The sequence below is a fragment of the Lagopus leucura genome, unplaced genomic scaffold, assembly GCF_019238085.1.
Source record: "Lagopus leucura isolate 7727_CA_CO unplaced genomic scaffold, USGS_WTPT01 Super-Scaffold_100004, whole genome shotgun sequence".
NCBI classification, from domain to species: domain Eukaryota; kingdom Metazoa; phylum Chordata; class Aves; order Galliformes; family Phasianidae; genus Lagopus; species Lagopus leucura.
This window is the reverse complement of record NW_024962264.1, coordinates 41,223,777-41,347,625: the sequence shown is the minus strand read 5'-3', so window position 1 is coordinate 41,347,625 and position 123,849 is coordinate 41,223,777. Positions and strand designations below refer to the sequence as shown.

The window sequence follows — 123,849 nt, the reverse complement described above, 5'->3', positions numbered from 1 at the left end:
ATCAAAGCCCCCAGCATCAAAACATTTTGGTTTCACCTTTCATTGCAGCTCCTACATACCACCACTAGTGTAGAAACAGTTAAGCAGGGAGAGGGAGGAGATGCAGCCCTGGGAAATATGTTCAAATTGGAATTCCACTGTAGAGGGAGCCTGGCAGAAAGGTTATCTAAGTAGTGCTATTTTTCTGCTTTGATCCCTGCTGGGAAAATGTGCGCCTTTCACTCTCCTAATGTCTGCCATCCCAGGGAAATTGCAGAGTAGAGAGACCTCCAAGAGTTGTATGAGCTATATGTACATATGCACAAACACTCAAACATATTGAGAGCATAGATCAGCAGACATTTTCAGTGATTTATTCACTGTGAAATCATACTCTGCAAAATCAATGAGTTACTGCTGTGTAACCAAAGGTAAAATTTCACTTGCTGTGGACGATTCATTTCTATTGTGTTCGGTGGGATTTTGTTGAAGAGTAATTGAAAAAAGCGAATATACATTTTGTGTGATTAACACTGCATATGTCACAGCATTTTATGTACAATGAAAGATTTGAAATGCGTTTGGTAGTTCCATTAGCAATTTCATTAAAAATGAGGTTTGTTATGCTTCACTTTATACCTAGATCAAAGAACTTTGTGATGTACCTTATGATTCTAAGTAAGGTCGTCTGTCCTCAAGGTTTTCACATATTGTAAAGGAATTGTATCAATATACATCAATTGCTGTATAGATACATAGTTTAATGAGTGGGTCTTGGTATATCAGGCTTTATAAATTACACCTGCTCATGTTTCCTTGATATGTGAAAGCATCTGTATTGACTTATAAATGATGCTTAGAGAAGTGCATAGATGTGCTACCTGCTTATAAGCCAAATTACTGAAAAGCCCTTGGAAGAGGAATGCTGTTCAAACCCTAGGTAATGTGAATAACTAAGGGGTCAGACGTAACATGCTTTAGCCTCTCTCCTGATGTTTGAAATGTACGTGTCTTTTTCCACTTGTAAGGCAAGATGAAGAAAACAAACAACTGTTCATGCATTGTTATTAATTATTTATGATACAGTAACTATCCCACATTTGTATGAGCTAAATCTATGCAATGTGCAATTAATTAGGTGTGAGGATCAAAGCTGGTTGTTCCTTTTGATGATTTTTTTTTTAATAACATTTTTAAATGTTCTGTCTTTTATGCCAGCAAAGAATAATAGAATGGCACGCGACATGTGACCATAGATGTTCACAATGAGTTAATGCAACACATGCAAATATTGAAGCAAAGTAAGAAAACTTGCACTGATTTATTCCGTATGAATCCTAGAGAAAAATATGCTAACAAGGCAATTCAGAAGAACATATATTTCTTTCTATAGACTTCGTTAATGGGTTAGGATTGTCAAAGTGTGGGTTAAGACTGTCAAAGCAGTGTGAAACATATGGGTACTTTGAATGAACTTTAAACAAATAATAATTGTATATTAAAGTAATCTCTGGGGTTGTTTTGATTTTTCTTGTTGGGTTTTTTTTTTTTTTTTTGTGTGTGTGTGTGTTTGTGTGTGTTTTTGGTTTTTTTGCCGGGAGACTCTTGACATCACAGAATTATTGCTGTCCTATGTTTTTAATATCAAGAAAAGGGCATTTTTGTCCAAGTTGTTTTCATTATGTGCTTGGAATATGATTATAGACCATTCCTTCATTACAGTTTTTTCTTGCTGGGGCTGAGAGGGGAAGGTGATCCTGGAGGTACGTCTTTTAAAAATGTTTCATCAATGTTTTTGAAACGAGAGTGGAGGGATTGCAGTAAGAGGTCCATCTAGCCCAGTATCCTGTGTTCTAATGGACTACAGAGGTGCTTAGGAAAAATATTAATATAACAGCCAAACAGCTGGGTCCTGAAGGTTGTGACCAACTGCACAAAAGTCCAGCTGGAGTCATTTTGTACATCAAAGGCTGATACTGAGGCAACTTGTTTAATGTGTTCACTAATAATCTGAGCACTCCTCATGGGAGGAAAGGCTGAGAGAGCTGAGACTCTTCAGCCTTCAGCCTAGAGAAGGAAAGGCTCAGTTTTTACGGGTTTTACCAGTGTGTATTATTGTTACATGGGAGAAAATGAAGATGAGGAACCAGGCTCTTCTCAGTGGTGACCAATGACAGAACAAGAGCTGATGGGGTCACAATGAAGCACAAGAAATTCTCTCGGGCTATTACAATACAACAGCACATCACCTTCTCTTCAATGATATTTGAGATTAAAAATAGAATTAAAAAAAAAAAAGCTTGCAGTCATATATCAGTTCCACTCTTGCAAAGTAGCTGTAAGAGTCACCAAAGTTTCCACTGTTAAAGTTCAGGTAGAGTACCAGGTGTAGCAGCTAAAGAGTATAGCTACATGCAGTTGATTCTGATGTTGTCTCACATAAAACTTTAATTCTGACTTTGTTAACCTACTTCTTATACGTCAGTATTTTACAACTAATAATTTAAAATACGGCCCTCAAGTACTCTGTGATCTTGGCATCTAGAAATGAAAGTAATTTAAAAATGGGACTTGAGAATGTTAATAAAAGGTCTCCTTTGTGTTGCCATTCCTTGCGTATAAAGTGAACATAATAAAACCACCTGACCACAGAAACAATCAAGTTCTGGAGTGAGCAGTGTTCATATAGTAAAGCAAGATTACATAGACTCTTAGCACTGTATTTTGAGACAGATCAGATTATATGATTCGTATGACTCTTTTACACTAAAATGACTTAATTAGAGGTATGGTTTTGCTACAGCTTTTATTTTTCTCTTTAAAATGAATAAAGCTCAAAAAGTCAATAATGTCAATTGCACGCTACCGGAAAGTATTTACTTTATCTAATTAGCCAACAAATTTAAATGTTTATTTAAATTTTGTTCTGTATGATCAGATAAAGAAAATGTTCCAAATGTGAGCTTTGCTTATACAATTACCTTTGTTCTACCTGATCCCTAAAAGTATCCAAGAGTCTTACAGTGTGCTTAGAGTGCATTCATGCACATTCTAATGACAGCAATGAAGTGAATTTCATGGCTGTGGATGTAGAAAGAACAAGACCATGAGAGAGAATGAAATAATCCAACTGGAACTGGGCATCTCATTTACTTTAAGAATCTTGTTCCTACTTGTCATAGCCAAAAACCTTATTTTGATGAAATGGATAGGGTATGTCAACTCAGCTGTGATTAAGACGACCAGATAAAATCTACTTATGCAGAGGGAAATAACAATTCTATAAGCCAAGATAGACAGCAAGGCGAACCAGTTAATCCGCAACAGTAACTCCTTTTGGGACCACTCTGTCACAGTTATGGCAATTTAACAACAACATTTGTGTTTTGAACTTGGTTTCAAAACATCCCTCATCAGCACTCTGATGTTTCCTTCCTCTTAATGCATCTGTCTTAAGTCTTTTCTATACCTTGGTGGTGGAGGCCATTGAAATCACAGGGAGACCATTTTTAGCACTTCAGGTCATAGATCATTTTCAAGTTCTACTTAGCATTATTTTTCCATTCATTCTCATATTGCAATGTGGAAACAGACATTACAACAGAATTCACAGGAAGTTATTTCATGGAGCAGCCAACCCTGAAATTCTTCACATGAGCAGTTTACAGGCATAACCTGTTCAATTTTTAAAATATCTAGTAAGCATTTTCATTTATCTCATTCTCAGTCTCTCTGTTATATCTTCTAGTGTCAGTCTCTCCCTTAAATGTTTTAAAAATAACTGGTTACAATTCTTCTGAACCAGTATCAAAAGTCTCTGGTGTCAGTGTTGTGACAACAGTTGGGCTACTGACAGTCTTTAGTCTTTGTCCTTATCTTAGTCCTCTCTAGCTGAACAGCACCATTTCACTGCTGAGTATTTCTTGACAAAAGTTTCAAACTCTATTGCTTACACAACACTAAGGCACATACACACTAAGGAGACTTCGGAGCGGATTTTCTGTAGTTGAGACTTTTATGAGACTTTTATGACTTTTTCATAGAGTGAAAAAGTGTTTTTTTCATTCCTGACATATTTGTCATAATAGCATGAGGAGTGAGGGAGAGTATAACTGTGTCTTTCTAGTATTGCTCCAATTTTAGAACATATGCTAACTAGCGAAATGGTCACCGTGGTATTAAGAAGCCAAACAAAATGTTTACTTAATAGCAGAATAGAGTGTACGCACAAATAAACCATGGATATCTTGCTTAGCATAGACCATATTACACAGACTAACTTGAATAAATATTTCAGGAATTTAACCAAAGGGAAAAAGCAGTTAAAGAAAGATCAGTCATTGGCTATGTTCCATTTTAACAATTGCCTACTTCACAACTGAAAATCTGAAAGGTATCTTCCTAATGAATAAATTATGAGAACATTTTCCTTAGGATTACAGGTAACATACTTTTTTCCCAAATTTGTTTTAATTAAAAAATACAGTCCGTATTTTCTACAGACTTATGAACATTTTTTTTGAGCATAAATTTTGCTAAGGATCCAATTCTGCAACTGTTGCTTATGGAAGCAGTTTTCTTCAGTGATAATTATAGAATTTCTCCTTGGATTTAAATAGGTATATTTAAAAATAAATAAATAAACATTACTTGCAGTAATCTGTGAATACACTCACAAAATGAAGCCCTTGATCTACAGAGCACACATGGAGGCAAGGCAATACAGGCTTCACTCTATTGCTATTACTCACTTACTATCTGCATTTTCAGCTAAAATGTTAGTCTAATGGCAAAGTCTCTAGAAGCACCTATTTTTCTCTTCTGAAATTTTAAATGGATATCATGTCGTTTCTGCATCCTGAATGCAAATCTATGCAGAACTACATTAATCTACAAACAAATTTCACACAGCCAGCAAGGAGTAGAAGGTAACCTCATTTAGCCTCCACTGAAATGGGTCAACTTCAAGCCAGCGACCTGGCAGTGAAAAATCCATTCTCACTCCCTTGAGCATCCATCATCTCAGATAGCCTTTTTACTCTGCAATTATTTATTTCCACTAAACTCAAATGTCCCCAAAGATGCTTGGTAAGATACAGGCAATTTAACTTTGATATTTCATCAAAATACAGGAAACTCTTTCATGATCAGAGCTTTTATTCTTCTCTGCAGTGAACTTTGCAATTAGAACACAATGGTAGAAAACACAAGAGAGGAAATACAGTCCATTTTATGTGAAGATGTGCAAGAGAAACAGTTTAATCTGAACTGAAGGTAGCAGTCAATATTGACACATTTAAATAAGGACAAGATCTTCACAGCACATTTTTAAAATACTTTGCAGTTACCTTAATGCAATCAAGTTGTGCTCTTATAGCCACTGTAACTTATTTATGGAGGATCATTTTCTGATAACCCCATGTGATTGAAAACATCTATTTTCATCAGGAAGTCCAGGTGAACTATATCAAAATCATTTTTGTAAGTACTGTCATTTATTCAGTAACATAATTTCACAGTCCTTGGCATCATGCAGCCCAAGCACTTAATTTAACAGTATCTTTGACTGTCTAAATGAAATGAAATGAGAAAGCCTGTATACAGTAATACATAAAGTTTATATAATGTAGTTTCTGTCTCCCTCACCTCTGCGGCCCAGTAATGAAATAAAGAGATAACAGGAATATTTCAAGTACTATAGCTAAAACCTAGCTCCTGACAGCTCAAACATAGTTACTTATTGAATATACAAAGTAAGTCCATTCCTGTGAAAGCAATGAGTCTTTTCCAGCATGCATTTCCCTTTCATTTTGTAAATGATTATGCAAGAGTTATAGCAGTCATTTCACGAGATACAAACAATTGATTTTAATTCCCTGACATTTCTGACAGGAGTGATAAATTCTTGCATTTATTTTATCTGATTTTTTTCATTGTAAATTAAAAATGCTAGTGTAAAAATGTTTCTATCTGAATACATCCTTAACGTTGTTTCATTTGAATAGTGTCTTAATGATATCAAATATAAATAGGAACTGATGGGCTCTACAGCAGAGAAATGATTAAAAAACCTGGTTGTGCTGGATTTATAGGAAGAAAGTTTTACAACCAAAGCCTTTTAAAAAGAAAGACCTCCTATTTATATTGAGGAAACATTAGATAAGATATTATGCTGATGTGTAGATTTTCAGTAAAAGTTCAAATGAAGGTTCAGTGAATTGCCCCATTCCCAGACACATAAGACAGTGGCTGTAATAGGAGAGAAAACTGAATGGAGAGAAAAGTCAGTAATTTGAGAGCAAAGAAGTTAACATCAAAACCAGCTACAATTTCTATTATAGTCATGAGATGGTAAGCACACAGAAAAGTAATGAGACAGACAGCATGAACAGATATGTTCTTAAAGCCTGTTAAAGAGGGAGAAGGAAATAGACAATTACAAATGCCAAGAAAAGGCAGGATTACATATGATTTTTCTTCAAAGTTATTTCATGTGATTGTCAACAGTTTATGGGCTGGTTCAGCCTGGTTCCATGACCAGCGGGGCGGAGGGATCCGCGGATCCGCACCTCCGGAAAAGGGAAACAGGGAACCCCAAAATAATTGAAAACAGCTGCAATGATCTGAGGTGGAACAAATGAATTTACTACATATAGTATCAGCAAAATATAACGAGAGACAGAGTGTGTCTGAAAGGTGGATAGGCCTCACCACAATGCTGAGGTGAGAAGTGCAGTCCATTTGAGCTGATGAAGAAAAGCAGACAGAGAAGCGCAGGCGAAGAAGCACGGGCAAAGAAGAGAACATCAGGTGACCTTGCCAGGAGTTATATCTCCTCACTGACCACAAAGCCTCCTGGGGAAATGTAGTTCTTCTCCTCCTCCGGACAGGCACCTGGAACTTGAGCATCTTCAGTCATACCCCCATTGCATTACATGATGTTATGGTGTGGAATACTGATAACCAAAAATCATAAAACCATGACAGTTATACATTGCCTTGGAAACACAAAACATAAAATTTAAGTCAACATTTTCCCTCAGTTCTCTTACTGGACTGCTCTCAAATTAACTGAAATACATTTTCCCATGGATATTAATTAATCCATTTGTGTTGGATAAAATACATGCTGATATATTCTTTATTTCAGTCTTCAGACAACGTGTGGATTTATTCAGAATACTGGAAATGGCTTGATAGGGTTTTTGACTCAACAACCATGAACAATGTATCTATAGTTTTACTTATAGGTTTATCTAGATACATGGCCAATCAAAGAAATCTGCAAAAATTACCTGGTATCAGTAAGTTGAACATCTTAACTGAATGTTATCCCTGTAACTATGATAGTACATTTATGAAAGTAAACACATTTCCTTCTTTCCTTTTTATTCACCATCTACCGAACTCAACCCTATCCACCTCCCCAGCCTACTTTCTCTTTCCTCTTTCTCTCTCTGTGTAAGAGCTTGATTGATGTGTCCTTCCATTCAGTTTGAACTAGAGTAAATTTTTCTGACATTAAAGAAACTGGTTTGTAGTTGAGCATAGGTGGCATAAAAGTTTCATTGCATAGCTTGTTTCTAACACACTAGCTTTATAAAAAATGTCAATATAAAATAATAGAATAGTAGAGTGTTATTTTAAGGACAATTCATGCCTGAAGGCATGCTTTGTAATTTACTGTAGGTGAACATAGGATGATATTGCAATTACAAACAGAGAAGGACTTAATATATGTCTTGTGACTGATGCTTTTACACATGTTTATGTTGTGAAAATGGGATATATTTATATTGATTCTTACTTAGATACAGTTTTGACATTTTATTCTACAGTCATTGACCTTGATGTGATCCCAGTTATGTGAATATGCTGAATTCTTCAGTATATTCAGAGTGTTACAATATTGGTCTGAATGAAAACTTCCACAGTGTTCATTATCTGGGTAATTTACATAGTAATGACCCTATCTGGTGTGCCATAACTCTACTAAAGATGGTATCGAATATTACAGATAATATAAAGACTGAGACTTAAATATAAGACACAAGTGTTATGGAATATGGTGTGTCAGATTCATCTTAGATGTTTGTAAGGTTTTTAATGATTTAATTAAAAAATGTGAAATGATGCTGGAAGATGCAGCTTTGCAAAAAAAAAAGCCATCAATAACAAAATGGGACTAAAGAAGGCATCAAACCACATTACCTATGTTTACAATGAAAAACAAGCAGAAGTTTTGCAAGTGCGGAAAAATTAAGAGAAGAAACAGGTCATTCAATCCTATTCACTAATACAGAACACATAGGAAAAAGAGAATAAATAGGTAAGTTTTATGTTGAACATACATATTAATCTTTTTACTTTAAAGTTTGGATTTAGTAACACAACTTCTTTCGTATTCCAGAAAAGAAACACCAAAGTTCTGTAAGGAGGATGGTGATGGAAACCCAGATCAGGTTGATTTCCAAATGGAACAAAGTGGAACAATGAGTTTCCAAAAAGGATAGTAAATTTCTTTCAAATGTACAACACTTGTTTGGAAATCAATCCTAATACTAGTAAAATGAGACCAAATCATCAGTAAAAACCAGGAATCTTCACAGAGATGAAATCCAAGGGCTCAGAGCCCAGAGTAAAGGAGATATACATATACATACAGAGGACTAAACCTTGATGAGTTCTACTGGTGACCACCAGGTTTTCAATTCAATATTTTCAAAAGTCCTAAGCTTAGTTATTAGTCTAGATTAATAGTAGCGGGTCTGGATATAATATTTCACACTACTGAATAAAATAACAGGCCTTAGTGATAGTAGAAAACAGCTTCCTGGAAAAATGCTAACTATTAACTTTACAAAATTCCGAAGTCATCTAGCTTTTTACCTACTTGGATTTGCAAATTCCTGAACCAAGGCATAACCAGAGATTAATTAAAGATGGAGAAGTACGTAATACATAAGGCTCACAACACTGTAGACACCAGCTCAATCAAAATCTCTTTCAGCATTATTACACATTGAATTCAATTAGGTTCTAGAGTTATACACTATATACATATTAATGCTGTAGATTTATAAGCGGTGACTCTAAAACTGGTGTTTATGAAAGGACAAGTGACCACAATAAAAGGAGCAGAATGATTTGGTCCCAGCAGAGTCCTGCACTTTTCCTTCTTTATGACCTGAATTGAAGTAATTCAGAGTATTATAGTCCAGCATTAATAAATCTAGACTAAATTAAAAGTGGGCTACTGTTCTGTGTTCTGTGAACACTAAGGAAGTCCATGGCTTATGAAATGATCAACCTTATTCTTGAGGTGTATTAGTCACAAGGATACTGAAGCTATTTTTCTCTACATTTCTTCAGATCTTGGCTTCAGCTAGAATAGAGTTAACTTTCTTCCTAGTAGGTGGTATGGTGTTGTGTTTTGGATTCAGGATGATAATAATATTTATAACACACCAATATTATAGTTGCCTCAGAACAGCGCTTGCACAGAGCCAAGGACTTTTCAGCTTCTCATGCTGCCTGCCAGCAAAGATTTGGGAGCACACAAGAAGCTGGGAAGGGACAGAACCATGACAGTTGATCCAGACTGGCAGAGGGATAGCCCATTCCATATGATGTCATGCTGAATTATAAACTGGGGGATTTGGCCCAGGAGAGCAGCCTCTGCCTGGGGAGTGGTTGAGCATTTGTCAGAAGGTGGTAAGCAGTTGTGTTTTGCAACACTTGCTCTGTTTATTCTTTTTGTTGTTACTGTTTTCCTATTTGTTTATTATTATTTCTTCTTTTTTATTCGTATTAAACTGTCCTTTTTTCAACCCACGAGTTCTTTTACTTTTCAGATTTCTCCCCCACCCCACTGCTGTGGGTGGGGAGTGAGTAAACATCTGTGCGGTGCTTAGCTGCCTGCTGAGTTAAACCACAACAAACATCATCTCCTCTTTCACTTCATTCAGACCTATGCAATACTAACAACAGCACATTTCTTAAAACTTTAATTCAGTGAATTTCACCCAGCTTTGGGAATAATGTAACCCAAAGGACTAATTCCAACTACTCAAAACCAAGGAAATTTTGTTGCCTATTTATAACAATCTTTTAGCACAATGATATATTAACATCTTCTGGACTGCAACGTTTTTGTTTCTGAAATTCTTAAATTTCAACTTTCTTAATTCACAGCTAAAGACACAGTCAAGAAAATTGAATGGAGAGCAGATTTCATTCACCTCTTTTTGTTCAAATGAGAAGGACTCTCCAGCATCCTTCCTCTTTCAGCATTATGAAAATTTAATTCAACTGAACCCTAATCTCCTTATTTTTCATTTTTTTCCTAAACCAGCCCTCTTCCCTTGCTTTTGCTTCCTAGAAAATATTGCATTCACATAGACACTTGACACTTTTTTTATACAAGGTTCACACTTAGTCTTGCATAGATTTGAATTATCAGTGCCTAAATATATAAAATGGATATAAGGACTCCCAAATACATTCCATCTCATCCATCATCAACAATAATAATGATTCTTTTTCAGATCAGCTGTCTGTGACAGTTTAAAGCTCAAAAAATAGCCATTCAAATATTTGGTTGTCCTGCCTGCAGCCCTCACTGAAAAACTGGCTATACATTGAAGCATTAGTTAATATTTTAAATATTCTTTCAATTTATTTTTTTTTCCTTTCTAGAACTGCCCCAGGCTTTCTCTACTACTGCATTATGTGTGCATTTAATGGATGTCCACATATAGCTGTAGCTCATATGTCTAAGGATTGAATCGCCTCAGTAAACTTTTTAGGTTCACAGGGCACACAAGGGATTGTCAAGGAGCTGAGATTATCTAGCATTTGATTATACCAGTGCTGATATACGACTATTATTTTGACATTGCAGCTTTGAAAGTCTTGAAAAGTACTGTGGAAGAGTACCTAATCAAATAGTCAATGTTATTTTACACTGTAAGAACTCTCTAGGATAAGAAAGACAAGAAAGTAAGTCAATAAAAATAATTAAACCATGAAGAGATGAATATTCTTGTTCATATTTTACCTGGTAAAGAGACGCATTCAAAAGCAATTCTAAAGAATCTCAGAAGGTTTGAAAAAAATTGGTTTAGGAAGAAAAAGTGCAACACTCTCTCAAATGTGCACCTTACTTACAAACTACTCATTTTTCCCCCCTAAATACAAGTGGGCAGAGGGGAGGGGAATTGGACAGGTCTGGTTCAACTCAAAGGTGCAGAGAACAGAAGAAGAGCCAAAATGAACAGGCTGAATTGTTTTTTATTTGTGAGGTCTGCATTTACAGGAAAAAAAGATCTAGGATGGTAGAGCATACCACCTCTACTGTAGGATACGGAGAGGGTGACTACAAGTTGCTTTTTTCTTTTTTCTTTTTCCCAGTTGAGATGCCTGGGAGGTCTTTCCAAAGTGCTGATTTAAGAAATTGAGGCTAGATAAGGAAAAGGAGGATGACTGGAGCAGAGCTTCTACTTATTAGCCTCGTTCTCTCTTTGTAAACGAGATTTATATAGGGCATATGTTCTGCGCTTTTTGTATAGAAAGGAATTTTATTCTTACTGTAAAACAAATGTCAGATCAGTTCATATTTAACTGACTGAGAACTTGCTTGAAACTGCTCCTGACCCCATTACTGAGAAGATGTGTTTGCCCTCTGCCATGGAGACTCAATGTTTATGGGCCTTTGATTGCCCCTGAGTCACAGACTGCAATTGTGTTCAGAAGTGGTTTGGTTTGCTGGTTGTTGTTGATGTGTTTTTTTTTTTCCTTTCTTTTTTTTTTTTTTTTTTTTCTTTTTTTTTTTAAAGCTGCATTTGGTGCAGCAATTGTAACTTTTTCTCACAGAGACCAACCCATAATTATCCTTGCCATTGCTATCGTCTGAGAAGGAGCAATTCAAAGCGATGATTTCAGTCTTTAAAGCTTTATGTACCTGAAATCCCTACAAGTTGAGATTAATTTCTCTTTTCCAAAACAGGAGCTGAGAGATCAGTCCAAAGTACTTGAGATAGCCTTCCCTGTGTATCTGGAGCTGAAGGACACTCGTGTTCAGTATTTGCTTCCTAATTACTGACTGACCCAGTTCGTATATCAACTCCTGTTTGTTAAACAGGTTGAGATCTACAGTGCTAAGTTTTGAGGTAGATTAGTGAGAAGAGTGTTAGTGCCACAGTGCCTTACAGGTAGATGATAATGATGACTGAGATGGAATGTAACTTCTGATTGTCTTATTTTTTACTGCAAGTGCTCTCAAATACAGCTGTTCAGTGGGAGTTTCATACCGGTTTTCTATTCGAGTTTTTTAAAACTAAATCCAAACTTGCAGGATCTGTTTTTCAGATCTGTTTTTCTTCAAAGAAAACTATATAACCCAAATAATAATAATAATAATAATCATTATTATTATTTATTAACAGTTGAGTTTGTTTCGGAGGTATCACAAGAGCAAGGATATGTTAATAGATCTTAGGGAGCACCAAGTCTAGAACCTATTTTTCCACAATCACTGTGAGACTGGAAGTTTACCACAGGAGCACAAAGTGCCCCAGGCACTGAAGTATGATTTCAAGTATTTTCTTTCATAGCTATTCCCTAGGTTAGCACAGTGCATAGCTATGCACAAAATATAGTAATTTTCTTTAGTACAACCTATCAAAAACTACTCTGAGAAGATTTATTCTTACATTTGTAACAATGATTTACAACAATAACAATAGCTTTATTGACATATTTTAAAGAAAAAAAATAGAGCAGAGAAAGTATGAAAATGGAATATCAGGAAACTGTTATCAGATTGACTTTGTCAATATCATTCATGATGTTTCAGAAGGTAAAATTATATCTATCAAGAAGACTTATGAACACACCTGCTTGGACATCTTGGCTCCAGTGCCTTATCTGAAGTGCTAAGCCTGCACATTTGATAAAGAGTGATAGCATATCCCTTTATTCTTCATCAGAATTACTTATTATCAGCATAGCATGAATATAGTAGAAAATCTAAATCAAAACCCCCTCTATTTATCTTTACCAGCCACTTTCAAGAGTTTCTCCTGTCCCACATGTGGGAGGTGTGATAAACCACTGCTACTCCTCTTCAGGCACTGAGATCTGAAGTTTAGCTCACAGTAAACAACATGCTCCTCTGGCCTTGCTTACCTCACAAATCAGCTGCAATATGACCATAAATCTGGATGATAGCTAATGCTATACTCTGTACTATTAGATGTGTGGTTGTTTCTATTCCTTACCTATAAAACCTTTAAAACATTCCCTTTCCTAGTTCTTTTCAGGAAAGCTATTTCCAGTGCAGTTCACTTTATAAAAATCACTTTGAAGCAGAAAGAAAGATCATTTGGCCCAGTAGCACTTGGATAAGGATTTAGTATAATTCCATTTAGGGTCTTCAAAAAGTACCTCAGAGATGCTCAGTAAATCAATCAGCTGTGTCTGTTGTGGAAATCTACAATGCCAGGGAATTTTGACATTAAACTTTCCAGACAGATTCACTCAAAGCAATCATTCTCAGGGTGAAATGTCTTGCATGTATTATTTGGAAATATAATTAATATTTTTATGCTGCAGTGTATATTGCTAGTGATGGGTTGAGGATTACCCCGAATGAGGGAGCACCACTGTATCAATATGCTTGATAGTGCTTTATTATTTTTGAGAAGCCACTGTCATTATGCTTTTTTTTAGGGGATAGAGGTACACAAGAAATCATTTACTGTGTCTTTAAAAAAAAAAGTGCAATGTCCTAAGAAATGTCTTCTTAGGACAAGAAAAGGGAAGGGGACAAAAAGGAAAGGGAGGAAGGGGAAAAGGAATACAAAAGAAAAAAAAAAAAAAAAAAGGAAAAGGAAGGAAAGGAAGGAGAAGAATAGGGAAAAGGATGGGGTAAAAAAAAGGGAGGGGAGAGGGTAAAAAAAAGGGGGGGAGAGGGTAAAAAAGAAGGGGGGAAATAGAGGAAAAAGGAAAGGAGGGAAAAGGAAAAGAGGGGAAAAAAAAGAAAGGGATAAAAGAAGAAGATGGGAAAAAAAAAAAATAGAGAAAAGAAAGAAGGAAAAATAGTGAAAACAGGGGGGGAGGGGTAGAGAGCTACTCCACTTTTAGCGCGGCTGGGCGAAAGCGGGCTGTTCTCTTGCTCAACCGTCTCGGAGTTGCCCGTTCATTCCAGTAGCTGCGCTCCGTCCGGCAAAGAAACAGCCTGGCGCGGCGACGGCGGAGCCAGCGGGCCCCGAACCGGCGGCACAAAAGAGCTCCGGGGAAGAGGCCGGGAGCGGAGGGGACGGTTCGCCTCGCTTTGCCGCGCCTCACCTGCAGGCAGCCGGGCCCAGGTGCGCGGCAGCGGCCCCGCGCGGAGCCGTGGCGACGCGGCGAGGGGAGGGGAGGCGAGGAGGGAAGAAGAGGAGGTGCTCCGGAATTGGGGTCCGGGAGGGCCGGCCGGAGAGCGAGAGAAGGGGGAGAGAGAGGGGGGGGGAGAGAGAGGGAGGGAGGGAGGCGGAGGAAGCGAGGAGGGAGGGAGCAACGAGCCATCGCAGCTTTCACACTCACTCTCTCCGCTGCTCAACTCCTCAACTCTCCCGTTCTTTGCCTGGACATGTCTTGAGAAAGTTGGATCTCTCATTTCGCCTTCATTTTTTCCCCCTTTTAAATTTTTTTAAATTTTTTTTTTTTCCTACCTTCTTCCCCGCTCATCTCTCTTTTTCCTCCCGCTAGAGCCGGAGCTGCGGATGGCCGGCGACCGGAGCACCGCGCTGTGCCGGCAGGGCCGGGCGCTGCGCTCACTGCGTGCCGGGGCCGCGCTGAACTCCGGGGCCGCGGGCAGGCGCTAGAACTGCGTGGGCAGCGAGGCTGTGATCGCTGCTTCTCCGAAAGACAGCAAAACCAGGGAGAGTAGGGAGAGGGAAGTGTGTGTGGAGATGAATTGAGCTGGAGCGGACTTTGAGAGGAGAGCGCCGAGTCCAGCTGGTCTGGTGAGTTCTTTGTTTAATGAGTTTGTCAGCAGCAGGATTCTCGGGAAGGTGGTTTTCTTGAGTCGTGGTGCTACAGTGAGCGGATTTTAATGAAAAGGCTGTTTGCGCTTCAACCCGTAGATTCTGTAGTTTGAAACTGCAGCATACCTATGTTCCTGCATATATGCGTACATACACATGCACGTCTGTATCACGCGGAGCTGACCCGAGCTGTTTCGCACCTGGAGCCAGAGGCAACGCAGCACCGACCCGCAGCCCTGCGTGCACCGATGCCAGCGCGGCGCAGCACAGCGTGGGCCGGACTCGGCCGCTCCGTACCGGGCTGCCCGCCGGCGCCGTGCCGGCTCCGCTCGCTGCGCTGTGCCGTGGCGCCCCCTCCCGGCCGCCGCCGAGCTGCGCCTGGGGGTCGGGGGCTGCCGGGCCGGCTCCGGGAGTGTACGCCGGGGGCTGCGGGGAGCGGAGCCTCCTGGCTGCGGCCGGTGCGTTCTGAGGGGCCGCTTCCTTCTGATCTCCAGCTGTAGGGCGCGCCGGGCTCTGCTAACAGCACCCTCTCCACCCCCCCGGCAGCTGGCTTTATTTATTTATGCGGCTCATAAAAGCCGTGTCGGGGCTAATGTGCCCCCGCCGGCTTCCCCCGCCCGCAGCCGCGAGCCCGCTGCGCTGGGATTCCCCGGGCAAACGTTTGCTGGTTGCGAAGTGCCATCACTTATTTATGAGCGGAGAACTCTCCAAGGAGCGTTTGGCAGTGTTTAACGTTGGATCGGCCGGCTAGCGCTAGCCTCAGCGAAGCGGGGCACCCACACTCCATGCCGAGGGTTGGGACGGAGCCGCCGCCACTGCCGCCGAGGGGAGTGAAGCGGGCGGCGCCACACTTGCTGCCCCCGGCGCCGCTCCTGCCCTGTAGGCGGCCGACCGCTGGGGCTGCGGTCGTTATGCGGCTGCTGGCGGGGAGGGGGTAGGACCGCGGGCTCTGCCAAGGACAGCCCCGTAGCGATGCCGCCCGTTTTCGGTGTATTTTGGAGATGTCCCTCGAGGACCCTTCCAGTTCCTGCGGCCGAGCCTCAGCTTGCTAAAGTTTCTCAGTCGCCTTCCTCAGCACTTTCTTATACTTGAAAGCGCCGTTGTCCCCGTCGCCCCTCCCGGCGGGGCTACAGCCGGAGGCGCCGCTCCCGCCCGTCAGCGTTCAGCCCAGCCCCGGGCGGGGCGGATCCGGGGTGCGGGGCTGCCGCCGTGTCCGCGGCCGCTCCGGAACTCGTTTCTGCGGCGCTCCGCGGCCGCGGTCCGGTGCGGCGGAGGAATACGGCTCCGGGGGGCGCCGCGGCGTGGAGGGGGCGGAGGGCAGCGGCGAAGAAAGGAAAGCTGCGCGGCGGAGGCAGCATGCGGGGCTGGGCCCGGCTGGCGCCCCCGACCTGGAGGCATTAAGCGTGGTGAGAGGGGGGTTGGGAAGTTACGAGAAGTTTGGTACGGGGCGTATGGGACGGCTGGGACGGGAGCGGTGGTGCCGCGGCGAAGCCGGGAGGGGACTCGGCGCTGGCGTAGCGGGCGGCTGGGGCGCGGGGAGCCGGTCGGGACGCAGGCAGCAGGTTGTTCGTAAGTTTTGTCGAGGAAAAAAAGAAAAGGGTGGTGATAATATTTCCCCCCAAGGCAAGGTGTCTGTCTTCGTCTGCGTTCAATGGGCCATTGTGAACTTAATTCCCTCGCGATGCAACGGGAGCGGTTCGCGGCGGAGAAATGTCCCGGGGTGGTGCTGGCCCTTTGTTTGCACTTCGCCCGGCGTCCCTCGTTGCTTTCCTCCCGCATTCCCCTGAGCGATAAGGAGCAAGGACGCGGCGCTCTTCTTTGGGTCTGTGCTACTCAAAGGGAACGGAGCGCTGTTTGAGGGTGGCAGTCAGAGACGGAGGATCGCCCCATTGGCAGTGGAAGTACCCCTGCTTGTAAACTTTACTTTTTTGGCAGGAAGAAAATGCGTTAAGACATCGCGAAGTGATCCAGGCTTCCACCAAGTGGCTTCCCTGCAGCTTAAAAACTTAGATATGAATTTCTCCTGGATGTTGCATGGGAAATTGGAGACTTGCATCTGTTACCTGGTCTATCTGCGTGCTTCCTATGACCTGTTGAAATACGTGGAAATACTCAGATGTCAGATGTCACAGTCAGTGAAATACCGCATTTCAGTGTTGAAACGACTTTATTTCAGAAGGTTTTGTTTGTTTTCTGAAATCCTGAGATCTTGCGCTTAGGGAAGGTGAGCTCCAGTAATACAGCAGGCTCCTGGATTGATAACATAGTATGAGAAAGGAGTTTATATGGCCAAGTTATCATTGGTTTTGGTAAAAGCAAGCAAGAAAAAAAGAAAGTATAAAATCCTAGAGATTCGTGTCTTTTATTGGTTTGTTTGTTGTTTGTTTGTTTTTTAGATAAAGCTGAGTATTGGCTCAGTAAAACTGTTTTTGTCCTCTTGAATTTTAGGGTCGTGTTAAATTTTGACCACACTTCTTAATTCCCAAAGATCTGTTTTTCCTTGTACAATGGGAGAGCTCCGTACAAGATACGCTGCTTGCTGTCGTGTGCAAATAGTTACAGTTCTCAGTGTGAAACCACCTTAGTCAATGTCTTCACATGCTGCCTGAATACAGCGGCTGTTTTTTCCTTTTAACAGCAGAGTTCTGGACTGCATAAATCAAAGCACCTCATGAGATTAACCTCTAAGGTGGTGAATGTAAGCATGAAACTCTCTGGAGTTTAGTCACAAGCTGAAACTGTTACATTAATCTCTACGGCAGTGTACATTTTTTGAATAACTTACCAGCTTTACGAATGCAACGCTCCTATATGCTTTCATCATGTGTTGCTTTCCTGTCTGCCAACTCACAGAAACCCCTCACTGGTGTCTCTGCCTCCTTCCCAAAATAAAAAGCCCTAAAAACTTTTTCAGTGTTGATTTAAAAAAGAAAAGTCTTACTTTTAAGTTTCAATTGGAAGCTTAAAGATGTTGAAGTAGTTAAACCTGGCTTTTTTTTTTTTTTTTTTTTTTCTGGTGGGGACTACGTCAGTAAATGCTATTAAACAATGGAAAGAGAAGGTGTAACTGTAGAGTTGTACAGCTGACGAAGTCTCATGATCTCCCTTCCACTGCTACAATAGACACCCTGTCATAACGGTTTAATTACTGCAGTAATAACTTTTCACTCTGTATTTGTATCAAATGGCATTACTCACACATGCTGATAAAAACTGACTTTAAAGCAAATTGGTGATGTTTTTATTAGTAGATACGTCTTAGTGTTTGAAATATTGCAAATTAAAGAAGCTGATGCATGTGTGTCAAAAGACATAGAGAACAACACCGAAGTGCTACCACATTTGTTAAAAGTTAGTGGTGCCTTTCAGAAGGCAATCACTGTAGTGGCAGCACCTCTTCTAGTGCTGCCTGGTGTTTCCCAAGCTTGGTGTTAAAGCCATGCACAGGGTTGTCATCTGCCAGCGTAGGTGATGTTGCTCTGTGTTATGGGCTGGACTGGCCTTGGGAGTAGGAATGGAAGAGCAGTGGGATCAAGGCTTATCCTGACAATTTTTTGGCCCAGTCTTTTTCCACATGTGGTTTTTACATGATTGGTGAGGATAACTCCTGCAGTGTATCCTGTTGGTACCTTATATATAAGTTAGAGCTTGTTTTGCCCGTTTGGCATTTTTCTGTTTTACTCTGTTTGCCGCTTAAAGTTACAAGTCTATATACTGCAAGCATTCTGCTAAGAGAAACAGACATATATATAAGACCGGGATCTTATCCAAATTTTCTGCATTTGTAAATTTTCAGTCTGAGGTCTGCAGCCCTGCCAGTTTCTCTTTTTCTCTTATCTTTATCATGAAGATGATGCACATTGCTAAGTTGTGAGTATTCTTTCCCATTTCAGATTATGTTAATGAGTTAAATCACGTTGTTAATGTAGTAACTAGTAAAACTATCATAGGTTTCCCTACAGTTAATATACATATAAGTAATGGTCCTTCCAAGTAGAATATTGAAGTTTGTTGGAATGTAGCATTCCAGAATAAATACCGTGTGCTTCTTATAAACCTAAGGTTATGGTGTTTGTTAAGCAAACAGTTCCATTATGTTTTGAAAATGGATGCAGAAAATCTTGAAGTGGTGGTACTCCAAAGATTTTAAAAAAAGTAAAATCGAGGAATTTAAAGTGTAGTATAGATGAAATGTTTGTGAAATTCAGTTATGCTGGCTAACTGTTACGAACCGTTTGAGTTTAATCTAACACATAAGCACCCTATCTGGATGTCCTCATACTTTCCCTTAGTAATTAACTGTCTTTGCATTTTTTAATACTGTGGATATTTATCAAGATTATATTATGTGTTGATAATCCTGGTTCAGGATTTTTTGGTTTCTGGTAACTCTGCAAATGATGACACAAGATAAGTGAAATGCAGCAAATATCTAACTTAATTTTGTGCAATGTACTCCACTGAGCAACTGAGTTGAGGGATGCTATTAAGCTGTAGGTTGTGACTCAGTAGACCTTGGAATTTGATGCTACAAAATGGATCTTTACTGGTGGTTGAATTAATAGTCTGCCTGTTGCCAGCTCTGAGCAGACTCTACTTGAAGTTATTACAGAAAATAAGCAAAGAGTACTTAAGGTATTATAGAACAGGAAAATATTTATGTAATAGTAAAACCTACGCATATGTTCAACTTAGAATTTTAATGAAGAACTTGGGAATCTTAGTGCGGAAGTCCAATGCATCATAATCAAATGTGTCTGAGATAAGAGGAGCAAAAGATAAAAACAACAACAACAAAAAAACAAAACAAAAACCAAAAAATCCAGACCCATGGTGTTTTACTTAGTAAATACACTATTCCTGACAGCTTATTGCCAGCTGCTAATAAGTATGGGCTGTGAGTTACAGAATGATGTAGCACCCAAGGTGCACATATTCTCTGCTACTGAATGTTAATAGACAGTAGGCCCAAAATACATCCAGTTTGTACAAGAGTGCAAAATGAGTGTTGAGAGTTTAAGGAATTGCATAGAAGTGATTTACAGAGAATTGTTCTGATAGATGAGAAAGACGGGAGAGTAACTTCTGTTTGCCTAGGTGTACTCCTCCCCTGAGTGGCTGCTTCCCACAACTTTTGGAAGGCTTTCACCAAGGAAGTTGGGTGGTTTTAACACCTGTATTTATTTGCATAGAGTGGAGCTTCTTTCACCTGTCGTGGTTGCAGGTCCTAAAACTTCCACAGTGAGAGTTGTTTCTGTTGATTACTTAAAGTGATGTAATCATTTCTGACACATCTTTTAGCTAAGACTAATGACTTCTTGAATTGCTTGGAGTTTAAAAAGTACTGATATCAGTTGTTTTCATGAGAAAAAGTTACTGCAGTAAATGTTTATTTAGCAGCATGTTAAAAGAATGAAGTCCTGGAGACCCAAGTGTGTGTTTAAGGACAAACCATAGTCTAGAAAAAACAGTAGTGTGAGGAGAGGAATAAAACTGTTAATCCATTGACATGGTGGTTATTTCAATGTTACACTCATTTGCCCTACTAACTTTTCATTCTTCCAGACTTTTTCAGTAGGGTTTCCAGCTAGTAACTTAAATTTTGTTCTTTGCTATAGCCATAGCCTTAATCAAGTAACTTAACTGCTGCATTTGGAAGACAGACTACACTTCTTTTTTCTTCCTAAAGGAAACTGACTGGTTTTTATTTCTTCTTTCAAATTTCCTATAGCTCTGTGGGTCTGAGTTTTAAGTCCTTCTCAAACTCACTGATTTAGTAATAGCTGTGACCAAATTAGATGTTTCTGAGTGCTTAGAGTGAACTGTTGACACAACCAGGTTAATTTGCTGTAATTCTTCCTAGTGGGTAGAAACAGTCCATGGAATTTCAGCCAGTCTGTGCTCTTTCAGGTATCTAATTGAGCAGGTTGGAATGAGAGAAGAAAAAAATAACAGTGAGAGAAAATGTGAGTGGGTGAAAAAGGCAATATAATGGGACACTTTTTAAGCTGAGATGAACAGGAGCAGTGAGAATGGGCACTGAGGAGAATGACAGTCGAAGGTAGAGAGGAGGAAAACCAGGGATAAAATGTGGGAGAAGAAGTCAGGAAGAACAAGAGAAGAGCACAGTTAGGAATTAGCATCTATAGTTGTATAACAAAAATCAGCCAGGGAAGAAGATGCTAAAAAAGAGGTAAAGGAAAAATGTTTAGGATTTGAAAGACGGTCAAAGGAAAGAATGTGTGCTACTTAATAAAATTAATCAGGTTAAAGCTAACTTGCTTTTTACTTGCTGGAAATAATTTTTTCTCCCAATACTTTTTTTTTTTTTTTTTTTTTTTTTTTTTTTCTTTTGAAAGCTTGAGCTTTGTTTAGGAGGCATTCTGAAGCTTTAATTTATCCTGTGAGATTTTTGGAAGTAACAACTAGTATGGATGCTGATAAATATCGTAGTCTTGGAACGTCTAATTTCCGAGCTTTCTACCTTTCCTTATGCATGGATTTAGACAATGAAAATTATGCCTTTTCCTTCAAAAATTAGTGCTAATGAGGGCATGTCTCCATGTCTGTCTTTCTGTTCTGGACTATGTCATTTCTGGAGTGTGTTTAAAAGAAACACATCTTAATAGTCTTTCCAGTTATTTTATTAGATTCATACTCCAATAGCTCTTGATGATAAATTCTTGAATCTATTTAGGGAGAGGAATAAAGGATTACACTTCATCCCTTACTGATGGTTTTACAGCTTAGTGGTGCCTGGCTCTTTTCTTTTAAGTTGTATGCACTGCTATCCTCTATTCTTAAAAGGAGACTTAGAGCTGGCAAGAGTACAACATGTGTGGAATAATTCTCTACTTGTAACTTCTGTCTGTATGTATTATAACAGGTGCTTATAGTGTATGTTGAAGAATCAAGAGAAAATCCATCGTAGTTTCAAGCCATATATTGTAGTTTACTTCTGCATCATTGGACATAATTCATTTTACAGGCTAAGTGAAATGAGGGAGAAAAATTTTCTATCAAAAGACAAGGTTTCATATGAACTAGAGGACTGGAGTGAAAGTTCATCACAAAGTGTTTCAGATGGAGTTAACCGTGTATTTTCCTTGCATCATTATAATAATTCCTAAACTTGGTCTTGGGGGTTCTTGAGATTTTGGGGTCATTTTAATTTACCTGCTTTACTATAACTAAGTCATGTTGAAACATTCTGCAAAAAAGGGTATAGCCTAGATACCTATATAGTAGTTTTCTTCAAAGTGTGATTTCGAAACTAAGTATAAAAGTTATCTAAATAATATTTGAACATCTGTAAGTCTTAATGCTTCATTCTCTTGTTTCAGGTTTTTTATAATTGCTGCCATGGGAAGATACTTGACTATGATCTTGCTGCTGATGCTGCTGGTGCAGCATATTGAAAACTGTGAAGGAAGTCAAATACCACACCATGTTTCACCAATGCAATTTACACAAGCGCAGTATAATGCAACTGTGTATGAGAATTCTGCAGCTAAAACTTATGTTGGACATCCAGTGAAAATGGGCATTTATATTGTGAATCCATTATGGGACTTAAGGTACAAAATTATTTCTGGTGACAATGAGAACTTGTTCAAAGCTGAAGAATATGTTCTTGGAAACTTTTGTTTTTTGAGAATACGGACCAAGGGAGGAAACACAGCTATCCTTAACAGAGAGGTAAAAGACCATTATATGCTGACTGTTAAAGCTGTTGAAAAAAATACAAATGCTGAAACGCGCACGAAGGTCAGGGTACAGGTACTGGATACAAATGACTTGCGGCCTTTGTTTTCTCCAACATCTTACAGCGTTTCTTTGCCTGAAAACACAGCAATAAGGACCAGCATCGCAAGAGTCAGTGCGACAGATGCAGATATAGGAACAAATGGGGAGTTCTACTATAGCTTTAAAGAAAGAACAGATGTGTTTGCTATACATCCTACTAGTGGTGTGGTAGTTCTAACTGGCAGGCTTGACTACTTGGACACTAAGCTTTACGAGATGGAAATTCTTGCTGTGGACCGTGGACTGAAGCTGTATGGTAGCAGCGGCATCAGCAGTATGGCAAAACTAACTGTTTATGTAGAGCAAGCAAATGAATATGCCCCTGTTATTACAGCTGTTACGTTGACTCCATCAGAATCAGACAAAGATCCAACTTATGCAATTGTAACTGTAGAGGACAATGATCAAGGTTCAAATGGAGAAATAGCATCATTGAATATTGTTGCAGGTGATCCACTTCAGCAGTTCAGAACAGTGAGATCTGTGCCAGGAGGTAAAGAATATAGAGTCAAAGCTGTTGGTCATATTGACTGGGAGAGCCACCCTTTTGGATACAACCTTACCCTTCAAGCTAAAGATAAAGGAAATCCTCCACAGTTTTCATCTGTAAAAGTTGTTCATGTGACGTCGCCACAATTTAAGTCTGGTCCTGCCAGATTTGAAAAAGAGATATATAGAGCTGAAATAAGTGAATTTGCCCCTCCAAACACGCCTGTTATAATGGTGAAAGCTCTGCCTAGTTACCCACATTTAAAATATATATTTAAAAATACACCTGGCAAAGTAAAATTCAATTTAAACACTCATACTGGTCTTATTACCACTTCAGAACCCATAAAAGCACAATACTCCTCCCATTTTGAACTTGAGGTTATGACAAGTGACAGAAGAGCTGCTGCAAAAGTATTAATTAAGGTACTAGGCATGAACAGCAATCCTCCTGAATTTACTCAGACAGCCTATAAGGCATCGTTTGATGAGAATGTGCCAATAGGTACGAGTGTCATGAGAGTGAGTGCAAAAGATCCTGATGAAGGGGAGAATGGTTATGTGACCTACAGTATTGCAAACCTAAACCCTTTGCCATTTGTGATTAACCATTTCAGTGGGATTATTAGTACCTCAGAAGACTTGGATTATGAATTGATGCCAAGGGTTTACAATTTAAGGATTCGAGCTTCTGATTGGGGTATACCGTATCGTCGAGAAGTTGAAGTTCCTGTGACTATTATCTTAAATAATCTGAATGACAATATACCCCTGTTTGAGAAAATTAATTGTGAGGGAACAATTCCCAGGGATCTTGGTGTTGGAGAACAAATAACAACTGTATCTGCCATTGATGCTGATGAGCTCCAGTTGGTAAGATACCAAATTGAATCTGGAAATGAGCTGGATTTATTTAGTCTAAATCCAAATTCTGGTGTACTTTCACTCAAGCAGTCGCTAACAGATGGCCCAGGTGCTAAAATGTCTTTTCACAGTTTGAAAATTACAGCTACAGATGGAGAAAACTTTGCAAAACCATTGTATATCAATATCACTGTAGCTACTGGTCGCAAACTGGTCAACTTGCAATGTGAAGAAACTGGTGTTGCTAAAATGCTTGCAGAGAAGCTCTTACAAGCAAATAAATTGCACAGTCGTGGAGAAGTTGAGGATGTTTTCTTTGACACTCACTCCTTGAATATGCATGCACCTCAGTTTAGAAGTACTCTTCCCAGCAGCATTGAGGTAAGAGAGGATCAACCTGTGGGCTCCAGCATAATACTTCTGAATGCTACTGATCTGGATACTGGCTTCAATGGGAAGTTAGTATATGTTATCTCTGGAGGTAATGAAGACAGCAGTTTCATCGTTGATATGGAAAGTGGAATGCTGAGAATTTTGTCTCCACTTGACCGAGAAGTAAAAGACAAATACAATCTGAATATTACTGTATATGATCTTGGAATACCACAGAAGTCTGCCTGGCACCTTCTAGATATAAGAATTTTGGATGCTAATGATAACCCCCCAGAGTTTCTACAAGACAGCTATTTTGTGGAAGTGAGTGAAAACAAAGAGCTAAACAGTGAAATTATTCAAATTGAAGCTACTGATAAGGATTTAGGGGCTAACGGAGAAGTGAAATATTCTCTTCTTACAGATACTGACAAGTTTGCTATTAATGCTGTGACAGGAGTTGTGAAAGTTGTCGGGCTTCTGGATCATGAAGAACAACATGTCTATTTCTTGAAAATAGAGGCTAGAGACCAACCTACCGAAGAACCTCAGTTATTTTCAACGGTTATTTTGAAAGTCTCTATAGATGATGTTAATGATAATCCTCCTAAGTTTATTCCTTCAAATTATCATGTAAAAATTCGAGAAGATCTTCCTGAAGGAACAATTATTACATGGTTAGAAGCCTATGATCCTGATTTAGGCCAGTCAAGTCAAGTACGATACAGTCTTTTGGACAGTGGGGATGGCACTTTTGATGTTGATAAACTAAGTGGAGCAATACGTATTGTACAAAGACTGGATTATGAAAAGAAACAACTTTATAATTTGACTGTACGGGCCAAGGACAAAGGGAAACCCATTTCATTATCTTCTACATGTTACGTTGAAGTTGAGGTAGTTGATGTGAATGAGAACTTGCACCCTCCACGGTTCTCTGTATTTGCAGATAAAGGCTTTGTAAAAGAAGATGCCCCTATTGGCTCCTCAGTAATGACTGTATCTGCTTATGATGAAGATGAGGGACGAGATGGGGAGATAAGATATTCCATCAGAGATGGATCTGGTATGGGAGTTTTTCGAATAGATGAAGAAAAAGGTAAGGTGGCTTCCTGTTGTTTTTATATTCTAAGTAAAATAGTATGCCAGCAAAGAGATAGCAATCTGATAAAGCAGACAACCTGCATTGTCACTGTTGAGAGAGATGTTGTTGGGAGAAAAAAGAAAAAGACACTAATAACATATACTGTTCCATCTATTGTTTTGGTGAAATTGCATGTATATATTTGATAAGTAGTTGTCCTTTAGTATCCTTGTTTTGATCCAGCTTGTTTACAGCTATTCTTAGGTCTTAAAATCAGAAACAGAATGGAGGTTTCCTTCATGCAAGTAGAGTTGGACAGTGTGGGACGTATAAAGTTGAGGGAGTAAAGTGCTCCCTACCTAAGGAATTAATTCTGACATTCTTATGCTTTGCAATCCTTAACTATGCCTCTGTTACTTCATTTAGTAGTGGTATGCATGTGTGATACTTCCATGCCTGCAGGTTTTTATAAATATATCTTATAGTTTTTATGAGTGCCCATTTGTATTAGTAATCACTACTTCATGGAAAGGCTCCTGTCAAAGAAAGCTGCTTTTAAAAAGCTTATGTAAGTCAAGCAGATTGAACTGTTGACTTATCTCATTAATGATGGATAAATTGAGAAGCAACTGTCAGAATTACTCCATTGTCATGTGTTCAAAGAAAAATATAATTATGGCTGAAATAGAAGTGTAGTGCTTTTAATATTTTGCTTGCACATCTCTGTAGCTACTTGTTCTTTTATGTCTGATAAAGATAAAGCTCTGATACTGTGCTACTATCTCGTGGGGTATGCGTGTGAAGAGGAGTTGCTTTTTTTTGCTTTTATCTTAGGGAACAAATTCTTCCTAAGATGCTTGAGTGGGGAAGAATGTGGTTTTGTGTTTGCTGGGCATGTTTTTCTTCATATTTTGAACTAAATCAAGGAACTGATGATGGAATGTAGAGCGTCTAAAAGCTTGACGATGTAGCTTAAAATCTGTCTCAAGTTAGTGGGCTTTTTAATCTTTTTCCTGAGGAATCATCAGCATTTTTACAGAAGACAGTCTTAATGGAATCTTTGTCGTGCTCTTCAAAATGATCTGATTTTGATACAGGGAGCAGGTTGATATTTAGACAAGAAAGCACATTAAAGAATGTGTGAAAGAGGAAATCTGCAAGTGACTTGGTGATTTTTTTCAGCTTGCTAAGGGGCTTTTCTGACTTTACCCTTGAGTTTCCCTCTGTCTTTGAGAGCATCACACTACTCTTTCCTTCACAGTTTGATAAACTGGATTTTGGAAGCTGTTTGATGTTAGATCACATAGTTCTAGGCATAGCATTTTAGCTGGCTTTCAGGTTATTATTTCCATGTTATTATGTGGTGTTTGATTTGTTGTTGTTTTTTGTTTTTTAAACTATTCTACATTTCATAAGATCCAAACTGTATTAGTGGTTGATATTTTTATCATTTATTCTAAAATTTTCCAGAGAGTGCTTAATGTAACTTTGCCACTAGTTTTTGAATACTTTTTTTTTTTTTTTTTTTCTTTGAGTCTTACCTTTGTCTTACATCAGGTAATTTTCATAGGTTGGTTGTCTGCAGTTCTCTCCAAGGTCTCAGAAGTAAATCTCTTACAGGGGACCTTAATGTCATAGTCTTAAACTGAGGAACTGCTTTGATTAGCTTGTGTAATTCTTTAAATCTCTAATGCTTATCAAGAAGACACACACAAAAAAAAAAGCATTAAGAATGAATTTGGTACTAGATTGTATTTTAACTGTAATATTTTTTGGCTCATGGTAGGGGAAAGCAGATGTCAAGATGATTGCAACAGTTTCTGTACCACCTTCCCTATCTTACTTTGTTACAATGTAAGAAATAGGGTGCATGCATGTAGGTCACCTAAAAAGGAAGTATTTTACTTATGTAGTATAATAAAGTCACAGACCACGTTTCCTCAGGAAGTTATAGCTACTAAAAGTATGACTAAAGTAAACAAATTGTTTTAATGAGTTTAATTTGAGGTTCAGCCTTATGCTATCTCCAGCTTATATATTGTTAACTGTAAGCCAAGTAAGTAAAGAGGGAGATCATAACTCATTACTTGGCCTTTTCTTTCATCCCTTTTGTAAGTATCAGCAGATAGTTACTTCTAGAGAGTCGAAGGTAACCTTACAGAAGTTCTCAGCTGGACATAAGCATCAGACCATCTGTGATTATGATTCTAAATTATAGAATGTTTCTTGTTTTCACTGCCTCTTTAGAGCTGAGAAGGATGGACAATCTGTTCTGTTTTGCTGCATACATCATCTTAGATGGCTTGATGAGTCAAATTCTTGCTGAGATTATGAAAATGAAACTGCTGGTTCTCACCATAGTCAGTGAAGGGTTAACAAACACTGTCTTCATCTCCAGAGACAAAGTGGGAGATCATAGAGGGAGAGCGTGTTGAGAAGTGTTGCTCACATTCAGTCTTGATGCTAGAACTGAAGTTAAATGTAACGGCTGATAGATTAAATCAGACAATTCAGTTTCACAACAAATGAGTGAATCTAAGAAATAGAAGCAACTGCTGGGGGAGAACCTGCAGCAGAAACTACATAAATTTATGTAACTGAGGGAGCCAGCAGACTGGGAGTATAAGTGCCCTAGGACAGTGCAGTGTTTGTAGGCAATGGGAGCGCATCCTGAAGCCTGTTGCTGAGAAACAAAGGAAGTTTCAAACTGAATTCCCCTCTATCCCATTGTGTTTAACCAGCTGTATACTGGAGCAGTCAGACTTGAACTCTTGTGCCTCAATGTATGAGGTGTTACACATAGATTCTATTCAGATTTTTCTGATGATGATTTAACTGAGTTAATAAACCATGGCTACTAGTTTTATAAACATTTTTATTGGAAATTTCCCACTAGGTCAAGTGGCAAGGCTACCTATCAGCAAATGTCTTCTGAACTTCTGCAGATGTGGATGTTTTTCCAGAGCATAACCTAGATCCAGAATGGTGTATGGCAGTCTGAAATTTATGCATGTTAAACCTATTTCTGATGTTTTTCCATGTAATTAAGTTACTTGTAATCAGGAATCTTAATGTTCAGTGAAGAGTGAGGTACTGTATGTGTTATAACAATAACAAAGTTTCAAATGATGAAAGTAATTTGCAGACTGAGAAAGGCACAATATCATACTTGAGCAAGGATCTGTTCAACTTGGTATACCATCTCCAAAGCTCTGAGAACAAGAGCACAACAGACAAATACTATGTCTAATAGTTTCCCTAACTGATCATTTTCTGTTTGTGGAGTACTTGTTTTAGATAGGGTTTGTAAGTATTCAGTAGTGTTTTCTTTAGAGTTTTCTTTCTTTGTCTTTGCTTGAAACCATGTAATCTCAAGTGTAGCCTTACTACCATATTGAGAAAATATGATTTGTTTTGATAAAGATTGTTAAAGGAACGAGTAGAAAATATGAAGGGGGACATACAGAGGAAAATTCATTTTACTGCACTCCAATCTCCATTTGCATAAAACACTATCAATAAAGCTTAATGAGTGGGAGACAATATTTTTAGTATTTACCAGAACCATTTCCAGCAGGAAAGACAGTAATTCTTATAGAGAATGAATTGGATTTTAACTACATAGAACAAAGTACTGAATTATACTCTTAAAAGGTAGAGCATTGCTAACAAATAATAAGTATGTGAGCATTTCTTTGTAGTGTTCTCAAAATTGCTTCAATGAGAGTGCAGAGTATAATTTACACTTGTACATAAGGGGCAGTTTCATATTCTGCGTCTTTGGTATTCATTGGCTTTTGAGCATTTTTAATCATCCCACCACTCACTGGTCTTGAGTTTTAATAATAAAGACAGGCATTACCAAATACTGAGCACCATGATCATCAGTGGGGCTGAAAACTTAGGCACCTGTTGCATATGTAATAAATCAGCAGTGTCATTTGAAACAGAAGACAGATGGCCTACATCTGGTGTAACTACTGTTGCACCTTTAAACCAGGGTGGCTGCACCCAGCTCATCTGTTGATAATGGTCTGCTCTGGTGCTCTATACGAAGGGTGGCAGTTGGTACAGGCAAAACTCAGTTCAGCAATATTCTAGTGTGTCTGGGAATGTTTTCTGGGTTTTTTTGTACTGATACAGCTGTAAACCTTTTGATTGTAGAAGAGGCATTTTTAATAAAAACTGAGACCAGTATGATTTTGGTTTTAAGTCAGTTGTAGTTGAGCAGCCTTACAAATATGGGACTTTCCTCACATTTTTTAAGTGAATAGCTTGTGTTGAAGTTTCACCTAACGTGTACTCCAGTTTGTTACTTCATTTGTGTACATCATAAATATCACATAAATATGTACAAAAAGTTAATTTCACTCAAGTTAACTTGAAGTAAAGAAACAGAACCTAAATTTTCCTTAATTTCCATTTTTCTACTGTATTTATTCCAACCATGCTGCTGTCAGAGTGATACAGTGACTGTTCTGTTTGTTTGGAATCATTGCAGATCTATTAGATAGTTTATAAGTCCATGAACACTATTAACAGCAAAAGTATTGAGCAAATCTTTTTCTAAGAAAACCGTGAAACAGGAGATTAAAAACTGTGATTTATGAGGTGATGTTCACAATCAGGAGAGAATATTCCTAGTGGGCTTGATGTGGTGGACTGTGTGAAGGTGCTTTAAAATTTAGTCTGCTTATATTTGGCAATGACATTTCCTGCTTAGCTTCTGTCCACAGATATAGTCTAATTGGCACACAGCTTTTGACATTGTAATTCCTTACATGAGTATTTTGACTAGATCAAAATGACAAGTAAATGGGAAAAAGACTTTCTCCTAAGAGAGATTTGACATAGTGTTTTCTCTTTGCAAAGTTCGGTGGTTCTTTCCACTCTTTGAAGAGATAGACACCTTGTAATTCAGCTATTTCTAAATACTAAATGGTTGCAGGTTTTTTGCACAAGAAATTCTTGCTCTAGCTGGTTGAGATGCTGATGTTAGTGAAGCTCCAAGTGCAAACTAATTTCCCAAGTATCTATTTAGCTTCTCAAAAGTTTTACACCTCACACCAAATTCTGCGCTTCCAGGTTACGCTGTTTGCTGAACTTCTGTTAAGTGATTTGCCCTTACAGCTAAATTCTTTCAGTAACTGAGCTATAAATGTACTAGAGTCAGAATTTTTAAGGTTATTCCAATGCAGTTTGTTCAAAATAAACAAAACCTTCTAGAATTATTACTAGATTCTATAGATTCTAACTTAGAATTAAGTTCTTAGGCCTATGGTGTTGATCTGGAGGGTTATTTCTTATATAAGAGGCTGTGTCAGCACTTCAGTTAGCCCTTTAGATCTAAAAGGTGACTAGTATATGTGCACTAGAGATTTGGGTGAAATTCGAGATGAGAGTAAGAGAAGTTCCTCATAATTGAAGGCCTTACGCAGGATATTCCTTGGATTCTGGAATTGCTTGATCAGTCAGTGGCCACATTGGCATTTGGAATTCAGTTAAAGTAAATTAAAGTGAAATTTTTTGAATTTGTGATAATTTCTTTTATGTATTAATGGGATTAAAGAATATGGATTTTTTTTTCCTTGAAAAATGTTGTCATTGTTATTAAAAACAAGCACACAGAACTGTCCTTGTTGTGGAAACAGTAAGCAGCTTAGGTAGGAGATGCAGAAAAACATTCTCTTGGCTTTCCATGCAAGAGGCATTTACTAAATAATTTTAAAGAATATTATAGAAAGGAGTGGGAGGGGCAAGCAGAGATTAATTTGATAGATGTTTCATCTAGAAAGATTTTTCTGCACAGTTATCTGTTTTTTCTAGTATTACATTTATTTTGTACTTTAACTGGGCCTTTCCTCTCTTTGATATTGAATTGTTAAAGAATAGCAGCGTAAGAACAGGTTGAGTTTATATAACTGAGATGATATATTTTCATTTCAGCTCTTCCTATGGCAGTCTTGCCTTTGCAGGAGAGCCCTTGAACTCCTCCAGAAGAAACATTTTGTTGTGGCAGTAAATAATGAAGCCAATTATATTACCAAGCCCATCCTATCTTTTATTTGGCGATAGTCAGGCATGCAGTAAATGGAACAGAGCTGAAACCCTAGCTCAGTCTGCACAGTGAAAGAGACAATTGCATCTGTTTTGTGTAGGACATTTAAATCGAGGAGGCATATTTATGGTGGCTGATTATAGATATCTTAAAAATAGCCTACACTGTTTTAGAAAGGGATATTATTTTCTTCTTTCTAGGTAATGATACCTGTTGGTTTGAATGTGCTCAGTATCATCTTGAAAATAACAGTGAAGATTACACAGTGGAAGATCTGTGTGACTTCACTCTGTTATTATGGCACTTCACTTTGGTGGCCTTGAGCCAAACTTGGGCCATTCTTCAAGAAACAAATTGTTATGTTTAAAAAAAAAAAAAAGGCAAAAACCCACATCCCCCCCAGAATTTGTATACTTCAGCTGTGCCTAGATCGAGTAATAATTTGAGTTCAAAAACATTTGTTTAAAATTTCATGCGACTAAAATATATTTTCCACCCATTTGTTACGGTTTTAATAATAAGGCATTTGGCACAAATAGCTGTAACCGCAGCTTACTAAGAATAACTGTTGTCTTTAAATACTTTTTAGTGATAAGGAAAACTGGAAAACTTAAAATTTTTTTTTTTTTCTTTTTAAGAAGTGTAGAACCAGCTAAATACAATTTGTGTCTGTTTGAATAACTGAAATTTAGATTTGGAAACCTGCTGTCAACTAGAGTGAGGACTAATCCAAAGTTCTCTGATAACCAAAAAGCAATCCAGAAAGCTTTTCCCTAAGATAACTATGGGTGTGTGTTGTATTGCTTTATTGCTGGAACCAGCAGCCTGGCTGCCTGGCGCCTCTGTTTAGTCATGTCCATGTTCTGAAGGAATTGTCTGGTTAACCTGTAATCAGGGCTACATTTTGCAGCTTTGCACTACTGTACATAAGGTCTAATTGTGTTCATTCAGGCTAAGGTCTGGCAGTGAAGTTGCTACTGGGTTAATTTGTGGGATGATTCTCATACATTTAAGCTTCTGATCAGATGAGTCAGATGTGTTAGAGCTAAGCAGGGCATTTGAAGCTAATGTTGAGTTTCAGTTAAGCAGAGATTAAGAAGGCCTGGGTTTGTAGCAGGGTTACAAACGTTCTATCTGTCCTGGAGCTAGCTGATAACCTCTCTTTTTTTCAGTCTTTGAAGGAAATTATGATTTGCATTTGTAACAGTGTTAAATCACTAAGTGCTATTTGGTTGTTAATGTTGCTTTTTAGAATGTGTCTTGGGAAGAATCTGAGTTTTACACAAACATATTCATGGTGTTTTGCTGTGGCTGGGGGATCTTTCAAAGCAGTTTGGAAGTTTTCTTAGATATCCTGCTGAGCAAAACATTACCTCAGAGTGACCAAACAGAGATTCCATACAATCCCTACCTCTTCTTCTCCCGCTGAAAGTGAAGGATTGTTTTGTTGTGAAGGGTGCTGAGTGGGCTACAATTTGGTTTGATGAAAGCAGAGCTGCCTAAGGGCTGCCTCTCTGTAGGAGATGAGCCCAGGCTGAGACACATGTGGTCTCAGAGATTACCTTATAAACAGCAATCAGTTTCAGACAGCAGAGTACATATTAAGGGCCTATTAACTTGTTTAGGCTTCTCTTTGACTTGAAAAGCACTTGTGAGAGAGGAATAATAGAAGTGTAGGGTTGCCAAAAGCTATCGAAGGTGCATCTTGCCATATCGCTGTTGGTACATCTGTTGAGTTGGGGATTTATTTCCTACTAAGCATCTGCTTAGCTTTTGAAGTACATATTAAAGTCAAAAGTGAGGAGCTTGAAAATGATTACATAATGTTTATTCTTTTCTTTGAAGATTTTAAACTTTCATCATACAGCATTTGAACGTATTTAACAAAGGACAAACCTACATGAGTACTTGGCAACCTTCCACAACTTATAACATGCAGTAGTTGCAGCTTTAGATCTTGGGTCTAAAAATACTTTTGGCCTTGCTGCAACTATAGTTTGTGGGTCCATTTTACAATCTATGTATAATTCTTGTTACATCTGTGACTTGATTGCTTTAGTCATCTGAAATGTGACCAAGAAGGAATCTCTATGGTACTCAACAAAAATAAAAGATAAAACCTCTAGCTTTCCAGTGTCATCAAGGAGTGAATTTTGGAAAAAGAATCTAGCAACAGACTGTAAGAGGTAATTTTCCTATTCAGAAAGCTGGCTTCCCCAAACTCTGTTTTATTCATATTTCTAATAGCTGCTTCTATTTAACTGTAATTTACTTGTGAGCCAGGATAAATTGATACATTCACATTTCTTGTAAAGAGCTGACTGCCAAGCTGGTAGATGCAAGTGGTCTTGACCTACCTACCAGTAGTAACACTGTTTGAGCTCTTTCTGCTTAGAGTTGTATATCTGTGCAGAGTTGTCATTGAGGCATCACTGATATTAGAAGTGCATATACTTTTTAGAATAATCTTCACTGACAAGGATTGGTTCAAAAACCTGCACATACAGTAAACCAAGCTTTTGGATACTTACACAATGGGCTATTTTTATTTTTCTAATGTTAAAAGCCTGTAACCACCTCTATACACAAAGCAAATAAAGAAGTCCTGGGACTATTTATTTGTCCGTATTTGTGTAGAAATTCTTACAGAATTTAAAGATTAGAGGATTTTACATTTTGAGAATTTTTATATAATGAAGTGTAGGTAACAAAACCTTCTGATTTTAGTGTAATGGTAAGTGTGCCTGAATGTTACAGATTTGCTGCAATTGTATGGGTGAAGAAATGAAGAATTTGTAACCTAAGTGCTAAAAACGAATACAGGCTTCATGTGTTGCCTGTAGTTCTACTGGTATTTATGCACAGAGGGGGTTCTTGGTAGCTCAACTTGAAAGACTTGCAGTATTAAGAAGCTTATGATGGAATGTATGAATGGAGTTATGTATGTGAATTTTTACGCTAATTCTTTTACATTAATAATAATCTCCTCAATTTCCCCAAAGCTACAAAGGTGATGTGAGTAGATTTCTCAGTGGGAATATATCTCCATTCTACAAATTTTGCTTTTCCCCCCAGATCCTTTGCGTGTAGATTTGCCATGACAGGGTATATCCTGTCTCTATGAAAATTAGAGATTGCTGCCTAATGATAAGGGCTTAATCTGCAACGAATCAGACATGTGGAAACTTCTGTCTATGGAATTTTCTGTTTGATCTGAGAGGAATGCCCTTGCTGTGCCCTTCCTGTAATGAAAGCAAGGTAGAGTGAATCAAAGTGATTCTAGATAAGATTGGAATGTGTTCATTGGTTATGCATCTATTGTATTTGGTGTTACAATTCTGGCTATATGTATTTTTCTGCTTCAGAGATTAACAGCATAGTTCTTACTTTTAAATATGCCTTTTTTGTTCTGTTTTATTAAATAACTCTTTTAATTGATTTAATAAGTTTTTTAATTGATACAATTGCTGAGCAAATTACTCAGCTTTGAACCTGGGAAGTGTCACAAAGACAGATATTGTTAACAAAATATTGAACATCCTGTGATTACACAGCAGGTTCATTGTTACTGTAAATAATGTCACCTTGTTCACTAAATCCTCTGTCTTAAAGATGGGGTTTTTTTTGTGTATGTGTAGCATTGTGAAGAACGGCTAACAGTTTCTCCCCCAGTCCTTTTTACTCAAACAGTTAATGATTAACAAATGTCCAGCTGCCTGTGCAAGGAATGTTAATTACTTTGGGTGGGGAGAAGAGGTGACTGCCTTTGCATAAGGAAGTCTGATACCATAGTTCACTTTAAAGGTAGTTTAAGGGAGTATTATAGTACCAATTTCAGCAGATTAGTCAGAAATGTAACTCTCTTCAATATGTACTTCCACGCCTATGCTACTAGCTAGTACAGGTAATATTTTTGATTGCTTGGGTTTGTGGAGAACACCTTAAAGTAAAAAGTGTCTAAAAAGGGATTGCTTTTACATGTGGGGAAAATATGACTCTGAGGGGAAAAAAATATGAATCTAATCAGTTCATAGCTCTCCCTAGGTCATAACACTTTCAGTTAGCTTTCCAAAGGGAAGCTTGTGTTAAGTGAGAACAGAAGCCTGGGGATTAAGAACTGTGCTTGCAAATATTAAAAAAAAATCATAGAATGAGCATTTCTCAATTACCCTTCTTGCTTGCTTAAAAAATACTTACAATGAATTCTGATGTTTTTGGACTTACCTTTATCTGTCCCAAAGATGGTAACAGAAGAAAGACCTAGAATGTTTTCTTCAAAATAATGTGAAAACAAAGAAAAATACAGGTGCTACTGTGTTTGTGAAACATGAGCTGTGAGGTTGTTGTTGACTCAAGTCACAAGTCAATTTTGATGTGCACAGTTTAATAATAAGAGAATGATGATGGAGTGAGAACAAGATCACTCCAAATTTAATCCACATAACCTGCACTAAATATTGACCTAGTGTGTGATGATAAGAGCAAATGGAGTTAGAAACATATGTCTGTAAGTCCAAGGATGATTAAAGATACCTTTGAAATTTTTTTGCTCACTCTAATTAAGTACAAGAATTGCTAGCTAAGAACTGTCTTGCACAAAAATGCATATTTGGGAAAGTCGCATGATACAACTCTACTTCTAGTTTCTGCAAATTCTGTGAATTTCTTTAAGCAGGAACATAATGTATTCTGTGTCTATGTGGTATATCAGATACATACAATATTGATGTTCTTTCCTTTACACTGTATGTTAGTGTAGAAAAAGTTGATCTAGTTTTTACTGTTTCTCTGTGGCAATTAATTTTGTTGTTTGACCAAGAATTACACATTTGCATTCACATCATTCATTCTCTTTGATGTTTTTACTGAAGGTCCAGAGTTATCTTCAATGAAAAATGTTTTAGTGGGGAGTAACTAATTTCCAGCAGAAATTCTAACAGAGTTGCTTTCTGGTCTGCTCACCTAAATCCTTGTAGGTTCTATTATTAAGCAATAAATATGGAGCAAATGAAACTTACTGATTATTATTTTTCTAGTAGTTAACATGCCTTAGCTTCTGGCATCTAATTTTTCTTTCCTTCCAGATAATTTCAAATATAACTGTGCAGGCAGTTATCCATTATTTTATGTGAACGGGAAAAAAACAACAAAAAACAACCACCAGGGAACTTGCAAATAACTAAGCTTGACATCTGAGGAGTGATTTCTAATTTTCTAGGTGCTTCTTTCCTTTTTAGATGTTAAATATTGATTCTTCAGTATACTTGTGATGTTTTACTTAAATGTGGAGGATTTCTCATCTACTTGTTATGATACTCATCACTGAAGAAAATGAATTTTTCTTTTAAATCTCTTCTAATTTCTTCATCTTCATGATTTGCCTATCCTGAAGTTTATATTTGTGCATAAACAATGCTTCTTGTTTATTTTGATTCATGTGCAAAAGCAAATAATGTAAAATTTGTACAACAAGTACTTACTGGTGTGGACTCTCCTCTGGATATGTGAGTAGAAATAAATAATTATTTAATTAAAAAAATTGTATAAATAAATGGATGATTTGAAGGTTAACAAAATGGTGTGTCTCAAAACAAGGACAGATGTCTTTTGATGTCACTGAATCCTGGATACTTCGATTTCATGACTTCATTGATTTCCTTTGTTCTCTTCACTCCCATACCCACAGGTACACCAGCTCCTCGTACAGACAAATCTGCTTGGGAACAGCGTTTCTGTTGGCAGTTATTAAGTGCTGTTGTGTATATAGCTACCTGGTGCAATAACATGAACCGCAGTAGCAACCTGGCTTGCAGTTTTTCACAGCATGCGGCTTGCCTTTTCATATGTATCAGTGTCCTTTCTTGCTCAGACCTGCTTGGGGAACTGTCTGTGTTCACCAGCAGTTTCCGCACCTGAAAATAGGCTGGAGACTGAAAGCTTGAAGCAAAATTGCAGTAGTCCAGCATGAATTAATGTAGTTAACATGCATGTGCTAAACTACCAGTTTTGCTGTGAAGCAAAATGACCAGTGTTGCCGTGAAGCACAGCTGTAATTGCTTCTTGCTACACAATGGGACTGCTCTGTCAAGCTTGTTGGGCTTTCAAAATGACTTTTATGGAAGTAATATGAGGTAGGCTGTAATTGTTCAAGCTGCAACCAAGAAAGGAAGCTGAGAAAAATGCTCAGTATGTAGGAAAAGGATTCTTGGGATATCTGGAACAATCTTTTTTATTTAGGGCAGTCATTAAACTTTGAGATTTACAGACAAAAAGTGAATATACTTATTTCAGGACTGTCCAGGTATTTTAATAGTTTACAGAGGTCTAAACAACTCCATCCTTCTGGATCAACAAATTAGTTTCTATACAATTAAACACATTGCTCTGGTGTGTAATTGCCTTCCCTGTGTGTCTCATTATTTTTTTTGTAGCCTCTTCTTCTGCCTGAGGGGGACCCAGGTTAATCTGTCAACTCCAGTTAGTCTTGAAATTCCTGAGGCCATTTGCAGAGGAATTTCCCCTTCAGAGGCTCCCCACTTCCCAGTTAAATTTATTGGAGTAGTAGTATAACTACTCACAATGTCAACAATTCCTTAGAACTAGGAAAGCTGACGGTTAAGATTTACTGAGTGAAGCTGCAGTTCTTACATATCTGCTTATTCATTTATGTGTGTGTACATGTACAAATTCTTATAAACATACCAACTTAAATATCTTCTGCATTTCTTCTATGCTTGCAAGTACACACTCAAAAAATTTTGATTAACTTCTTTACTGCTCTGACTAAACAAATTCCAGGCCTGTTGTACAGCCCTTCTGTTATTTCTTAATTTCAGACAACTTCTATCATAGGTCTACAATTGCATGACCAAGAATTAAAAGAGTAGGATTTAAAGTGAATAGTGTAGCTACTATTATTCCAAAAATTTTTTGCTTAAACGTAGTTACACAGTCATCAAATTGAAGCAATTGTATTTCTTGGGACACAGAAGCCAATTGTCTAGCTGGAGGAAAAGAGTCCTGAGTAAGAGATAACTGGACCTGTTTTACATCAGATTTCTGCAAACTTTGTTCATCCAGCAGAGTGAGATGATGCTTTTGTGGGTACTGAAAACAGTGTTTGGCACATAATCTGCTGGCAGTTTGTTCTGTTTTCACTAATGCTCCATAAACCTATTGTAATTCTGATGTAGCTTCCATAGTGGAGTCATGTTTTTCAACGTTTTCTTTCAAACGTTAATAACAAAGCTTGTTTTCAAGCTTGCTTTCTTTTCAAAGAACTATAGTTTTTATGTGGTTGTATTACAGTAATTTTTCCAGTTGTCAGACAAGTTAATATTTAATCCCCTAATGCTGGGGCAGAGAGTGGTATGTACCTCTACACTGAGTTTCAGCAACATGGAACTTTCCTCTTATAACAATTACAGTGCCTGTCCGAAACATACAAATAGTCTAGCTGAAAGAAATAAGCTGGAGCTATTAAAATAACCATAAATGAGGCTGACAATAGGCGCTGTCTGCCATTGTCCCAAAAGAGTTTCTGAACTGGAAGTAATCAGTTGAGTTCTAAGTCAATCCCATCAGGGATCTTCTAATTGCGGAAATTCCCCCTCACCACCCCATGACTTCCTGAAAGTTCAATATTAGTGTATTATTACTCTTAGCCCAGTGTAGGTAGTACCAAATCATAATTTCTGTTCATAATCTTTTACATAGGTAATTTTAAGAACATGTTTTTAGAACTTTTTCTCCCCTTTATAACCAGACTAAGTACTGTTTTCAGTTCATTTGGCTTGTTTTTGCACAAATGTACTGAGAGCTATGTGGCAGGAATTGCAAGCCAAAATGTTACAAGGTCTAATTATTTATAACTCTTTCTTTTGGACCCTAATTTGTTCTGGTTTGCCAGCTTTACTGGGATGTGCAAAATCTGTGTTCTTAATGGTATAAAATACATTCCATGTTTGCTGCAGAGCTTTAACTGTGCATATCTTTTCTCCTAGCTCTTTGTACTATCTTTAGGTGCTTGGTTAACTGATAGCTGCTCTTAGCTATTGGTCATTCTATATTTCTATTTTCAAATATCTGTATCTATCTTGTTTGTAAGCTGCATGTGGTAAAAATCAGCTGTGACCCTTTTTCTCCCCTTAACACAATTCAAATTACTGCCATCTGTTCAGAGTGCAGAAGTGATGCATAAACTGTTCTGTCCTTTAAGTTTGATGTCAAGTCCTGGGTTTGACCATATGCTGGGCTTGTCTGGATGCCAAGTTTTTGTCCTAGAATTTTTTTTTTTTTTTTTTTTTTTTTTTTGTATGAACGCATTGGTAATTTCTATGCATTTGCAAAGGTGAGTCTGCCAACTTTGACATGACATTAATAATGTTTGAGTGTCCCAAAAGGTAGTCTCTGTTGTTGCATTAGTGTCATATGCAGAAATGGTTTTATTTTTAATGCAGTAGGTTACATCATGCAATTTGGGAGTTTTGGAAGCTTGTACTCATATCAGAATTACTTAAGTTAATTAGATTTGGTTATACTTTTTGTTACATGTAAGTTCAGTGGACTTAAATTTGAGATGCAAACCAGTTCAGAATTCTGAAATCATGACTTTCATGATTTTATGAAAAAAACATAACATTTACTAAGATTCAGGCTTACGTTCAATTTGGCTTTGTTCTGATAAAATCTCAAATCCGTTCTAGTGCTGATTATAATGCTGTCTGTATCATAAGTTCTGCATACTTTGGAGACCTGTAAGATCTACTAAGATATTCTTTCCCTTTAACCTCTTTCAACTTGGAGTAACTGGTCCCTGGGAAGAGAGCAAGCATTGGTGGACATGACTTGCTTGACATTCTTGCAGCTCCACAGGGAAATGTCATCTACTAGTTAAAGAACTTGTGCAAATTCATTGCAGTTACATCAGCTTGCTAATACTGCTAGTGAGAACTTACTTGAAACTTCCTAAGCAGTGATTTATGATAGAAAATGAGCCATTTGTCCTTGGAACAGTAACAGAGTTGCTTTCCATTTAACACTGCTGTCTAAGCATGATTTTTTCAGCTGCTAATATACAAGACACAACATGAAATGAAAAGAGCTTTCTTTTCCAAGGAACTATAAATACGGAAATTTCATTCAGTTTTCTGGGTCTGCCTTTATAAAAAGTGACAAAAGACTTGTGATTCCAGCATATTAATTTTAGCTTATTTTTAGTCGTTTTATTCCCTAGCGATTCCTGGAAGAGAATTTTTTCAGATGGTTCTCTGAAGCAAAAATTGTAAGCTTTGTTTTGTCATTATTTGTCTTCAGTAACTATAAAGAACTAGTAGTTATAAAAAAAGAAAAAACATGGTTTTAAAAAATGGAGTAAGACCACTGTATGGAAACTTACTTAGAAGTAAACATGTAAAATATGGAGATGTAACCAGCTGTAAATACTAAAACAAGTAATTATGGTGATGATAGTTACTAGTGGATATTACTTAAGGACTTTCAGGGTGCACATGAAAACCTTAACTCTGTAGCCTGCAAACATAACTTTTTGTGAAATTTTTCAAGGTTTGTTGGTTGGGAACATTGGCTTTTTTGTTGTGTTTTTTTTTGTTTGTTTCTTTAAATTACTGTTATTATTGCTGTTCAGAGAACATTGAAGTAGGGCTAACCAAGGTACTTATGAAAGGTAACATCATAATGTTACTTAGAAGAGGAATCAGAATGTAACTTGAGGTTCAGCTTTACTCAGGCAAAATAAAAGAATCTCTGAGTTGTTGAAAAGAAATAATGAAGCTATTTCAAACTAAATAGAGATTTTAACAATGAATATTCATATTCCTCAGGTATATTTGCAAACAAGTAATTTGAATTCTTCATGAGTTATGCAAGATGCAATATTGAAGGCTTGTTGCTAGGTTACAGTCTTGCTGTGTGCTTAATTAGATGCTCTTGGAGAAGAGAGAAGAGCAGTGAACACTTCTCTCTCGTTCATGTATGAGTCAAAGCCAAGCAGTAGCTGCTCACCCTTTCTCCTTTTTCTTAGAGCTGCAACCAAGGACGATTTGTATTCTGAAACAATACAGTGTAGCTTGTAGTGCAATTCAGATGCAAGAAGTCTGATGTGTGAAGCGTTTGCATTGCCAGTGATAAGTTTTAAATTGCTCTGAAGTTCAAGAGTAAATAATTTTTCTCTCAGTGGCTGTTGCACTTCTGTAGAAGCATAAACAAGTAATGCTTCCTGTTCTAAGTGTGTGTGTGTGAAGCAGGTAAGAAGGGCTAGCACTTTTCCAGCACTATTTATTTATCAAAATAGTTCTCCTAAAAGACAGAGATTGTGTATCATTTTTAAAAGTTCACTCTGCCAGCCGCAGGTCTTTAGTATTTCACGACTCAGAGTGCAGAGCCTCTCCTGGCATGCTGCCGTGTTTATACAGTGGACGAGCTGACATTTCACTTCTGCAAAAGGAATCTCATTCCATTCCTTCTAAAGAAGGAGATTGTTTCAAGTTCACAGGATGGAGATTTTGGTCTTTTTAACTGACATTTTAAGTGCTGACTAGTTCCTTGTCTCTTGTGACAGGGCATATGTGAAATCTTTAGTGCTTCAAGGCAGTTGATTTATTTAGTACAAAGACCAATGTTTTATTGTCTTGTCTTTGTTTGTTTTGGTTTTGTTAAATCATTATTATTTGTCTGATCAAATAATATTAAATTTTATTGGCGTTGGATGCTGTTTTAGAAGAGCTGTAGTATTGGGGCTCAGTTGTTCCTCACAAACTGGTGCTTGGTAGAGGCCTGAGTTACAGCAGCCGCAGAGAAAGTACAGGGTTTTTTACTTGGGAATTCAGTGTGTTCCCTATTTCAAAACTTTTTTCTTTGCAGAGTGGCAGAATGCCCTGTGGTGCATGACGCTGCTTGGCAGTATATATGCCTATACTTGGCTACTTCTTCATGGTGTTTCCCAGTGTTGGACTGTAGTGATGGCCAGAGGTTATCTGGTCCATCAGGAATATAGATAAACTGACTGGAGGACTTTTGAAAAATTGTTTTAAAAGTGGAAAGAATCTGAGGTATGTCACTGGTCATAATTAGTACTAGAATCACAATGTATACCAGGTACTATAGACTGGTATAATTAGTATGCTCCAGTCTTCTGTGAGTGTGTGCTGTAGCTGTTAATGTTTGTGGATTTTTTTTTTTTTTTTTTTTTTTTTTTATACCCCCCCCCCAAATAACTGCGAAGGAGTTAAGGAAAGAGGGAGAGAACATATGTATTATACAGTATTACACTTGCCAGTTGTCCTGCTTTGACTATGCCTCTAGAAGTTACTCAAGGGGAAATGGAGGACAAAAGAGCATGGATGTTTCTCTTTGAGTCCTCTAGGGACTGCTGGGAAGCAAATAAGCACTGTGTCATCTATACCAGATGCTGTTCCTTTTTTTTTTTTTTTTTTTTTTTTTTAATATTATTTCAATCAGATCTGATACAACCTTTGAATTTATACAGTCTGATGTGATGTATTTCATTGTTTTAAAGCAACTCTGCAAAGTTTCACAGAAGTTAAAGCAGAAACTTGACTAGAAAACCTGTGGACTTCTGGAAGATGGGATTCTTTGGATCTTTGTCTGCATAAAAATTGATTTCATAAATACCAGTAACTTTCTGGAAAATATGTGCAGCCTATACAAATGCAGGAGAGATTCAGGTGGTAAGCAGCAGTATGTGCTAAGCTGTTTATCACCCCTCATTCTGTTTTTAATTGAAAAGATCGTATAGACCTTACTGCTAACTTCTATTCCAGTGATTTATAGTTTGGTCAGACCTCAAGACAAAGTTACAGACTGTTGATGTGTACACAGGCTGCTGCCACTGAGGGACAGTATGCCTCTGGTTGCAACAATATATATCTGCTTACTTGTGAGTCTTTAGCCTGTATTGGTCATTCATTGATGGTCATATTTGATCAAAACCTGTGTTTTAACCTGTTGTTAAAATATTTTCCTTTTTACCCTGGAGATGTCTTTTAAAGCAGCTGAAGAAGCTTTTTTATTTGCCCAGCTTATTAGAATTCAGATTAGTTAAGTTTGTAATCAGATTTCAAGAACCGTGTTCCAGGCCAGGGATTTCTCTTAGTTTGTTTTAGCTGTCATTCCCAGGGAAAATTCGACTAAACTGCGTTTTCATGCTTTGCTGAGAAATGATTGCAGGTTTTGATTTCCATTATAGAATCATTAATATTGTTAATGAGAGTTCTCATGGATAAGCACACTTAAGGAGGATCATCCCTTGGAATTGGGGGTATTACAGTTTGAGCGTTTGTTAATTAGATAGAATTGGCTTATGCAAGACTATCAGATTTGAGATGGATTTATATGTTTATTTTTGTTTTAAGAGTGACTTTGGTTGTAGTGATTTGGGCTATGGGATTAAAATTGGAAGTAGTGTTAGTTTCTGGCAAGGTTGGATTTAATGTTCCAGTCTTAGCCCAATAGCCATGTTCTAAAACCAGCCTCTTGCTCCCTACTGACTTCTGTCTTGCTTGTATTATATTGTATTTGTTCAGGACTTTCACCTTCTTTTAATGAAATCAATAGAAAAACCCTATTGTATCAAATGGTAAGAATAGCTAGTCTAAAATTTTAGACATATGAAGATTGTGAAGTCAGCTCTGATGTTCTCTCGTAGATGATTGAGAAACATTTCATTAGAGCTTTTTTGTTCTCCCCTCTGGTGGTTAATGACTGATGAATAAAAATATTTTTATCTAAGCACCTGAAAAGCTTAAAGATTGCATATCTAGCCAAGTGAAAATATTTTTGGAGTACTCATTTCATCATATTTTATGACCAATAATATTTACAGGTCTTTGGGATTGCCACGTATGTTGAAGGTTCTCTAGTGGTGCTCTGTGGGAGATTTATCTACTTGTCTTGCTACATAAAAAGCAAATGGTTTGTAAAAGTTGAAATTAGCAATTTGCCTCAGTGTAGAGAACGGGAAATTCGCTGACTAAAGATTTCTTCTTTGAATGGGAGAAGAGTTAGAGAAAAAACCTCCAACATACTGAATACATAATAAAAATACTTAAGCTGTATTCCCTAAATGTGCTTTGTGCCACTGGAAGAAAAAAGTGAAAATACTTCTTAGAAGCCAAATCATGCTGCTGAAATAGATGATGCTGATTAGCATCTTGCTGATACCTAAAGGCTCTGGCTGAGTGCAAGATTAAAACAAATGAACTCTTTCTTGGATTGATTTATTAGTTTTTTGATGTTTGAGTTCCCATCAGTTTCCTGTTCTCTGTCTTGAGAACCACTAGAGCTACAAGCCAGCGACTTTGTGAATTCTATGAGTATTGGCTTTCATAGCTTCATGCTGTAAAAGCATGAAAAAATATAAAAATAGGCTGCTGTAAGTTAAAGCTTGCAAAAGGACTAAGTTGGTAGACGAGTAATACTTTAAGAACTAGTTCTCGACCTGTGAGTGGGTGGAAGTATCATCATCATAGTGAAAAGAAAAAAAATAGTCGTCTTTGTTCTTATTTTTTTAAAAGGTACACTACTGAAGTTTACATACATTTGTATTCATTGTTGTTGCGTAGAAGTCAAAGATGAAGCTGCAAGTGTTCCCATAGGCAAAATCAGGAATGATTTAGTGTTAAACTTGCTGAAGCAGGAATGACTTCAGTTGAAGTAATGAGGAAAGGATGGTGTTTTGTAATGGCTGATGTAAGGTCAGCTTGTGCGTTAGTTAGAGAGGTAAGGAAAATCTACGTTCGTGCTTTCTGGCAAAAGTGCTGCTGCAAGACCTCAAGAAATTCAGGTTTTGGTACTCACTGACTGCCCTGTACAACCTCTGCTCGGGTTTGTGCACTGGCTCAGTACCCTGCTCCATTTTGTTGCTGGGCAGCAGCAAAATGAAGAGAGCTGAGTCACTGTTAGTGCACTCATCCCATCCCTGTCTGCTCTGGGAGCTGTGAGTAATGTGGGAGAAATATATGTGGGGAACTCCATCACTCCTCAGCAGGTGAGCACAGAGGGGAAACTCTTTGACGTGGCTTTTATACTGGAGGAAAGTTATCTTGAGTCTTCATTCATAATATTGTCATAATAATCCCCTTACTATGCGTAATGTCAAATAAATTTTCTAGCTTGCATACACAGCTGTCCAGTACATCTGTTTTAAACTGTAAGTGGGATGAATGATGATGATTATTATTATTACCTTTTTTTTTTTTTTTTTTTTTTTTTTTTTTTTTAAAGTAGTCTTCATTTGTAGGAAAAGTTTGTTCAGGAATTAATCTGTTAATAAGCATTAAATGTAAACAGTTACATAGGTATCTTTTGTATGTCTGAATGTTCATAAAATGTTTTGTCTAGTTTTTTTCTTGTAGATTGGGGTTATAATGAGCAGAGCATACAGAAAAAAAAATTGTTCATCTAATAGTTGTATTTGTTGAGTGAGAAACATGATAAAAATGGGAGAGTAATTTTAGTGGAAAACATTTCATGTTGTTTCTATTCATGCAGGGAGTATGGGTGGCCCTGTAGAAAATGGGAAATGTTTGAGTATTAGAGCTCCCCTATTGGATAAACATCTGTATAATATGATTTATTCAGTGGTCTGGTGGTCAGACAGATAAAAGGCCTTTCATTGGACATTTCTGCAAAAGTCAGTATAAAATATACAGCAATAACACCAGACATGCAAGTCTAATTTGAAATGAGAAATGAAGTGATAAATAAAGCTGGCCATGTTTGCTCTGTTGTACGGCACTGCCTTTTCATCCCCATAATGTTTTTACGAATTTCTTCTGGAAATACTTGTTTTGGTGTTGTACTCTTTATTTTTCTTCCCCTTTGCCCTTTTTGGGTATGCACACTTGAGATGTGACAATTCACAAAGGCAAAATTGGTTGGATTTGCTTATTTATTTATTTATTTGACTTGAGGTAGGCTCAGATAACTAAGATAGTAGAAACTGCCAGTTGGGAAGATTGCAGGAGTGCTCCAATACCACGAGTGTCTCCCTTTCTGTTTCTTTAAAATCAGATAAAGCTATCTTAAAATGAATCTGCCACTTCTGATGTAGATAGTGTTAGCAATGCAGCACAGGTGTAAAATGATAATGGTTGCTCAGTGCAGCACATAATCATGCCCACTGTGTTCTGCACAGATCACAAGCAATAGAGCAGCATTAATGGGAGCCCTGCTAAGAGGGAATTACAACAGCCAGTCTGGTGTTTGGTAGGACATGAAGGTTTTACAAAATGTTCCGAGGAATGCAGGGAATCTACCCACATTGAAGCTGAAATGCTTTTGTACCATATCCAGCTTTAGGTTTACAGGTGAGGTCAGAATAATTCACACGTGTTTTTACTACCAGGCAAGTCTTTTGGCTGAAGCAGAGATATGCAAAAGGTGCAGTGTAGAGTTACGAAAACAGAGTCCACATAACTCCTTTTTTGAAAGAACAGATTTATGGTATCCTATTTGAATTTATTCTTTACATTAGCATAAGAAACTGTGCAAGTAGCCACAGCACAAACCTAGTGGCTTTAGTGGATTTATTTTTTTGTAACAAGACTGCCATCAAAAATTACGAATTCTGAAGGGGAGAGATTGGGACTGTAAGATGCAAGTGTCCTTAAAAGGAACAACTAGATCTGGTGTTTTCTGGTGTTCGTCTGCAAAGAAGGAAATTACAAAGCCATCAGTTTGCTTTCAAGAAAGCTGTTACAGACTGTGTAATGCCTGTATATTTTCAAATTGCAGTATTACCTGCCCCTGCTTTTTATCCCAGTTCCGGTTTGAGACTATACAAAAGCAATTTCCACACTGACACCTGGTGGTAGTTCTGCAATGCTGTGTTGCTGCAAATGCTATACACGGCTGTACTGCAGCTTTAGGTATTAAGTGCTATGCCTTGCAGCCCTTCTGAAATCTTATTGACAGCTTAAAATGTAGCATGATGTCCATCAAACCTTTATGCTGCTTCCCACAGAGCAAGGAAAGTAATGAGCAAAGGAGTGATTCCTCAATATTTATCTCATTTTGCTGAGCTTAAATATTGCATAATAAAAAAAGTGTCTGCGGTGCATGAAACTAACTAATTATAGTTAGTTTCTTTCCTGAGGAAAGAAAGTGTAATTGTAAAAGTGTAGTGGCATAGTTTTTTGAGGTCCTGTTCTACTGACTGTATGTACGATGGGGAGAGTAGATTAGCTCAGGTCAAGGGCTGCATCACACACAGTCACATCGTGAATGTATCTAGAGTCCTGGAGCCATGATGTTTTGACTCATCTGGGCTCCTTTACTAATTAGGCCTGCTATGTGTGAGTATGATAAATACATTAACCAGAGCTATGCCAGAGCCTTTTGAGATGAGCACAGCAAATGGCTGCAAGGTATTACTCTGCCCATATCCTGTTATGTATCAGGTTCAGTAGCTTCCGTTTGGAAAACATCTCAGATAGGACAACATGTAAGAACAACTGGATCAAGAAAAGGAAAACGCAAACTTCTATGGTGTCATGGCTCTATGAATACGTATTAACCCCCTGTCAAATTCATGCCATGTCATTACTTTCTTATATATAACACATGTTATGAGCATACTTTGTAGAGAAAGATGTTTTTAAAGTAGATCTGAGTTTCCTTAGCTGAGTTTCCTAGTGGATAAAAACTGAAGTCCCTCCTGATTTATTTAGGTTTGGTTCAGACTAATTCCAGTGTGAGGTTTGTGAATTCTCTAGCTGTTCCTTAAATTAAAGTTCATTTCATGGGTGTAAAATTGAGCTAAGTATTGCTTTTTATTGACAAAATAATGGCAGACAGTGGTTGGTTTTAATGATATGAAGGTTAATTTCAGATCTAACTTCTCTGTGAGATTTCAGCGTGAACCCAAATAGTTACACGTATTATGAAAACTCAGTTAAGTAATTCATTTATGCATGTAGATAAGAATATTTTACATTTAAGTAGCTGCTCTTTAATATGCATAATGGTAAACAGTTAAAGAGTTTGGCAACCAAATCAGATAGTTTAATATGGTATAAAATTCATTATAATCAATGATGAAGAAAGAGGGGCATTCAAGTCCCAAATTATTCATTATATTTTATCTTTTAGGCAAAATAGCTTTTTTGAATAGTGTTAATTGATCTAATAAATCTCAAAGGATGGTAGTGTATTGTTTAATTTCTGTAATATATAATTGCTGAAAACTGCTATAGCGATTGTTATTTTGTGATTTCAGGTTAGTTTTCATATTTGTATCTATATATTAACTGAGTCTGTAGTATCAATGTCAGTTCTTTTGAACTTTCTGATTTGTCTGGTTTTTTTTTTTTGTTTTTGTTTTATTTTGTTTTTGTTTTTTTCTTCTTTTTAAGCTTGTTGTTTTCTCTGTTTCTACACACTTCTATGTACTGATCATTTTGTCTTTCTTTCTCCTCCGGTTAAAACAGGCATTATTGAGACTGCTGATCACCTGGATCGTGAGACTACTTCACATTACTGGTTGACTGTTTATGCAACAGACCAAGGTGTTGTGCCTTTATCATCTTTCATTGAAATCTACATAGAAGTTGGGGATGTTAACGATAATGCTCCTCAGACAACAGAACCAGTTTATTACCCAGAAGTCATGGAAAATTCACCTAAGGATGTGTCCGTCATTCAAATTGAGGCATTTGATCCAGATTCTAGCTCAAGTGAAAAATTAACATACAAGATAACAAGTGGAAATCCACAGGGATTCTTTTCAATAAACCCCAAAACTGGTAAGTACAATACAGTATTTTAAATATGAGTGAATCAATGTTTTTGCGTAAATTCATGAAATGGGCAAGATTATGTCTCTGGTTTAACATTGTTGCCAGGCCTCAGGTAGTTGCAGAGATAACCTGCTAACTTTGTACCAGTAAATGATACAAATCAGTAAGTGTATCTGAGAGTAAGTAAAACAGTTTGTTCAGAGAATTTAACTTCTGCACGCCGCCCCTTTTTGAGGTGGTTTACATCAGAGTAGCTCTGGTTTAAGCTGGTCAATGTCCATTTGGATTTCTAGTGCAGTAAATATGCTCTTGGAATTTTTTAGCTTAGCTTTATCAAAATTGTTTTTAGCAATCTCTGTCTTCCAGTTTGCATGCACAGCTTTTAAGCCAGTTCCTGCCCCTGTCCCCTCCAGTTAATGTTGGACAAGACAGTGCAAGCCATTTATTAACTGGATGTTATTTACACACATCTTCCATAATATTAAAAAAGAGGTTCCTGGCTAGATAGGACACAGCTTATCTTTTTATATGTTGCACTTGCTCCCTATGCTGAGTACAAATTACAGGAGATTCAGTCAGAAACTTCTCAGAATCCAGAGACTTTTAGACTAAAGGCTGTATGTGGAAAGGCAGAAAAAAGCCACATTCATTTAGCTGTTGCTCTTGGTTAGAATTTCAGGAGATTTAAATGAGCAACAAAACCCAATGAGTAAGAAGCATGTTTTGAAGATTGGGTTTACACTATACTTCATTATGTTTCATAGAATCATAGAATCGCAAGGTCGGAAACGACCTGCAAGATCATCTAGTCCAACCACCCTCCCATTTCCAGTGCCACAAGCTACTTTTAAACCATATCTCGTAGCTCCTCATCCAGGCGCCTCTTGAACACTGCCAGGGACGGCGACTCCACCACCTCCCTGGGCAGCCATTCCAGTGCCTGACCACCCTCTGAGAGAAAAAGTTTCTCCTAATGTCCAACCTAAACCTCCTCTGGTACAATTTCTGGCCATTTCCTTGGGTCCTACTATTTGCCTGGGAGAAGGCCAGGCCCTTTTACACCACAACCTCCCTTCAGGAAGTTGTAAAATGCAATGAGGTCTCCCCTGAGCCTTCTCTTCTCCAGACTGAACAATCCCAGCTCCCTCAGCCGCTCCTCATAAGACTTGTGCTCCAGACCCCTCACCAGTTTTGTTGCCCTTCTCTGGACACGTTCCAGGGCCTCAATGTCTTTCTTGTAGTGAGGGGCCCAAAACTGAACACAATACTCAAGGTGCAGCCTCACCAGTGCTGAGTATAGGGGGATGATCACCTCCCTGCTCCTGCTGGCCACACTATTTCTAATGCAGGCCAGGATGCCGTTGGCCCTCTTGGCCACCTGGGCACACTGTCGGCTCATGTTCAGCTGAGCATCAACCAACACCCCCAGGTCCCTTTCCTCTTCACACTCATCCAACCACTCATCCCCAAGCCTGTAGCACTGCATGGGGTTATTGTGGCCAAAGTGCAGGACCCGACACTTGGCCTTGTTAAACCTCATCCCATTCACCTTGGCCCAGCGATCCAGCTTATCTAGATCCCTCTGCAGGGCCTCCCTACCCTCAGGCAGATCGACACCACCTCCCAACTTTCATGGTTTTAGCTCAGAGTGTAAAAGAATTACATGCTATATAAGCTGCAGTTGCTGCATCAGCAAAGCTCTTGAGTGCAAACACAGGTATATTATTAGGAATTTTTTTTAACAATAATTTCTTTGTCAGTGTGTTCTGCATCTGCTTGTGAGACGTTGCCAACAGGTGTGCAGGAAATAACATAAGGAAAAAAAGGTCTTTAGCAGAGTTAAGGCCTATAGTTGCTATACTTGTAGAAATGTTTGTTTTACGATAAAGGCAACCTGAGATGTAAAACAAGAAAAATTCAAAACCAGTGTCCTAAAGTGAGTGCAGTAACTATTTTTATTTTTCTTTCCTTGTGTGTTCCCACATGATCGGAAATGAAATTTTTTCTGGTCGTTCTGTGTATTAGCATTCCTTTCTTTCTGTTTTTGCAAAGTACTCTTGCCTACTCCTTTGATAATCCTTGTCTCAAAATATTGATTTAAAAATAGCAGAAATAGTCTGAGAGTTACCTGGAAAAAACTGACTGGCTTTGGTGCTCAAACTGCAAGTGAACATAAGCTCTGCCTACATTTACACTTCAGAATATAATTGGCCAACTACTGTGGGGTGTCATGTAGTTATTTTTTCTATACCATGTTTTTGTTTTTGTTTTTTTTACTTTTTGCTCTGATCCTTTCTATCTCATCTCCTGCTTTCCATATAGTTCCGTAATGTTTCCCATGCTTGTTGTGTGCACACTTGCATGTCTGCCTCACTATAGTTTTGAGGTGAAGAAGCATCTTTATTTTTTGTAGGAAGAAAAAATCTGTTCAGGGGAAGATTGACTTATCTTCAGATTGTGTTCATAGTTTTTCACATCAGTATAGTACTGCTGATCCCACTTATGTTAAAAAGTGAGCTTAAGGGAGCTTCACACTAGATGTTGAAGTGATGAGGAATACTTAGTAGAGTGCTAATAAAGATTTTCTGTCAAGTGAGTTTCTCACCTGCCTTTATTATGGCACTGTACTGTAGAATTAAGCTAAGTGGTCCAGAGGATTTCTCTCAGGTCCGCATTACAGGGGAAAAACAAATGAAAATACATAAGCCATTAATTAATTAAGGCAGGGTACAAGTACTAAAAGACAAATTTCTCTAATTTACATTCAGCAGAGGAGAAAATGTTGTCTTTAAAGGCAATTAAAATCACACTGGTGGGTAAATTCCCTGTTATCTGCTATTGTTAAAATTATAATGCTAGACAGACAAAGATAATAAACATAGAGAGGAGGGAAAGAGAACAGGTGGATGGACCAAGGAGAATGCTCTTGCTGTTTTCTGTTGTGTTCCCAGAGTATGCTGAAGTAAGTTCAATGAAAACTAAGTAGCTAGCTCAAGTATATTGTCTTCATACTACATAGGACATTGCATTTCATATCATCTAATGCTCAGTATTCTTTTTTCTTGTATGTGTTTGGTTTGAAGCTATTAATCTGCCGTAGATACTGATGTAGTCAAAGCTCTTTTTGATCACTGGGGTTATCAGGTTTGTTACTTCCCAAATATCTCATCTGTCTACTGAAAATCAGATGCATTTCACCCAAATAGATCTTATTAGTGGTAAAAGCTCTTTCACTAGGACTCTTAAGGAGCTTGAAAATCACTTTAAAAGACATCTGTTGTTATTGTTGTAGTTATAATACAATGTATTTTATCTCCTTCAATTAACTGGAATAAAATATGTTTGACTAGAATTAGTGAGAACAAACCCTGTCTCATTTGCTTTTGCAAATATGTCACCCTTTTGGACCTTGGAAGCTATCATGCTCTAACATGTTTGTCTGAAGATGAGAAACCTTCACAGGGTCCCAGGATTCCAGTCCAGCTTCCAGTCAAACAGTAGGTAGAGCTGGAATGTGAATTAAGTTGTTAACTATATACCATCATAACATTGAAAGTAGCAGAGTAAGAAGGTTAAACATGTGTTATATTTATTGCTTTGGTTGCATGTGCAGCCCCAGAGGCAAATTGAGGACTGCAATGGCGTTCAGTCCAAGTAAAGGAAAGATGAGTGTTTGGATTCTTAAAATACATGGTCAGTGACTAAAAATACATTTCAGCTGATACTATGTTGTTGTCTCTTCTCTGTGTCAAGGATCCATCTTCTTCTGTCTTTTATAGAATTTAACACTATGGTGCATGGCTAGAGCTCTCACCCACTAGAGTAATAGAGATTATAAATAGCAGTAACGTACCTATAATTTACATCAAGTAAAATGTGTTCTCTGTGTGTAGCTAGTTCATTTCTAGCATCTAAACTAAGATGTCTGTGACTGCCTTTGTGCAACGTGCCTAAATTTTAGATGGAGAAATTGACATGGGTCTGTGTGGAGAACAGTTCATCTTTCACAGGAAGTTTTTGTGAAAAGAACTGTTGATTTATTGATCTGTTACCAAAAAAAAAAAAAAAAAGTGCTTGCCTAAGTGTTATCATTTATTTGCATTCTTGTTAGAGTGATGTTTCCGAGTCTTCAGTAAATCTTCATTGGCACTTGAAAATATCTTTATTATTTTAAGTATTTATAAATAACTTCATTGAAAATAAATGTTACTACATTTTTCTTTGCATGCAGAAGTGATATTTCACTTTTTGAAACAGAATATACAACAGGACATTATATGACATTCTGTAATCTTTTCAGATATTCTTGGCCTTCAATTAAAGCAAATGAAATATTTTCTTTAGTTTCAGAGTTCCCATATAATGGAGAGGGAAAAAAAAAAATGCTGTACCATATAAGCTGCCTAAGTGTAATAAGAATAGTTACCATAATATTGTTTCTAGGAAAGAGCTAGAGCGTAAATGAATTTCATTACTTTCATTATCAACTTCAACACAACTGCGGATGAGTCTGTGGATTCCCCATCATTGGAAGTGTTCAAAGTTGGGTTGAATGGGGGCTTTGAGCAACTTGTCCTTGCCCATGGTAGCAGGATTGGGTGTGATCTAAGAATTGATTCCAACCCAAACTATTCAGTTATTCTATGTAAGTTATAGTAGAACTTTGTTTAACTTCTTGTGGAATAGCTTATAACTAAACATGGAAGGAAATGACAAAAATTATAGAGATCCAAGTCTCTAATGTATTAATGTATTTGGATATAAGTAGTTGGAATTGGCAGAAACTGATATCTATTCAGAACTCACATGCTGGGACTAAAATGCTTAGCCTTACCTCTTTAAACTGGAGTTTAAAAGAGCAGGGAGTATCAGGAAAGATTTGCTCCTTTAAAACCCTCATCTAGTGATCTAAAGCAAAAGATTATGTAACTGTAAATATTTTCTGTTATTTGTTCTTCAGTGCTCAGTGTATGCTTTTTTATGGTATGTATAATGGAATGTAGTTCAGTAATTTTTTACTGTTGATTGCGGATGTGAAGTTTTTTTTCTTTGTTTGTTTTCACTTTTACATTCTGTAATTGCCTTCTAGCAAGGTCACAAGTACTTGAGTCAGTGGAATTCCTCTGGCCTAACGCTGCATCTGTTTTCATTTGGATTTTATTGTTTTGCCATGTCCTTATTTGAAAGATGGCTAGTCCTCAGTGATACAGGCTTTGTCATACTAATGCATCAAGCATTGCTGAGATAAGGAGTCTGAAAGAAGCCTGTATTGCTTTCTTGTAGGTAGTAATATCTGCAATGGAATGGCAAAGCAAAAGGAGTTCCAAATTCTCCTCAGTATCACTGAGCAAGAGCTAATCAGGAGATAAAGAGAGAATCATAGATATCATAGAGATAGGAGGGAGCACCCTTGCATATTTATTTTATTACCTTGTCCTGTGACCATCTTTTTTTATTACATTCTGGTTCTTCTGAAATTTTTTTTTTTTTTTTTTTGCCAAATTGATATGCTTCCTTCCACTCCCCTCGGATGTATGCTACATTTATTGTACTGAGTAGATTTGACTTGGAGAAAGAAAAGTAAATAACATTTTTTCTAGTAACTATCCCTGGCTTCAGAAATTGAAAACAATAATGGCAAATAAGGCAGGGAGCTACTGAATGTTGTGTCATGTAAGAATTTGGGATCAGATTTGCAGAAATGCTGAGAGCAAAAGCATAACTTCCTATGCCTTGGTATGAGAATTGGTACATAGCTTTGAAAATTAGGCTTGAATTTATAACCTGGACAGGAAATTAACCAAATTAATTTTGAGTGCTCATTTCACAATATTTCAATTTTGCTGGTATAAAACAGGAATAATTGCACTACCTAATTGTATAGGAGTGTTGTGATATATCCCAATTCATATTTATGAAGAACTTACTTTTGTATTATCTCGAGAATTCCACAGTCATTCCTCTAAGGAAATTAGTAATCTGGTGGTACAGAAGTTAGCCCATTTAGATAAGGCCTTCTTACACACGGGATTCCTACACAAACGCTGAGTGATTGCCCATTTTGGAATCTACTGTATCCTGTGCTCTGTCCCTTACATACAAGAAAGTGAAATTAATATGACTTAGTCATATTAATATATTTTGTATAGGATTTAATACTACTTGATTCAACTTTTGCTCTTAATTTTTTTCTATGTTCTCTTTTAACATCTGGCGTTTCTGAAAATGCTTATACTGAAGTGATCCTGTGGCAATATAGAATTGTGGCAGGTTGCTTCCTGAAATTATATCATACCTCAAAACATGGATTACAGAGTTAATATCAACCTTCAAGCTGTGCTGAATTAAATTTTTAGGCACAATCCTACCATATACTGCTATTTTAATATAAAAACTTTGTTCTGTCAACATTAAAACAACAATTAAAAATTGTGTAACATTGAATCTATGGATTTTGTTCTCTGTTTCTCAGAGTCTTGCAATCATTAAAACTTTGTAAATTTATAAAATATTAGTAGCTCTTGGAGAAATCATATGCTTCACTCAATTATGTCCATTTTACACTGTTTGTAGCCTTCAGAGCAGTATCTTTCTTGTGTGTGTGGCTGATTTGGAGACTGAAGTGAAATAGGAAATGAATACAGCTGCGTACAACTTCCATGGGTTTCCGATAGCACTGGAGAATGACTCAGTGAGGAAGTGAAGGGGCAGTAACTGTACAATAGAATGGGCTTACTTCTAACAAAGGAAATCTTTGTTGTTTAACTATGTGCAGTTTTTAATCCCAATTGAGCTAATATTTTAGAACTTGAATAAAACAAGGACTACTTCATTGCACACAAATGGGATTCAAAGTTAAATAAAAACCCCAAATATTGTAATTGTTTTTCTTAATGCTTTAATTCACAAACAGTGCCATGCTCAATTATTGTTTATGTGTGTCCCAGAGCTCAGAGTGTTTAGCAGCCCATATGTGCCCAACTGTTTGCTTGTCATGTGCAGAGAAAATAAATTACTTTGGTACATTATCTCTAGAAGAGATTTTTTTCTTTACCTTTATTGAATATGTGAATGGAAATAACCCAGATACTTGTTAAAATTCTGCAACCGGATTGGATTACAGGAGTAGACAAAATACTGTATAGACACACATTTCAAAAGAGTTAATTCTGCAAAAATCTAATTTTAGCTTGCTTTTAGAATATTGTTTAAAACATTTGAAGATCTGTGGTTTAACTAGTTGTCTTATTTTGAGACCAGTGGACAAACTTATACCTGTGAAATTTTTAATAATATCTTTATGTTTTTTTCTGCAATATCCTGGGATTTGACACTGGAAAAAATAGAAAATTTGCTGTTACAGATAGCTTTCTTAAAAATAAATAAATAAATAAAAATAAAAAAAAGAAAGAAAAAAGAAAAGGAAAAAAAAATTTGCAAGTACTTATGTAGGGATTATTTCTTTTAATTTGTATATGTTTCTGTATTGGTTTAAAAAATAAGAATATTCAGCTGTACCTCTTTAGAAAGAGGAGCTGAGAAAAACAAAAGGGAAGCAAAGTACCAATGCAGTAATCTTTTCCCTCTGCTCTCTCTGTCTTAGAACACCACAGTCTTCAGGTCATATTCTTCATTACAAATATTGTGTAATGAAGTGGAAATTTAAAAGAAATTGGAGCTTTCTCTACAGAATAATCATTTAACTTCGTGTCCTGATGCAGAAAAGATATTGGAGGCATATTCCTATATATCACATATGCCTTTTGAACTGGAATACATAATGTGTGAAATTACAGTTTATATGTTGGTGAGGGATTGTTAAGAGCCACTTGCCAAGTAACACCTTTACATAGTCTAATGGCTTTTGCAGGTATCTTTCTTTCCATGATAACTTTTCTGAGTAGCATGACTGTAATGGAGTTTGTATATGTAATAACACTATGACATTAGTATTGATTGATTTCCTATCAAGAAAAGTTTATTCAGTCAGAAGTAGTGCCCATATCAACAGTTAGATGGACTTGATTTTTGAGTGATGAAGATCAATAGCAAAGTTATGTGAGCTACGTCTAAGTATTGAGATGTTCTGTTTTATGCTGGTGATATTTAATTTACGCATTCTGGTCCAGTGGGTGGTCTCATTTGTATAAATATAATCTCAGATGTGGCAGGATAACTGAGATCAAAACCCAGCCTTTAATGCTTTGATTCCTTAGTTGCTATAGAAAGCAAGACCATATATAAAAATTGTACTTCTGCTCAGTTTTCAGGCATCCTATAGGGTTATTTCAAAACTTTTGACCGAGAGGCACTTCCTGGTTATGGAATGATAAATGCTAAAACTTTTCATTACACATTCTTATTTTCTACTTAATTTTGAACGCACCAATATAATTATTCAGGAAATATCAAACAGTTCTCATGATTTGAAAAAAATAAAATCTCACGGTACTATTTTTCTACTCTTCCCTCCAGTAATATGTTTCATTGTTTATGTAGGATTTTATTAAATGCCAAAAAGAGTTCAATAGTTGGTCATATTACTAAATTGTTCTCAACTAATGCTGTCATTGTTTATTACTTACCCTGAAAGCACCAAAACAGAAGCTGTTTAGCATGCATTTTACCTAAGTTAATAAAAGCATTATTATTATTATAAAAATATTATTATTATAAAAGTATTGCATGAAAGCAGTTTTGACATCAAAGCAATAGGCAACATGGAAGCCTGCTCTGATATTTTCTTTGAAATTGTATATTCTTAGTTATCTCTAATAACTTTTAAAATCTCCCATTGAATTTCAGGATGTTTGTGTAGCAAGGTTTATTGCTGTGTATGAAAACTTGGATTCTTATGATTGTACCTGCTAGCTAGAAGTCTTGATGAATGCTTTGTTAACTTAATGATCAAAATAAGACTTTGTTCAGATACCTTGCATTTCAGATGTTTTTATATATATATATATATATATATATATATATATATATATATTTAATAAACCAACTATTAGCAGCTTTACCAGCAGAGTAAAATCCAGAGAGTTCTTTTTCTTTCCTTTGAGAATTTGCCTGTCTTCATTACTCCACATATGTATTTCAACAAATTTATGAGACATTAATAATGGAATGGTAAACTGTGACAGAGGGAGAGGCCTCAGGACTAACCCAACTCTTCTAACAATTGATTTTAAATATTTCTCTCAATTAACTGTGGTGTTCTTTTTTTTTTCTTTTTTTTACATGTCAGTGCTAGCCACAGTCAGCTAAAAACAGTGTTTGCAAAGATTACTGAAGATGTTGTTGGGTGATTTTATGGAAATAATTCTACACGTACTTATTGAAGATACAGGTGTCAAAATGAGAGACTAAAGAAGAAAGATGAAGATAGGTTACTTAGAGAATCAATTCCTGATAGAATTTGGCTGTGGCCTTAGTATACCAAATAGTGCGGAAAGCAAGGGTATTTTTTGCAAGGTCAACAAGGACATAACAAAAGTTTATAGTTTTCTATTGATAATAAGAGCAAAGTTGATTCAACGTCAAATTTATTATCATTGCTACTAGCATGCTTTGAATAATTGTATTCAGATATTGGGTTGTTTGGTTGTTTTTTTTTTCACTCAGAACTATTTTAAACATTTTTAGGTACTGTTTGTTTCTGTGATTTCATAGAGCTCGTGACTCCCAGTTCTATTTATTTTTATTTTCCCACGTACAGAGAAACAAACTACTAAAAGAATGTGATTATCAGTGAAACTGACTATTTACTAAGTGTTCTCAATTACTCAGAATGCTGAATCTTAGGCTTAGGTTTGTTTTGCTGGTGTCTTTATGGGCTGTGAAGTAATTATTGGTTCAATCATTTTCATAATTTCCCAAGCAGTTTTGATAGTAAAATAATTACTGCAGAAGTAATTATACCATTGTCTTAATAAACATAGACTGAACATGAAATACTCCATGACAAATTAGATACACAATGCTATGTAGTTAATTTTGTACATTTGAGCTATTTCCTATTTTCCTATAATTATCACTAAACACAGATTTTATACTTCATCCAAAGTTTAGTTGAAGTTCCACAGTGTTTGACTCATTTATGGAAATTGGTTTTTTTGCCTCCTTTTACTATACATCAATAATCTTTGGCGCCTTGCCTTTGCTCTCTGCTTGTATTTACCAAAATGATTAATGAGCACTCTGATCAGCAAATTCCAGATCTTTGTATCTAGCTGCTGTTAAAATAGTTCAGATTCTTACTAAGTGCAGTGTGCACACGGTGCTTACAGGAAGTTACATTTTCTAGTCGTTGGATTGAGTAATTAAGTTGCCCGGCTACTGATTAACTTTGTATATTGTTGGTACGAAATGTCAGCCATAAGATGAAGCAATTTACTTCTTGCCCCTAAATACAAAGATTACAGTCTGTCGTAGTAATTTGTAACAAATTCATAAGCACTGATATTATTGTACTTCAGTAAATGCCTAATGTGCTGACACAGGCAAACCCCTATGGACTACACTCATTATCTTGACATGGGTTGGATCAAGATCTCAATTACTCATTTGTTTTTTTTCATGGAGTACTATGTAGTAATAAGCAGACCATTGGGTGTGCCAGAAATGATTTTTTGTGGATGAAATCCAGAGCGGATTTATCAGCATCTGAAACAGGAATATAAAAGAAGACAATATGAAAAATCAGTGGACACTGGAATGCTATGAAGCGTTTTAGACCTTTCCTACCCAAATTTACTAGGAGCATGTACACTGTGGGAATGTCCTTCTGCCTTAGCAGCTGCAGGTGGGAAGTGAAGGGGGAAAGCTCTGAACGATGGTGCTGGCTGAATGCTATCATCCCATATTTAACAGGAAGGGAAGACTGATTTCAGCACAACTTACAAGAGTTGTCCCTGTTTAACTTTTTCTAAAGCTAGCTGTTTATAGGGTAGTACATCTCATTTTTGTAAAATAACTTGGTCATGCATAAAGCAGCATTCCTTATGCCACAAAAGTGAATATCAGCTACCTCCAAAAACCTGCTGAACACAAGGGACTGGAAAAAGAAGGCCTCAGTGGCTTCATTATTTTTACACTTGTCAGTCTTTTGTTAGAAGAAGAAGAGCAGAAGAGACACGACCACATTTAAATGATATGGCTGGTTCATTCTGGTAATCCTGACTGAAAATCATGGTTTCAATTTTGTTGCTGGTTTTACTGAGAGCTAGTAAAGTACTTAAGGCATGGAAGAGTTTGAAAAAGAAGTCAAGTTACTAAAAAGCAATCTTTAGGACCATGTAGATCTTTTTTATCATGTACTCTCTAGTATCATGGTTAGGATTTTTGTTTTTTGAATTCATCAGCCTGCATGCATAATGTTGATAAATTATAACATTTTACTGTCAAGCTTGAAATCGTATGTATGTAGGACATGCAATTTATATTTTATCAGCTGTAATTCTGAAATCTACCTTTCAAGTAAAACTAAAATCCCTCTGCTAATACTTTCCACTGACTTATTGTTATTAACTTGTTTGTTTACTTTGGTTGTGAAGCCTTGTCTTCTTGGCTTACATAGAGACAAGGTTTGAGTGTAGTCTTGCCAAAAGTGCATGCATTTAAACACAGTAACAATTAAGAATTCTCTTAGAAATAAAACAAACCTTTTTCTGGTGGTCACTGTGAAGTTGATTGTAAACTTGAAATCAATTGAAAGAAAGAAGACTGAAAAAAATTACTTGCAAATTACTTGTCTTTTCATGGCAGTGATAAAACAATCATTGTGCTCATCAATCATTTTGTCCATCCTTTCAGAAAGTGTTCAGATACTGAAAGAAGTTCCGAACAATGTCATAAGAGATCTTCCTGAGAAGTTCACTGTATTTAATTATCACAAAAGACATGACTTGATCAGATAAATGCTTCCCTGAGAAGGAAAATTCTGATTCTAGTGGACTGTGTATCAGACAAAAGAAGGATACATTCCTCTGTTTGGAAGGAACTGCAAGCTTGAATTGTGTAAAATACACTGTTTTTTAAATGATCAGTAGGAAATCCTACATAGGGGCATAACACATCTTTATCTCCATAGGAGACATAATTGACCATCAACATATGGAATGTTTGCTGTAGTTTATCTAGTATGTTAGGATTCTGTTATGCAGTAGTCAAAACTAGATTATCAGTATAGCCACATGTGAATTTTAAATCCATACTTAAACTCGCATGCTGATGCACACATTAAGATGCCGTAAAGAAAATCCCAAGATAATTGCTTTAACATTCATAGGTAATTTGCCATTTGAATCTCAAACTGGAGGATGAAAGTGTAAATAATTAAAGTAAACTGATGGAAAGCTTTAAATTAAGTTACACTAATGCAGTCTAGAAAAATCATTTCTGCTGACTGGTTATGATTTGCTTTCAATAGGAAAGACAAAAAACTCATCAAGAAAATGGGGCTGTAGAACTGTGACCTTCCTTATCAGATCTAATTCCAGTGTATCTGTTGAAGTTGTTGATAAAACCATTATATATGCCTTCCATTTCCTGAAGCCTTGAGTGCCAATGCGTTCAGACATCAGAGAAGCTGTATTTATTTTCAAGCAGTACAATTCCAAATACTGTTATACTGCATTGAAACTAAGCCTATCAGTTCAAACTCACTGGAAACAGTTGTCAAGTCTACTGACCTGTCACCTGCTTCAGTCTCTGAGTTGTGGAAGGTTAGACTCTCAGCTGCTCACTCCAGTACGAAAGGGGAGACACTGGGAAAACCAGAAGAAGAGAAAGCTCATTGATTGTGATAGAGGCAGGGGGATTGGCTGACTGACTACCATCATTGTCAAGCAGTAATTTCAACTTGAGAGAAATTAACTTCATTCTTTCTCAATTAAAATAGATTTGGGGAGTTAGAAACATGAATATTAAAACAGCACCCTTCCTTCCCAGGGCTCACCTGTTCCTTTCGTAGCTCCCCCACAAGCAAAACCACCCAATGCATGCATCTTTACCAACTGAAGGGTGCTTTTTTGTTGTTGTTAGAAGATATCCGGAGCCCTCACTATCTCAAGATAAATGTGCAGTTGAAAAATCTGTGTATTTTCATACGTATAAATGAGTACTTGTAGCAGAGAATATTTGATAGGCATTAAGTGGGCTAAATTCTTCCTGCAAAGATCATTATTTCTGTTACTGCTGCAACAATCCTTTCTATGAAGGTGTGTAATTGCATAGTGTTAATATTCTTAGTGTGGTGCCTATCTACTGTTTTACAATTTTTTAAAAGTGTTTGCCATTTCAGTATTGATTGGAGGTTATTGTTGTGTTATTTTTCAGATAAGGGAGTGAGATGCAGAGGTAATGGGGTATAACTAGGTGCTGAGATGAAAGCTTATGTGGGACAGAATAAATCTCTGTTAATATTAGCTCCCTTGTGCTATTTTTTGTAGTTGTTCCAAATGTAGCAGTTTTATTTATATTTTTATAATTTAATTGCACTTTGTCTATTTTAATACCATTAAAAATGGAAATCTGAAATAAATTGTATTTGGATACAGTTCTAGCTATTCTGATTTCGCGGTAAACCTGAAGCCAACTGTAGATATCCTCAGAAAGTAATCACTGACGAATAAGGAGGGAGAACAATGCAGTTGTGTTACCTGGCATGTTGGTGATGTTTTTTGCATTTTTTTAATGGATATTTACAGTTAGTTTCAGTTCATTACAGCACCCCTCCAGCTAGTGAGGCAGAACAGCTGTGGTTTTATTTAGAGACTAAATTATTCAGCTGCTGCTATAAAAATGTTACTGTTGAGGTGAGTTTTGAAGTATTACTGAATGAAAAGATTGCACCAATTTACTAGAGATACCATTTACTCATCATTAGCTTAGAAGTGTTTGTTGTAAACTTATGTTTTCCCCAGGCTGCCCGACCCATCTTGACATAGTGTGGACTGGTTCCCAGGTGGAATAATAGAGATGTAAATTACTGGAGCTCAATGTTCCTGTTGTGTTTTGGGAGCAGAGAAGCAGTGTTGTGTGGTAAGGGGAGGCAGAAAGAAAATGAGAAAGTGTGACTGCAAAACAAGGCTCTGTGAGTCAGTTCTGCTTATAAATGAATGCTTTGTCACAGTGATCTTTCATTTCTCTCATTCAGCAGTGAAGAGATTCTCTACAACATGTAATAAGGATTTCAAAACTGTAACTGGATTCTGTTACACACTTCTTCGGAGATTAATTAAAAATCATCTTTCTTTGTCACTTCTCTGCTTGGCAGCGCTAGTATCTAGGTAGCCAGGGTTCATCACAATTCCAGACAAGCAGCAGCAGTGTGTGTCAGATGCTGTTACACAGTATACTGCTGTGCATTTAAGAACAGAAATTTGGCTTTCCTTTTATGTTGCCTTTTTCATGTATTTAAGACATGTATTTTAGAATACTTGATTAGAATTGAGAAGCTTCACTGTAGATAAAAGATGTAGGAGGTGGGTTACCAGGAAGTTCATGGTGGTTTGGGTGGTGCAGGTAGTAGTAGCATCAGACAACGAAGAATACAGAAGTCTTTACTGCACTTATGGTGGGCGTTTCATAGTACTAGTATGAATGGCTTTGCTGGTTGTTTCTTGGACAGAATAGGGACAGGTAGCTTGGGAATGGGGGCATTTATTGATCAGATGAGAATTTGGTGTTTGCAGAGGCATGGATTTTCATTTGTTTGTATAGAGCAAGGGGCAGCGCAAAAAGATAACTGAACTGTTACAGGATCAAGAGAGGGATCTCAACCTAAAAGTTTGAGAGCTTTAATTTGCAGTTGAAAGAGCAGAATATTGGCTTCTGTGACAGGGAGCTGACTTACATGAAGTCCAAGAATTTTCCCCAGCTGCTTTAATGGGCAGTCACAGAAGCCACAGTGCTAGAGTACATAGGAATGCTGGACTTCACTGTCATGACTATAATTCTGAGAAGCTCTAATGGCTAATTAAACCTCTTAGTGCTACACTGAGCATTTAGAACATGCAGACATTTGGAAAAAAAAAATGAAAATCTTAGTGATTGCTGTAACCAAGCCTTATACAGTGTTAAGCTTTAGGCAGTCATATTTCACTCAAGCTGAAGTTTCACTTAGGAAAGTGGCTAGCACTAAAGGGTTAAATATAAAGAATGTCATGCATGTGTATGTGATTCTAAATCCAGAAGTGTTACATTTCCTTTGTTGGCACTAGTTTCTGCTGAATTTACAGGATATATATGGTGAAGACTAAGCCCTTCTGTTAATGTCTGAAGTGTTTTAACACCAGTGTGGCATGCTTGTTTGAAAAGGTTGGAGGATTTAACCAATGAAAGCATTGTATGTTTTATTCATACCGGATATTTGTCTGCTTAGCTTTTTGAGTTGTCTTGACCATCTTCATTAAAAGAAATTATATATAGAATTAGATTTTCTTTAACAGAGTACAGTACTTAGAGTAGGGGAACTATGGATGTGATTTTGTTTGGAGCACATGCAATGAAAGATTTTTTTTTTCCCCCCCAAAGCTGGCATTTATATCAACAGTGGATCCAGTCTTTATGACTCTCCTGGGGAAAAAGTGGATAGGAAACTGCTGAAAGTACTGTCTTTCTGCTTGCCTTTATTAGCAGTTTCCTACTTGCTACTGCCATGAGAGATGGAATCGAATGAAGTGGATGCGCACTGAATACTGGAAGTATATTCATAAAAATGCAAACATATTGAGATACTTCTGCTGGAATTACTTTATTCTTCTGCTTTTTTAGATCCTCTCCATCCTCAACCCAGATGTTCAACAGCTAACTCCCTGAGTAGCTGTGCTGAAATTTACCTTGCAACTCTGGTGAGCTTTAGGGGATTAATGCTTCATAGGGTGTCTCAGGCTGAATCTCTCTGGAGGTATTCACTCAAAAAGAGTGGTTGAAATTGCTTGTGGTTCTTGAAGTCACCTACAAGTCCCTTTGCTCTGTGAAATCAGTTGAGGCGTCTGCTCTGCCGTTTGTTAGTTTCCAATTAACAGTCCTGTGCAGTTCCCCATAGAGCCTATAAAAAAGAAACAAGGAGGCTTGGCCAGCCTCAGTCAGGAAGTAAGGAGAAAACTTTATTTAGAATGTGACAGCAAATATTTCCAGTTGTCACTGTTCACAGCTCTGTAATCTCTGAGGGAAAATGTTACCCCGTAAAAGTTAAAACTTTATGTACCTTCCACCCTCTCCTAAATTCACAGTACCACCGCAATAGTTTTTCCTTTTTTTTGTTTCTTTATTTTGTTTTCTTTTTTTTTCGTTCCCACTTTTTTTGGAGTTAAGGACAATTACTTCATAATACTAAAAATAGATATCCTAACAATAACATACAAGTCTTCTACCTGTTTTAAAAGTATAAAAACATGAAGTAGAAAAAGTTAATAGAACTTTGTTTGGAATATTTAAGTGTATGATGGACTTGATAAAATGAAAAACTAAATTTCTTGATAAGCAAGGGCCGATTTGGTCATAATTGAAATGACTGTTGTTTGTACTATTTTTTTAATTAATAATAATAGTTTGAGTATTTGACAGCCATAGAATTGCCTTATATTTGTTTTGTACATGTTATTTAGTACATGCTGTCTATTTTGTTGGAATATATAGGCTACAAGTCTCTTTTGACAGGAACTTTGTGTAGCTATGTACAGATGGTGTACAATTCTGTTTCTGTTGGCCTTTTTCTATTAAGCAAAGTTGTGATATTTATTCATGATGTTTCTCTTACTTAGATACTCTGTTTTTATCAATTGAGAGACAAAAATGAAATGTTCTTTTGTTATAGCAGACTAATAACTGTGTTGTAATAGCATGTGCTGGATTTCTAGTGCAGTGAAAATTGGGTGGTTTGGACAACAATAGTGTCTTGAGACAGGCAGAACTAGTGCTGTATCTGAGCTAATGATTATTTGTTTCCAGGAACTGAATACAAATGGTGCTGTTAGTTTGGTTTCTTTGCCACACAAAAGCCATTAAACTGTTTGCAGGTACAAGTTGGCCCTACAAATGCTATCAGTGGTGTGTTCACTTGGCACTAAGCCTGAACTAGGAAATCTTGTTAGACCCAACCTGGCTTTTCAGAGTTCTCTCTCTTGTATCATTGCATGCCTGGCACAATTAATCCCCATCATGGGCAATTACATTCAGTTGTAATTGAAAGTTGACTGAGTTAACTTCTTATGAAGCTCAATGAAATTTTGAAATTGCTGTTAGGGAGAGTTAATTTTGCTAGGATTTTTTTGCATTTAGATTTTTACTGTATTTTTACCAACTTTTCATTTTCTTAATTTTGAAGAAAAACTTTTAATATCTTCCTAATATTTTGTCAAACTTGTATCATATTCATGCAACAAATGTGAAATCTTGCACCAAAAAGTCCTTCTCTTTCTCTATTACTGCTATGAGCAATACTGTTTGAGTCTTCCATTTTGCCAAATCAAGGCTGCACATGTGCATGCACACACAGACTATTGTTGCCCAGCATAAGTGCATCTCTTCAGGTCATCCATGTTGCTAAAAGCACAAGTGGATGTTTCTCTTGAAGTAATTATTCAAATTATTTGCATAGTGTATGGAATCACTCTTTTAATAAGGTGCACCCCTTTGAAAGTTAGACTTAGTGAAAGAAACATCCATTTCTGCTGTCAGAAACATGATGTGCCAAGATGTGTTGGAAAACAGAACTGTGTCTGTTGTCTAAGGGCTACTGCAGCTCAGCTTTCAGGTAACAAAGAACATTTTTTTATGGCTCTTAAGGATTGGAAGCCCCTCAGCCATTCCTTTAATGAAAATTCATGTGCTGCAAAAATGGAGCAGACCACCTAAGAAGAAATTAAGATTGCATGTACCAATGACTATGAGCATAACCTAACCCCCATCCAGATTATTTTCTTGAAGAATCTAAATAATTATTGTTTCATGTTACAGGTCTAATTACAACCACCTCTAGGAAACTAGATCGGGAGCAGCAGGCAGAACACATATTGGAGGTAAACAATTTATTTGCTTCTCTGATTAACAGTGACTGTAAGTTCATTGTTCTTTTTCAGAAGGTTTTTTGTACTTGATTACCACGTGAAGAGTTTAGAGAACTGGATTTGGAAGTAATTTGCTTTTGTGTTTGTGAAATATATTGCAGCGTACAGTACTATCTGTTAAATACTATCAGTGTGTTGGGACTTTTTATTAAGAATTAAGATACAGATGAAGGCAATATTTTGTTTCTATTTCTGCAAAGCAAGATTTTCTTTCAAACAACACAAAGATATGATTGCTACAAGGATGATTCTTTTTTCTCTTCAGAATAGTCAATATCACCCTTTTGAATATTGACCAGTTAACAAGCAATGCAGAAACTTTTTTATAAACACTGAGAATGGAAAAAGATTGAGTAGACATTTATTTCTGCATAACATGTTTATCAATCATGTAAGTGCTTACAGCGAGAGCAGGGTTAGTCTGTTCTCACTGGTGACAGGTGACAGGACAAGGGGAAATGATCTCAAGTTGTGCGAGGGTAAGTTTAGGTTGGATATTAAGAAACACTTCTTTACAGAAAGGGTTGTTAAGCACTGGAATAGGCTCCCCAGGGAGGTGGTTGAGTCGCTATCCCTAGATGTGTTTAAAAACCATTTGGATGTGGTTCTCAGGGACATCATTTAGCAGAAGGTTGTTAGTTAGGGTAGTATAGTTAAGTTGAGGTTGGACTTGATGATTTTTAAGGTCTTTTCCAACCTGAGTGATTCTATGATTCTAAGTAGATCAGTTGTCAAAATGTGGATGGTAGGGTCCAAGAACATAAAATTTGCACCCAAATCATTTTATTTAGCTCATTTAATTGATATCTGGAATTTATGTAATAGATATTCTTCTCTGACATGCAGTGTGAAGGCATTATCCTTCACCTGCAGTGAGGACTTAAGATGTAACCATCACCATATATATTATAGTTAAGATTTGGATCCTCTTCTGTGCTTTTTCTTCGGGATAAAGGTAGGGAACTGCTAGGTTGAGTAATCAAAGCTAACTTTAAAGCTTCTCTAGTTCTTTTTCTAACTTATCTAATCAAGTCTGGACTTCCTCAGTGTTTGTGAAATCTGTGGAAATGTTTTCTGATAGAAATGCAAACAAAAGACTGCATAGACTTGGGGAATGAAAGCCTTGACAGCACAAAATAGTATTCTGCAGAACTCCAGTGTAGATACAGTGTTCCTGGCTCTTTTCTATCACTTTCATGTACTGAAAACTAATGTAAAGAGCTATTGGGGCAAATTTTAATTATAGTTTTCATTTTGGTAGCAGCTTTGGAAAGAACTCTTTGCACTTAAGTAGTAGCAGTAGGGTGGAATTTCTTCTGCAGTGTGTTTCTAGTAGAAGCAGTAGAAGCAAAGTGAATTAACTGGCAAATCTGGTTTACTACTAGCAACATTATTCCTGTAAATTATAAAGCTACCATATTATTCACTTCTAAATTGCCTCTTGAAATCTGCTTGTGTCATTTTCCTAAAGCATTTAATGTCAGTTGTATCTCATTTCTGTGACCCTCTTCTATGTGGATAGGTTGTAAAATTGGTATCTAATGACTTTTGCTTCTATGCATAGCATATTGTACTGACTTTTCTGTTGGATTTATACAGTTAAATAAATTGAGCTGTGGATCATTCTCTGGCTCTGAAATCACCAGGCATAGTATGGCTTTGAAAGTGTATAACAGATCCCCAGAACAGACTGGCCATGTCCAAGTTGCCTCTTGAGAATGGTGCCTGAATTATATGAATTCTTAGATTGTACCTAGTCAGCATCTGAGAAAATGCTGATCGTTTTGGTCATAACTTCTCAGAGTTCATACTAGTGGTGTAAAGTTGCATAGAAATGCTTGTGTTCCAGATCCTGATTGGTGTCATCCTGCCAACACAATCTGTAAGAACAAAACCTTGCCTTTTGATATTACAATAAAATAAATAAATAAATAGAAATTGAGCAAATTTATTGTATATTATTACAAGATATCGTAACATGTACAGAACTCAGGCTTTTTTAAGGTTGCAGTATCAGACAGTGTCACACAGTGGTCTACTTTCAGTGTTCTCCATAAAGAATTAAGCTGATTGCACTTAGTTTGGAACGTTGATTACTTGCTAGTGGTATTCTTTATAACTCATCATTCTTTCTTCATTTAGAATCCCAGTTAGTTATTAAAGTTTTAAATAAGAGCTTGCTAAGCATCCAATGCCAAAATCATTAACTGCAGTGTGATAGTGACAGTGTGGCCCAAAGTAGCAGTTTTTCCATTTGTTTGTTTTATGTTGACATCTTTGAAAATGGGTTGGAAAGAAACCCAGAAATGCACAGAATGATGGACAGTATTATAAGCCACTTGAACCTCAAGTGCTATGCATCTGGCTAATTAATTGAGTATTGAAATGTTGACCAGATGGGTTGACAGGTTTATTCTTTGTTTGCTATTAAAAGTGATATTTGATTGCACTCCTGCTTACGTAGTAGTAATTAGTATGTCCCATTCCTTCTATTCCCAGCTTGTAACTATTTTCTGAGTGCCAGTTGGATAGCTTACTTCTAATGCAATTATTTCAGAGTTAATTTCACGTTATTCCCTTATATCTTGGTGCTCTATTTGTTATGTCAGTAGCGTCTCCTGTTGCATCAAATCAAACTACAATTTGCCTTTTTTTTCTTGGCTCAGGGCAGTATTATGTTAACAAGTTATTCTGTACTCTCTGAAAGTTCCTCTTCTGATATGTGTGGGTTTTGTGAACTGGAAGATACATTATGATGTTCAATTCTATGTACTAAAGAGAACAGATAATCATATTTTGAAATCCTACAGTCTATTAGAGATGAGCTTGAATATTTCCATTTCATGTCGCTTAATGTGTTTTGTCATGATTAATCGCTGTTATCATTTACACCTGTTCATTTCCTACGTGCTTAGGAATGATACCCACACTTCATTTCTATTTCTGTATTTCTTCCTAGAAAAAATGGGAAAGGACCAGAAAAGAGCATATCAGATTATATGCAAAAGTAAAACTATTGTCAATCATATCAATAATAAATTCTTCTTCTAGTCAGGGATTTCATCAGGAATTCAATTCTACTCTTCAATCAGTAGACCTGCTTTGTATCCATGTTGTATTTTTATGTTGAAGACAGAATGAATTCAGAAAATGATGGGCCTGCTTCTGTAACTCTCTGATTGACTACACACTTGCAGGGGCAGGAAGCTGGAACCTCTGTATCTTTTTCCTTCTTTGAAACAGGTTCTAAATTAACTTAGCGTATATGCCTTATTAGCTTATAATTATTGATAAATTATTGGCAATTATAATATTGTTGAATAATAATTAAAAATAAATATATATTGATGAGGGATTAAATAAAAGAAATAAGTAAAGTAAAAAGGTAAGATTGCTACGTATGAAGTAAGTTTCTACATCAGTTTGGTCTGTTTCTAGTATGTAATGTCTTTTCTATGTTTTTTAGCTTCAAATCAAGAAATATTTTAATTTTATTGAATTTTTATTCACTATCTGTAAAACTATCATTGTATCGGTGCTAGCATTAACATTGCAGATTTCTCACTCATTTTGTGGCTTTGTAGTAGAAACTGACTACTGCTGGAAGAACAGACTTGGTTTCATTTCCCATTTCATTTAGGCTTTGGAAATAAATTATGTATATTCCTTTAAAAGGCTATTCTTTATGCTTATTTCAAACAAGTTAGTGATTATGTCCTTAAAATGTAGAGTTTTTAATGTATAGGCCGGTCAGATTTTGGAAATTACAGCCTTATAAATTGCATTTTTTGAGGTGTAAAATCAAATGATAAAATTCAAAAGTTGCAAGGAAACACTAGGCTGAAAGTATGTTAAGATATTACAGTGAAATTGTTATCAGAAATACTATAAATGTGTGCTGTTCCTATATTCAAAAATCAATATTTCTGTTACAATGCTACAAAACTGTGGACTAGATTTAATGTATACCTATGCTAAAAAATAATAGAATCAACTCTTACATGGCATACATCAAGCATCATAACATTAACATAATAGCTGAAAAAACCTTTGTAATTCTTTCCTAACTATTTATCAAATAACTTTATTCAACAGTCTTTAAGTAATTGAAGTTAGAGGATTCATTTACAGCTGTAGGGAAATGTGATTTAGAAAGAGCATTGTTAAAGGCTGCAGTCGAATTGAGCACTAACCCTGCATTCTTTTTTTTTTTTTTTTTTTAATAAAACTAGGTGACAGTGACGGACAATGGTATTCCTGCCAAATCAACAGTTGCACGGGTGATTGTGAAGGTTTTAGATGAGAATGACAATAAACCTCAGTTCTTGCAAAAGTTCTACAAAATCAGACTTCCAGAGCGCGGAAAGCCAGAACGTGAGAGGACCGCAAGGAGAGAGCCGATCTACCGAGTTATTGCTGCAGATAAGGATGAAGGCCCTAATGCAGAGATCTCTTACAGCATTGAAGAGGGCGATGAACATGGCAAATTCTTTATTGAACCAAAAACTGGAGTGGTTTCGTCAAAGAAATTCTCTGCAGCGAGGGAATATGATATTCTTTCAGTGAGTCAAAATCTTGTATATCATGAATATGTGTTCTTTTATCTGTACTTCCATCTCTTTTTGTTCAATAGCTGGCAGATGAGAAGCTGGAGAGACTGCAGTATCTGAAGAAAGAAAGAATCAACAGGTCCAGAAGTATTGTTTTGTATGGATTGTTTTCTTTTTTTAAAGGATGATTTCAGATGTTTGTATCAAGAAAGAGAACCAAGAAGCTGCTGCTGTTTTCCAGAACTTGACAGATAATGAATATACTGAGGGAGCATAAACAATCATATTGACTCCCTTTCAGGAAGAAAGCAAAGTAAAAGTGAATTTATGGTAGTGTTTTATGCTACTATCAGGTGCTAAATGCTTTTTGTCTTTTTGCTCCCTAGATAATGAGCAGCAAGTAGCACCTTGAGAGACAGTTATCCTTTTGGGATATATCTCAGAAAAACAAACATGTCCACTTTTCCGATTGTGTCATAATGATTTATATGATCCTGTAGACTAAAAGGTGTGTTTATTTCACAGATTAAAGCTGTAGATAATGGTCGACCACAAAAATCATCAACTACACGGCTTCACATAGAATGGATTCCGAAGCCCATCCCACCCACAGAGCCCATTTATTTTGAGGAAGAATTTTTTTCTTTTACGGTGATGGAAAGTGATCCAGTTGCTCACATGATTGGTGTAATAGCTGTTGAACCTCTTGGAATACCACTTTGGTTTGACATAACGGGTAAGGATGCCTTAAGGGCTTTTATTATTAGAAACGAATGCATAGGTTCTGAGATACTGGAGGACTCACTGTGGCTTGGTTTCTTAACTATTCTAATCAGAATTTGGACTGTCTTCAGCTGTAGATATCTTTTTTTTTCACTTCAGAATATTTGTTGCATTTTTGGAAATGATTTATAAATACTGTGCCAGTGAAATTAAAACAGATCAAATCAATTTCATAAGTTATGGGACAGGGAAAGAAAGAAAATGTCAGTTTCATGCAACCTGAGACATACTATACTATTCACACTGATTTCTTTTCTTTTGGTCTGCTCCTCAGTCTGCTTGCTTTGATTCAATACTTTGATTTTCTGTTCCTAGCCCCAACAAACTTCATCCTGTACATATTTTTACAGTTGTAACACATCTTAACCTCTACCATTGGAAGTGGTGTTCTTAACAGTAACATGACTATACATAGATGCTGTGATTACAAAATGAATAGTAATTTTTTAAATTTAGACTTTTCTCTAGACCACTGGGCTTCGGGAACCCACTGTGTAGTTGATACTATAAACAAGTTCTGATCTGTGTTACGTTTCAAAACCAAGTCAAACAGCAGTGCTTAGTATCAAGAGTGAGGCCTGTGGTAAACCTTCTGGTGTTAAGATAGCCATATCAAACAGATTTTCTATCACATTCACAAAAGACAGTAGGGAGCTTTTCGTGGTAGTCACTGTTGAAAAGTTTTTCCCTGGTTAAGTTGTGAAGTTGTGAGATATTGAGGAGAGCATTTTTTAAAAATTATTTCTTTCAAATTTGATAATTTTATATGTCTGTTTTATTGGTGCATATATTCTAAGGGTCACTAAAAACAGCAACAGTTAAAAACAAAGTTTGTAAAACTGATACATGAAACAGGAATATGCAAATACTAACTGCTTGAGGATGTTCTCGGAAAACTTTCAAGCTCTTCTAAGAACAGACACAACTCTTCCCTGAATGCATGCTTCACGAATGAACAGCATGTGGCATGATTGATATCACTGCCAATCTATAAATACTTACATAGTTTTCATATGGTTCTTTTTAATATATTCATGAGAAAAAGAAGTTTCTGTCAAAATTGATCATAGCCCAATAGAAAGAGTTTGAATTTAGACAAAATATGTGGACAGAGATCTGTAAAATTTTATAGAGCGCAAAGGGTTAAAGATGCCTCCTTGTGTTCTCATAGGGGCAAAGCTATTTTTATTAGAGATATTTTGGGACTGAGACTACTCTTCTACTGTTCTCCCAAATATACATGCACATAGACATAGGAGCAGAAAAGGAAAAAATACAAAAATAGCTTAAGTGAGTAGAGATGAAGTATGAGAAGGTTCTTTGTGCGCCATTTCAAATATGGTCATCCAGTAAGCAAACAAAAATATCTTTAGACCAGAATGAGACCATTAAAGGAAAGGTTAAGGAAGGGAAGTTGTCAGAAAAAGGTGAGTAGTTGACCAAGATGAGAGGGTGTTTACTCATAGAAGAGGTCTTTTTTTTTTTTTTTTTTTGTGGTCTCAGTCCAGAGTTTGGGGTCTTGGTAGTAGAACTTGTTGACTTGATTGGGGATGTATTTTTCTATTGTTCTTTTTAGTTCATTTTAACTGCTGTGCACTCCAAGTGTTGTATACATCTGAAAGTCGTTCTGATGATAATTTCATTTTGATTTGCTGCTGTAAAGCATGCAGCACAGTTGGGACATTTAAAGTATTTTTATTTTATGCTTAATGCAAAAAACATGCTATTTTTAAAAAAACAGCTACAGAAAACTTCAAGGGGAAAAACAGGACTTGTCCATAGACTGTAAAAGAAATTATTTTATTTTGACTGCTTTCTTGATGAAAGTGTTTTGAAAAGTTTGATATGTGATCATGTTGCCAGTCTGTCAGCTAATTTTATAGCTAGTCACTTTACTGCCCTCTTCTAATGTTTCTAATAGCATGAATTAATTTGATTGACAGCTTTCCTTTGTGTTCTGTGCTTGCTTTCCATGCTTTCTTTCTTTTTGGCTGAGCCAGGAGACAAGCTTGCTAGTGAAGTATTTTACATCTTTCAGATGGCTTGTGACCTGAACTGTACAGCAGAAGGTATCTGCTGAGATCACATAATTTATTACCAGATTATGAGATCTGAAATGAAAGCGTACATTTATAAACTATTTATTTTATTAACCCTTCGGAAATCAAAGTGCTCACAGTTGCATTTGTGACAGGTTCGTTTTTTGTTTTGTTTTGTCATCATTACATTTATATGGCATCAATTCAGAACTTCAGGTTTTGGCTTTGTCCAAAACTGTTGCTGTTACACTTTCAGTGTACCAGACACAGAAGTTTGAGTTGAGTTCTGCTTCACTGGGTGAACAGATACCATCACTGCTATAAAAATATTAAGGAAGGTCTTTATGATTTCCTTGAAAAGGGAAGATGATGATTACAGAGCTTGTCATTGCATTGAGAAAATTAGACGAAAAGGTTCATTCGCCTTGCTTTTCCCTTAAAATGGCAATGACTCTACTGAGACATTAAATTCTCCTCGCTGCCTGAGAAAATGGTGTTGCATGGCAGCTATGAAAGTTAGAGACTCGCTTTCTGAAGCTGACATCTCACACAGAGCCAAATAAAAAATTTCACGTAAACCTGCTCCAATCAAAGCTGCTGTCTTTCATGCTGTTCAGTTCATATTCATTCATATGATTTGGAAACTGCTGCTGGACTAGGAAGAGGAAATGGCTTTTGATGAAACTAGAAAAATATCAGTATCTTTGTCCTTGTTACTGCCTGTTTTAAATTCAGTGAAGCAGAATTCAGCCCACCTTTACTAAACTGATATGTCTGTCATGAAGTTGAACTTTCTGAAAGTGAATGGGGGCCCATTTCAGTATTTACTGTTCTTTCTTAGATAAATTTGCCAACTTTGAAATTTTACTCTCTCACTTCTAGCTTTGGCTTTTCCTAAAAGACATTCAGTGATTTACAAAACACGACATGTAAAAACTCATAAAATAATAAACAAAAAGAGGATGCTGGTTGTATCTGAATGCTATCCTTATGCAATTTAATTAGAAGAAGGCATGTACACAATCAGGAGGAGTTGGTTTGCCATATCCAGCATTGGTTTGACCAAAATAAAAGTTGAATCCTCCATTTTAGACAGCTTATTGAGAGGCCTAAAGCAATTCTAGTTAAATTGCAGTATTTATCATTATTAACAATATTTGGACTTAGTGGACATTGTATTCTCATAACAGTATGTTCAGAGTGGCATGATAATCAATTAGATGTTTAAATGCAGCTATTGATCTACACAGTTATTTAACTATATTTCAAAGGGCAATTTGAAAGTTTTGCAGGGAAGGATGGCTTGTTTCAGAAAGAGATAGGCATAATTAATCATTGATGATTTAAACACTTAGTACTCATCTGAGATCTTATCCCAGTAGAGGCTGGATAATGAATTCTTCAGATACTCTGCTTTGACATGAGTATCCTTTGGAGATATTAGAGCTCTTTTTTTTACCTTGGCTATATTCATATATTCACAATATTCACAAATATAGTAATTTATACTCTGATTCAAAAGACACAAATGTGATAGCATTTCTTATTTGGATCTTTTGTTTATTTTGATACAGAGCATGTTTTTCACTATCTATCCTGAATGTCTGCCCATAAAATAAATCACATTTCACCTACTAATTGTCAGTTTCCCACAGTTTGTGATCTTAAAATTCTGATTTAAAAAAGAGAATCTTTTCTAAGAATCTGTCTACTAGCTGTCCACAAGCCAGACAAATCAGTTTCATCCAAAACTAATCAGTTTTAAATATCTGTAAGTAGCAGCATATTGTATTACCAGGGAAAAAATGGGTTTAAAATAAGTGTGTATATATAAGTATGTGTGTATATAATTCCACCTTCATTAAACATCTGAAGACAACATGACCATATATGAAACAGTAGAATGATACTGTGTTTTATGAACCTCTCCCTCTCCTAATTTCCTGAACAAGGTGGCAACTATGACAGTCGATTTGATGTGGACAAGGGTACTGGAACTATCATTGTTGCTAGACCTCTTGATGCAGAACAGAAATCAAATTACAACTTGACTGTGGAGGCAACAGATGGAACCAGATCTATCAGCACTCAGGTAATGGACCTTCTAAAGTTAGTAGAAGGATGAATTTGTAGCTGCATGGGGGGAGGAGTTACTTTCAATCTTTATATTTATGTTTTGCATCCTGGACAGTGAATATTGTATATATAACTTAGGGAGTTTTTGTAAAACAGAGCTGGATTCTGATATTCATAGAGTCGTGGGATTTGACAGTCCAGGTGGAAGGTCTGTTAGTTTGCTGTAATCTGAGTCAGCAGCTTTTAATTTGTGTCATTTTCCTACATTAGCTAAATAAAAGAAATTGAAACCATGCTCTTTCATGCATGATTTACTCAAAAGGATTAATATTTCTTACCTGAATTACCCCACTTTATCGTACTCCCTCCTAACCCATATATTATATGATTGCTTAGCTTTGATTTTGAAAGATCATTGTAAGATTTGCTGATTTTTTTTTTTTTTTTTTTGTCTAAGATCTGTGGATGACAAATCATACAATATCCAACTCCTGTATTAGGAAATAGAGCTGCTCCTTCTGCATATGTGCTTATAGAAACGATGTTTAGAAAACAGCATCTTTGTGTATCGTCCAGAATAACACTTTCAGTGGAGGTAGAGATTGCTGCATTCTGTAGAGTGTTTGGCAATCTCTGACAAGACAAATGTCTTTAAATCAATTCCCTACTAACATCCCATGGCAGTGGCAAGTATTTGCAGTTGGGCTGATAGGAAGTTCTGTAAAGCAGAAGCTTCTTGTAACCTAATGGAAATATCTCATAGTAAAGTGAACTGTGATGAAGATCCCGTTTTCCCCATCTAGTTTCTTTCCCTAGCCCAGAACCTGAATATAGTTGATTTATTAGAGATAGGTGTGAATGGAGATGTAAGCATAGAAGAGCTCTCCTTTTATTCCAGAGGGAAAAGAAAGAATTTATTTACTGAATTAAAACTGTTGGATTTGGATGAAGATGTATCCGTGTTACCTGTAATTAACTTGCCTCTCTGTTACAGACCTAAGAGCAATCTACGCATTGCTGTTTTTATGTTCACAGTTATCTTTGTAATGTATGTAATTTTTTTCGTTGTTCAACTTTTTTGCAGTGTATGTTCTTCTGTTTTTTTCACCCTATGTTGTTGTATGTCTTCCTTTCAGCCAGAGCAAAAATATTCCTTGTGGACATTTAGGATTTAAAACAGTCTTTCATTGAGATCACCTTATTTGATAGGTCAAAAACACTAAGTGCTGTAGTCAAAATTTGCAAGAGTAGCAGTTTCCCTTTGAGAACTTACTTTTCCTTTAGTGGTGAAGATTATCAGTGATATTCCAGGTGACATATCTCTAGATACTACAGTAAGTCCTCCCCCAGCAGTATGTGAGCCAGAACTCACTGCTATCTTAACCATGGTGCCGTTGTTGCTGATGCTGATAGCCACCATAAAAATTTTGGAGAATCCTGCTGTAAATTTATTGCCTAGCTGTAGCAAAAATATTGACTGGATTCATTTTTACCAAATCCAATTTTCAAATGCTGGAAAGATGGTATGATTTTATGTGAAAAAAATAGAAGAATTCTAAATGCAGTGAACTTAATTTGCCAGGCAAGTCAGAAGACAACTGGAGGCTTTTGTTTTGTTGGGTTTGTTAGTTTATTTTTTCAAGAATTCAGTCAAAATGCCACCATGCAAAGTGTGTTACAGTTACTTGGGAGTTAGTAAGCGATGAACTTGTGGTCTCAAGTGATTGCAGGCATTTTACTTAGTGCTGCTGCTTTTATATAGTTGAATTGACATTTGCATCCCAAGCTGTCACATTTGAGCCATGATCTGTTTCATATGCTGAAAGAAGTTGGAATTGGGAGGTCATGAAAATACTTTAACCCTCACCCCTTCTCTTCCCCTGGGTCATGTGATTCATTTAGTTTTTCTCAGAAGTGCACAATGTAGCTTTTGTCCAAATTCTTTAAATGAATTTGTTGTTTTAGCATTTCGTAAACTGAGTGAATATCATAAACATTTGCCACAACAGTCATCTGCAGAAGAATTGGAATGGCAGTCTTAAATTTATAGTCCTTTATTTCTCTGATTGCTTTTTGTATGATTTTCTTTCATGTCTTTACTTTTCCTCTCTCAGCTAGAGTTGGCAAGAATAGAGCTTGTGGTTTCTGTTACAAGAACACAGAGACTTCTTTCTCATTATCCTCATTTTTCCCCTGCCTGTGGGATAAGCGCAAGTTAGCTGTTACTGTTTGAGTCTCATGTTACTGTGGTATGCAGATTGGGAAGTGTGGATTAGTTCAAACTCTGAAACTGTTGGTGCATGTACAGACTCTTGATTTTAACTGTTTCTCTGATCTCCTTTGTAACTCTTTGCCCACCCAAATCGATTGATCTGCTAAGATAGCCCTGAGGACTAGAGTTAAGAAGATAAATTTCAGGAATGAGGCTTACTTTTAGGGGAATAGGGGAATTAAAAATGTTGATGTGAAATCAAAGTTGAAGATGTTGTTTATGGCTACCAGCGTGTATGTTCCATTATTCACTGTACTTGCTGCTGAAACAACTGTGATTAAAGTTGTTATGTTGACATTCTGTAGAATGAACAAGCTGATAAACAGTTAGGAATGACAGACACAAAAACTCCAAATATTTAGCACACGTTTTTGGATCAACAATATGCAGTATGCAGCTTTTAGCTTGCAAAGTGGTTGTAAACATTTGAAATACAGTATACAATTTAAGAGGCCTTGATTAACAGCAGATTAAGTAATTTTGTGTTTTGGCTTGAAAATGCTGATGACATTTTCAAAACATTGAGGAGGGGGACGAGAAACAAAGAAAACATCAGTCTCATTGTAAATTGTGTTCTGAACGGACTTCAAACTAAAGGCTTGTGCTGGCCTTGGGCTCTTAACATCTGGAGAGCATTTGACTCTTTCAAGGCTGCAGTTAAATAGTTTTTTGGAAAATAAGGCAGGAGTAGGCGTGGAGGCTATTAGAATTTTGTATGCATCTAAATGCCAAATGCATGATGCAAAACAAGGACAAGCAAATTCCGTGCCTACAGTAGTGGTATTTGTTTGACAAATGATGATTAGGAAGGAATATTATTTGAAAAACAAATCAATGTACTTATGTTTTCAGATTATAATGTTTTGGTCTTAAGTAGAAAATGCTATTCACAGGATATGAGAAGCAATATACGAACTATTGAGTTAATTTTTGAAAGTAAATAACAAATCTTGTTTTGAGCTATGCTGCTTCCAGACTTTTCTATGTCTATCAGCTCTTTTCATTAGAAATAACATTTAAAACAGTGTAAAGCTAATTGCAGCATTTTGCTTACTGCTGTGTGACTGTAGAATATTTAATCTTGCCTTATCCAAAATTTGTGTGGATATTATGCTCTGGGGTTGATAAGTCTTCATTGACTGAACATGCTTTTAGGCATGTGATCCCCATAATGCTTCCAGAGACATTTTGGAAACAGAATTTATATTATTTATATAGTGTATATACAGCATTTATATTGTCTCTGAATAATGTAACTTTTTGCTTCTGAACTTGAATATAAACATGCCAAAATGACTAAAATGTTATTATGAATGGAGGAAAATATTTAAAACTCAACAAGGAGTCAAAAAATGCAAAGTTATATTAGAACAAAGGAACATCACTGTTAAATATTACACACTGAGTATGTTTAAGTAGTGGCACATCTCTTCTCTGAAACACTAATAATCAGTGCATTGCAATGCAAATTTGGATTTCATGAATCATACAATTAATATACTTCATGTTCTGCCCTGAGGTAATCCTGGTCTACTTTGTTCTGTTTCTGTATGACCAGGCTGTATTAGCCTCCACAAGATCTGCTCATAGGCTTGCACATTCAGTCAAGCTTCTTCCGTTCCACACTATTTCATTTCAGTGATGGCATTATGGTCTCTTAATGTCAAACTTTTTTATTGCATGCCTCTTGATATTAAACTTCTTTCTTAAGATATAATATTCATATAATTTATTTTAATTTAATCTTATAATTTCATTGACATTTTACGTTGCTGTCTTTTATTATACATTTTACTTTAGAGTAGAACAAGTTCTTCATGTAGTTACTTCATTCTCATGCACACAAACCCATCTCTTGCTCTATAAGCCTTTGATAACTGCATGTACAATTTTACTTCTGTATTCTGTTGCCTTTTAGTTAACATGAAGATCTTAACAGTTTTGGTGACTGTTTGGCCCTGTCACATCTAGAAGAAAATGCACATGTAGCATCTGTCTCTTAGCATCAGCAAAAATTCTCTGACTTGAAAGCAAGGTTTCCTTGTTTGTTTGTATAATAGTTTAGGTTAGAAGATATCTTGTAGCTCATCTAATTCAGACTCTGGTGGCTCAGAGCAAAGCAAACTGCAAAACTGCATCAAGTTCTTCAGGAATTAGTCCATTTCTGTGTACCTGAGATGACAGGGCTTCCGCCACTTCTTTGGATGTGCTTTTATGGCAATGTTTGGCAACCCTCCTGGAAAAGAAGGGTTCTTATGTCTAACTGTAGTTTCCCTTGTTGGAGCTTGTGAGCATTTCATCTTCTTTCACTCACACCTCTAGATTTTAGTGGCCTTCCACTGGTTCCATTTTAGTCTGTCAAGATCTCTCTTCTTGCTGAGCTCCAGACTGTAACAGATCTATAAAATCACAGGCAAATTGAAGGAGAGTGATCACCTTAGTAAAGCAGCCCAGTGTACAGTTTGCCTTCATTACTATGAGGGTGTGCTTTGATTCATGTTTTGCATGTCCATAGAAATTCAGGGATGGGCATAAAGTAACAAAATCACTGACTGAAAAATGGATAGATAAAAGGCTTTTTCAGCTGAGGCAGATGGAATCTTTTGATTATAAGTAAATTTAAAACAATTGCATTATTGATCAAATTTGAGTTGTGTTTACCACTATGTAGAAAAACTGCATGCCTGAGCAAGTGATTTGAGTAATGAACAAACTCTGTTAATTCCTTAGTGATATGTTTGTTAATAATATAGTTGGCTTCATATTCACAACATTCCTGGTTTTTAACCTAGTACCTGCACGCAGTTTTTTTGTTTTGTTTTGATTTGTTTTGGTTTTGGGGCGCTGCATTCTCAAATTGCTGCTTTTCTCTATTCATTTTTTGTATTTCAGAAGCACAGATGGCCATGTCTTCCACATGGAAGATTCACCTAACACAGTTGCTCTAGAGTTGCATTTCCTCTCACTTCTGTGTTCAATCTAAGTTTCTGTATTTTCTCATTTGAGGGAAAATGCGCACAAACTTCAATAATGATTTTGAATTAAGTTAATCGAATTTTACTGCTTTATCTTTTTGCTTATGTTTTTCCAAGTCGGAACTTAATAATCTTTTATGAAGTAGGTAGCAAGTAAAAAAACAGTTGAGGTATATTCATGTTGAGAGCATATCATCCATGGATTAATTGTGTTGAATACAGTCTTTTAAATTTTCCTTTATACAATATATATCAGTGTAGTTTAATTTATATTAATATTGGGTTTTCTGCTTTTTAATTTCTTAGCTATCCTTATTTTGTTTCATTTTTAATTTTCCTGAGCATGTAAGTGCTCATGAACTATGTAAGTTTATGTAAACTATGTAAGTGATTGTATTGGACCATTCCATATTTTATATGAACTTTTCTGCCAGGATGCATTAAAATATATTGTATTTATTCATCTCTAGTCAGACAATCAAAAAAGGGCATATTTAAGGTCATATGCTTTTCGTTCTTGCTGTTCATTTCCCAATTGAATTTATTAGTGAATATATTTAAAGCCCTGACCTAAAACACATCTTGGGTCACCTACTATTAATTTTCTCACTACTGAAAATCGGTATTTATTCTAACTTTTTCATCTCTAAGTTATTTCTTATCAATGACAAAGGAAAAAAAAATACACAACAAAGTCCTTAGTTTCCATAGCAACCTCTTGCAAGGGATTTTATCAGTGTACCCAATAATTACATTTCTTTTCTATTTGTTCTGTATCGTGAGAATTCTGGTAGATTTTCCTTATTAATAGCAGTGATAGTTTGTATTTGTCATATTGGATTGTTTCAGACAGTGAAAAACTATGCATATGAATATTTCCCAAAATGTATAATGGATTATGACTCGTTTATCTGAAATACCAAAGAATATGTGTACTAGAAAAGTCATGGGGCTGTGCTTACATCTGCAGATGCTACAGACCTCTCTACTATATGACAGTGGAGCTCAATGTTATTAATAGTGCATGTTAAACAGGGGTATTACCATCTTTTTATTATTATTTTTCATGTAATCCAGCACGAGTGGCTTCATCTTGTCCTGCTGAATAGTTTTCACTTTTTCCAGTATCTCATTTTAATTTTGCTTTGTGCCGGGTCACTCTTCCTATTTTCCTCTGTGAATGAAACTGAGGCAAAATAGTATTTTAGCACAAGCTTCTTTTTAGAAGCTGCTTATATTTTCTGATGATCTTGTTTACCCACAGATGGTTTTGTGGTTTCAAATAAACTTAAAACTTTTTATTCCTTGTGTAGAATTTCATTCCATATCTGGCTTCTAATTCTTAACATTCCACACTTGCCCTCTTCACCTATGTTCCTATATTACATTTTATATGCCAGTCTGTTTTCTCTTTTATCTGAGTGAAGTTGTCCATGAAAATAACTCTTTCTGGTGATGGTTATTTCAGCTAGCAGAGTGGGTAACGTCCCAGTTTGGGGGAATATCCTTGTCTCTTACAATAGAAATTTACCCAGAAGTTCTGCACACCAGTTCTTTTTGTCCCCACAATCTCACTTCAGTTCATCAGGCTACACTGTGATGCCTGCCTCCAGGGTTTGGTGCAGCACTTTGTTATTTCTATGAAGCAGTCTTTCTGCTGTTACTTAGAATAAAATCCTTCTAATGTTCTTGGAAGCTATTTTTGACTTTGAGGAAGATGAAGCAGATTCAGATTCAGTGAGTTGCATCTTCTCTGTAAATCCTACCTATAACTCTCTTCTCTTCCCTGGAGAAAAAAAAAGAGAAAAAGAAAAAAAAATTTCTTACATTGGAAGTATGTGCATATATGGTTTGATTTTTAATGATACTCTTTTTCATTCCTGTTTACTATAAATTATTAAAGCTTTCCCCTCCCAATGTATAATTTCAGGTGTATATCAAAGTGATAGACACAAATAATCACAGGCCTCAATTTTCTGCTTCAAAATATGAAGTTGTTATACCTGAAGACACCGTACCAGAGACAGAAATTTTGCAAGTTAGTGCCACAGACAGAGATGAGAAGAATAAACTGATATATACAATGCAAGGCAGCACTGATCCCATCAGCCTTAAAAAATTTCGTCTGGACCCTGGAACTGGATCTCTTTATACCACAGAAAAACTAGATCATGAGACAATGAACCAGCATATTCTCACAGTAATGGTAAATAAGCACAATATTTGTTCTGTTATCTATAAGATGTGCTTCTTAAAAAATCTTTTATTTTTCTCCCTAATGCAATCATTTATTTGTACATTTAATTTGTACTCAATCTTTGTCTCTGACTGGTAAAGACTGAACCTTAAATAATTAGTAACATTTGGTGAACCTCTGAATTATCAGTGATAATTACTAGTATTATGCTAATTGTTTTAGGTTCGAGATCAAGACGTTCCTGTAAAGCGCAACTACGCTAGGATCATCATTAACGTCAGCGACACAAATGACCATGCACCGTGGTTCACTAGCTCTTCCTATGAAGGCCGTGTGTATGAGTCAGCAGCTGTTGGATCAGCAGTCCTCCAGGTTACAGCATTAGATAAGGACAAAGGAAAAAATGCAGAAATTGTATATTCTATTGAATCAGGTATGTTGACATTCTTATATCTTCAGTTTGTTTTTAAAATGATACTTGTCGTGCTTTGTTTCAACTTTAGACACGTAAAAAACAGCTGTGAGAGTACACATTGTATTTTGTGTCACGTACTTAAAAATACAGCCTGAGAGTGTTGAAAAGAAAACTACAATGGTAAACATTTTTCATCTTCCCTTAATTATTTGTGTTGCTCTCCTGAAGGGAAAGATACCTTTGAACTCTGAAAGAGGATGTGTTCTTCAGAAAATACAGAGTTTCATACCTGAAGTTCAGATCTGAAAGAGCATTCTTTTTGGGAATTTATGGTATAAGTGAAGCAAAGATGTGATGAAAAGAGTAAAATAATGAGACAAGAACTTTGGTGTTTAGTACATTGTGAAAGAAGGGAGCTCAAAGGTAGTGTTCGTATACTTCTGAAGAAACAACTACTAAATTTTGCAGTTTAAGCTAAAATTTCTGATACAGGTAGCATGGAAGGTCTTGCTTTGCCTGGTTACATCTGGGTGATTTTAAATTGGGATTCAATTGGGGTTCAATAAAACATGTAAGAATTCCTTTAATAGCCAGTCAGTTTGTCACTGAGAGACCTGAGATTGCAGGCCAGAGGAGAACATTGGATGCCACTGCTTATTTTATGCTTCACTGTATCTTTCTGAACTTACCTTTAACAATGAAATTTAAATGATGGTGATTTTCAGTAGTGTGATTATGGGATGGCACTGACTGAGTTCACTTAGCATTTGGAAGTCAGTTCTGGTTCAGTTTGCGAAATCTAAATACAGGCCTACAGTTGCTCAGGTCCTGAGCTATTTAGGCTTAATGAAAAATAAAAATGTCATTTAAACTTCATTAACTAGATGCCTACTTTCAATTTAGAAAGTAATTTAAAAATAAAAGTCTCAGCTGCAAGCATAAGCAATTGTATATGAAAGAGAACAGTTGCTAAAATCTGTTTAGTTATGGTTCCACACAAGGTGATATGCACAAATGTTTTATTTTTGTTTGACATCGGTTACTTTGCAAAGGCGTAGGAATTGTTTATTGTAAATATTTTCCTTTTTTCCATCAAAGCGTTGACATAAAAACACTTTGAAGCACTGTGTAAATGAAGCTATGATTATGGTTGCTCAAAGACAAGGAATATATTTGATAAATTCCTTAGTATATGTGTATTTTTTTCTATAATTTGAGGATATATGACTTTTCTAGGCAAGACATGAAACTTTTCACTTGCCTTTCCTAGTTCAGCAGTGCATGTGTTAGAAATGACAAAATGCTGCAAGAAAAAGATTCTGTATGCGTGCTGTCTAAAATGAAGTTACATGCTGCTCACTTCCTTTCTTCTAGCTTTTTGTAGGAGTAAATGTTAGACTTTATTAGATTTGTTTTATAGGAAAGTGACCAACTGGGAGGCTAAAGCATTGTAACTGATGTTCTAAGCATATGGATAGAACATTCTTTAAATGTTTGTAATGACTGCCTAGATTTGTAATGGGATATTCTAAGAATGCCACTGTGTTTAGAGCCTCCGCTTAAAAAAATAAATAAATAAAAACTGATCTCTTGCCTACTTGTATGCATAACTCAGAAGTTCTTAAAATTTTTTTCCGTGCTGAGATCATGGCTCTAGTAATACAAATTTTAAGGAACTACAGTATTAATTTTACTCTATTTAGTACATGAGCTGAATATTTTGTGCAGTGGAATTCAGCCATGTATTTGAAAAACATGAAGAAAAATGGTTATCAAGCGTTAGCTTGTAATAGTCAGAAGATAGTATTTTTCTCCTAATACTTGATCACAGGGAATAACTTACCTATATATTAACATGAAGTTAGAGAAAATGTGAATTTTGGTCTAGTTCAGAAAGGTTCATTCTGAAGCAGAGATTTAAACAATACTTGCATAAACAACTGAGATTCAGAAGTGCCATTAAAACACTTCTTTTTTTAGAACTATCTAATTATTCTAGATCCTGAAATGGGACCTGAGTTCCACTAACGTTAATTTCTGAATATAAGTTCTTTGCAGCTTCAGTAGGTACTTAAGTAGGCTTAAGCACAAATTCAATAACAAAAATAATTTGAAGAAAACGTATGATTTATTATGTTGAAAATTGCGGAGTACTTGCCTTTTCTTTTTTTTTTTAAGGAATAGAATATTTTACATTTATTTTTAAGTCTTGAATAGTTTAGTGTTTTATGCAGTGTTTCTACAATTAAATTTAGAATTTCTGCAAACACTTCTTTACAGAAGACTTTCCAGAGAGGCTACAGATGTTTGTTAAACAAAATTAAGCAACTTTAACATTCTCTATTTTCTCTTTACTTTGTCTTTTTTGTACAATAAACAATCATTCTTTAATTTTCTTAATTACTTTATTTTTTTTTATAGGGAATATTGGAAATTCCTTCGTGATAGATCCTATCTTGGGCATGATTAAAGTTGCTAAAGAATTAGATCATAGTAACCAGGAAGAGTACAACTTGATGGTAAAAGCTACAGACAAAGGAGATCCTCCAATGAATGAAGTGACTTCTGTGCATATATTTGTTACAGTTTCTGATAATGCCTCGCCAAAATTTACAGCCAAAGAATATTCTACAGAAATCAGCGAAAGTGCTAGCATTGGCAGTTTTGTTGGAATGGTTACAGCATACAGTCTGTCTTCTGTAGTTTATGAAATAAAAGATGGTAATATAGGAGATGTCTTTGCTATCAACCCAAACTCGGGTGTCATTGTTTCACAGAAGGCACTTGACTTTGAAACTTTGCCTGTTTACACACTAACTGTGCAGGGAACAAACATGGCTGGTTTGACTACTAACACAACAGTTTTGGTACATCTTCGGGATGAGAATGACAATATACCAATTTTTATGCAGTCTGAATATACAGGACTCATCAGTGAATCAGCTTCAGTTAACAGTGTGGTTCTGACTGACAAGAATGTCCCATTAGTAATTCGAGCTATGGATGCTGATAAAGAATCAAATGCTTTGCTTGTTTATCAAATTGTTGAACCATCTGTCCGCAAGTATTTTGCCATTGATTCTAGCACTGGTGCCATTCGGACATTAATGAGTCTGGACTATGAGGAGACAAATATTTTCCACTTTTCTGTACAAGTACATGATATGGGTATTCCACGTTTATATGCAGAATATGCAGCTAACGTTACTATTTATGTAGTCGATATCAATGATTGTCCTCCTGTGTTTTCAAGAGAGGTGTATGACACATCCATTTTGGTTCCAACCTATAAAGGCGTGAAAGTCATCAGCATAAATGCCACTGATGCTGATTCAGGCATTTTTTCACAACTAATTTATTCCATTATCGAAGGCAACATTGGAGAAAAATTTTCAATAAATCCCAAGACTGGAGATATAACAGTACAAAATACAACTCAGTTACGAAGTAGATATGAATTAACAGTGAGAGCATCTGATGGCAGATTTGCAAGCACTGCATCTGTAAAAATTAATGTGAAAGAAAGCAAAGTAAGCCAACTGAAATTTACACAGAGTTCTTACTCTGCAGTAGTCCAGGAGAATTCCACTGAGGCAAAAACAATAGCTGTGATTACTGCTGTAGGGAACCAAATAAATGAGCCTTTGTTTTATCATATTCTAAACCCAGATAGCAGATTTAAAGTAAGCCCAACTTCAGGAGTCCTTTCAACAACAGGAATACCATTCGATCGTGAACAGCAAGAATCTTTTGATGTGGTCATAGAAGTGACAGAGGAACATAAACCATCAGTTGTTGCACATATTGTAGTTAAAGTCACAGTGGAAGATGTAAATGATAACGCTCCATTTTTTGTCAATCTTCCATATTATGCAGCAGTTAAAGTAGACTCTGAAGTAGGCTGTGTTATTCGACGTGTCACCGCTGTAGATAAAGATGCAGGCAGAAATGGAGAAGTGCATTACTATCTTAAAGAGCATCATGAACATTTCCAAATTGATCCCTCTGGTGAAATCTCTCTGAAGAAGAAGTTTGAACCAGACACAGTAAATAAGGAGTACCTGGTCACAGTAGTGGCAAAAGATGGAGGAGAACCTGCTTTTTCTGCTGAAGTTATAGTCCCAATTACAGTTATGAATAAAGCTATGCCAGTTTTTGAAAAGCCTTTCTACAGTGCAGAGATACCAGAAAATATTCAGCTCCATAGTCCTGTAGTACACGTACAAGCAAACAGCCCAGAAGGACTTAAAGTGTTTTACAGCATCACAGATGGAGATCCTTTCAATCAGTTCATGATCAACTTCAACACTGGAGTGATAAACGTTGTTGGCCCTCTTGACTTTGAGTCTCATCCAGCCTACAAGCTGAATGTCCGAGCAACAGACTCCCTAACTGGAGCGCATGCAGATGTGTTTGTAGACATAATAGTGGAAGACATCAACGATAATCCTCCCGTGTTCACAGAGCAGTCTTACACTGTAACTCTTTCTGAGGCCTCAGTCATTGGAACATCTGTTGTACAAGTGAGTGCTACAGATGCTGATTCTGGAACAAACAGGGGAATTTCCTATCATTTGATTGAGGATGACACTGAAAGTCATGAGTACTTCCACATAGACAGCAGCACTGGACTCATTCTCACAACAAGAACTTTGGACTATGAAAAAATTCAGCAACACAAGTTACTAATAAGGGCCATAGATGGTGGCATGCTGCCCTTGAGCAGTGATACTGTTATAACTGTGGATGTGACCGATCTAAATGACAACCCTCCTCTTTTTAACCAATTGGTTTATGAAGCTAAAATTAGTGAACTGGCTCCTCATGGACATTTTGTGACGTGCGTGCAAGCTTCAGATGCAGATAGGTCAGATGCTGACAAACTGGAGTACTCCATTATGACAGGCAATGACCAAAAGAATTTTGTAATTAATAGTAAAACTGGCATTATCACTGTCTCAAACCTACGCAGGCAGGCACTGAAGCCACATTATATTCTTAATGTGTCTGTTTCTGATGGAGTTTTCAGGAGCTCGGCCCAAGTTCGTGTAACTGTAACAAGTGCTAATATGCACAGCCCTGTTTTTAGTCAGAATGAATACGAGGTTGAACTAGCTGAAAATGCTCCATTGCATACTTTAGTGACCGTAGTTCGAGCAAGAGATGAAGATTCTGGTACTTATGGCCATATCACTTACCACATTATAAATGACTTTGCCAAAGATAGATTTTATATAAGTGAGAGAGGGCAGATTTTTACCTCTGAGAAGCTTGACCGGGAAACACAAGCAGAAAAAGTAATTGCCATTAGTTTAATGGCCAAAGATTCGGGAGGAAAAGTTGGTTTCTGTACAGTTAATGTGATATTAACCGATGACAATGATAATGCTCCACAGTTTCGAGCAATGGAGTATGAAGTAAATATTGGATCTAATGTTCCACGCGGAACTTCTGTCATTAAAGTCTGGGCATCTGATGCTGATGAGGGTACAAACGCAGACATCACATATACTATTGAAGCGGAGTCCGAAAATGTTAAAGAGAATTTAGAAATTGATTCTTTGTCTGGTATAATTACAACAAAAGAAAGCTTAATTGGTTTAGAAAATGAGTTTCTAACCTTTTTTGTTAGAGCTGTTGATGGCGGATCCCCTCAGAAAGAGTCAGTTGTTCCCGTTTATGCTAGAATACTCCCACCAGAAGTGTCTCTACCAAAATTTTCAGAACCATTTTATTCTTACATGGTTTCAGAGGACATTCCAGTTGGAACTGAGATAGATATTATCAAAGCAGAGCATAATCAGACTTTGGTGTATAGTCTGATTAAAGGGAACACTCCTGAAAGCAATAGAGATAATTTTTTTGTGATTGATCGACAGACTGGGAAGTTGAAACTTGAGAAGAATCTTGATCATGAAACAACTAAATGGTACCAGTTCTCAGTGCTAGCACAATATACAAATGAAGATTATAGTGTTATTTCCTCAGTAGAAGTAAGCATTCAAGTAAGAGATGCAAATGATAACAAACCAGTTTTGGAATCCAATCCATATGAAGCTTTCATCGTAGAAAACATGCCAGTTGGAACAAGAGTGATCCAAGTAAAAGGAACTGACTTAGATTCAGGACTTAACGGGCAGGTCACTTACAGCTTAGATCCTTCTCAAGAACTAGATGTTATAGAGTCTTTTGCCATAAACATGGAAACTGGCTGGATTACCACTCTCAAAGAACTTGACCATGAGATGAGAGATAAATACAGAATTACAGTGATTGCATCTGATCGAGGTGAAAAAATTCAGCTGTCTTCTCTGGCTGTGGTTGAAGTTACTGTTACAGATGTGAATGACAACCCTCCACGCTTTACTGCAGAGATATATAAAGGAACAGTCAGTGAGGATGACCCTCCAGGAGGAATAATTGCCATCTTAAGTACTACTGATGCTGATACAAAAGAAGACAATAGACAAGTCTCTTACTACATTACAGGTAACTTTTTTTGAATAATGTCAGAAAAAAAATCACTTGAGGTGTCCTGGAACTATATGCGCTATAACTTAATCCTTCAAATTTTTGAAACGTACTTGAAACCATTTAGCAACAAAGAAAGAAAGTGTATGTCTTAAAATTAAATAACAGTGGGGGTGATTAAGGGGAAAAAGAGTTTTGGAAAACAACTCTTTGGCTTCCTATTTGATATGTGTTTTGCTCAGCATGCTTCCCTAAGTATTCTGTTTAGTTCACTTATATTTTATAAAGAAATATATATTTGCACTGAAATCACCATTGTGGTTAAAAACAGAATCAAAGAAATACAAAATAATTAACTTCCAGTGGAGTATTATAATGTTTTTCTTTCAGTGTCTTACAATGTTATCTATAATGCTGCTACATGAATTCCTACATTGGTTTTTATAGATTCTATTGGCAGCAGTTAAATATTTTATCAAAGCCTACTATTTCTATGTGAAAATTAAAACTTTTTCAAGTACAGCCACACGTGGAAAGTGGCTGCTCTAAATTTGTATTTAAATTTTTATTTTATTTTATTTTTAGATGTAGTTTAGTGTTGATAGAGTAATAGTAGCATTCTCTGTATTGTTTTTAATTCAAAGTTTACTTTTATATTATAGGAGGTGATCTCTTGGGACAGTTTGCTGTTGAAAATATACAGAATGAATGGAAAGTTTACGTCAAAAAGCCCCTGGACAGGGAAGAAAAGGACCATTACCTTCTAAATATTACAGCTACTGATGGAACATTTGCTACTAGAGCTGTGGTGGAGGTTAAAGTCCTTGATGCTAATGACAACAGCCCTGTATGTGAAAAGGTAGGCATAATCTTCAATGTCCAGTTGCTTCCATAGGCAAAATTGCACTGACATTGCTTCTTAGGAGACAGATAAATGGGTGTTCCTTTAATGTTGGTAACAGAACTTTGGACTACTAAGAATTCTGTCAAAGCAATTGGACAAGTTTATTTAAATAAATAATCAAAGACAATTCATTGATGTACTTTTAACACTAGCTGGGTGTTTTAAGAGTAGTACTAAAATAATTTTAGGTCACTTCTCTTGTTTTAATGCATACTTTCCCCTGAGTAACTGTTTTAATCTGCTTCTATTACAGTTTGTATGCTGTATTTTTCTGAAGGAAGCGAAGTCTCAAAAGATGCTGAATACCATTGCTTAGTTTTTACCATTGCTTGGTGGGGAAGGGGAGGGGAAAGAGTTGAAAAGCCTGGAATGTTGTCCAAAATCAAAGATCTGTGATCCACAATTTTTTTCTTTTTTTACTAAGTCATCTACTTTATCACATGATAGTTTGCAAAAACAGATATGAAATATAACAAATGGGAAAAAGGAAAACAAGAAAAGAAAAAAAGGGGGGGGAGAAGCAGAAGTGTATTATAAGCAAACTGGATTTTCATAGCCAGCTTCCTTTAATTTTAGAAATGGGCAGAAAGGCAAAATGTTTTCTTGTTTTGGGAAGGATCAAATATACAGTGACTGATTCTTTTTATTAGTCTGTGTTTATGTTGATCAACATGTACATTTGTACAAAAGATTGCAGTTAACTGCAAACTAGTAAGTCAGTGTTTTTAACTTTACTGCTTTGATAATATTGATGTTATCTATAAGGCTCAGTCTTTGTATATTAGCTATATAGGGCTATAAATGTGCTATATGAGTGCTTAGTGCCTTTTAAACTGGAAGCTTGTATTTCATGAAGTGCAACATAAAAGATGGGTATTGGTGTCTTCTGGATTGAATCTGACCTAGACAAGATGATTTACCAGAAGAGAAAAAAAGGAAATTGCTAAAAATTCAGACCTCCTTGCTTGGGAATGCACTTAATTATCAGTTAATCTGTTACATGTGTTCAGAGTTCTCATCTGTGTTAACACTCAAAAAGTCCCTATAGTTTTAGTAATAATTACCTTTGAATAATGTAATAAATGTGAAGTAATTAATTGGAAAATTGTAAGTCCTTGTCATTTTCAGTATTTCATCCTCTGATTCACTTCACGTGTTCCCAATATTATAATATAATATATATATTGTTATAAAACAATATTTTCTCAACTGCCATTCTCTCTTTGCATCCCCTTTCCAAGCCTATTTACTCTGTGTGTTAAGTCTTTGAATGAAATTTAAAACTTTTTCAGGCTTTATACACCGATACTGTTCCTGAGGATGCTCTTCCTGGCAAACTGATAATGCAGGTATCTGCCACAGATGCAGATATTCGTTCCAATGCAGAAATTACATATACATTACATGGCCCAGGAGCGGAGAAGTTTGGACTCTCTCCCGACACAGGTAACAAAGCTTTATAAACAAAAGGAATCATGACTGCATTTTATAAAATGTTTTATGACTACTTTACGATACACATAAATGTCAGTATTTGAAGCTTTTCATTAAGAGTTAATGTATTATATGAGTTTGTAGTACATAAATATATTGATTAGAAGCTAGGGAAAAGGCAAGTGTTTAATACTTGAGAAACTAAAGTAAATAGGGCAACTGCCCTGAAGTCAGAGACTTCATGCAGAAGTGATTGGAGTAAAAATATGCCATGAATTTTTGTACTATTTATATTGTATTAATAGCAATCAGAGTTGATAAACTAAAGATAAGATAATCTTCATTCAGATTCTCCCTGCCATCGTTTGGTTTGGCATGTTAAATGGGCAGAGGTTAGAATGAGTAACATGTTTCCTTTCCATAGTAAATGCCAAAATTGGCAGGGTTTTTTGAATCATTGTATATAATAAAGATAAGCTTTTAACTTTCCTGTTTGTTTTTCATGATATTCACTACTTTTGAGTTATTATGTAGGCTAGTGCAAAAACTCTGTGCACTGCAAACTGCAGTAGATAAGTAGAAAGGGAGTTAATAATGTAGAAAAAAAATTAACAAAATAGATACAAAGTTATAGCAGAAATATAGAGAAGGAAATAAGCACACTTTAGTGGCAAAATAAATGAAAAGAATCTTACTTCAAGGAGATTGACTTTGAATGTCACCCATATGCTGTGCTAACAAGTTGTCACATAAATTCAGAATGTTGGGGCTAGCATAATTGCAAACAGTATTTCAGAATGTTTTTTGAATCAGTCAAAAGGAGAAAACAGCTACACATTGTTCCAGGCATGGTTAATGTCACTTTGGAAAGAAAATGTGTGTTAGACTTCTGGAGATTTGTCTGTAATAGCTAATTTGGTTATATTTGATGGTGTAAATAGCTCTTTTTATTCACTGAATGTTGGAAGATGAGGGTGAAGTCCTTTCCTGTGGACGGAACACAGCCAGGAAAACAGTACGCGAAATTTATCATATTTTAATTTACTTTACATGATAACTCTTTAATTTGTGAATGCATGCATGTTGTCTCTACATTGTTGGGTACTCTTACTTTAGCTGATTTCTCCTTCAAAAGCAATGGAAAAAAGAGGCATGTATTCAATCTGACCTGAAAAGGCAGATCACTGACTTGGCCACTGATTAAGCTATTCTCAAAAAGAAAATTGTTGTTTTGTTTTGCTGAGTACAGAGGTATTAGAAAAGAACATGTTAGGGATATGTAATTTTTGCAACTTGCATGAACTCATATTTGTTATTCTGTTTATAGGTGAACTGAAAACATTAATGCCACTGGACCGTGAGCAGCAAGCAATTTATTACCTTCTAGTGAAAGCCACAGATGGAGGAGGAAGATTCTGCCAGGCTAATATTATTCTGACTCTGGAAGATGTGAATGATAATGCCCCAGAGTTCACAGTTGATCCTTACTCCATTACGGTATTTGAAAACACAGAGCCTAAAACACTTTTGACAAGAGTGCAAGCAACAGATGCAGATGCGGGTATGCATTCTTTGACCAAAACTTTTGCCTTTTTGGTCTCAAAGTTACAGTAATGCTTATTTAATCTTATTCTGAAAGGTGTTAAGTCTTTCAGGGGAACTGACAGGTGTTTGATACCTCTCAGGAATGGACTACTGAAAGATATACTTTGAAGGCCCATTCCAAATGAGCTATTCCATTTGATTCCAAAGCATATGTTACCCTATTAAGATTTTGCTGTCTCTGCTGTTACTATTTAGTTAGGAGTATTTAAGTGAACACAAACTGAAAATGACATTAGAAAGAGTACATTCTTAAGCTTTGTTATTGTAAGGAAGAATAAAACGGCATAATGTCTTTATGATTTCCATATATCACAATATTATTAATCAAATAATGGATGCCTTGTTCTTTTGAAACAACAAACTTTCTTTGTGCTATAATAGTTAGGTTGCTCAACTGGAAGGTAGTAGACAGGTGTTTTCACATTTCCCTCATCTTTGAGACACAGGAGCAAAATACTTGGCTCAGAAGCCAAGTTTTTTGATTGCTCTCCTTTACAAAAAAGTTGCCAGAAGTTATATTCCTGTCAATTTTGGGTTATGGCTCCTAAATGAACTCATTGGAACTGCATCTAGTTATTTGATAAAGCCAAACTCTTCTATATCCTCCCATGTTATTTTTTAAGCCTGCTAACCAGATGTTGTTGTTCTAAGGTTATAATTAGATTTGTATTACAAATCGTTTCATATTAGCTAGTACTGTGACTGAAGCAGAACCAAGCTTCATGTTTTCTTATCTGGCAGAAAATTGGTGCAATGAAGGGCTAGCTTAACTTTTTAAATTAATTACATATTTTTGGAAATCATTCTGCCCTTGACAGAAGCCATTAATTTCTGCTGAAATTTACTGTAGCATGAATGATAGTATTTAACATGCACATTTTATTCTTATAGCTGTCAGATCTGTTATTTTGTTGGCGTATTTTGTCTGCTGCTTCATGCTCTGTTACTGTTTTCAAAATACAGGGATGAACCGTAAAATCCATTATTCACTAGTGAACTCTGCAGAGGGCCAGTTCTCTATTGATGAATTCTCTGGAATCATCCGGTTAGAGAAGTCTTTGGATCGGGAGTTGCAAGCTGTGTACACACTGACTTTGAAGGCTACAGATGAAGGTTTACCTCGAAGGCTGTCTTCCACAAGTAGTCTTATAGTTTCCGTTTTGGATATAAATGATAATCCACCTGTATTTGAGTATAGGGAGTACAGTGCAAGTATATCAGAAGACACAATGGTTGGGACTGAAGTTCTCCAGATCCATGCTGCCAGCAGGGACATTGAAGCCAATGCTGAAATCACGTACTCAATAGTCAGTGGGAATGAACATGGAAAATTCAGTATTGATTCAACAACAGGTAAGAATGTAACTGATCTTGCAGTAATGCTTATTCAGTCTTATCTTATCCTGAAATGATATGTTAGTTTAAACAAGAATAACACCATACTATGTTTTGCAGTAATGCAGGCAAATACATTGTATAATGTATGTGCATCATCCTTGCTGTAAAGGCAGTGCTACCGTTTGCTCACCCATTTTGACAAGGTGCTTAACAAGCGAGAGTAGAATTTATTTATCACTCCTATTTATTATTTATTTCAGTTATATTCATATAGTTGACAAAAGATAAGGTTTCCTAGCTGGAATTTTTCTACACAGAGGGAAGGCATGGTTCTGTAATGACAGAAGCCTAACGTTTTTGGTTTTTTTTTCACAAATGCCATGTAATCAGAACAAGCATCCAGACTTGGTGAAAGAAAGATCAGAAATGAAATTGGCAGGGAAAAGTAAATATTGCCCCATGAAGATAATCATTCCAGAGAAGCTTGATGTGTCATTAAAGAAAGATTGGAGTATTCTATTCAAGTATATATCTAGCATGACAATGGAGATTTCAGGCTCACTTGTTAATCAGATTTAGTCTCTGGAAGTGGAAGCACTTAGCTTATTTGGAAAAATGTACCCTATTAATGGCAATAATTTGTTAAAAATTCTTGTAAACCTCAATTATAGCTTTTATTTTCTTATATAGTTATTTTTCTAGAATTCATTTCTGCTGAGTTTTTTTGCTTGTTTTTGTTTTCAAGTAAGATCCCTATCTGAAAGTCAATAATAGTTAATATATCAGTGTAATTGAAATTATAATTCTTCCTACTACTTTTTCCAGCACCTGCACGGTACTGTACTGTACAAGTAATTTGCCAGTTTAACTTACTCACAGATTTGAAATGAGTAAGAAAATTCCAGAGAAACACTCCTACAGCAGCAAATTAATGCATATATTAGTGACTGAACTATTTTAAATATTTGGTTAAGAATTTTCACTTTAAGTGAGATATTTCTATTGATAATAAGTCATGGCCAGACACTGCTCCTACTTTCTCTGTGTTGTCCTCTCCACATCTGAAATAAATGTTAATGCAAGGAAAGTCAGGCTTAAAGGTATTTTTGTATTTTCAGTTAATCTTAATTTTAAAAGTTAAAAATAATTTTTCTAAATTTCTTCATTATGCTACTTTCTACAATTATAAAATCCCAGCCTGGTGATTTTAAAGTAGAAATCTTTAATAGTAGTGGCATGAACCGACCTTCTGTATGTAGTCTGATCATTTCACTGTAACAGTGAGTTTCTGTGTATTTATTTCCTCCAATAGGAGCCATTTTTATCATTGACAGCTTGGACTACGAAAGTTCTCATGAGTATTACTTGACAGTAGAAGCCACAGACGGAGGCACACCATCATTAAGTGATGTTGTAACAGTGAATATTAACGTAACTGATATCAATGACAACACTCCAGTGTTTAGCCAAGACACATACACTGCAGTAATCAGTGAGGATGCTGTGCTTGAACAGTCAGTCATTACAGTACGTATTTTCACTTTTTTCCTTTGAAATACTCTGTTATAACAATCATGTTTTCAGTCTGAAAGGAATAATTAATGATTGGAAGATGGGCATAAATTAATAAAGACGTTTGCCATGGAGTGAAATGAAATTAATTTTTATAAAGTTTGGAGCCAGAGACTTGAAATATTATGGGAAAGTAGACAATGTTTTATGATATATTTTGTTCTCCTTGAGAAAACAGGAGTAATTTTCTGATTTTTTTCCAAAAATTAAATGATGCTGGTATGTTCTTAATGTTAGGATGTTTCTCCTAAGGTCTGTGTAATACTGTAATTCATTAGATGAAAACATATTCATTTGTGGAATGAGTTTGTGTGAATGATGATAGAATATGTATAGACTTGTTTTAAATTAGACTGTAATTTCCCTTAGGTTATGGCAGATGATGCCGATGGACCTTCAAACAACCACATTCACTACACAATTACGGATGGCAATCAGGGAAATCCTTTTACAATTGACCCTTCAAGAGGTGAAATAAAAGTGACTAAACTTCTGGACCGAGAAAAGGTAAGTTTTTCTATACTTTTTTGAGTATATTATAGGTATTGAGTTTATTATTGGGTTGGGGTTTTTTTTGTTTTTTTTTTTTTTTTTATGGCTACAGTTTTGGGAGTATATTTCTAAACTATCACTTTAAATGTTCCAAAATTAATGTGTATGTCACTCCAAAAGTAATGCCTCCTATTTACTTTCATGGAAACTATAGCAGATACGAAGAGCACAATAACACTATTTGGTAGAGGAAAGTCTCAGCAACAAAACGCTATTTTTCAATATGATCACCACTAGCTACACATGTTTGACAGTGATGAACAAACTGTGCTTATAAAAATTTGCACCAGCAGAGGTGACCCACTGTCCCTGTTACCACTGCTGAAATGCACCACGCACTGCCTCACTGTGCTCACATCCACCATTTGATCTCATCAATGTTCAGCAAGCACTGATGAATGTCAGCGGGTGCCATTTTTTTCTCATGAAGGAATTCAGTTACACATTTTTGCTTCATATGCATTTTGATTTCTATTGCATGGCAACAAAATGTAAGGGAATATTATTGGGAAGGTTGAACATCCATCTCTGAAGTCGTGGGACAGGGTAATAAAATAGGAGTTATTACTTTTGGAGCAGTCCTTGTACAGCTGTGACAATATGATCATATTTTGTCAGTACTTTTTGAGACAGGGCTGGGGGGCCATCTGTGGGGAGAGAAAAATGTTCAAAGATAGAAAGGCAAGCTTTACTGGAGGTTTACGCTAAAATATTTCTTTTTGTTCTTTGTTTTTGTTTTTGTTTATAATTTTTAAATAGATTTCAGGATATACCTTGACAGTTCAAGCTTCAGATAATGGAAACCCACCTAGACGTAACACTACTACAGTTAACATTGATGTTTCTGATGTAAATGACAATCCTCCAGTATTCTCAAAAGGAAACTATAGTGTTATCATCCAGGTAAACTAGATGCATACAGTAATGCTCTAGTAATCAAATCAGTAATATTATTTGAATGTTAATTTGTGACTTGAAAAAATTTTGTGGGATTTGATAAAAACTAATGTTTCAGTTTTATTTTCTATATCGTCATTTTCTAATTAAGGTCATTAATGAGACTGTATACTTGAATACTTGAATAAGTGTGTTAAGAGTTACAAAGTCCATATTGTGCAGTCTATTTGGAAACTTACTTTGCAAGTAGATTGTGTTCTTTTACTTTGTGTATGTGTATATATAATACATTGAGTTTGAATTCATATTTACAGTGCTCTTGACATCATACAAGCAGGTTAGAATACATAATAATTTTGCTATTTCGTTTGGATCTTTGAGCAGGTATTCTGCACTTTGACCCATAGTTTGAGTTCATTCCTATTGGCCCCCTCTGGGATCAGAGGCAATTAGAACAGGAGTAGTATTTCACAGTGCTACATACCAACTCTTTGACTGATTTTGCACCTTAGTATGGTATTAGTGGGGCAGATTCTCAATGGTCATCAAATATTTGCCTGATTCAGAGAACTCTCTACTAAGGCAAAGATAGCAGAGACAGCTTCCATGCTTCTTGCCTTCCCAAATTCGGTAGAGAAGGAATGGAAGGGAAAGAAGCAATAATTATTAAGATCTTTGTTCTGATAACATGTCAGCTCAATCCCTTGGGTCCTTTCGCTGTTGCTGGTCCTTGGCCTTGTGCAGTAGGTAAGTGAAGATCGGACAATAATGTCTGGGAATCTGTGCCTATCTAACATACCACTTCTGTTCAGGACCATTACATGATTTGTCAAGGCACCTTTCCAAAAGAGGGTAAGGTAATTTATTTCTACCCTGTGTTTAGAGTATACAAGTAAGATGTCTTGATTTAGTGTGCTATCAAAGATATTTTGCTTTCCTCAGTTCAAATCTTTTTTGAAGTCAACATAATTAATATTGGTAATGTTTCCCCCACTCAGCTAAAAAGGAAGACTTTGTTTTGTTGTTCATTCATATTAACCCACCCCAGTATGAGGGACACAGAGAAGAAGCTAGAGGAGTTGCCCAGAAATGTGGGTCTACATCTCCTGATACACTGGGAATGGACAAATACAGACAAATGGCAACTGGCAGTGTTCTTAGCTAGTATTAAATTATTAACTAAATAAATTTAGATGTTGAATTGTAAATATTACTTAAAATCGTGGTCCTTGTCTGGTTTTCTTAAGAAAAAAAAAAAAAATAGGCTGCCATATCTGATAAAATTAACGACAAAATTTCACCTGCTTACTCTCTCAAGAAGAGAGTATTCTTGTTCCTGAGTGTTTTGCAACTATAAGAATAGCATTTTTTATTACTATACTTTGCAATGATACTTCTACTTTTTTGGCATTTAAAATTTGTATGTATAAAATCTGGTAGATACAGTATAACACATGTTATGGGAGAGTTGTTCTCAGCTTGAGGTAAGGTTGTGAACATCAGAGGCTCAATAAGCCTAAGTCTGTAAAGAGTCTGAAACATCAGACATCAACATTATGCCAACTTGAAACTTTATAATACAAACTTTTAAACTTGGATTTCATATTTTAAGCAGACTGTGGCTTTATTCGTGTGACAATAATTTGAGACACAAGGGGTGAGATGGAGTAATATGTTTTTGTAGTCCTCCCACAAAGGCACTCAATTATGTTTAGTGAGTGTTTTAGCTACATTTGAAATCTTTGATGACTAGGTAGTTAATCTTCTGTAATTTTGATTCTGACTGAAAGTGGAAAATGTGAAGTTTCAAGGTTAAGCTACCTACAACAATCTCAGACAAAGCTTTAGAAAAGAATCAAAACCTATGAATTTTTTTACTGTTTTTATCATTCTTCAGAGTGTATTGTTCGTTCTTAAACAGTCCTTGTCATTCTGATTTCACTGATAGTTATTAGCTGATTTGACAGTAATTTGGTTTTCTTTCTTTTTGTGAAAAATGAATGTCAGTATATACATCCAAGTGCAACAAAGCTAATGTGATTGTGTAATGCATTTTTAGGAAAATAAGCCTATTGGATTTAGTGTGCTTCAGTTGTTGGTGACAGACAAGGATTCTTCTCACAATGGTCCTCCTTTTCTTTTCACCATCCTGAGTGGAAATGAAGAGAACACTTTCCAGGTTAACCATCAAGGAGTACTGACAACAACTGCTGCTCTGAATCGCAAAGTGAGGGATCACTATTTACTACATGTTAAGGTAGGATACACTACGTCTAGCTGCTTTGTAGTTTAAGAATTAAACTTTCTCCACTTGTACACAAACCACCACCTTTTCCTGTTACTTGGAAGATAATTTGTCTTTCTGTTATGAGATCATGACATGCTAAGTAGTTATTTGAGGCACGTCCCTTCCAGTAGCATATTCAGACAGTCTGTTGATTGAAGTGGAATTGTACTGCAAATGTAATAGTGAGGTGAACTAACTGTTAGCATTTGGTGCCAGTGAAATGTTGACAGGGTGAGTGCTTTTGATAAGGCTTTTCACATGTGGTACATATTTTAGCTTACACATTTTGCTGCACTCTGGCATCTGTCTGGAAAAGCCGGCAGGGGAGAGGTCTCTTGAACCACCTCCTGTTCACTGCAAACTCCTGCCCCCGCTATTGCTTTGATGCTTGAAGCTGTGAGCTGGAATACATTGATACAGTGGCAACAGGGATTTTAAAATTTTCATGGCGTGGCAGTACTGACATTTTTCTGTAATACTACATTCTTTTTTTTTGAGGGCAATTGAAAACATGTAATCTTTTTTTTAAGTTTGGAAAACCAAGTCACTGGACCTTTCACATAGCATTCAGCCTCACTGTCTGATTCTCATAAGCAGTAGCACTGTACTTGCAGGTCTCAGAATTTTGCTATTGCAAAGAATTCAAAAATGACCCTGGAAGGGTGTCTGCGTACACTTGCAACAGTTGTACAGAAGGTTGAGGCTATGTCTGAAAATCAGAATTACAGTAAAGGATAGATAAGTTAGATAAGTTCTCTAAAATAGCACCTTAACATTAGAAAAAAAAAAAAAAAAGAAAAAAAACCCCTTTTTTTAAAATCTTATCTAGTCCTTTTTTGTTCAGTAATAAATTAAGAAACTGTGACCAGGGGATTTAAAATTGATAGGCTAAAGTAGTTGGCCTTAATTTCCAAATACCTCATTTCCAAAGATACATTTTAAGAAAAGTTCTCACCTTTATTTTCACATGAGTTTATATGGTCTTTACATCTCTGTTATTCTCATATGTAATATTGCACATCATTTCTGAATAAGTGTGTAGAATTTTACAGCAGTACTGTTTGCTCAAGAGTGTAATGAATTTTGTCTGCAATGGGGTAATAATGATAGTGTATTTATAGAAAGTTGACCTCTTTGGGGAACAAAAAATAATTCCCAGAGGTACTGTGATTTGTTTCTTGAGTCACTGAAACATTGTATCAGGAGACATGAGTATGAGTAGCCATAGGTAAAGGCTCCTTTTAAGTTTAGTTTAGGATTTAAGAATATAGATTAGAAAGGTGTCAGGGACATAAATCATCCCACTGTCAGTTATTTGCTACTCAGTAATGATCTGCTAATGATCTGGTGAGACAGATTAGCCTTCAAGTGAAGGATCTATTGGCCTTCCCAGGTTGTATTAGTCTAAAGCAGGATTCAAAGGTGGGCTTTGTCACACTTACATAATATGCTTTCCAAATTCTGTACTGTTTTCCCAAAGCCGTGTTTTTGTTTAGGGAAGAGAATATCAAACACTGTTTTTCCTATGTGTGCTATTCGTATAATACAAGATTTGTATATTGCATTTTATATTTTTCTCTAAACAGTAACTGATTTAGGACATGAAGAAAAGCTTCTTCAAAAGAGAGAGTGGTCAGGTACTGGAACGGGCTGCCCAGGGAGGCATTGGAGTCCCTGGATGTGTTCAAGAAACATTTAGGTGTTGTACCGAGGGACATGGTTTAGTGGGAAATATTGGCGATAGGTGGCCGATTGGACTGGATGATCTTAGAGATCATTTCCAACTTCGGTGATTCTATGATTTATATGTAATTTGCTTCTAAAGTGTATTCCTGTTAATGTACATGGCTGCAATTTTGACTGCTGTGTGGACTGTTAGACTGTCTCAATCCCACTTCATGATTTAGCTGCACGTTTGGCCCTTCCTAATGTGTCTGCCTATTGTTAAGTACAATAGATCAATCTAACACTTTTCTCTTGATGGATTCATGCAATTCTTTTCATTTCCAAGCCACCTAATGCCTGTAAGCAGTCTGTCAGTACTTCAGCTGTCTTATCTTTAGCACAGCATCAGTGCTAAATGATCAGTGTCATTTTTTCTAGAGAATGAATAAAGGGAGAATTTTAATCACACTCAATAACTAAACAAGCATCTTAAAGCAAAGTACTCATTTAGAACAAACACTTCTCAGAGTTTGTACATCATTATAAGACTGCACTAAAGTCATACATATGTATTTTTTTTGTTGTTCTATATTGCCCAATCTTAATATTTTGTACTTGTCTCATACTTTGATTTAGAAGTTCTTTGCATGGATTCTGGAAATGCATCACTGTCTTTCAGTTGCCATTTATCATCACTTATTATGATCATTTCTTTTAAATTGACAGTGCTATAATTCGCAATTATCTTTTCTTCAGTAAGTCACCACACACAAGTCTGAAGGAATCTAAGACTAAAACTACAATTTCCATATCACAAGTCTTCAGGTTCAGTGACACACGTAAAAATAGGTACATGACTCTAGGGAAGATATTATTTCCTTTTTCATGAAAAAAAAAATCTTCTCAAGTCTCTAATTTCTATACTTTCTTCTTGCAGCTCCTAGGTTAATAGCTGTGCATGATCCATTGTTGCTTGGTTTTGTTTTTAACTGATCTTCACAGTAAAGGGGGGCCCCTTTACTGTACTCACAGCTTTTATTTCTCTCTGAATGGATTGCTGAGGCAGTGCTCTTCTTATGTTACGGATTTAGTTGAACTCAGAAATCTTCCCCCTGCCATACACACACAGAAATCACCACCACTAATAAACTTTCACATGAGCCTCTTTTTTCTCAGCATGTACATGCTACTCAGATTTGCTTTCCTTTTTTCCAAAGGAAATAGACTATCCATTAACAAATGTCTCATAGCATTAGTGTGTGAAATGTTCAGCTATGAGTCATACGGTCTCTTTTGTGCTGCACTTCTGAAGTCTTTAGTTTAAAACTATAGCAGATTTTTAAGTATCTACATTATTGAAAGATAGCTTCTTCTGGGGGTCTTCTTTCCCACTTGCTGTCCATTTGTTACAATTTTGCTCGCTTGTTTGTTTTAAGTATTTTTGTGTTTTCCCTTGGGCTTTTGTGCTGCAGATAGACTGCCTGCCTTGTCTTGTTTCCAGGCAGAAATCTAGGCAAAACAAAACTTTGCCAACATAAGCTTGCTCCGTCTCTCTGTCTCTCTCCTTATTTGTGCTTGGGTAACTAGAGGTCAAGCTTCTAGCTTTGCCTTTTGGAATTACTGATAGAAGTATGTAGTTATGTGAGACACATACCTAGCCTTCTAAAAATTTTGTACACATGTTGTGTTCTGGAGTTATTTTCTTTTGCTTAAATTTGTCTAAAAAATCAAAAGCAATTCCTCTGCATAGATTAGACCATCAACCTGTAGTCATGGTAAAATTATTTCAACGTCTTTTGAACAGTGGAGGATATCTTATATTCTCTGAGCCCTGCATATTCTCTCTGTTCCTTCACATCATATCTACGTCATCTTTGCCTGTTTCTTTAGTCTCATTTTCAGTAATTGCAAAAGAGCACTGGGAAAAAGCTAGAAGGGAGATAAGAACTGAGAAATGTAAAGTGAAAGAAGTAAACCCAAAGGAATACTCTTTATTATTCTTATAATCATTTTTTTCTGTTCTCTCCTCCTAATACCTGTGTATGCTGTTGTCAAAAAAGGATGAAAGATAAGGGACATGATGTTTAAAAGACTTTAAAAATGAGCGATGCCGATTCTGTTAATTACTATAATTGTCTGAAGCAAATACCATCACAGATTGTTTTTTTTTTTCCTCTCCATGATTACTAATCATGAACGACAGCATAATTAACTGTAACTTTCTACATTCATTGTTTTTCTTTTGCACTACTATTTGGCATACTGCATTTACATTGTCTGCAAGATCCATCTCCTAATAAGTGGTGAAATTTGTTAGAAATTTAGAGTCCATGAGTAATTTTGAGTTTGTAATTTGTTTCCATGATTGCACTAAAAAAGCTTCGAGCACCATCTGCTGTCCGAAATCAGCTACTGTGCATTTCCTTTGCATTTGCTATAAGTGCTAGTAGGCTTTCTTGCACGTAGAGATATTAAGAACACCTCACCCTTTTAATCTTGGAAGAAGTGAAACATGTCTGTGTGTGTGTGTGTTTAAAATAAGTTTTCTAAATTTTCAGAATTAACTTGTCATAAACCTGAATTTGCAATTTTTAAAATCATTCACCCATAAGAACTTTTGTATGTTTGTGTGTGCGTTTGTAGAAAAATGCAGCACTACTGCATAATGTACACATACCTACAACAGAATTTGATGAGATAAAGCAAAAATCTAATTATAACCTTGTCTTCCACTAGGTCACAGATAATGGAAAGCCACCGTTGTCATCTCTGACATATGTTGATATTAGAGTTATTGAAGAAAGCATTTATGCTCCAGCAATTCTGCCTCTAGAAATCTTTATTACAGCCTTTGGCGAAGAATATTCAGGTGGTGTCATTGGAAAAATTCATGCAACTGACCAAGATGTTTATGATACTTTGACTTATAGCCTGGACTCCAAAATGGAATCCATGTTCTCTGTTTCCAGTACTGGAGGCAAACTAATAGCACATAAAAGGTTAGATGTGGGACAATACCTCCTAAATGTCACTGTTACAGATGGAAAATTTACAACTGCAGCTGATATTACTGTGCACATCAAACAAATCACACAAGATTTACTAAATCACAGCATTACAATACGCTTTGCAAACCTTGCTCCTGAAGAATTCATTGGTGATTACTGGCGCAATTTCCAGAGAGCTTTAAGAAACATCTTAGGTGTGAGGAGAAACGACATCCAGATTATTAGTTTGCAGCCTTCTGATCCTCCTTCAAACCTTGATGTCCTCTTGAATATTGAAAAATCTGGAAGCTTTCAGCATCCAATGAGAATTTTGCTCCACAAGATAAATTCTTCTGTGCCTGACCTAGAGGAGATTCTAGGTGTTCGGATAATTGATGTTTTCCATAAGCTTTGTGCAGGCCTAGACTGTCCTTTGAAATTTTGTGAAGAAAAAGTAACACTGGATGAGAATATCATGTCAACTCACAGCACAGCCAGGCTGAGTTTTGTCACTCCTCGTCATCACAGAGCAGCAGTTTGTCTTTGTAAAGGTAAGGAAAGCAGAAAGGAAAACTGTTCTGTAACCTGCACTGCAATATTCACCAAATTTTATTTAAAATAAGGAGTAATTCTTCTCTTAAAATTAGATAACAAGACTTTATACAATATATGCTTATGTGAGGTCATTTTTTTTATACTTATATCTTCATTATCCATTTTATAAAGGACTTTTTCCTTTGTTGCTCTTTCTAGATTGCGTGAATAATGACTATTCAGTCTTGTATGCACAGAAATAAGTTATTGCAAAGTACTTGAGTATATCTGGGTTTCTGCTAAGAGAAAGATCTTATGCAGCTTCAAAACTTAGCTATGAATGACAGCTTGAACCAGGAAATTAATATGCATTAAAAAAGATAAAAGCATACAGATTTATAACAAATGATGAATTTGTCTTTGGCTCTTAGGAAAATGAGATGGCTTTTTAAAATCATTGATTAGCACTGCTGGCTGAACTTACATCTGAAATAAATACTTCAAGCCCCTTCCTTTTCTGTTTCAAATACACACTCTTCTCCTCTGCTTATGTTTTATATCTATGTACTTGTGGGTGTCTGTTTGTTTTTTTTTTTATGATGTGTGACAGTATGAGTAAGCCTTAAACCACAGCATGATTTTCCAAATTTTTTCAGTGGAATTGAGATAACTATGAACATCAGCCATTGTACACACTATTTGCCTAGTCTGTATTTGTCAATCACGTCTCATGACTATTATTCACTTCCTTGTTGCCTGATACTGAAGAGTATCATTTGGGTTGCTATCAGCTCCTGTTCATAAATGTCCTTTTTTCACAAAATACTATTACTGCCAACAGAAGAAAAATAATATATTTCATTTCACAGAAGGGAAATGCCCTGTGGTGAATAGTGTGTGTGAAGGAAACCCATGCCCTGAAGGTACTGAATGTTTAGGAGATCCAAAGGATGGAAAATACACCTGTGTTTGCCATGACAGCAAAACTGAACAGTGTCCTGGTAAGAAATTTGCTTTAAAAAATTTCTCCATAAAACCATACTATTTTCCAGCCCTGTGCTAACGTGTCATACTTTTCTGTATCCCTTAGCATCGGTGGGCTCTGCCGTAACATTCAGTGGGAACAGTTATGTGAAATATCGTCTCATGGAAAATGAGAACAAAGAAGAAATGAAGTTGACAATGAGACTTAGAACTTACTCTGCTCATGCAGTTGTAATGTATGCTCGAGGAACAGACTACAGTATCTTAGAGGTACATATCTCCTCCTTAATTCATACCGACATTTCTGCAGAGTTGTTATGAGAGTTGCATTCAAGATTTTTTTTTTAATACATCCTGGTGGCCAACGCTTATAAAAACCTTTTAATATGTAAAAAGAATCTATTTTCTTCAGTGTTAAAAAAAAGAGAAAAAAGAGAAGATCTACTTTAAATACTAGTTTTAAATTTATTTGTTTGTTATACTCTTCAAGTCCAGACAGAAAAAATTTTTTTGAAACATGAGATATTAATCACTTAAAACACAAGATACTGCAATCTTTGATGACAATCTGAGAGTTCTTTACGGTAGGGAAAAAAAGTTCTATATCCATTTTAATTAAAAGGATCGTATAAAGTGAATCACAATCACTGCGAATGTTTAGAATACATTGTTAGTAAACTGCCCTTTATGGACACCACCATCATCTTGTCTCTGTAACAAATGTAAACTTTTAAGAGGCACCAATATGTTTGACTTTTACTTTTTGCAGGGATTCTCTGTGCTCCTTTTGTTGATGATGTATCTTTCTTCTATAGATTCATCATGGAAGGCTGCAATATAAATTTGACTGTGGCAGTGGACCCGGCATTGTCTCTGTTCAGAGCATTCAGATTAATGATGGCCAGTGGCATTCAGTGTCTCTTGAAGTAGATGGAAATTATGCACGACTTGTTCTAGACAGGGTGCATACTGCATCTGGTACTGCTCCTGGTACACTTAGGACACTAAACCTAGATAATCATGTGTTTTTTGGTGGTCATATTCGGCAGCAAGGTGCAAGACATGGCAGGAGTCCTCAGGTTAGCAGTGGTTTCAGAGGCTGCATGGATTCTATTGTTCTTAATGGACAAGAGCTCCCCTTAAACAGCAAGCCACGAAATTATGCACACATGGAAGAATCTGTCGATGTGACTCCTGGGTGCTTGCTTAGTACCACAGAAGGGTGTTCAAGTAACCCATGTCAGAATGGAGGCATCTGCAATGCCCTGTCAAATGGAGGTAAGCTGTTCTGCTGGTTTTCAAAACTGCTTTTCCGCTTATCTGCCTTGGAAGGCCAAAACAATTTTGCAAATGTTTTTTGCTTTTCCAGAGAGTTGTAGAAGGCTGTTGTTTGCCAGGGAGTAAGGCTATGTCTGCCTGTGTTCTAGACACTGAGTTCCTTGGAATAAGAAGTAGGCAAAACCCATCAAACAATGCAAGGATTTAATCTTCAGTGTCAGTCAACACTGAGGTCCGTTCTCTGAATGCCTGCTTTAGAACTTCTGAAAACTTTCTGAAAACATTATGGCAAGCATGATTTCTGAGAGATAAGTGACAGTTAACCTTCAGTCACATGTCAGAAAACATTTCCATTAGACTTTCCTTCATTTTTCAATAGAATGTTTCTATTTCTGTCCTCTCTCTCTCTCTTTGAACAGGTAGGTGGGCAGGGCAGATTTCATCTTGAATCTAGTAAAGCTATGTGCACCTTTCAAAAAGAATGTATTTGATTTCAGGTTACTACTGCAAGTGTGCTCCTTTATTCATGGGAACTCACTGTGATGTAAGCGTCAACCCATGTGCTTCCAATCCCTGCCTTTATGGAGGTACTTGCATCCCAGTCAGCGATGATTTCATCTGCCAGTGCCGAGGACAGTACACAGGCCAAAGGTATGTTTGTATGGTTTTTTGTGCAAATGAACCCCTTACAGCACAGAATATAAAAATAACCCTTTCTCTGTTTTTTTTTAAATCTCTTTTCTACTTCACGTTCACACTTTGAAACCCACTGAGTTGGTTAATGTCAGCCCCTATATTGCAGCCTTGATTCCCACTATACCTAATACTATTTATGCAACTTACAGTAAGACAGTGGCTCTTCTGTTATTGTTTTTTTTCCTCTTTTGAAGGTGCCAGCTGGGTCCATATTGCAAAGACAATCCTTGTAAAAATAGTGGCAAGTGCATTGACAGTTTGGATGGACCTGTTTGTGAGTGTGAAGCAGGCTTTCGGGGAGAAAGGTGAGTAGATCATTCCACAGAAATGGAAATTTTATCAATGTTTACCAGTTCAAGTTGATAGAAATTTGGAATGGTGATAGAATAGCAAGTTGCCTGGTAGTGTATGATATTGCATATTAAACATATTTAGAATTGTTGAACAAGGAGACTACAGCAGTGATTACTGATGTTAGCTAACTATTGTTTCTCATCTCTGATTCTGGTAGGTGTCTGACCGATATTGATGAATGCACAGACAACCCATGTCTTAATGGTGCCCTTTGTGAGAATACTTATGGTTCATATCACTGCAATTGCAGCCATGGATTTGGAGGAAAGCACTGCACAGACATTGTTCTTAACAAATATGTTTCAACTTCTTGGAACATTAGTTTAGCTGAAGTAATTGGAATTATTGTTTTCATCGCTGGAATATTCTTGTTAGTTGGGATTTTTGTTGTTTGCCGCAAAGTGATGAATAGAAAGAAGAAACACCAACCAGAACCTGAAGACAAGCAGCTGGGAGCTACAACAGCTTTCTTGCAACGACCTTATTTTGATGCAAAATTGAATAAGAACATCTATTCTGACATCCCACCACAGGTTCCTGTTCGTCCCATTTCATACACTCCAAGCATTCCAAGTGACTCCAGGAACAACCTTGACAGGAATTCTTTTGAGGGGTCTGCAATTCCTGAGCACCCAGAATTTAGTACTTTTAACCCAGATTCTGTGCACGGCCACCGGAAAGCTGTAGCTGTTTGCAGTGTAGCACCAAACCTGCCACCTCCACCTCCCTCCAACTCTCCTTCAGACAGCGATTCGATACAGAAGCCCAGCTGGGATTTTGACTATGACAGTAAGAAACTCTCTTAGTTTTGTTACCTTTTAGTTAAAGGTGTGTTTGTGGCACAGTTTTACTATGAGCTCAAAGCCTGGTCTGTGCCTGCTGTGGTAGAAAAAGCATTAAAATTTTACTAGTTCTCGAGTCTGACTCAGCTTCATATACTACTAAGTTTTCTTAGAAGTATAGATCTTAGAAAGCTTTAATTTCTATTGACTCTTCTAATCAAGTCTGTTAATTGCCTTACCTGAAACTTTATCTTCCAGCTAAAGTAGTAGATCTTGACCCCTGCCTTTCAAAAAAGCCTCTGGATGAAAAGAGCTCCTATCCTTATAGTGCTAGAGAAAGCATGTCTGAAGTCCAGTCTCTTAGCTCCTTCCAGTCTGAATCATGTGATGACAATGGTATGTAAACTCTAATCATTCTGTAGTGCTTCTTATGTTCATTCATAATGTCTCTGCATCTAAATCGCTCTTAGTATTAATAGGAGTTACATACATCTAATATATATTAAGTACACAATTTAATATATATTAGTATTTATTTTAATACTCAAATCTGTTAGCTTTTTTTTGCCTATGTTTATTACTTTACCTTAAAATTACCTATATATTCATGCCAGTGTTAGAATATTAACAGTGTAAATGCAGCACAAGGTATTTAGCACTATATGTTAAAAGCACATTCAAATTTAATGATTAGTTATCTTATATAGAGTGAATGAAAAAACAGCCTTTGCCTGTGCAACTACAACTTCAGTTTTGACATTCAGCTTTTAGTAAAGCTTTCTGGTGTTACAGTTTCATGTGTTTCCTTCTCTTTTTCTTGCTGCGACCTCAGCTCCCATATGGATCAGATCAGTTCTGAGTGAGAGCAGAGTTTAAGGGATTGCTTGTAAGTTTGATTACTTTAGTAATGAAGGAAGCTACAAAAAAGGAATTTTATTATAGTAGAGCAGTATACTTGGCTTTCACCATGATTATAATGAATTAATTAAAAATTAATGCTCTGAAAAAAGCCAATATGAAAATTAAAATAAAATCTTTTAATCACAATCCTAGTCCCACAAAGCATAATCAGTGTACTTATTTGAGCATTTTATTACTATTATTGATTGGAAGTCTTATTTTTCTGTTACAACAGATGCTTTTACTGTTTGATCAGAATGCATCTATATATTCAGAAATATTTTAGACTGATTGGACGAAGACATGGTTGTCTAATAATTTAATTTGCTAAGTTCAGGTGTTCCAACTCTATTCCAATTCCTGCTTTTGTCTCTGTATGGTAACAAGAATTTAAAATTTCTTTAGTTTAGGAGTTAAGAACATTCCACTTCTTAACAAGTTAGAGTGGTTCGTTCTTTAATAGAAGTCTGTTAATGATTGGTGAAAGTAAAATGGTATGCTTATAGTACTCATCATTTATTAGTAGACTTTATATCAACTTTCAACTTTTTCCTGTGGTATTAAGTGTTGTGCAGTACATGTTCTCCCCTCTCCTTCATCCCATACATTTCATACATGCCTACAGGTATTTCTTGTCATGGATTGATTACTCAGTAATGCATCATTCTGAGAGAAATAACTGTAGCATCACAGAGATTGTTCCTTCCTCCTTTTTTGGTAGATTTTGAATTGATTAGTTTGAAATCTTATCCCTGAGACTTGCAAACAAATTGCATGTGCTTACCTCATCCTACTCTATAAATCTTTCTCCCTTCTAAAAGTACATTTGGGAGAGGAAGCTATAGCAGATTAATTAATCTATTCTGATTGTGACTTAAAAAACACATCAGCGACATCAATCTGATTTTGTCATTCCTACTATCCTTTCATTGCAGTGAAAGATTCTACCTCTCTGTTGAGGGGGAAGAAAACAGCAGTAGGAAGCCTATTCCTTAATTACTCCTTAATTCACCACACATCAGCATTTGTGGGGTGCCTGGGCTTATTGCAATTCAGATGAAGTATGGTACAAACACTGTATTGAATAAATATAAAAGCAATAAAAAAGTAAAACAATTTTGTGCTTGTGCAGAATTTCAAGAATAACAAGTACCTTGTTATGTTCATAAAGAACAAAAGTCAGGTTCAGAGATGTGTTTTACATGTTACATGCAATTGCTTTCTAGATAGTGTGTGTATATATATATATTACACCAATAATCTTCGTTTTTAAAATAATAATGGACTACGATTTTACAGTATTTTGTATACCTGTATGCTGTTTAAAATGATACTAACTATAGGTTTGTTTTAATTTGCTCCTTTTATACCTTTTACAAGCTTCCGTAGTGACTGTAATACACCTTGTCAATGCTGTTGTTGACTCGGTGGAAAAAGAAGGTATATACATGTTTTCATATTTATTTACTGCTTTGGCAGAATAATGCACGTTTTTCTTCTAGTAATGTAGCAGTTGAGAGTTATAAACTATTGTTTACTTACATTTTCTCATAAGCATTAGTAAAGAGTATATTTATATGGTATGTGTATTTGTATTTTCATGTGTATGCTGTATCTACCCTGCAGGCATGTTTCAGTGTGGGTTTTTTAGGGGGGAAAAAAAAAGGAATAAAAAGATATTGGTTCTTACTGTTGTCTGACAACATTCGCAATAAAGCTTCTGGCAGGCAAAGACAGCATCAGAGATAATTATGTGCACCAAAATAGATGAAAAATCAGCAGTCCACAGTTCCATTTCTTTCCCCATCCACCCTGTTGGCTTTGGCAGAGCAGAACATGAGTAGCCCAATACGCTCCTCCCTCGTCATCTTGGATGAGCTTGTCTATAGCAGAAAATAACTGACTTATAGTATGCAATTGAGGTGTACAGGCATGCACATCCCTACCAGCTTAAGTAGTTGCTTACTTCCTGTTCTTACTGAGTATCTAAAAGGCATGTTTGTGTGTGTATATGTATGTACACACACTTGTTTGCATATATCCATCTGTGCCTTAGAAGGAGGCGCAATAGCTATTCAATGTATTTTCTTTCTAACATTTAAGAAACAAACTCTGTACAAAATAGTAGTAGTAATAGAAGTGCCACTGGGCCTATACACACACTAACCTCTCAATAAGCTTACATAGAACTGGAATTTTCAATAGCTTGCTCCTTTAGATCTCCACTGCAAGTCTGTGGAGGCTACTTCTGAAGTGATACCCACAGCATATGTTTCTCATTTCTTAATAAAAACAAAATAGACTAGGAAACCATAGAAGTCCTGCTGAAAACAAAGCCATTTTAAGATCATAAAAATATTTACAGTACCTAACGATTCTGTTTGGCTTCTTATTTGAAGTACATGTTCTCTAGTATATGCAGAGACATGAAAAAGTAGGCAAATGCAAAGACTTCTAATCACAGAAGAATATATCATTAATGTTTACAAATAGATCATAGTCCCCAGTGCTAAAAAAAAAAATTGTAATGCACAGTAACTTAGGAAAAACTAAGAGGAAAACTAAGATTTCAAGACTAGAGGCAGCAAAAGCAAGTTCTCAAGACAGTTGGAAATATTCACTGTTTTAGTATCAGTGTAAAAAAAAAAAACAGTTATTTTATGCATTGCAAACCATCCAGAAAGGACAGAGATTAAAAATGTCCTGCTCACCTGCTTCTTAATACTTGGAAGTTTCTAATCTAAATAAGCATTCATTCTGTGAAACATAGTGGGTAAAGAGTTCTGCTTTCGAGCATCTCAGAATGGTGCTAGTTTGATTAGCAGAGATCCTTGCTCCAACCTTCAGCAAAGGTCAGGCTCTGAGACAGATGGTCTTTTCCTCAATTCTCAAAAAGTATCCTAGAAGCATCGACTACACAATCTCCTGCTATGATAATTATAGGCCTGTATTCCCTGCACTGCTCCTCAGAGAAGGCTGTAGCTCTCTGCAAACAGCAGTGTTGAGTGCAAGAGGAAATAGAGCTCCAGCGTAGCGAAGTGTCACCTAGGAAGATAGGTACATCAAGTTCTAGTTTGCTGTTGTATTTTGTGTTGAGTGGTCTTTAACCCAGAATAGCCAGTCATCTGCCTATTGAGTTCAGTTTTGCACCCAGTTTCCCTACAAAACCAAAGAAGCTGTTTTTTAAGTAGTCTCGTGGTCAGAACATTCTCCCAGTGAGGAGACCGGAGATATTTGAAGGGTCTCAGACCTTTGACCTTTCTTAGATACAAGCTTCAATTCTTAGGAGATGATTCTGGGATCAGAATAGGCAGGCATCCCTCCTTTCAGACCTCCATAAGGAATTACTGAGAAAGAAGGGTTTAAAGTTTGTCAGCACAGGTGCAGTTCTGTGCTAAGCAGAAGTTGTTGGGATTGCTGTATAGCAACAGGTAGATCTCCCATTCACAGCCTGTGGAAGCTAGATTCTAAAGTGAAAGTTCCATCTTCATGTGAGACACTAGAAAGTACAAGTCCTTATAGATATATCCCTGTATCAAAAGCCAAGAGAGTGTGGAGCAAGAAAAGGATCAGTGTTGTTACCCTTAAAGAAAGTTCTAAATATGATGAAATGAGAATTTCAGACTGTGCCCTCCAGATTATGCCATAACAAGACAGTGTCCCAGGTGGGCTTTACAATTGACTCAGCAGCAATTCTACAGCTAGTCTAATAAAGGAGGATCCGAGGAAAAAATGCCAACTTTAGTACTGCTCAATAGAAAGCCATATTTACCTAGAGTATACTAAAAACAAAGGTAGCCTCTTAGTGAAAATCATTATATTTGTCTCCGTATTGGTTCTAGTATTTGATTCCTAACAACAGGTATTTTCTCCTTTTTCTTCTCATTCTGCCAACTAAAGAATCTTTTGCTGTTCCTGACCTCAGCAATTCAAGAGGTGACTTCTGCATGCAGTTCATTGATATGCACCAAAATATTTTTGTTAACACTTGGTTTTAACACAGACTTACTATCAATTGCTTGCTGTGCATTTGTCTGCAGTGATTACTCTTTTTACTAGATTTGCACCTTATTCCAGTTTTGTATTAATTTTCCTTTTTGGTATTCAGGTTAAAAATCTATACACACATAGGCATTTTTTAAATGACATTAGGCTTACACCTGATTTTCAGCAGAGCAATAAAACCTTATTCAAGGGAAGGCTGCCATGCATGATCAAGCCTGATTTTGTTCTTCTGTTCAAGTGTGGAACATCTTTACATGTAGAGAAAGAGAAAGGAATTTTATCAGAGGTGCGAAAGCATGGAGAGGTGCAATTGTTTGAGATATTATAAAGCCTAACACTAAAATTCAGCCAAGTGGTAAAGGTCACTTTAAGTAGCCTGGGTACTTTACCAGTTAGAAATTACTTCTTTTACATAGGAAAAGCAAGGCTTATTTATGCTAAACATATTCAGAAGAAAACTGGGCATTGGTTAGCAAGCCAATTCTAATTACTCAAACAACAACTGATTAAGAATTTAGCTGCACCAGAGAAACCATTGATTATTTGCTGACCTGCAGCTCTTCTCATTTTAGGTGAGATGTCTGAGAAAGTTTAAAAGTTTAAATGTGAATGATGCAATATCTAATGCATGGCATAATGTAAAGTTTTGTTGAATGTCTTCTGTGGAGCCAAGCACACTGTTCTCCAATTAACAAGTAACGTCCTAATCACAGTGACTGCCTTGCCTTAATACATGCGTTGAATTATCAGTTCAGACTGACTTGAAGATGAGATACTAACACTTTTTTTTTTAATGTTCACTTTTTAGGTTATCACTGGGATACATCAGACTGGATGCCAAGTGTTCAACTGCCAGGTATCCAAGAGTATCCAAATTATGAAGTGGTTGAGGAGTCAGCTCCCCTCTATACAGATCCAAATGCCATCGATACAGACTATTACCCTGGCGGTTATGACATAGAAAGTGATTTTCCACCTCCACCTGATGACTTTCCTGCACCTGATGAGCTTCCACCATTACCACCAGAATACAGTGACCAGTTTGAATCAATACAGCCTCCCAGAGACATGCCAGCCTTAGGTAGCTTGGGTTCTTCTGCAAGAAGCAGGCAGAGGTTTAACCTTAATCAGTATCTTCCCCATCACTATCCTGCAGACATGTCTGAACCTCAGACCACAACCAGTGGTGCCAGTGGCAATTACAGAGAACCTTATGCTCCTTACACATTAGGGTACAATAGAGACTTCGAAGCTCCCACTGTAGACAACATGTCCATGTCTGTGTATGCTTCCACGGCTTCGTGCTCTGATGTGTCAGCATGCTGTGAAATGGAGTCTGAAGTCATGATGAGTGACTATGAGAGTGGAGATGACAGTCATTTTGAAAATGTGAAAATTCCTCCACTTGATTCCCAGCAACATACAGAAGTCTGACACTCACACTCAACAAAGTGCCTGGACTCTTAACAGACTTAATCAATTCTAGAACAATTTTCAAGAGCTTTTTCATTTTCTTTCCTCTACCCCTCTTTTCCCAGCCTCAGTGAATGCTTCTGTTTCAGTGAGCTAAACTGGCATGGTGGCATTGGATCATGCAGTTCATTTCACTAAATCAGCTTATTTCCATTTCCTGACCTACTATGATTGGACAGTTCCAAGAATTCCACTGACTGTGCCATTTTTGAACGTGTTTTTTGTACTTGCATTGTCTATGTTAAAAAAATCACATACCACTTCTCCATATTAGCATGATGCATATATTTATATAGTTCTAATGAAAATTAATTTCCTCCTACTTTTTGTAAATTTTATGTACAGTTTTGATTTTAATAGTTTTAACTAGATTTTGTAGATATTTTGTGAATTTGTTTTCCCACTGAAAATAGTGGTGTTTGTGTGCCATTAAAACTAGCACCCTGAGTTATTATAATCAGGGCATCACTGTATGTATTCCCCCCAAAACCAAGGTTTGACATTTCATTACGAGAATTTCAACATATTCACACAATTCCAATTGTACATAGGTTAGGTCTGATATTTTTCTGGGTCAGCTACATGGAAATGTCTTAAGTGGGTTGCTGTATTTTAGAACTGTAAACATTTTTTCCCTTCTTGGAAAGTGTGTTGAAGACCCTCTGCATACCAGTTTAAAACCAAAACCACCATGACACGGTTTTTATAGTGTCTGTATATTTGTGATCCAATGGTCTTGTAAAGGTTTTTACTGAAAATTACCATTAGCCAGTCTTTCTTACTGACAATAAATTATTAATAAAATACTTTAGCCTTGCTCTATCTCTGTTATATAACATACAGTTGACAAAGTAATCAGTGCAGCATTTTTAAGTCTATGTTTTGTACTGTATTAAGTTACTTGCACAAAGCAACACAATTTTCTCTCCTCAGAAACCAAAATGCAGTTGTTAGAGATGCTCACTAGATGGCAGTATGTGTCCACTTAATGGTGTTTTTAAAAGTAATTGGGCCAGTATGAATAAAGATTGATGGGTATCAAACTTCAGTAGCCTTCTCACAGTTTGCATTTTTCTTTAAGCATATAACATCAGCTATTATATAGCTTACTGAGTAGTTTTTCTGAATTTACTTAGGTAGGGATTTTCATTTCTATTTATTCCTTTACCATGCACTTCCATGTTGAAATTTCTGTGCTAATTTCTGAGTTTGTGAGTTTTTAAGCAGTGTTTTAATTGCAGACTCTTGTATTAAATTTACACTGGATGCAAGTCAAGACAGCATACCGTTTATCTGTAGATTGCCCAGCTATTTTTTTTTTTACCAGAAAAGAACAAAGCCCCTAACACAGTTGTCCAGCTTAAATTTGCTCTGACCATGAGTGAAAGGAGTAAGATAATTTTCTTTTACTTCCTGCACGAGGAACACTAAAACTCATAGCAAGATAGCACATCAGTGTGTTCTTTATCACAGCTAGAAATCTTTTCACCTCCTTTTTTTCCTACTCCTACGGAAAATTCTTCAGCTTAGAATGGTACAACTGCAGATCCTGTCAGATTTCATGACAGTCAAGAGCTCAGCACAACACACCACATCCTCAGTGTTAATTTGCTAATATGCAGGTAAGAATCTCTTGACGTATGTAAAAAAGCTAAAATGAATGGGCTTAAAACTATATTCTGGCTTTATGCTGCAGCTTTCATCCCCAATCGTAGAGTTTTCTGTACATCAGACTCATTGTTAAAGAATTTTTTTTTTTTAATCCCAATAGCCTTAAAAGAATCTTATAGAACTGAGTAAAGGGTGTAACACTTTCCATATTAATTTTGATCACTGCTTAAACTTTGTAGCTCAAGAAGAAATGAATGATGAGTTACGTAGCAGTTCTGTTCAAGATTTCTTATTATCTGGCTCTTGGTGGAAATGGAACCTCTGGAGTCAGTAAGATGAAAGCAGTACATAGACTTGCATTCTTTCTTACTATTACTCAAATAAAGATGAAAACTTTACATAACTTTTCTTAAGCTAATAGTTTAGAGCAGAAATATTGGAAAAGAGATTTTTGAAATTAAGAGATGCAAAGGACAGGAATCAACACTTTCTTAACCATCATTTATCAGTATTGAGGGAACTGTCTCATTACACTGCAAACAGCTTTAAACTTTCTTGCCAAAAATAAACCATAACAGAAAAACCTTACATAGAAAAGTGTCATAATACTCTTTTCTCTCTGCAAGGCCAATGCTGTTAAGCAGCACACAATTTCGTACTTCACAGTGAAAAAAAATAAGATAGCATCATATAGCAGTCACAGAAGCAACAGGCAGTTTCAACTCCACAACAGCTTAGAAGCTGGTGTTTAAAGTAAGACCACATTAAAAAAATGCTCCCTTTATAGAAGTGGCAGGAGCTATTATCAGCAAACTCAAGTCCAGTAAGCACAACTAAACCCAATTTCCCATATACTACTACACCACTACACAAGAAATTTTACCGAAGCCTTAGGAGTCCAAGCTACAATAAAACAATCTCCACCAGTTAGCATCCATGGGATGACAGAACACAGCTGTGTGTATCATGGGTTCATCAGTTCCTCTTCTTTCCTGTCCCCAGTGTGCATTTACTGCCACTAGTCTGTTTCTTTAAATAGCTGCTGTTTAATATTTTAAGTTCACTCTAGCTCTGTTCTCACAAGAAAGGAATCTGTTGCCAGATGCAGACTGTTTTCTTGCCGTGAGCTGATTACAGGGAAGGGGAAAAGAAAAATAATCAGTGACATAGCACACATTTGAAGCAATGGACTAAGATGCAACTTCAAAGGTTTTATGATTGTGTGTGGGAAATCTACATCATTGCAAAATAAACTCTTACACAAAATATTAATAGTCATGCAAGTGCCAAATACAAATCAGCAATCATTTAATAAATTAGAACTCCAGAATGATTTTTACTACAGGATCCTTTAATGTAGTATTCCCTACATTCAAATGGTACAATCTGTACATCTGTAATATTCATAAAAGATGAGTCCAGGATATATAAGCACAGTCTTGAACATACTTGCAGTACCTGAGTACTCATGAAAAGAATCTATTCTCTAGAAACAGATATTGCCTCTTCCAAACTGTTCACCATTACACCACACAAAGTTCACACTTTCTCTTGAGAAACTACTAGACGAAGTTTCTGTTAGTTTACAAGTTCACAGACAAACCAATGAAATGCAGACTAGATAAATGCAAAGGTCAGACTAGATGATCTCTACAGGTTGTTTCCAACCTCAAATGTTTTGTGATTCTGTGGCAACTCAAGACTTCTATCTTGTAACAGCGTAAGACAAGCTCACTGCAGATTTTTTTTATTTTTTTTTCCCCCCAGGTAAAGATAAATAAAATCATCTTGCAACTTTTAAGGAGTTGGCATGTCCATAGTAAAAAGTCTTTTTTATCTTATTCTTATCCTGCATTCTCTTTTCCATGCTGAAAAATACCAGCTCACTCAGCCTCTCCTCACACAAAAGTTTCCAGACCCTTGATGATCTTACTGACTATGCTGGACTCTCCAGTTAAGTCTCACTTGTACAGGGGAATAAAAAACCACTACCATATTGTCCTACTTATTTTATTAAAAACACATATGAGCTTGTAGAATTTAAGGTTTCATTGATAAGATTTGGGTAAAAGTTAGTACTGTTCTGTCCAATTTGTATTTTATTTGGACTGTAGGATGCATTATAATTTTGCCTTGGAGCAGAGAATGAGCATAAATTCTACGTGATTAACAGTGTGAGGTAAAAAACAAAACCAGAAACAAACAAAACAGACAATCCTGTAAGACTTGTATCAAGGAGGATGGGGTTGAAGTCCCTCCTCCAAGGATATTTCATAATAAAATGGAATTAATAAATTCAGACTGTCCTCCAGCCTCTGCTCTGCCTCTGTGCAGCAAGTCCTGTCCCACATTGCCCCAAGGAAAATTCCTGCACTGTAGGAACAGATACAAATGTAATCAACTTAAGCCAAAAACAATACTAAATCATTGCCTACCTGAAGTAGTCTAGGTCTCTACACAGAGTCTTTGTGCTTCATAGCAAAGCTCTGCACTCCACACACAAGGGGCAAACAGTCAAGAATTAGGTTCCTCAGTTACTTTCCATCTGTTGGCAACTTTTAGGATTTGTAGCTACCACAAGCCCTCATAAAAAAAAAAACATGAAGATCCATTAATCCAAACACACTGAAATAGCCATCATTTTTGGCAGCGTTGTTCCTTTCACAGCCAGGATCACAGATTCACAGAACTGTAAGGATTGGAAGGGATAAGGATCATTGAGTCCAAACCCTAACTAGGGTTTGGATGGAGAAAAAAAAAAGTACAGCATAGTATTTAGGATTACACAGCAAAGCAGGAAAGCAAGCTCTTCATCTAGATCTTAGAGACAAAAGTCTACAAGAAGGCTGTTAAAATAAGAAGAACACGAAGGCTTATAAGACTGTTTTCATCTCTCACACAAAGTAAATAAGTGTCTGATCTTACTGATAACTGAAAACTTATTGGTTACCAATGCCCATTTGCTATATCTGATCCAGTCTGATCTGAAAGTATTATGATCATCACAAATTTAATAAACCTCTGCACAGAAAAAAAAACAATTTGGCCTTTGTAGCAATCATATAGGAGTTAAGACTGTTAGTAAGAACATGGTATTACGAACATTATAGCAAGAGGCTTTGCTTAATGAGTTACCACCAAAGCTGAACCATATTTCATGAAAGGCCTTCGTAAGCTTTTTTCTGCAAATCACTTCTCAGTTTCTTCATATTTTCTTGTATGTTTGGAGAAAAAGCTTTCACAGTAAGAAAGAGCACTGACAGGCCATATTAATGATGGTATGATTCATTCGCATAATCCCCAGAGCATCAATCTGAAATCCGTCTCAGAGTTTGCATTTAACTTTAAAGAAACATAGAAGGAAAGACTCCATTGCATCAGAAAGTTTTGGCTTTCTAATTTCATATTTTTCTGGATAACTTTAAACACAGAGTCACTTCCAACATAAGACTTCAAATTTGTCTAATTCAAACCATGAACATCATCTGATGGCCATAAAGATAACAGGACATTCTGCTTTGATTTTCAGGGGAAAAAGACTTCAGATCTCTAAGAAAATGGCTAAGATCGTAATTAGTGATATGAGTGCAGAGAGGCTTTGTGCATTAAGATTTCTTTGTTTTAAAATCAAACCCTACTCTATCCCTTTGAAATTTCATAGATCTCACCTACAAAAACTCAGTGTAACTGTTCAGAAACACAAGGGTGGGAGGAATGTTTATTTTGCCTGAGTCTTCAAGTGTTTAAGTCACATCTTTCACTGGTCACCCACCCTGGGAGATCCTGCAGAAGAAGGCAGAAATACTGGGGCAACAAGGAAAGTTGAAAGATGCATTTTGTATCCCAAGATAACTGCAGAAGCAAGAAAATAATAGCAGGAACAAAACTCAAAACAAACAAACAAATTAAAAATTAAAAAAAAAAAATAAAATCAAAAATCAGAGCCAGTCATGCACAAAAGAAAAATGTGAGTAATTTTGAAAGTCAGAGGAATACAATTGCAAAAAAGTACAGCTGAGATTCCATTTAAGTCCAAGGAAGTATATTCTAACAATAATTTCAAAATCTCTTAAGAGACCTCACCTTCCACTTTTATTTTGACATTTACATTTGTATCCCTAAGGTTTCTTTTGAATCAGTTGGGTAATTCTTGCTCAGCAAGCAAGCTTTTCTGACAGCTACATTGTGGAGCTGCACTCCTCAAATTGAAGTCCCGACTGACTTGGTCAGCAGTTGATCTTTCTGGGCTGCCCACGATATCCTTCCCTGTAAGGAAAATAACTTCCTTTTAACAGAGCTATTAGGATAAATACCTATCACTATTCTACTGCTACAATTTCCCTATTGGCCACCCCAAAAAATCCCACTACCAGAATTTAATATTATGAAGAAGAAGTGAGCAGACTCAAGTTTAAGTCTCCTCAGTCTCATGAGGACTGCAGTTCATTCTCCTCCACTACCTCCGTTCTAGCCAAGGTTCGTAAATCCTTCTCCCATAACTCTGCTAAACTGCCCGCAGCCACTTTGCAGATTAGCAGAAGTACCAATTGCTCCCTCCTGAGCCACATAGCACAGGCACACAGTAGTAAGGACTGAATTTCTGTTCTCAGAAAACAATAGTGTTCACACGTACTGTTAAACAAGTGCAGAAAAGATCTTGCATAAGAGGCTGCCATTCAGT

General features: G+C 36.5%; 1 protein-coding gene across 4 annotated transcripts; it reads left to right on the top strand.

The window, feature by feature from the left end:
- Positions 1–14,855: 14,855 nt before the first annotated feature.
- Positions 14,856–118,605, top strand: FAT1 (FAT atypical cadherin 1). Of its 4 annotated transcripts, none has more exons than XM_042870549.1 (29): positions 14,856–14,987; positions 22,352–25,638; positions 49,150–49,464; positions 67,423–67,484; positions 71,765–72,094; positions 72,608–72,818; positions 76,857–76,996; positions 84,158–84,433; positions 84,647–84,857; positions 87,261–91,328; positions 91,973–92,169; positions 93,507–93,660; positions 94,976–95,209; positions 96,217–96,606; positions 97,904–98,118; positions 98,533–98,670; positions 99,475–99,618; positions 101,672–101,869; positions 106,301–107,102; positions 107,955–108,086; positions 108,176–108,339; positions 108,885–109,347; positions 109,845–109,998; positions 110,238–110,348; positions 110,555–111,186; positions 111,438–111,575; positions 113,460–113,519; positions 115,980–116,015; positions 116,893–118,605. In XM_042870549.1, exons 2-29 carry the CDS (start codon positions 22,371–22,373, stop codon positions 117,516–117,518), a joined length of 13,869 nt encoding a protein of 4,622 aa, XP_042726483.1. In that variant the 5' UTR covers positions 14,856–14,987; positions 22,352–22,370; the 3' UTR covers positions 117,519–118,605. The 4 variants fall into 4 exon arrangements, with proteins under 4 accessions (XP_042726483.1, XP_042726482.1, XP_042726484.1 ...); XM_042870548.1 differs by lacking the exon at positions 14,856–14,987 and adding an exon at positions 16,336–16,414; XM_042870550.1 differs by lacking the exons at positions 14,856–14,987; positions 113,460–113,519.
- Positions 118,606–123,849: the final 5,244 nt, after the last annotated feature.

Bases quoted from the DNA above. Each gene is read 5' to 3' on its own strand.
- FAT1 (XM_042870549.1), top strand. From the start codon at position 22,371: ATGGGAAGATACTTGACTATGATCTTGCTGCTGATGCTGCTGGTGCAG. The intron at 98,119-98,532 runs GTACGTATTTTC...AATTTCCCTTAG, and splicing joins TTGAACAGTCAGTCATTACA to GTTATGGCAGATGATGCCGA. The intron at 107,103-107,954 runs GTAAGGAAAGCA...TTCATTTCACAG, and splicing joins AGCAGTTTGTCTTTGTAAAG to AAGGGAAATGCCCTGTGGTG.